At 30.3% G+C, this 109692-nt stretch overlaps 3 protein-coding genes across 4 annotated transcripts; 2 read left to right on the forward strand and 1 right to left on the reverse strand.

Annotated features, from left to right (window-relative positions):
• Nucleotides 1-23017: 23017 nt before the first annotated feature.
• Taf13 (TATA-box binding protein associated factor 13) lies at nt 23018-35171 on the forward strand. 2 transcript variants are annotated; one of them, XM_075367390.1, is made up of 4 exons: nt 23047-23218; nt 25001-25165; nt 28411-28576; nt 34889-35171. In XM_075367390.1, the coding sequence occupies exons 1-4, from the start codon at nt 23195-23197 to the stop codon at nt 34897-34899; spliced, it is 366 nt and encodes a 121-aa protein (XP_075223505.1). In that variant the 5' UTR covers nt 23047-23194; the 3' UTR covers nt 34900-35171. The 2 variants fall into 2 exon arrangements, with proteins under 2 accessions (XP_075223504.1, XP_075223505.1); XM_075367389.1 differs by lacking the exon at nt 34889-35171 and having other exon boundaries at nt 23018-23218; nt 28411-28605.
• A 972-nt stretch (nt 35172-36143) lies between these two features.
• Ppox (protoporphyrinogen oxidase) lies at nt 36144-42339 on the reverse strand. Its single transcript, XM_075367388.1, has 2 exons — nt 42210-42339; nt 36144-37691 (listed from the first exon to the last, which is right to left on the reverse strand). The coding sequence occupies exon 2, from the start codon at nt 37616-37618 to the stop codon at nt 36197-36199; it is 1422 nt and encodes a 473-aa protein (XP_075223503.1). The 5' UTR covers nt 37619-37691; nt 42210-42339; the 3' UTR covers nt 36144-36196.
• A 279-nt stretch (nt 42340-42618) lies between these two features.
• On the forward strand, nt 42619-107025 carry LOC142325522 (uncharacterized). The gene is made up of 9 exons (XM_075367391.1): nt 42619-42803; nt 59225-59323; nt 64345-64480; nt 71740-71836; nt 75079-75258; nt 80317-80448; nt 89426-89529; nt 93547-93682; nt 98922-107025. The coding sequence occupies exons 2-9, from the start codon at nt 59293-59295 to the stop codon at nt 99252-99254; spliced, it is 1149 nt and encodes a 382-aa protein (XP_075223506.1). The 5' UTR covers nt 42619-42803; nt 59225-59292; the 3' UTR covers nt 99255-107025.
• The last annotated feature ends 2667 nt before the right edge of the window (nt 107026-109692 follow it).

Genomic DNA, 109692 nt, shown 5'->3' on the forward strand with positions numbered 1-109692 from the left:
TTTCGTGTCCTTACTCTCTATATACTATATCTTAAATACCAATCTTTATTTTTAAATTAAACCTGACTCTTTAACTAAATTGTATACTTGAAATAAATATTTGTAAAAATCATTCGGTCTCCAGTTTATAATCTATATTTAAAAAAAAATGTGTATATATAAATAAAAATTCAAATAATTTATCAATATACTGACCTCTGCCCCAATTAAAAACAATAACTTAACCACCAAATACAATAAGATAAAAACCTAAAAAAAACGAATACCAACAGTCGACTTTCGCGGGATCCCGCACCATCAGCGGTACATAATTCTATAATTTCATCAACAAATAACAAAAATCAAAAAAGAAATAAAAACCTTAAAATTTATTAAAACATAAGCCATAACAACCATAAAATTTGTAACACAACTTCACTGCCGTACTGGAATGATGTAAATTTGAAACATCACAAAACTATGTTCGTAAACATTGTTGCCAACTGCTAAATCCCACTATGTCAAAATCAAAAATAGCCGCCATATTTTTCATAGTTATTTTAAAAAGTGGTTTCCAGTATTTTTAAATAAATGTTAAGCAATAAAAAATTAGAAAAAAATTAGCGATTGCTCCTACTTCGAAAAAAAACGAGATCGAGAAATTTTGTGTTAAGATTTATGATAATAGAGAATATTTAGATTATAAAATTAATAGCAAGTAATAACAAATAACATAGCAGAATAATGGAAGCGTATTTGGCAATGTTTGAAGAGCAACTGATCTATATAAGATTGACTGACTATTAGGCCTACATCCTGTAACATTATCTGGATTGCTAAGTCAGCCTATACTTTTTTTTTTCAGTTAAGTGCTGATGTATATATAATTTATATCCTTCTGATTGAACGCAGAATATTCCTTTTTCTAAAAGTAATAATTTTAACAAAAAATTCTTGTTATCATAGGCAACAAACAGCTTACCCAAACAAATTCAATTAAATTTAAAATATAATCGTAACAGGAAAGTTGAAGGATTATATATTTTTGATTTCACCGAATTATCATTTTTTGAAAGGTTGAATTTTTTTATTTATTCGTTTAGTATATAAAAATACAATTTATAAATACTCCTACTTCCTGTTAATACGGTTAAATTATATACGTAAAGTGGCTAGTCAATTTCTTTTACTTAGATAATAAAATGTATTATTCTAGGTCATGAAAATCAGTAAGTAAAAGCAGTAGTATATAAATCGATACATCTTTGAATAATTTCTCTTTTTTATTGATTTTGGCTGGCTACTAAAGTAAAAATATGATTAAGATTTCAACAAGAAAATTTTATTTTAATTTTATATTACAAGCATTATTCTACATTTTATAATGTATGTTATTAACTGTTTCTAACTAATTCAGGAATACCGGATTAGAAAAATAATTATAATAGTAAGCCTAATGATTAGCTTTTGAAAGTGAACTCATGTGTTTGTGTGTGATAAGATCACACACAAACTATTATAAAACAGGAAGAGGGTTTTTGTTTGTTCCGGATAAGCAAAAAATATGATGTGGACACCATACGACTTCCTTGTACGCCTATTAAATTACATATACACATTTTTTGCTGCCCTTCATTTAAACTTATTTCATTTGAAAGTGAGATACAATCCACCGATTCTTTAATAAACTTGACGGTTACACAATTGCTAAAATATTAATTTTTATTAACATCAACGATTTATAAAATTATTAATTCAACAATCTTACCTGAAATATTAGGATAGAATAAAAGTCCCTTTATTACTCTTTAAATAAATGCGTGTCTTATACATATCTAACGCTATGTTTTTAAATTATCATGATGTAAACATCAACAATATGAAAATAAAAACGAATAATCAAATGTTTCACCAAATCTAACGGGGACACCACACGGCTTACTTGTAAGTATATTAAATTACATATACACATATTTTTAAATTGATAAATACATAAAATTTTATTTTATAAATAACTTATGATATTTTTTCATATATATATATATATATATATATATATTTATTGCTATTAATGAATTATTATTTTCAGTAATTATTTTTTTACAAACAGAGGTTTAATTATTAGTAAATCAATATATTTAAATTAAAAAATGAGATGAAGTCTGATTCGAACTGATGCTTTCCCCTTATAAGATCCAAATATTTCATTAATTAAAATTTCATTTGGCTATAATTCTGAAACCAATGAAAATAATTTTCACTTAAGTTATATCGTGAAAAGCTGTCAATGAAGGCGTATTACTGCAATTAAGAAAAACTCCAAAATCCAAACATTTTTGAATTTTGGGCTTTTTTGGACACTTTTAGTCCAGTGCATTACAATCAAAATGGGAGATGCACAGCTAGATGTTATATCAATCCTAAATTCAAAATGTCAACATCCTACGGCTAATCGTTTTTGAGTTATGCGAGATATACACGTACGTACAGACGTCACGCCGAAAGGGTGTGAAAAGGATTAAAAAGTTGGATGATTTTACTAAAATTCTATCAGAAAAAAATTTCTTCGATTTAATTCAATAACGAGCTTCCTAATTTGAAGAAGATATATTAAATGCCGTGAATACCGAATTTGAACCCCGAATTTTTCTAAAAAAAAACCAATGAATTCTCGTTTCATGTTCAGGAAAAATAATTTATTGATTGAACGCGAAGATATTATTTCATGACGTAGGGAATATTTAACAGATATTAAGGATTTCATGAAGAGGGTAAGATAATTTATTTTCTAGATGAAATTTGAGTTAGGTTAACGCGGGACATGTAAAGGAGAGTGGATAAAGAAAGAGAAAATGCAAAAGACGCTTTTAAGAAAGGTTTATCAAATAGGGTAAAAACCGCGGCTGGAAAAGGTGAAATTGATAGTAACGCACGTAGGAACTGAAAACAGGTTTTTCAACGGTAAATTCAGATCTTTCCAAGAATATCATGAATAAATGAATGGTGACAATTTTATGCAGTAGTTTAAAAAAATTGTCGAAATTGTTGTTGAAGGATTCGTCGTAGTAATGGATAATGGACTTACGTAAATATAATAAATATCTTGCACAAAATATTGTAAATAATATTTAAAGATGCAGTTTATAAACACTATAATAATATATTAGCCAACCATCCTAATAAAAATAATAAGAATGAGAATTATGTTGCATCACCATACGTGCAGATCTGTCAGAAAAGTTTAAAAAATTGCTGCAAAAGGATTTCTCGATAGCCCATCAAAATTACAACTATCTGAATAATATGTTTTCTAAATTAAAATCACCGATAGGAAAAAAATCAACAAGCCAACGTAGTATACAGTATTCCATGTAAAGATTGTAACGTGTTGTATATTGGACAAATATCTCAATACCTTAAACAAAATTGAAGCCCATAAATATAGAAAAAAGGAAGTGACAGCGCTAACACAACATACAATAGAACATAAACACTCGTTTGATTTCAACAGTACCAAAATATTAGTCAACGATAAAATACACATAAAAGGACCACTCTAGAAATGATATACATCAAGAAAAAGACAAACGCTGTTAATATTAGATCGGACATTGCCGGATTAAGCTACATATATGTTAATTTAATTTTTTTTAATTTTATGTATTTATAATATAAATTTAGTTTTAAGGAAAATAATGTTTAATGTTTGTAATTTTTGAGAAAAATATGTGCAATGTAAAGGTTTCAATAGACAGGAAATAGCGATCAGGTTGTATAAAGAGGGACATATAATTATCTAAAGATAAGATGAGTAATGTTTGAGTAGGGGGATCTATTACAGTATTGGTGGGTACAAAATATTATTGCCTAGGATGGGTAGATCAGTTAATTTCTTAATATGCAAGAGAATTCTGTATGATGGATATTATCACCTAAGGAAGCTTAGAGAATTCCAAGTGAGATATTGTTAATTTAATTTATAAGTTTGTATACTTGATTGATTAACATAAAGATAATATTTTTAAGTAAAACATATCTTATATATATATATATATATATATATATATATATATATATATATATATAATCAAGCCAGTTTTTAAGTTGATTTCATTTTAAAATACGTAATAGTTTTTTAAAATTAACATTCAAAATACGCTTAGAAATTAAAAATAAAATATGTTGCTTGTATGAAAATATGCCGTTTACAAGATATGCAAAGATGAGAAACCTTAATAACGAAAGAAAAGAAATTTAGAAAAATAATGTAAAGAGATTGCTACTGATTGTGAACTAAGGCTCTATAGAATAAAAGAATATTATTTTTTAAGCCTAAATTTCTTGGAATATTTATATGAAAATACTACAAATATCACATGACGCTAGACTTCACTTATCACTTCTTTCTGATAATCCAGTACTAATCAAAAGTGATCTCAAAATATGTTAAGTATTTTCAAATCGTTTACTGTAAACGATGAAGCTTAATAATTTACTTCGTAGTAATGAAGTAATTTTAATTTATCCCTTGTCTTGCAATAACCTATAAAACTTTATTTCATTGCTGAAATTTTTCTTTAAAAAATTAAGGAAGACCCTTTTTCTTTAGTAATTTTTAATGTTATATAACTTACGTGTGAAACGAACAAAAAAGATTTTCTATTAATACCTTAAAATTAATATTTCTCATTATTGTCAGTCAACCGACAGTTTTCCCGTATTTCTACCATTTTCCACAAAAAAAATCAGTCAAGAGTGGTTGTTTTTAAAAAATAAAAGATGGTATATTCGAGTTTAGGGGAATAAGAAAAATGTATATAATACCTAAAAGTAACCATCATTATGATAATGTATTTGAAACAAAAAATATTTCATAAATTTCTATATTAATCTCTGCGGGGAATAAAAAAAATTCTAAGTCACGTCAAACACTGACTATAAGTTGATAATGTTGAATGATGTTAATAAGATAATTTGATTACAATGAAATACATCCGCCGCAGTAGCGTGAAATATTTAATATCATCTTTATTTACCAATAACAGGTGCAATCATCTCGGAATAATTATTAATATTATATATTATTTAATATGCGGTTGTTTTTAATTAGTGTACACATTTTTATTAATCTGCTTACCGAAATTAAATTTTATTTTGCATTTTTCTTAGGGTGTAAAATTGAATAAAATTATAGTCAAAAATAAAAGTAAATTTATTTTTTTGTTTTTTTTTAAAGAAATACGACAGTAATTAGATAGGTTAACAAAAAAAAAACATAATTGGGAAATAAAGATAACCCTCGATTATTTACCGTTTTTATTAAATCACATTCATTGTTGTTAAAATTATTGCGGGTCTACATTTTTTTACTCCAAATTCATTTCAAGGGCAAATGGAATATTACAAGACTTTAGTACGTACTTGACACATAATACTTACCCATAATCTTATGGAAAATATCGCTTATTTGTTAAATTTTTCTTAGAACACACAAGATTTCCTTTCAGTTTCCGATACCTACATTTCATTATAATAAGGAAATATTAATTTTAGTGAAATTTAAATAACCTGAGAAATAACAGGAATCTTATTTATAATCGGACCTTGGTAATTAAAAGTAATTTTAATAGTTAAAGAGTACGCGGGGTCTCACGCTCCCCTTTAACTATTAAAATATTACATTGAACGGACTCGCGCGGTTTTAACTTTCTACTATCAATTTATATAAAACATTAAGGAAAAAAATGATTCAATAGCAATTCATTTAAAATAAGTATATTAATAATGATAATTATTAATAATTCAATGTTCACATCTTATAATCTGAATTAGTAGAATTATTTTTAATTTATTAATTCTCAAAGATATATTACACACATTGATAGCAATAAATCATGATAGCAATATATATATATCATTATATATTCATTACAGAATTAGTTTCAATATATATTTTTTTAATACCTATTGAAAATAATGAGGATTTTTAATATTGTCTACAATAGACTGTCTTGGCATAAAATGTTTAATCGATCACCACCAAGTGTCAACGTTTTAACCCGCTGCACACCTAAGTAGATTGTAACGTTTTAAAAATTAAACAATTTTGCGCCATGTGAGATGAATATGGTACATTTACACGTAAGAGAGCCGTGTGAATAGCAAAGCAGTGTTGATTGAAGCTGAAGTACATAATATCTCGCAACTGCTCTTTCTTTGTCAAATTAAAAACTTAAAATCTAATAAAAGTACGTCTTCTTTTGGACGTAAAAGTCAAAAAGGAATATTTTTCTACTATTATTTCAAAAAATAGAATTTTACATTATTTATATATATATATATAATGTCAAAATAGTAATGAAAATAAACAGAAATTAGAGCAACAATAAAAATTCATACTCTCAAGCAACAGAAGATATAAGATACCCTATCAACTATAAAAAAATAAGAAATAAATACAAAAAAAAACAAAAGATGATAAAATAAATAAATAAACTCACTAAACAAATAAATCAATTATTTAAAAAACAAAAAAAGGATTAAAGAAAATTAAAACAAAATAAATTTTAACTTAAAGATAAACTATCTAAATAATCTCTATGATCTCTCTCTCTCTCTATATATATATATATATATATATATATATATATATATATCATAAAATTGATTTTAAAACAACTATTAGCACATATATAAATATATATTTTTTTTTTCTTATTAGGTTTCATTCGTAATAATATTTATTTCATTTAAATTCTAAGCACCACTGAATATTCCGAAATAAAGATATAATCAAAATATCATTAATTATTTATAAAACAAGAACACGATTTATTAAAATGATTAAAACGACACATTAATTATTGGGGGGAAAACCCGTTACAATTTTTCCTAATACTGGTTAAATTTATATTTCATATAACGTACAACAGATTTTTTTTTAAATAAAATTTTATTTAAAAAGTTAAATCCGTATTATTAGTATTACCTTAGGAACATGTTGATCTTTCGTAGATGAAAGTCGCGTAGTAACTAAAGGGCTGCAGCGTGCGTCCCAGTCACCAACCACCCGCTATCTGTAGATTTCCCTCATCTTCGGCGCACGCATACAGTGATACAAAAAGGATGAAAGTACTTGCGCCAAGCGCCCTTCCCTACAAAATTACATTTTAAAATACGCTTTGTAATTAATAAAATTAATGAAATATAGTTTTTAACTTCATTATATAACCGTAAAATGAAAAACACTATAACAAACGTAATACGTTTAAATGTCGGTTCAATATTATAGGAATATTTATTACAAAGCATGTAATATCTAATTAGAACAAAAAAATAATCGTTTTTTAAATCCTAAGATTAATTATTTACAATTTTGTAGAAAATACGGTATGAAGTAAATAAGTTCGATTTAACGTTTTATACGTGCAGTATAAAGAATACCTCAGAAAACATACCTCAGAAAATTAGTAATTGTTGATTACCTTAAGTGCATTAATTAAAAGTATATTTTGTGGCTGAAATATCATATTACACAATTCTTACTGTACGTACTATTAACCAGAATTTTTATTTCATTTATCATTTAAAAACTAATAATTAATAAACGTAAATTACACATTAAAAGATATACCAAAATTAATATAACATCGCATTACTATTTTTTCAAAACGTTAATTAAAGTTTTGAAGGATGAATTACATTAGTATTGGGTCTCGGAAGATTAAATATAAATTACATAAAGATAATTCAGTTAAATTATGAGAAATTTTTTAACCAAATGATTTTAGTATTAGAACAATTTAATCTTTCCTAGATCCAAAAAAAAAAACAGCTTCGATATTTTTAGGGAAAAAACCAACAATTTAAATTTTTACAAAATAAGAATCAGACACTTAAAGTTATAATCTTCTGCTAACGAGTTTACAGAAAATCATAGGCAGTTTTTTTTTTGTCTTCAGTCATTTGACTGGTTTGATGCAGCACTCCAAGATTCCCTATCTAGTGCTAGTCGTTTCATTTCAGTATACCCTCTACATCCTACATCCCTAACAATTTGTTTTACATATTCCAAACGTGGCCTGCCTACCCAATTTTTTCCTTCTACCTGTCCTTACAATATTAAAGCGACTATTCCAGGATGCCTTAGTATGTGGCCTATAAGTCTGTCTCTTCTTTTAACTATATTTTTCCAAATGCTTCTTTCTTCATCTATTTGCCGCAATACCTCTTCATTTGACACTTTATCCACCCACCTGATTTTTAACATTCTCCTATAGCACCGCATTTCAAAAGCTTCTAATCTTTTCTTCTCAGATACTCCTATTGTCCAAGTTTCACTTCCATATAAAGCGACACTCCAAACATACACTTTCAAAAATCTTTTCCTGACATTTAAATTCATTTTTGAAGTAAACAAATTATATTTCTTACTGAAGGCTCGTTTAGCTTGTGCTATTCGGCATTTTATATCGCTCCTGCTTCGTCCATCTTTAGTAATTCTACTTCCCAAATAACAAAATTCTTCTACCTCCATAATCTTTTCTCCTCCTATTTTCACATTCAGTGGTCCATCTTTGTTCTTTCTACTACATTTCATTACTTTTGTTTTGTTCTTGTTTATTTTCATGCGATAGTTCTTGCGTAGGACTTCATCTATGCCGTTCATTGTTTCTTCTAAATCCTTTTTACTCTCGGCTAGAATTACTACATCATCAGCAAATCGTAGCATCTTTATCTTTTCACCTTGTACTGTTACTCCGAATCTAAATTGTTCTTTAACATCATTAACTGCTAGTTCCATGTAAAGATTAAAAAGTAACGGAGATAGGGAACATCCTTGTCGCACTCCCTTTCTTATTACGGCTTCTTTCTTATGTTCTTCAATTGTTACTGTTGCTGTTTGGTTCCTGTACATGTTAGCAATTGTTCTTCTATCTCTGTATTTGAACCCTCATTTTTTAAAAATGCTGAACATTTTATTCCAGTCTACTATATCGAATGCCTTTTCTAGGTCTATAGCCAAGTATGTTGGTTTGTTTTTCTTTAATCTTCCTTCTACTATTAATCTGAGGCCTAAAATTGCTTCCCTTGTCCCTATACTTTTCCTGAAACCAAATTGGTCTTCTCCTAACACTTCCTCCACTCTCCTCTCAATTCTTCTGTATAGAATTCTAGTTAAGATTTTTGATGCATGACTAGTTAAACTAATTGTTCTGTATTCTTCACATTTATCTGCCCCTGTTTTCTTTGGTATCATTACTATAACCCTTTTTTTGAAGCCTGAAGGAAATTCCCCTTTTTCATAAATATTACACACCAGTTTTTATAATCTATCAATCGCTTCCTCACCTGCGCTGCGCAGTAATTCTACAGGTATTCCGTCTGTTCCAGGAGCCTTTCTGCCATTTAAATCTTTTAATGCTCTCTTAAATTCAGATCTCAGTATTGTTTCTCCCATTTCATCCTCCTCAACTTCCTCTTCTTCCTTTATAACACCATTTTCTAATTCATTTCCTCCGTATAACTCTTCAATATATTCCACCCATCTATCGACTTTACCTTTCGTATTATATATTGGTGTACCATCTTTGTTTAACACATTATTAGATTTTAATTTATATACCCCAAAATTTTCCTTAACTTTCCTGTATGCTTCGTCTATTTTACCAATGTTCATTTCTCTTTCCACTTCTGAACACTTTTCTTTAATCCACTCTTCTTTCGCCAGTTTGCACTTCCTGTTTATAGCATTTCTTAATTGCCGATAGTTCCTTTTACTTTCTTCATCACTAGCATTATTATATTTTCTACGTTCATCCATCAGCTGCAATATATCGTCTGAAACCCAAGGTTTTCTACCAGTTCTCTTTATTCCGCCTAAGTTTGCTTCTGCTGATTTAAGAATTTCCTTTTTAACATTCTCCCATTCTTCTTCTACATTTTCTACCTTATCTTTTTTACTCAGACCTCTTGCGATGTCCTCTTCAAAAATCTTCTTTACCTCCTCTTCCTCAAGCTTCTCTAAATTCCATCGATTGATCTGACACCTTTTCTTCAGGTTTTTAAACCCCAATCTACATTTCATTATCACCAAATTATGGTCGCTATCAATGTCTGCTCTAGGGTAAGTTTTGCAGTCAACGAGTTGATTTCTAAATCTTTGCTTAACCATGATATAATCTATCTGATACCTTGTAGTATCGCCTGGCTTTTTCCAAGTGTATATTCTTCTATTATGATTTTTAAATTGGGTGTTGGCAATTACTAAATTATACTTCGTGCAAAACTCTATAAGTCGGTCCCCTCTTTCATTCCTTTTGCCCAGCCCGTATTCACCCACTATATTTCCTTCCTTGCCTTTTCCAATGCTTGCATTCCAATCTCCAACTATTATTAAATTTTCATCTCCTTTTACGTGTTTAATTGCTTCATCAATCTCTTCGTATACACACTCTACCTCATCATCATCATGGACGCTTGTAGGCATATAGACGTTAACAATCGCTGTCGGTTTAGGTTTTGATTTTATCCTTATTACAATGACTCTATCGCTATGCGTCTTGAAATACTCCACTCTCTTCCCTATCTTCTTGTTCATCACGAAACCTATTCCTGCCTGCCCATTATTTGACGCTGAGTTAATTACTCTAAAGTCCCCTGTCCAAAAGTCGCCTTCCTCTTCTCACCAAACTCACTAATTCCTACTATATCCACCTTTACCCTATCCATTTCCCTTTTTAAATTTTCTACCCTACCAACCTTTTTTAAGCTTCTAACATTCCACGCTCCGACTCGTAGAATGTTATTTTTTACTTTTCTGGTGACCCCTTCCATAGGCAGTAATAAACTAAATTTATTAATATCGGATCAGAAGATTATAATTCAAAATATGATGTTAAAGAAAACACTGCTAACAAGACTATCGACGATCGAAATGGAGAAAATAGATATCTGAATTGTATTTATTATATAAACGTATTTTTATTACTAAGTTAAAAACTAAATTGAAACATAATTTAAAAAAACCGATCTCTGTTTCGGAGCGGTAGCGTCTCGGCTTTTATTCGGAGGTCCCGTTCCAATCCCCCGGTCAGGTATGGGAGTTTTCATACGCTACAAAATGTATATCTTCATAATCCCACAAGCTTCGTGGTTACTTTTATGGTGAATTAATTTATCAATCCAAAAGTTAAAAAGAAAATCTCAAAACAAAACATAAACTCCAATAAATTTCTAAAAAAAAAAATTAGGTCATAAAATTCTTCGACCTATTCGAAAAAATAAATCGACCTATTAAAAAAAATCTAGTTTTTTTAATAGCTGGATATAAATTAAACATTGTATTAATTTCGCTATTTACGATTAGTAATTTCTATTAAAAATATAATACGTTTTATTATTTTTCATTAAAAAGAAAATAGATTTTTTAATCTAATACAGAATTACTAACCCACTACGGCCTATACATAAACGAGGGTAAGTCAATTATTATCCGCAATGTAGTTATAAATTTTATTGCAGTACAAATAGGAAACTTACATGTATATCATTTTTCAACATAGTCCCCTTACATTTCAACGCACATAGTCCATCGTTGCACAAGCTTCCTAATGCCCTCATAAAAGAAGGTTTTCGGTTGAGCTGCGACCCAGGAATGCACCGTTTCTTTCACTGTTTCGTCCGAGGTAAATCGACGGCCCGTTAATGCCTCTTTGAGTGGACCAAACAAGTGGTAGTCAAAAGGGGCAAGATCAGGACTATACGGAGGATGAACCAGTACCTCAAAGTGTAATTTTATTGTCGTGCCCCTTTCCTCATAATATTCCAGTACTGGGCCTTGTGAGTCCCAAAAACCGTAAGCATCAGTTTTCCTGCGGATGGTTGGGTCTTGAACGTTTTTTTGCAGGGCGAATTTGGATGTTTCCATTCCATACTCTGCGGTTTACTCTCCGGCTCGTAATGATGGATCCTTGTTTTGTCACTGGTGATGATCACTGGACATCTAAGAAAATGTCCCGTTCGTTACCATAGCGATCCAAATATTTTTGGCAGATGTCCAAGCGCATTTGTGTATGGGACTGTGCGAGTTGTTTTAGGACCCATCTCGCACAGACTTTATGAAACCCGTCTGCTGTGCATGATTTCGTAGGGAGAACCGTGACTAATTTGCAGTCGATATGCCACTTCATCTACAGTTACTCGTTTGTCTAAGAAAACCATGTAACGTGCACGCTCAATGTTTTCCTCATTTGTGGCGGTAAACGGTCGTCCGGCTCCTTTGTCGTGCGTAACACTTGTGCGACCTTTTGAATTTTTCAATCAATTCGTAGACACTCCGTTGCGGCAACACACTGTATCGAAAGTCTTCGATGAATTTCGGCCCCTGATACACCTTCCGATCACAAAAAACGGATCACAGAACGTTGCTCTCCTTTGGTGCAAACCGAAAAGCGGAGCAGCCATGGTTAATGGCAGGGCAGCGATAATGGAACTAACCTAGCAATATCAAACCTGCACAGACATAACAACAATTAAACCACCCATGCGTTATCTACGCAACACGACAGTACTACCAGAATAAACAAAAATATAACTAAATTGCGAATAATAATTGACTTATTCTCGTCAAACTTCAAATTTACTCAAGATTGCATGTGAAAAAAAATTTCACATGTTTAGCATACAAGCCCCATCTTCTTAAAATTCTAGTGAAATTTTGGTCATCCCTTGCCGTAAGTGTTGGTTATATCAAAGACTGTTTCGGAAAAAAAATTAGGTAATGTTTAGAGGACTAACGACCACTTTAAACCGACTCGATACTGGGCCTATTAAGGGATGTATGATTTTTTTGTCTTTGAAACCCCATTTTTCCACCACCTGGAAAAGTGGTTGGTGATATCAGAAAACTTTACTTAGGATAAGTTTTAGGCCCTTATCTAAAGAATAGTATATGAATTCGATATTTTATTTAATAAGAAAGTTATAGCGATTTTTTTTTCTCGAAAAAGCCCCCCCCCCCCATTTCCTTCCCCATGGTCCTATTTTGTCCATTAACAAACTCGACCGGGATTTTGGGTCGTTATATTTTATGTATCAATTTGGAAGTGATTAACGTAAAATTACGGCAGTTATCGTATCCACAAGAAAGTAATATATATATATAAACTTTTGAACTGACGGTGGGTTTGGGGTCTGCCTGCGGGTTGTGAAATGTGAAAATATGTCGAAATTTTCCGGAAGTCGAATCATGGTAACCATTACAATAGGTAGCTTTATTATGAAATCTACCTAAAACGAGAAAACCGTTGTTTTAAAAACCGAGCGTGGATAAAAATAGATCATTCGTTACTAAAAGTGTCATTAGAGTTAAAAAGATATATTTTTGGAATTTCGCTAGAGCTTTATTTCGAGTGAGGTTAAAGTAAAAAAAAAAAACACAAAGACTTTTCTTTGTTTTTCTTTTAGTTTTTTGACAAATAATTTCAATAATTAAGTAATTTTCAGGGCTTAACAGAAATGTGATTGAGAAAATAAGATAAGATCTTTCCAGTAATTTTTAACGTTAGTTAGTCGAAGTTTGTTAAGCCTTTAATCAATTATTTGCAAAGACAACGTCATTAATAGATGTCTTTTAGACTCTTTTTGTGTCGGGGAAATTTAAAGTAGCATGCAGAATTGACATTATTATCAGTTTGTCGGAATTGACAAACTGGAAGAGTTTTTGAAGTAAGAAAATTTAATGTTTATTAAAAAAATTAACCTTACTATCTGGGATGCAGTGAAATCTGTAAATAAAACGCCGGCAGTGAATTGCATAATTTCACCGGTGTAACCGAGAAAGTTACGCAGTCATTTTTTTTTTTAAACTTTCGTCAATTCAGTCATTTTAAGCTGTGTTTGTTTCTTTATAAATAAAATAACTCCTTTTTATTGAAAAATAATAATTCTTTTTTTCACATTTTTTTGTGAATATATTTGTTTCTAATTTTCTGATACATAGTTTAATAATAAATACAACAAAAACTGGTTATTTTTATACTTATGGAGGACTTATTGAAAACTGAACGGTGGGACTATTGTTTTGTGTTACCTAGAAGTACAGCGAGTGAATACAGAATGACTTTTGTTCATGTCGATTAGTCGTACCGTATGCTTACACTTACTTACATTAACTCTTGCACCTTTCCATTTCAGTTCATCTAAATTTTCCAGTTTATCATTTCTTCAAAATTATTTATTTTCACTTCGTCCATATATAATTCAAGTTTTCCAACATTATGAGTTGTTACATTGATATTTATTTTAAATAACGGGTAAAAACTTTTTGTTTCAAGAATTACTAAAAGCTACCAAAATATTAAAATTTTAAATGCAATGAGTAACTTGCGAGGTGGATTTAAATTTAAAATAAATTTTAGAAAATTTTATTTTACCGCATACCATTTGTGTGGGATGGGCAAAAAAAAATATAGGTTTTGAAGGCCTATTGATGTAAATAATATAAATGAAAAAAAGACTGCTATTATCTCCTTTTCTGAAGCAATATGTATCTAAAAAAAGTAAAAAAGCATACACTAATCTTTGGAGAGGGGATGAGTATTAAATAAAAATTTCTAGTAATTTGTGATTTTTATAAAATAAAAAGCTGACAACACAGTTGTAGAACTTCCCATCACACGGTTAAGCCGCGTTCCGGGAAAGTCCGATAACTGTGGGTCGTTTCTGATGCACGGGTTACACACACACACACACACACAACTTAATTTAAAATATCTGTCATTTTATTTAAATATAATATTGTTTCATTTATTTAATTCATTGATTCTAACTAAAGCACGCGCGCATATCGTATTTCATTCGCGCGGATGTGGTGGTACTAACAGCGACGGTCGCACTAACTAATGTAATTTCGCAACTTACGCACGAAAAATTTCACTTGTACTATCGGCAAATAGGTGTAGCCACTAGGCTTAACGCACTAGGTACCTAGTCAACCGGGCGTTCGAGTTCGAGACCCAGCCAGACCGAGTTACTTTTTACACTTTAAATATCATTTAGTTAGGCGAAAAAAATATTATACAAATATTATTCTTAATTAGGGGACATCTCGAGATACTGAAGGTGATCTTGCTTTATAGCCTCACCCGCTTGACATTTTAAGTTGAAAATTTAATGGCATCAATGCCTCATATATTGAAGTATCTTGGCCAACTTTGGTCAAAATCGGTTCAGTAGTTCTGGAGATATAAGGTGTATTAGAGGCCAACACAGAACACACACACGTATATACGTACATCCGGTTTTTTTGGGTACCTTAGTTGTTAAAACGTCAAGATACGGTGAAAACCGCATATGCCCAAATTAAACCGATTACAATGCTTCACCTTCTAGAACTATAGCTTTGTTACAGCGCTATCTAGACGGCAAAGTAAAATTTCAACTTTTGTATGAAGTTGAAGTATGTTTTTTATGTCGTATATGAAAATTAATTTGTCAGAGAAAAGAATACTAGAAAACAGATTACTGTTCCGTTACGTGTTAAAAGAATTTATAAAGTATCTAATTGTAACCTATTTCAGTATTATATTTCTAATACTGAAATTATTAATTTTTCTAAGATCCGTCTAAAGATGGCTCTACACACGTAACTGTAAAGTTGACAAGCATCTATGATCTATCTTTTTTACAAGCATGGAAAATTTGGCTTCGACACCATATGATACAAGTATGCTTGAATAAGCGCCAGTTTGTACTTGGACTATGATAAGCTCGGACGACGATGTGCTCCCTTTAGCTGCTTTTTGCCTTGTCCATCACAGGAAAAACACGAAGAGATGTGATAAGCGGTGTAAAGAGTGTTTAATGAAAAAAAACCTATCCGCATATTAATTTACTGAGTGAATTGAAGATACCCGCGTGATTAGCAGTTTGATAGATGTTTGAATTTCATGAGACCTTTTATCACTCGTAACATCTTTAATTAAGAAGGTTACTACTATGAGAGAGCTATAACCCCCTACGAAAGATTAACAGCAACATTACGATTCTCACGACTGTAAGTATTTATGAAAACCTAAAATATTCAACTTTAATTTCATCACAGCAACATAGTTCCAAAAACCTGGCGTGCTATTTACGAGGTGCTAAAAAGGAATTGTGTTACGCAGTCTCTCTCTAGGGTATTGGCCTATTACTTAATAATGATGTTTATTACTTTATAAACATCATCAACAATACTAATACTCATTGCAAGTGCATATAGATATAACTCAAATGAAATAGTCAGATAACCTTTATTCGTATAAAATGGTCATTGAATTTATGACTGACTCATTTGATGGAGGGAGTGCAATAATAATCAATTAATACAAGTATAAACTATTCGTTTTTTACTGTATATTATAATAAATATTTATGTTTGCTAAATACTTCTACAGAAATTATTGTCCGAAATTAAACAAAATGATAGCAAATTTTAATTGTGTAGAATTTTTTTATTTATGAAAGTAGTTAAACATACTGTATTGCAGAATACTTGATTTCTGAATGAGCCTAATGTTACGAGAAAAGAGTAATCTCTTCACAGCAACTGTCTGCCTCGTGCAAACAAGCTTTTATTTTCATCGCATGCACTGTACCAATCTTTAAAAAAAAAGGTATTATTACGTAAAGTATAAATTAGTTGCTTTTTCAGTGATCGTTGAGAAGAAATATGGCTGCAGTGATTTTTCTTTAAACAATCTCATATAGTAATAATTTCAACTGGTATATGATACCTTCAAAATCAATTGCATTATGAATCTTTTTGTATTATAACACATGAAGTTCAAACCATTTCATTTTTCAGCATCCAACCTACTTGATTCTTTTCATATTCAATGATCTATTCTCTTTCCATATATTGTGTCTTTAAATTTACTTATTTCATTTGTGAATAATAATTTTTTGGAGAAGTAGACTGGAATTTTAACCTGTTTTAATATTCATTAATATGAAGTCGTGTATTCTTAATAGTTTAACAAACAACCTTAGAATATTAATACTTAAAATAAGGAATTTATTGTTAAACTTAAATCCATTTCAAATTTATAGCAGAAAAAATCATAAGAAAAATTAATTTAAAAAAATAATAATCTATTAAATAAAGTTTAAATGAACCACCACCAGCACTGGTAAAAATGGATACATTTACTGGTGTGAAACATGCTCACTTTATGTTTGGGTTTCACGATCTACAGTGAGCAACTGCAGTTCAATGTAATTTTTGTAGAGATTATGGTAGGGATACAATTTACTCTTGTCACCAAACCTTCATTGAGACAGGTTGTTCTTCTTCCAGACAGAACAGCCTGTTCTTCTTCCAGGAAGCAACTATAAATCATTTATCTGGACATGCTTCAAAATGTTCTAACTCCTCACTTAGATGATGATGACCAAGATGGATGCCATTACTATCAACAAGGAAGGACACCACCTCACTACCACCTAGAAGTCCAAGATTTTCTTAATACTCAATCCCCAGGCCAGTGGGTTGGTTTTGAAGGCCACTTTGCTCCCCAGATTTTACCCTGCTAGATTCTTTCTTCTCAGATTTCATTAAAGATCTGGTTTATCTTTGCCTGCTATTTTTGTTGAACTAAAACTTCAAATTAACACCGCAGCTGCAGAGGTATACCGACTTGCTGGCTACACTCTGGAATGAAATCAGCTTCAGGTGGGATGTATGTCACATTACAAGTGAAAGCCATTCCAAACTAAAATGAATATTAGTTGACAAACTTGGTAGTTTTTTCTATGAAATGAGACTTCAACCAAATCTGCAAGTTATCTCAGTAAATTTTTACATACTTTTAAAGTTGTGAACTCCTTTATGAATCGCCCATTATTTGTATAATCTAAGGAAGGGTTATCTACTTAGCAGCATCATTTCATGAAAGGTTGGTCAGTGATTATGAATTCATGTGCTTGTGATTTATAACAAATATTGTACCAGTGACACTACAATTTATTATTTTTTAAAGTATTTAGTACTTGGTAAGTTCATCATCTGGTGTTCTGTCTGGCAGAAGATCCTTATGCCACCATTGTCTCCATCTGTATCTATACCAAGCCTTCTCCTTAGTTCCCATGCAATTTCCGATCTTCAACGCATCAACTGACTTCATTATTATTCCTTGCTTCCTTTCTCCTTCTACTGATCTTTCCAATGCAATTGTCAAGATTCAACTTCTTCTAACCTCATGTCCTAACAAGTTCCTTTTCTTTATGTACTCTTCCTGCATAAGTGCTTTCTCTTTTTTTAACCTGTTCTTTACTTTCTCATTATTTGCTTTATCTAATCATCTTACTTTCTCTATCCTTTTCCATATTTACTATTCAAAAGCTTCAATCCAATTCTTCTTTCTCTTCCACATCGTTCATTTGGTAAAGTTCATCATCATTTGGCAAGTTAGTTCAATTTAACTATGCAAAAGTTGAAATCTTTCATCATGTGCATAAGATTTTTATTTTTTTATTTTTACAAGACAGAAAAATTTTATGTACAAGACAATTTAGTGCATTCAGCATATACATAGCCGGTATTTTGGTAGAAGATTGAAATCAGACTAAAGTGCAGATATTATAAAGAATATCAACTTAAAATGAATAACTGCTCATTTAACTTTTGCTGAATAAGCAATATTCATCTACTCTTAAAGAAAATAAGAATACCCACTATTATCAAATGAGACAAAAAAATTGTTTCTTATGTAACTGAATCAAGGCTTAGATGAAAGGCTTGCTTCCTTTTCCATTTTACCAATCCATCTAAACTAGCTGCCCAAAAATTTATTTAATATTAAAGGAACTGATTTTATTTTTACAGAAACAATATTATTCTGTTAATAAATTTGTATAATGACAATTGAAGAAAATGTATAAAAAAAACTTGGATTTTTCCTTAACTTGTTTAAATATTGCTTGCATAATTTTCATTAATGCTTTCTGTTATTTATTTTATAGTTATTTCATTTAGTTAGTATCATCACATATTTAATTTATTATTATTTCATAAATTTATATTTCAAATTGTGTATTTTATGACAGTACCCTGCTCAAGGTTTAATATGATTTCCCATAATCCATCCAGGAGCAGTCCCTTTTCTTTATCTGTGGAATAGCATATGTATTCATCCTCGTGTGATTTACATGTTATATTATTATTACTAATCAAAACTAAGTATTTATTTTAAATATCAATCCTTTAAATTCTAGTGAAGTACTGTTTTGGATAGAAATCTCCACAAAGGCTTTTAAAGTGACTCTAATTGTTAATTATCTAATTTTGTTATATTATTATTGTTGTATTTAATTTATGAGGTGGTGTTAAAAGGTTTAGAGACTAGTTTTGTAATATGTATACAGATCGTAGCACAGGGCCGCATGCACAGTCACAGGGAGCACCATCCTTCATAAGTCAGTGTGCCAAGAGACATTGTTCATTGTGCATCAGTAGCTGTACAGCTCATTCTATTGTGACCATGTGCATTACCACTTTTGCAATTCCAACATGAAAAGCAAGCTTGAACAAAGAGCGAATTTTATGTGAAACTCCGTAGATTTTCCAAGCGACATTGCATATGATGCAGCAAGCTTACTGATGCTTAGACAAAGCAACAGACTTCTCAGTGGAAGAGTCTATCATCTCCATGAAAAAAAAGGGTGAGGCAGTTCCACATTTCAAACAAGTACATACTCATGTTTTTCAAAATTTACAGCAAGGTGCATTGAGAATTCATCTTCAGTGGGCAGACCATCAATACCGAGTTCTACTGCCAGGGTTTTCATACAGCTGAAGGAGGATATTCAGTGAAAGTAACCAGAGCAGTGTCGTACGAAAAACTGGATGCTCCATGATGACAATTCATCCTATTACTGTTATCTCCTCATATGTCATTTTCTTGCAAGACACAACATGACCTCACATCTACATACACCGTACATCATAATCTCCAGTTTGGCCCCTGCAGACTCTTCCCACATTTAAAAATTCAGCTTAAAGAGTGCCATTTTGACACCATTGCAAAGATCCAGCACCAATTACAGAAGATACTTGCCATGCTTCAAAATGTGGACTTCCAGGACACATTCCAGAATTGGTGGAAAGAATGCTGAGAACACTGTATTGCTGTGCAAGGATACTACTTTGAAGGTAACAGTTCGCACACATACATAAATAAAGTAATCTCTTGTCAACAGAGCTGTCTTAAAACGTTTTGGTACCCCCTCATATTACTGCTGAGAATAAAACCAAATACATACAACAAAAAAAAAAACTAATAAAACCAATTAAAGCTTATCAACAAAATATTTGTAACTTAAAATGATTTTTTTTTAATGTTAAAATCATAACTGTACCAGAGGACAGTAATTTTTGTTTTAAATTATTATGTCTGTTGTTAATGTTAATGTATGAGGGTAAGTCAATTGTTATCCGCAATGTAGTAATAAATTTTATTGTAATACAAATAGGAAATTTACATGTACATCATTTTTCAACATAGTCCCCTTGCATTTCAATGCACTTTATCCATCGTTGCACAAGCTTCCTGATGCCCTCATAAAAGAAGGTTTTCAGTTGAGCTGCGAGCCAGGAATGCACTGTTTCTTTCACTGTTTTGTCTGAGGTAAATCGACGGCCCCTTAATGCCTCTTTGAGTGGATCAAACAAGTGGTAGTCAAAAGGGGCAAGATCAGGACTACATGGAGGATGAACCAGTACCTCAAAGTTGAATTTCTGGAGTGTTTCAGCAGTGTGGGCAGCAGTATGTGGACGGGCATTGTCGTGCAACAATAAAACACCTCTGGACAGTAGTCCTCGGCGTTTGCTTCGAATTGCAGGCTTCAGCCTGGAAGTAAGCATCTCACTGTAACGCGCACTGTTTATTGTCGTACCCCTTTCCTCATAATATTCCAGTACTGGGACTTGTGAGTCCCAGAAACCGTAAGCATCGTTTTCCTGCGGATGGTTGGGTCTTGAACTTTTTTTTGCAGGGCGAATTTGGATGTTTCATTCCATACTCTGCGGTTTACTCTCCGGCTTGTAATGATGTTTGTAATGCTGTTTTGTCACTGGTGATGATTCTATCTAAGAAAATGTCCTGTTCGTTACCATAGTGATCCAAATATTTTTGGCAGATGTCCAAGCGCATTTGTGTATGGGACTGTGCGATTCGTTTTGGGACCCATCTCGCACAGACTTTATGAAACCCGTCTGCTGTGCATGATTTCGTAGGGAGAACCGTGACTAATTTGCAGTCGATATGCCACTTCATCGATAGTTACTCATCTGTCTAAGAAAACCATGTCACGTGCATGCTCAATGTTGTCCTCACTTTCGGCGGTAAATGGTCGTCCGGATCCTTCATCATACGTAACACTTGTGCGACCATTTTTGAAATTTTCAATCCATTCGTAGACACTCTGTTGCGGCAACACACTATTCCCATATTGTACCAAACATCTTCGATGAATTTCGGCCCCTGATACACCTTCCAACCACAAAAAACGGATCACTGAACATTGCTCTCCTTTGGTGCAAACAGAAAGCAGAGCAGCCATGGTTAACGGCGGGGCAGCGATAATGGAACTAACCTAGCAGCATCAAACCTGAACAGACATATAACAATTACCACCTATGCAACACGACAGTACTAGCAACATAAACAAAAATATAATTAAATTGCAGATAATAATTGACTTACCCTCGTACAACCTTGTAGAAAATGATAATTACCTTAGATCTTAAAAAATTATGAAAACCATATGAGGCTGAAAGTGTACTTTAATAGTCTGTCAGAAAGTTATTTTTTAACCTACTCTTTTGTTTATGGATTTTTATCATATCTGTGTATACCTGTTGACTACATACCTTTTCATCCTTCCTTGTGATAGCAAATTTCAGATACGTATTCAGAATTGAGTCAGACATATATTTACACCAGCTATCATGGTTTAACCTCTTGACGTAAAAATATTTTCCAGGAAGAAAACTTACTATTATTATAACTGTTAGGGTAGATATAATATGGGTGATTGGGATATTTGATGGAGTTTTGTAATGGTATATGAATGCAGCTGCTAGAGCGTATACTTAATGTCCCTCTGTATGGGGCATACAGAGATATGCCCCATAGATTATAGATATATATTATCACTATTAAGAAATGAACCAGTTAAATAACTGTGGTCAATGCCTTTGTACAGGTTTTGTTTTGATGAGATAATTTTAAAAAGTGGATTCTGTTATGCATAATGTCTGTGTTCATACCTTGAATGTGTATCCAGTACGTATTGTTGGAATAATGTGCAATATATTATTTAATGCAATAACTGCAGTTTACAATTTGTGTACTTCTATGTTGTGTTCATCAGCGTGTTTTATAATAGGATCCTGTGTGTTTTGTTTGTGGTTTTGAAAGCAACATAACTTTTCCCAAAAACTTTGTTAATCAAAAACAAAGTGGTTAAAAATACATAATAATAATATAATCAACCAACAACTGCACAAATTTGCCAAGATCTTCAGGAAAGGTGTTTGTTCTAAAACATAATTTTCTCCGTTTTAACATCGAACACCATTAATAATAATTCTACTGGAAATTCTGCTGAGGAGATAATTACTCATATTATCTCCAATAATTCCTCCTTAAATAGAGGAAGAATTCCATTTATTTATTTTTTTTTTAAATACATATTAAAATCTTTTCCTAATTACTTTAAGATGTCTGCTACAGTAACATATGTATCATTAACCACCAAAAATGAACTTAACCTATGAAAAAATATTTAATGATTAAATTATATTATTAAATACTACTTATAGTTTTTTAATTTGATTGTTAAGCCTCTAAATTTTGCTTTAAAAACAAAACTAGGTTGGAAAATTACAAGAAAAAACATAGTATACGTTTTTTTTTAAATTATTTGCTTTATTTCTCGTATATTCTATATCACAGGAACCACATGTTTGTTATGAAGTATAACTTTTTATAAGTAAAGCCACAAAAAATAGTTAAATAGTTGTAACAAATAGTTCGCGAGGAATAAGAGAAACAAACAGATTGCTCAAACACATTTTCAGGATCGTTTAGCTACCGATATCTGAATGAAGTCGATATTGTTTGTTTTTAATCGAAGGTACATTTTATAACCTGTAAATGTGTGCCGTGTCATGGCTGACGATACATTTGATCAGGTAAGTTCAGATGTACAATATTATTTATATTCATTTAATTTTTTTGGAATTAACGTAATTTAAGATGTATATTCTGCTTCAGTGTAAATCATTGTTTAGAGTTAAAGTTACTTTGCTGTGAAGCAAGGATACTTAATATGAGGTTAGGGTAGCCTGTGTGATAAATAACCCACCGGGTTGGTCTGTTTGTGAACGCCTCTTGCAAATCAGCTGCTTTGGAAGTCGAGAGTTCCAGCGTTCAAGTCCTAGTAAAGTCAATTGTTTTTACACGTATTTGAATACTAGATCGTGGATACCGCTGTTCTTTGGTGGTTGGGTTTCAATTAACCACTCATCTTAGTAATGGTCGAACTCAGACTGTTTTACCCTCATACATCATCCTCTGAAGTATTATCTGAACGGTAATTACCGGAGGCTAAACAGGAAAAAGAAGGCCTGTATGAAAAAGGCTATGTTGTAGTTTGTTTATAATTATGGGATATGAATTTCTAACCTAAAAAATTATTTACCTGTACGTAATAATATTTCCTTAAATAGACTTCTCTGTTTTAAAATAATATAAAAATCATTTTAAGATAATGAAAAAATATGTAAATTAATAATCAGAATTATTCAAATTTTATTACATTAAGATATTCATGATTAATTACTGTGCTTCCCCTACCAAGATATTTTATGTTTATTCTATATTACATGTCGCATCACAGTTGATTGTACATTTTTTTTCCTTTGGTCCAGATTTTTAAATTTACAGTACATATAAAAGTAAGATATTGTCCTTTGATTGAACCTGCAATTTGTTGGAATTACTAACATGTAATATTGTGTTAAATATTTTCTTTGGTAATTTCAATACAATTGTGGGTTAAGTGTATGCTATGTCATCAACGGTACCTCTTACATTAAGTTTATGACAACAGAATTATTTTAGGTTAGTATCAGACATTTAAAAGTACAATTTCTAATGAAATCAGTTAAACATTTGCATGAAAGTTCTAGCACCTGTAGAACAAGATTTAGAAAGAAATACATAAAAATAAAGTAGTCTTAAAATTATGTTTTTCTACCCAGAAAACCAATAAAAAAATTAAGTCATCGGATTTTCAAAAATGATAGACATGTTTTTAATTTGTTCTAGTCTTTAGGGGTTAGGTTTAGGCAAACAATTGACAAGAGTAAAATTTCCTTAAATTGGGATATTTTCTAATCAACCCACCGGGTTGGTCTAGTGGTTAACCTGTCTTCCCAAATCAGCTGATTTGGAAGTCGAGAGTTGCAGCGTTCAAGTCCTAGTAAAGCCAGATGTTTTTACATGGATTTGAATACTAGATCGTGGATATCAGTGTTCTTTGGTGGTTGGATTTCAATTAACCACACATCTCAGGAATGGTCGAACTGAGAATGTACAAGACTACACTTCATTTACACTCATACATATTATCCTCATTCATCCTCTGAAGAATTATCTGAACGGTATAGTTACCGGAGGCTAAACAGGAAAAGAAAGGGATATTTTCTAATCAAAAATATAATAAAAAGTAGAGTTCCCTTTAAAAAAAAAGATGTTTGCTTCCCTATTGAAAGAATGAATGAAACATCAGAAATGTGGAATATTTTTTAAACCCCCAAAAAAATAGTAAGATTCCCCATTAAAGGATTTTTGTAACTTGTAAGATACCATTGTGGCCTCCATTAAATGGACATTATATATTTATTTTAACATTGGCTGAAGAAAGATCTACTTTGGTTATTATTTTTATAATTTAATTGTTATTATTTCAGTTTGAAGATGACGAGCCTGATGGAGGAACACTTCAAGGAGGACGTAAACGTTTATTCTCTAAAGAGCTTCGTTGTATGATGTATGGTTTTGGTGATGATCAAAATCCTTACACTGAAAGTGTTGATTTATTAGAAGATTTAGTTATCGAGTTTATTACTGATATGGTTTGTTATCTCTTTATTTTTGTTATTATACAAATTATGAGGGTGAACCGGAAAGTTCTCGGGCTGACAAAGAAACACAAGATTTTTCAGAAATTTTATTTTATTTTTCAACTTATTCACCTTCCAATTCAATACACTTACACAAACTACTTTGCAACTTTTTAATCCCTCAGTATAATGCAATTTACCCAACTCTGCAAAATAAGCGGTTGTCCCAGCTTTGACCTCATAATTTAAAGGTATTTTTCATCTAATGAGCTATTTCATCAGGTTTGGGAAGAGAAAGTAATCACTGGAAGCCAAATTTGGTTAATATGGCCATTGCAAATCCATGGGTCATGAAATTACAACTGAAGATGTATGAGAAAGCACATTCTTTTGGTGAAAGAACACTTTCTGTTTGGTCAGATGTTTAAATTGAACAGCACCCTTCAGTTGGTCCAGTAGTGAAGTGTCATTCTCCCTAGTAATAATCCTGTTTTATTCCAGGTAGACTATGAACATCACATCACAAGAATCCCAAAAACCATCACCATGACTTTTCCTGCAGATGAAATCATGTTTGCTTTCTTTGGTACACCTTCACCTGCTCCCACCAACTGTTCAGTTTCTGACATGTAATACGTGAATCCATGTTTCATCTACTATTATAAAATATAGAAGAAACTCAGCAGAATATCATTTAAATAAGTCTAAATACTTATCCAATCAATTCATTTTTGTAAACAGTAAACAAATATGCCACCCACCGAGTGGAACGCTTTTTCATACACAAAAGCTTTTTTTTGTATACAGTGGACAAGATCTATCAAGATGTTTGCAATGTCAGCAAGCTAGCTTATCTTAAGTTGGCAACAATTTAATGTGACATTGTGGAATTTTGTGATTATTTCTTCAGTTATATTAGTTTGGGCTTCCCAATCTTTCATCATCTTGAATGGATGTAGGACCACATTTAAATTAAGCAGCACACTTTTCTATTGTCAAAAACCAAGGGGATCCTCGAAAAATTCTTTAAACTGGTATCTAACTCTTTTATATGTTTACTGGGGTTAAGGCTGTTAAAATAAAGTACTTCATAAGAGTTCAAATTACAGTTTTATCCATTTTTCAGAAAATTTCAAAACTTGTTTACTTTATTCAGTCGCTACAAACAAGCAACTAAACTCAAAATCTGAAACTTTGCTGCATATACCATCTCTTTAGGTATCAATAGTCATAGACAAATATAGTCATTTGGTCATACTCGCCCCATCTTACATAATATTAAAAAATATTTAAATGTAACTGAGTTTCCATTTACTGTCGTTTCCATACAGAGTTTTTTAAGGTTCTGGAAGAATACACTGGTTTTTTAAAGGAACATAATTTTCTCTCTTAAGTGTCAATATGAGTTCAGATGAGACAGAGCTATTTCAAGTCATTATTTCATCTAAAAGTGCACAGGGTAACTGTAGAGGTGTTTATTGGTATCTGGTTAGCACAAGGTAACCATCTGCACTATCTCACAGATCCCAGAAATTGAAAAGTCTGAATTATGGGTAAACTTACAAGCAGTGAAAGCCATTAACTGGTTCCTATAGTTTTTAAACAGTGGTTGGATACAGTTTTACCATACTATTTTGTCATTTACTAGTGTCTAATAATTGTAATTAAAGCTGCTTAAAATTTGTATATTTTTTCTTGCTATATATTCTTTGTGCACTTTTTTAACTCATCAATGTGTAAGTCATTTGTCATGTGTATAATCCTGTGAAATGATGGATAAAGAAAATAATTACTTGTAATTTTTGCCTTGTAAACCTTTTACCAGTTAACATAAAAAAAAAAAAAACATATTACATTATTCTTATTAACCTTTATTGATAATCCATATTCATCTACAATACATTTTGAAACAATTTACAAAATGGCATTAATTTTTTGTTAGTTATAAATAAAGAAGTGTATTATTGTTTTAAGTTCTTATTTTAATAAAAATTAAAATTTTAAACTAAAACTAATTTTAAATTCTAAAGTCACAGTGTTTAGAAATAAAAAAACTATCATACATTTGCAGCATTCTTGTTTAGGTGGATAAAACCACTTTCTTACGAAACACAAGTGACCGATTCAAGTTGCAGGATAGCTGATTGATATTGCATTATTTGTATTGAGACTATATAAGTCATTCTATTTGTATTTAAAATACATTCATTTTTTAGATAACCTAGAATCTGAGGAAGTAATTTCACACCAAGGTTATTTTTTTAATAATCCCCCTTCAGTATTCTATCTACACGTGTTTGAAATATATTCCCTGATCCTTTTCCTTATTGATTTCTTAGACTTATACAACTGTTTATAGTTATTTCTTAAGTAATTGTACATTTTCTTAAAAAGATTTCTAAATCTTGTTACATCCCTATCACACCTAATTGTTTTAGATTTTTTTTTTTTTTTAATTATCGTAGATTTTTCTAAGTTGATACGGTATCAGATCACTATACCATGAATTTGTTTTATATCTTTGTAATGCTTGCAAAGATATGCATAAACAGAAGTGTTGATGCAATACTACGTGGTATACACTTTTATAAAATATTTATAATTGCTATATGCAGTTAACTATTGACAACGGTAGAGAATTATTTCTCTACCTTGCTTATCAGTTTTATATTTTCTTTTTTACCAGCTTACATAACTCAGCTTATCAGTGCATAGAATGGTTATTGTAATAAACACTATGATTATAGTCTAAAAGCATTAAGTTAAATAAAAATCAAGAGCTGAATTTGCATTTTGACCTTTAAATGACCATCAACAGTAACCTGGATGTATAAAATAGAAATTTTAAACAAAAAGTATAGTACAAAAAAATTACAGTACTTTTTTTAACTTTTTATTTGAAGTTTGATGTCTATGATGTATTGTGTTTTTAAAATTGAACATGGAGAATCTTTATAAACAGGAAAGTTTGCTTTGCTAAAGGTGAAGTTTTTTAAAACTTTTCTGTGTAAAAAAAGTGTTATGCACTTGTTCTTTAAAAATTGTTTCAAATTAGGTTTAGTAAATGAGATAAATCTTAATTCATGGCAAATTATGCAATTATATTTTGTTTTTTATACATACATTTTACAAATTCTACTAAAACTACTATAGTGATTTTTAAATCAAATTTGCTTTTGATTTTTACATTCAAACTATTCTTAAATGTACTTGAGTGAATTAAGAGTAATTTTTAATTTTTTTGGACATCTTTTCAGACACATAAAGCTATGGAAATTGGCAGAACAGGTAGAGTTCAAGTGGAAGATATTGTATTTCTTGTTCGTAAAGATCAAAGAAAATATGCCCGGGTTAAAGATTTATTAACAATGAATGAAGAACTAAAGAAAGCAAGAAAAGCTTTTGATGAAGTAAAGTATGCTGGTAAGAAAGAATAAGATTGTATGAGAGATTAATTTTCTGTTTAAATAAATTTTTTCTCCTGTATATATATATATATATTTCAATTCAGTATTTATTATTTGATAAAATTAGAACTGACATATGTGACAACCTGAGAAAATTTAATAAAAACAAATATATTGACAATATTCAGACTATAATTGAGTGGTATTAATAAAGTTGAGGAGTACAGACCTGTCGAGAGTTCTAATGTTCAAATCCTAGTAAAGGCAATTGTTACTTTTATACAGATTTGAATACTAGATTGTGTGGATATTGGTTCTTTGGTGGTTGGATTTCAATTAATCCCACATCTCAGGAATGGTTGACCTGAGACTGTACAAGACTACACTTTATTTATATTCACACATATCATTCTCATTCATCCTCTAAAGTTACAATGAGACTAAACAGAAAAGATAGAAAATGGTAAATACCATGTTGAGAATATCGTGAAGATATGGGCAGTGTGTGTTCATACAAGTGTGAATGAAGTTGTTGGCAGGAAACAGAATTACTTCTCTACTATAACTTCTTGTAGATCATCATAATATTGTTTTGACTACAGAATTTCTATCACCATTATAAGTTCTGCCCTCCTACAATTTTATGTCAAAAGAAAGTAACCTACTTGTTGGATGATTATAACCAATAATCATCCAAATAACTGGATGTTCCTTGCAGTTGCCTTTATGAGCAAGTAAATACCTTTGATCATCACAAATCAGCTGATTTTGAAGTCGAGAGTTCTAAGGTTCAAACCCTAATAAAGGCACTTATTTTTGTATGGATTTGAATACTAAATGTGGATACTGGTGTTCTGTGGTGATTAGGTTCAGTTAACCACACATCTCAGGATTGGTCGACCTGAGACTGTACAAGACTACACTTCATTCATACATATCATCCTCATTCATCCTCTGAAGTAATACATTACGGTGGTTCCGGAGGCTAAACAGAAAAAGAAAAAAATACCTTTGATCAACTATTCACAACATGTTCAAAAAAATAAAAACAATCTTTGTTTCCAACATGATATTAAGATAATATAAAACTATTTTATTTACTTTATTGCATATAAAATAAGCAGTAATATTCCCAGGGTTATAAACAGTAAATTTGTATCTTATTATATGCACCACATTGTCAAGACTATTCATTTATCCGTGAAAATGTACATCTTTAATTGGTATAGCAAGGTGATGTATGCAGACACTTTGTAATGCTTACAATGTAAGTGTTTTTTTAGTGGCACCCCAATTAAAATCACCTTTACAAACAGATATTTTACTGAAATTTGAATATTTTAAATTACTGACATCTTTCCTTATTAGACAGAGTGACCTAGGTTTGATATAAGATAAATGGAAACATTGACTATAACTGCCATAGACTACAATTTTATTTCAGTTGGTAGAGGTCAATAACTACAAGAGGTATTCCATAACTTATTTACCATCGGCTACTGAAAGTAAACCAGAACTTGTTATTTCAGCCAGCTGTGAAATCAAGTTGTGCAATTATTTTGTAAGCAGAAGGGGTATGTGATGGCTGATATCAATTAATTACCATTATGTTTATGATAATTTTAGAAGTAAAGCTCTTTGAATGATTATTGAAAGAAATATCTTAAGACTATTCTTTCCGAATTTGCATAAAAAGTTCAAACTAGCATTACTGAATTTCAAAATTATGGCTTCATAGTTCTGGTATCACAGGGGAATTTTGATAACAAAATTATGGAAACTGGGACCAATAAATTCATTGTGAAATTTCTGAAGAAGCTTCTCAATCAAATCCAAAATAAATTATACAGGTGTTCAGAAAAAGTACTCTTTTGTATAAAAATCCATAGTTTCAACCCCTGTAAGTTTACAAAGGCTTTACTCAAGCAGTTTATTTAACAGAATTTCAATCATTATTTCTTCAGTGTGGATCTGGCTTCAACCGACTACCATATCTTCCTAACTTGTGGCTGGTTGCCCAGTGCCAGTGCTTAAAAAACCAGCTCATGAATAGGATAATTATAAATGGATGTCATAGCAGCAGAATTCTTTGATAAGGATCTGAAAAAGCTGGTTTAGTATACTTTAAATTGCTTGAAAATTTGTAAAAATAGAATAAGAATAGTACACTTCTTCCATATATAGGTATCACAGTCAGGGTTTCTACTACATTATCTCATTGTATTATGTATAATTAAATCATTTTATTATACTAAATCATCTCATGCCTTTAAATAATGTGTTTCACAGTTCAAAAAGAAATTTCCTGCACCTGTGAAGCTAAGTACAAATTAAAATTTCATAATATATACTTTCATAATATTTTATGTTAAAATAAAACTGTTCATTGGTTCTCGTAAAAATTATAAACTACACCCTTTCTAATCTGAAGGTTCCACCATACCTGGAACATTTATCATGGTAGAATATTTAGAAAAAAACTGAAGAGTTGAAATAAAATATAAAATTACAATAGTTGAAGCTACATTATAAATCTGTTCCGGTAGACCATTATAGTTTCCCTTGATTATGTGCATTTGTTTATAGGCTACTAGCTGTAATAATAGTTAATGCTTCTAAAAGGTTTCACTATAACCTAATTTCTCAGGCATAAGATACCTAATGGAAAAATATTAGGAGCATTAATTAAAAAAAAGTAATTCATTTTGTGATAAATTTCATTAAGGTAAATTGTTTTATTAAAAATTTAAAGCAATTTTCCTAGGAGGAAAAGAACCTGTTGAATATTTTTTATTTAGTTATAAATTAACTTAATACTTTTACTAACATCAGAAGTGTTTGCTTCTTGAATCTACCAAAAACATATATATTACTAGAGGTTATCCAGAAAGTAAGTTCCTGAGGATTATTAAAAAAAGATCAAGAACACTGCTCTTTAAAGTACATATCTTACTCTATTTTACTATATAGTTTCTGCCATTGTTGAGGCACCTATTATACTGGTTCACTAGAAGTTGTGTCTTTATCATAGAATGATACTGCTTACAGCACAAGCTGTGTTATTAACAACTTGCTTGACATCATTGTCATGTAACTGTCAGCTAACAAGGAAAGTTTTTTAAGACTTAAGAACAGGTGATAATTATTTTCTGCAAGATCTGGGTTATACAGGAAATGATTAAGCTGTTTCCAACTGAAGGTCATGAGGAAACTTTGCATTGTGGTGGCAAGTGTTGTCATGAATCAATACAATGCTGCAGGTAAGAAAGCCACATTGCTTGTTTTGAATCATGATGCACGTTTTTCAGAATTCCACAATAGACATCATTATTGTGCACCCTCAAAGCAAGAAATCAACAAGCAAAACTCCTTTTTTGCCTCAAAACACAATGTATCTTCCGAGTGGAAAACATTGTCTGTCTGGGTGATATAGTCTGTTGCCATTACATAAATAAATGTATCATTTCATGCAATATGTGCAACCCAAGTCTCTCATACCCAGTGATTATATAGGTCAAGAAATCACTAGCTTGTTCACTATATCAAAAATTCAAACATGCTGCCCAACCGTTTCATTCTGTGATTTACCATAAGCATCACACAATTACCAATAATTCAATTTCTCAGATACGATTTCTCTTTCATCTGTTCTCTTTAATTTTTTCAGTTGAACACTATTTTATTACCAGTAATCAAACATGGTCACCAGCTCTGTTCATCATCGTGCTTGTTTTGCATTCTTCATTAAATAATCATACCCATCTCTGTATTATCGAATCACATACTGCATCTTCTTCATAAATATTATAAACACATACTAAGAAGCATACAGATTTAGACAACTGAATGAGAATGATATCAATCCACTTACTACACATCAGGCAACTCAGCACACATGCATAAAATTGCAATTGTAGCGCTGCAACAGCAATATTTAGAAACATTACTTATTTTCTGAAAATACCTCATTCTTTTACTTTTATATGAGTTTTAAAACTCACAGAAGCTGTGATGAATGTGTGCGAGTAATGAAATTAAATGATAAAAATTGTAGATTCATATATAAGGAATTAAAATCATTACCTCAAATCTAGAGATTATATGCTAACTGCTGTACAAGCTGACCATTTAATCCATATACACACATTTGGTGGAATAAAATAATCGAATTATAAGTGTAATATTTATGAAAAATTAATGGTACTGCGGTGTGTGTTCTTAATACACTACTACTCAGTGTATAACTGTAACACTTACTGTGCAATTTATTGGAATTTTAAATGAATTACACATTTCATATTTACCATACTTAATTATTGTATTCAATTTCCTAAAATAATCTTTTATCAAAAACCTTTTACATTTTTGCAATGTGATATTACTTTGAATTATAGTTGAGGTTTACCTCTTGCATTTACACATTTCGAAATTTTATTCTTTATTTCATTGTTAAAATATCGAAATAATACTACAAACACAGTCTTTTAAAAGTTAATTGTACATGAATTTTAATTCAGCCACCTAAAACCGATCAAACTTAATGTAAATTTTCAGCTTTTATCCTGTATTTGATAAATATATAGGTAAACATCATAAACTGCTTTAAAGAAAATTTTTTTTCTTATTGTTTGCTACAGTTAGGCCTACATTTAGATATTTGTCTCTACTGCAGATAAAATTGGAAAATAGTTTAGTTAAATATTGCAAAACTGTTCAATGTCACAAATTATTGTATAACTAGTTTACACTGCGCTTTTGCTGACCAATTCCCTCTTCTCCATTATATCCAAAGAAATAACTGATGGAAAAAACAAAAGCTTATAAATTAAAGAAAATCCTTTCCTTACATTTAATTTATACAAGGTATGGCAAAAAAAAACAGATTAATGCTATAACCTTAAATGCTAAACCTTTATTTTTAATTCTTCACAATTTTAACATTCAATATACTCCCACCATCGCTTCATGTGAATTTTCCATTGGTCAAAGTAGTGTTGGAAGTCATTTTCAGAAAGCATGTTCATGGTCTCCATTGCTTTGTCTTTCACAGCTTTAACCGTTTTAAATCTTCCTTTCATTGCTGATTTTACTGTGCGGAACAGAAAAAGTGAGGCAGGTCTGGTGAATAGAGTGGATGTTCCATCACACAGATCCCATGCTTGGCCAAAAACGTCTTGTTATACAATGCAGCATGAGCCAGGGCATTGTCCTGATGAAGAATCCATGACTTGTTTTTTCTATCATTCAGGTCGCTTTCTTCTCACTTGTTCATGAAGAGTAGTTAGGACTTCAAGGTAGTATTGCTGATTCATAGCTTGACCTTCAGATACCCAATTTACATACACAACTCCATGAATGTCGCAAAACATGGTCGTCCTGAATGTGGGTCATTTTTAATCTCTGCTCGTCCTCCTTTGAACCATTTAAACCATCCAAAAACCTGAGCGCGTGATAAACATTCATCACCGTACACTTCTTTTAACAAAGAATGAGTTTCTGTGGCGGATTTTGCAAGTTTCACAAGAAATTTCACATTAATGCAGTGCTATTTTAAAACACTTAACATTTTCCTACAAGCTACAGATGCAAGGTCCAATATGAACAAAGATCACAACCTAACTCAGGGGGTCCGCAATCGACTCAGCGGTAAAAACAGAAAGAGGGGATGTCGTGTACCGTCTGTTGACCTTCATGCCCGTGCTGTTTGTCTGTAGACCAATCAGTCATTTTTTGTTTTTTTAGCCACACCTTGTAAAACAAAATGTAAGATTATTTTCCACCTTTATGACACATGCATATATATGTTTTATGCATATATAAATTTATGCATGCATATATAAGTTAGGTAGAGGAATTAAATGATGATATATAGCCAAAAAAAAAAAAGTTGCTCTATATTAACTTCAATGTGGTAATTCATTATTAGAAAATTTATTTTGGTGTGCTTATTGGTGATTTTTGTTAATTATTAATTACATTATATAACATATTTAACAAGATTCACTTCACTTAGTTTATAAAAATTTGCTCAGAAAATTTGAACATTAAAATAAAAGATTGTTAAATTAGAAAATAAAATATAATGAGCAGTTAATGTAGATAGCTTGAATAGGTTGTCTCATAGCTGGTATTGAAGCTATGCATATTATTTTGGTAATTCTATTGTTCACAGTTAATGATTATGTATTATATAAAAGGTTCCTCCATATCTCTCTTAAGTGCAGTTTATAAGTCTGAATAAATTAATAACTGTTTTATTTATTATTATTTTATGATTAATTTAATTCATCTAATTTATTTTATTTATTGTTTTTTGTTTTTTATGAAGTTGATCATTGAAGATACCACACAGGAAGAAATTATTGTCAAGAAGAAGACATACAAATTATTTTTAATATATAGTAAAAAATGAAAAGAACATGGAAGTAACTTACTATTAATTCATAGATAAATTATCAAAAGAAACAAAAAATCATTTTTCTAAGTTTCACTTTGGCATTTGTTGGCTGAATTTTTAGTTATAATAAACTAGTGTACAATTTTTTTTCTAAAAACTGTTATTTCTTTTATGTGTATTAACTATTTAAAAATTAAATGTTTTTGTTTTTTAATTTTCTTTTTTTATTATATTTCTAATTTTTGCAATATTCATCAAATGAAAATAAAATACAGACAAAATTGGTGAACTTTCTTACATGCAGGCTACAAACATTTGTTAGATATTAACATTGTTAAGTTTTGACAGTGGACTAAAAGTTTTGAAATTACACAAGTTTTAAAACATACTTATTAAAAATTATATTGCAGTAAAATCACACAATTTTGTTTTTTTTTTTTTGTTTAATTGGAAATTATTATTAAAAGCAAAATAGTAAAATATGTAGTAAATACTGAAAATGATTAACGTTACTAGCAGAACTAAATCATTTTATAATGTATGATTTTTACTCGCATCACAGCATTTTTAATTGTTCTTTCAATGTTCCTGGGCGACACCAGCTCTACTCTTTTGCATTATATTTCTTCCTGAAATTATTAAGAATGGTTCTTATTTTAATTTGAAGACACATACTTTGGATGTAATTGAAAAGGATATTAAATTTAAGTTTTCTTTTACTATGTATGTATTAGTGCTTTTTTTTGTTTGGATTTATCATAACATTCAAATGCGATAAGAGATGATCCTTGATTGCACTTGTAAAATATTCTAGTTCGCTATTTATATTTGTGAATTGACTGAATTTTGTAGATTTTGACTATGTTTATTTTTTTTTAATATGTAATTGTATTTTTATTTGAAATGTTTAACTTTTATTCATAAAAAAAAAACTGCCTTGTTTAGCATAGTAGTAATAAAATTTTTTCATCATTTCTAGAAGTGCTATGAACATTTTGTGAAGGTATAACTACTTGTATTATAATCATCTGCTTTTTGTGTAGTGCCTAAAAATCTTCTTACCTGTTACAGGCAAATTATATAATTATTTAAAATTACCACATGATTTAAAAGTACCACAATCATAAGCAATTAAGTGAACACTTTTTTTATTGATAATAACGTACAAAACAAAATAGCAATAAAATTGCCTTTTCTAAAAGTTTATTCAAAAATAATTTATACATATATGAACATTATTTATGATGATGTAATCTTTAAAAAATTATTAACTGCTTTTCGAGATGATAATATTACATCATTTAAACCAACTCCATGGTATGATGAACCAGATAAAGATAAAGGTAACCTGTTATCTTTGATGTAATTAAATATCCTATCGATTCTCTTATAATGCCCAATAACATACTGTGGTATGCAGTCTCTTAAAATTACAACATTATGCGCTTCAGGTTTTTGATTAATATCTAAAATACCTTTTACTTGTGATATTGCTGTAGTTAATAAAAATTCTTCTTTTGGATTACTACCAAAATATTTATTAAACCATTTTCCACCCATCATTACAGTCAGTGTAGTTTTATCATTGTTTAAAGAATAGCAACAGCTATCAAAAATAACACCTAATATAGGTAGTTCTTGTGATGGTGGTACCAAAAATCCAAAGCCATCCAGTTTTAAAACATTACCATTAAAAACTAAATTAACAACACCAACAGTAACAAAGTTAATCGATGCTAGTTCATCAGCTAGTATTCTATGTTGTTCTCGCAGTAATGGGGCCAATGTATTTGCAGGAAGAGAACTGATGACATGATCAGTATGCAATTCTTTATTACCGACTTTACATGATACCTCATTATTTCCAAATTTTAAATGTGTGCATGGTGAATTTAACATAACTTCAGCTCCTTTCTCTTTTACATGCGATGTTAATGCATCTGGTAATGTTTGTAGACCTCCATCAAGCATCCAAACACTCCACCTTTCTTGTTTAGCTTTATTACTTAAATTTGTACTTTCTATTTTTTGTTCTGTAGATTTATTACGGAAAAATCCAGTTTTATACATACCTTTAAGAACTGATCCATATTTCTGTTCAGCTTCAAAAAACGTAGAAAATAAAAATTTAACACTTATTTCTTTTGAATCACCAGCACATATTCCACAAATCATAGCACTGACTATATAATCTGCTAATTCTTTACCAAATCTTCTTTCAACAAAATTATATATACTATCATCTTCACATATTTTTGCAGGAGTAAAAATCTCTTTGATGAAATTAAATATTAAAGCCTTAGAAAATGGAGGAGTTTTTCTCAAGATACCTTTTATACTAGTCGGTAAAGCATACAGTTTTTTATCAATATAAATAAATCTATTTTTTGCAGCAGGGTGACTGGATTTAATTGCTTTTACTTTATCATTTAAATTCAGATCTTCAATTAATGCTAAGGTATTAATACCTTGAATTCCACTCGGTCTAATAGTCCTGGGACCTACTTCAAATAATACACCTGTTTTTTCATTTTTTATGGATTTAACCCATCCACCTAAATAATTTGATGCTTCTGATAAAACAACATTTTGTTTACCATTTTTAATCAAGTAATATGCAGCAGAAAGCCCTCCAACACCTCCTCCAAGAACTACAACCATATTACACTTTTATTTTTTAACAGTTAAACTGATTTGGATCAATTAAAAATCTATTTCTTTGTTTCTTATAAATCTGAAAAAGAAAAACAATAATACACTTTTTATAAGCATTTTTCAGTTCCTAAACTGCAGTTAGCAATATTAAATTGTAATAAATATAATAGAACTCACTGTCTGCAATTCAGCAGTAGGTCTAACTGAATGGTTTACAATTCAGCATAATACTCAAATACCAAATGCCACATATTCCAGTGAAGGGTGACAGTTTTCTTTAAGGAAGTATGAATTTAATCTTGGTGTCTTAGAGGAAAAACATTTGTTTACTAGACTTGATGCAAAATTGTTAGTCAGTAATATGCTGCTCCCATCCAGGGTAAAAATATCTCAAATCTCCCTAGCAATTGTGGGCAAGATGATCCTCAATACCTAGAGAATATCTTCAAGCAACTTCCTTTGAGTAGAGATGATTGTCTTGTTTCTATCTGACTACAGTACTCCTTTATTACTACCCATCATTTTAGATTTTTAGAAATTTTAAGAGGCCCAGTTTTACTCAATAAGATCTCGGCTAGGAAGATACCAAGTTTGAAATATAACAGGCTTTCTCTCCACAGTGTAAGTCAGTAAGTGTTCCTACATTTGTCTTCATTTTATTCAGACTAACGAGCATCAGTCAAGAGAATTACATAGTAAAGTTTTTATGTTTATGTATAAATAAATGGAAGCACAATTAATTCTAAAGAATCCTATAACAAACAACAAAAGTAGACTGCAAACAGTTGTCTGAATTTTTTTCCAACTGACAATCAGTAAAACTACAGAATAGTGTTTCTTATGTTATTTTTTTGAGTAAAACACTAATTATAGAAATTAATATTTTTAAAATCTACAGAAACAAACAACTTTTTGAAATCTGGTAATAGGCTACTTGAAACTGATCCAGTCTCTAACCCATTAATACTTCAGACAGCTTTAATAATTCAAATTTTAATGAACTTAATAATTCATTTTTAATGCGATAGAAAACCTATTTAGAATATTAAGTCAAATAGACTATACTATCTGTTGTGTTTGTTCCATAGATTATGCTATTTTTGTCAAGGTTAGTGTGTATATAAATGTTTTTCTTAATTAAGCGTGTTGAATTTTTGGTTTTCATGTGCTCTGAGTAGAATATGTAATAATATCTTTGTACATTTGTGGTGTTTGTTTCTATCAAATGGTTTGCCAAGGTTGATACTAATGTGTTTTTAGAAATTCTATGTGTTGTTTGTATCTACGTTGTCTGTATATGGGCCATTAGTTTATCCCAAAAGAGTATTTTAGTTAATAGTCACTACAAATATCAATTGTAAACTCCTGGGTTACATCGTTTATTTTTAAATGAGTTGTATGATCTTATTCATTTTGTTTATGATTTTGGAAGCACCTTTGCTTTCAAAAATGACTACAGTAGACAAAAAGATTATATTAAAGCATTATGTTAAGCATTAATCAAAACAATTTCATAACAGGAGGTTACTCATTGTTATACATGAATAAATGGGAGCATAATTAATTCTGAAGATTCCCACGGCAAAACCACTGATCTCTATATAACTGAATGGGAGATCTTTATGGCATAAAATATAATTAAGTGTTCAATATTGAAGCATACTCCAGCGCTGCAGAATGAGAGCTAGGAACTAAATAAAACCATTGTACGCTTGCACAACTGTAATCATGATGATAGGGATGTTTATTTTACTCAAATCAGATAACAAAAAGAACAGTCATTTTCGCAATACAAGCAGAAATTTATGAACAGTTATAGAAGATTTATATAGAGATAAGATATATAGCTGTACAGAGATCAGTGTTCAAAATACAAAATCAGAACGAATCAGGTTTAAAATGTGGTTTTATCCCATTCTTACAGTTACCTCTGCATATGCGCCATTTCATTTTATTTAGTTCTACCAGAATCAATACATTTGAAGTGACCCAATGGTGGTTGCTTGAAAAATTAAAAAAAAACTGAAACTTACCCACTTGTTTCCTACATCTCAGTACCTTAAAACTAATTTATTATTTTTTTTTTTTTTAATTTAAGCAGTTTACTTATTTTTGTTACGATGTGCACACCTATTTTTGTGATTGTCAGAGTATTCAATACATGGGATCCCCTATCCAGTTATACAAAGATCAGTGGGCAAAACCATCAATAACTAGATTGTAAACCATTTCTGAGCACTACTGTGTTCATATTAAGCTAAGATAGATATTATGTAAGGTTTGAGATGATCTTCCAAAAGTGTACTTAGAAAGGTTTAAGAAAGAAAATCATGAATTTTATTTTACAAAAATACATTCATAATTTTTGGTTATCAAGCTTATCTAAGAATTAAAAATCCCTTAAATACAAATATTTGAGGTTTGTTACCTCAATGAGAATTCTGTTGAGTTTTAATTAAGTTAAAAAATTGTTTTAACCAAAAAACCTTATGTATTATTTTTATATTAACTTAATGTATTATTTTTATATTAATTTATTGGAAATCATTTAAATGAAGTTGAAGGTACTCTCCAGAAGTTTGCTTTCTTAATCTGAATTTCTTTCAAATCCAGCTGAAGATAAACAAATCATATCTAGGCTATATTAAAAGCTATATTAGAACTAAATTCCATAAGCAATACACAGCTTTAGATTTAGAATATAAGGACTCATAAATTGCTACAACATGAAAATCTGAAAGCATGTGGCCCCAAATAATGTAATTTATTTTTGTACTAGATAGAGTGTAGGTTGTCCAGGGCATGTTTTCTGAGGACTATGAATTGGAGAGTGAAAGAGTAGGTGTCAATATGTGGAGAGCAAAGAAAACTGTAGGACCCTGCATAAAAACATTTCTACCAAACATAATATACTTTTATACTAATAAATTCAGTAATTATTGATAATACTAGCAAAGTTATTTCAGAAATACCATCTGAAAACCAGGGAAGCAAAAACGATTGAATGTTACATGGAACGATCACCAGCTGGAACACTCAGAAGCGCCAAAGTACCTTGGAGTTATATTAGACAGATCACTTGCATATAGGGCTCACTGTCAAAGCACAATGTTGAAAGTAAAAACGAGGAACAATCTCCTGAGGAAAAATCCGAAGCAGTAAATAGAGTGCTAAGCCAACCGTCCTGTCAACGACGGCTAGAGCTTCGTGCTATTCAACAGGCGAATATGCATGGCCTGTGTGGAACAGATCAACACACACCAAAAAGGTTGATATAGCGCTGAACGAGACCTGTCGTTTAATAACAGGATGTATGAAACCCACTCCTATTAAAAAGTTGCACCGAGCGGCGGGCATGAAGGAACCTGGAATACGTCGAGCTGAAGCCGAGTACATTGAACAGCTCAGACAATTTTTCGATACACGACATACAATGTACCAGATGGAGCGACCTCCCTCTCCGAGACTGAAATCGAGAAAGGGATGATTTTTGAACTCTACATCTATCGAGCCCCCTCCATGGTTCCCAAAAAGGGCTCCAACACCTCCTGGACTGGCAAATGTGGGTGACTTTAAACCGGCTTCAAACTGGGGTTGCACCAACCAGAGATAACCGCGCTTGATGGCGTCAAATAGAGCCTAACGACCTGAAATGCGAGGGCGGTGAGATTCAGGACTCTGAACATCTCCTAAAATGCACCCTCTGCCCAACCAAATGCACACTAGAAGATCTGTGGCAAGGAAATGCTTCTGGTGTTTCAGTAGCACAATACTGGTCGCAAAGGTTTTAATGTCTCATCGCTCGGACACGAAAAAATAAAGTAAGTATTTCAGAAATGCGATTTTTTTTTCATTAATTAAGCCTTTATCTTCGGAAGCAACTATAAAATTAATGGTGTTGTATATGAATTTTGCATTTATTGTTTTAATTATGCTAAAGTACATATTCATTCTTTATTAGGACTAAGGTCGCTAAAAAAAAAGTTTTCTTTGTAATAAAAATAGATATATACACATAGAACACTTCAGTTAACCTAGAAATTTAACAACATCCTTGCATGCCAGTTTATTTCATATTTAGCAAAAACTGAATTGCACTTTTCTGAGTCGTAAAAACTATTTTCACGTAAAATTATTAGACAGGCAAAACCATTCTTTAATCCAATATGAGATGATATAGTACATATTACAATTATTAATATTAAAACTGTATAACTAAAAACTGTTTGAAATTTCATTAACAAATCAAAATGCTATTATTTCAGGCAGCAATGGTAATTTTTATTAACCGATATTAGTCAATTATATATATATATATATATATATATATATATATATATATATATATATATGTATGTGTGTGTGTGTGTGTGTGTGTGTGTGTGTGTGTGTGTGCAAACAACTAGAATCAAACAATTATTATTAATATAATCTAGAAAAGGGGTCAAGTTAAGATGTTTCAGTTTTTAAAAACGATTTTATTTTTATTACATAAAACTACTAAAAAGGGAATTATAAATAGGTTATTAAGTAATTTTGCAATGTAATATTTAATTAAGTGTAAGTGACAATTTAAATTAATACATTATCATCCTACCTTCCTTGTATCACGACAATTGAGGTTAAGTTAAACTGGACGATAATCTAAGGAACTATTTTGTCGCACCACTACATCCACAACATCATCGAAAAAATCATTAGAGAAAAATTTTTAAATAAAATAATTAAAGTTATCAATGTTCTTAACTAATTTTTTTACATTAGTCTGTAATTTATTTACTTAAATGGTATATTTATGAATATTCACTAATTATCGAAAGTAGCTGTGCAAGCTAGCGATACTATTACTTTTTTAAAGAAAAAAATTGTTTAACTAAATACTGTAGATACAACTCGAAGCAGTCATTTTTCGCATATATGAGTAAATATTAAATAAGTTGCGTAAATAAAATGTTTAAAAGGTGGCAATATGAAGGGAAGAAAGATAGCGTAATAATGGTATATTTGCATCACTGTTTTAAGTGTTTTGTTTTGGTATCTTTTGTTATGATTTAAATAGAAATTCAATAATAATATTTTATCGAAGAAAATGTGCTAAGCTTTATAATTAACTTATGATTAAGAAATTGTGAACTTCTACGTATAAAAAATTGGTCAAACCGAAAAAAAATAATATGACTACGGAAAATCTGTAAGTTGAATTTGATAGTATTTTCTGATTTGTTTTTTATATGTTGCCCAAATTATAATTGTGTAATTCCTATTGTTTTATTTTGTGCGGTTTTATTCTTAGTTTAAGAATATTAAAGAAAAAGTGAGATTCTTATGGTATGGTGAAGTTTTCTGTTGTGTTTAGGTTATAGGCCATATTAAAATAATTGAGCTGTGAACCGCCGTGGTATACTATTTTTAAAACTATCTAAAATTTCTACTTAAGAAAGAATGTGTTTTATTAAAAATATTTTTAATATACATTCTTAGTTGCCTATTGTAATGGAAGTATCGATTATTTACAGATTTTTATGACTATTTTTAGGGGATATAAAATAACTATGAATATTTTGTTGACTTGGTTGTCATTTTCGTGGTTTCACCCTAATTTTTACCTACAAATAATGAGACACAACGTTCTTGTGGAATTAGAAATATTTTACACTGTATTTTTAAGTTCTAAAATGAAAAATAATTGTTAGTTGCATACAGTACACCTTAATGAAGTACAGAATTTTACAAGTACATTCACCGCATTTTAATCAAAATACAAAGTAATTTTTTATAGTATTAACCAAATATATATTTTTTTTTAAAAGAAGATTTATTACTAATAACTTTTTCTCTGATACAGAGCTTACCTATTGTGTTATGTGTAATTATTTTGGTAACATTGAAGTTTCCATTATTTAAAAACTGTCAAAAAATTAGTGAACTGCAAGTATTGAACTAAAAACTAATTATTTACTCTTGCTATAGGCAAATATACTTTAATAATATAATGCCTTCTGTGATGATTAATTTTTACCATAACTGGGTGATAAGTGCTGCGTCTATTCTAAGGCTAGAGATACATATAAAATTCTTAATACAAATACTAAATACATCATGGGATAGAAATAAGTAGGAAATTAACTAGAAAATAATTTTTACACGAGTTATTGAAATATATAACTGCGACACCCTTGCCTGCCCTGTGCTTATAAATAATTAAGACTTAAAACTTAATATACAACTAATATAAACTTAAAAATATATTCTAATCATGATTTTTTAAGGGTTAGTTTTGGGTTCATCCTTGATCAAATTTAAAATGTATAGCACTGTAATTTTTCCCTTTACCTGCTTCTGTTTTGAATTGTATAAGAAAAATATGTTTTCTACCAAGGTTCTAATAAAAAATTTTCCTATGACCTAATTTATTTTCTTGCAGATTGGATCTTTTCAAGTTGTTAAATATTATTAGTAACAGAGAAATATTTGGAAAAATTGTATAAAAAAATTGGTTGAATTTGGCCATTAGTCAAGCAAGCCAGCTGCTCAACCAATACCCTTTGTGTTCTATCTCTTTGCCACTAGACATGCTTATTCATTCATTGTTATTGATAAACATAAATTTATCTGAAACACAAAATCATTTTATTGATCTGAGTTATTATTTTATTATGTTATTGAATGAGAGTGCTAAGTGATTTTTAACAATAAAAGCCTGTATATAGCTATTACAATGATTATGAATAGTTTTCATAATTATTTATCCTGTTCATATTACATTATTAAAAGTTTTTATTAGATTTAATAAGCAGTTGAAATAAAATTTTCTTAAGTAAAGCTAGAAGTGATTTCTAAAATTTACTTTAAAAAATTCTTAATATTTGCTCTAGTATCAAAATTGATAGTTTTGTACTACTGTAGGCATTTCACTTGGCTTATAAAGTGCATACAAGCCAGTTCAGTAGTTAGTAGATCTTTTCTACCATCATTGAGGTGGTTGTCATGTTAATAATAATCATAATTTTTTAAACTGTAAAGCCTATAGTTAATATTTTATCTTATTTTATTATAGACCTATTTATTTTATTTTATTGGAAAATAGCTTCCATCAGACAAATATCATAACTCCTTTACTTCATTCACTGTTTCAGCACTAGTATCTGGATCATCATAGAGACTACTGTCATCCATATCACTTTCATTATTTTCATCTAAAGATATTATAAAAGATTCTGCTGTATTTTCTAATATACCTGGTTGGGCTTTTTATTTAACTTCATATTATAAGCAATTAGGAATTTTTGGTTTATGTTGTTCAGGGCCAATAGAACTAAATTTACCCTTACAAAGATTAACGTCTTTGTGTATGAAATTTACATTGTGCTTTTCAACCCAGTTTTCATATCTGCCCACATTAGTTCAATGGGATTTAGTTCAGGATGGTAGGGAGTCAGTCTTAAAACATCATGGTGTATTTCTTTTACAATCTCGTCAATGAAATATTTTTCTTGCAGCACTTTTTGTTCTCCTTGATAATATTATACAACTCCACTTTCAAGACATTTTGAGGTGTTGGAATTTTATTAAACAAAAGTCAGTTTACCATAATTTCCTTCCTCGCATTTGAATTTAGAGCTTTATTAACTTTTACATTGTGATAAGGTGTGTTGTCTATCACAATTACAGAGTTTTCAGGTAGTTTAGGAACTAATTTATTCTGAACCCATTTAGAGAAGTTAGTGCAGTTACATCATGATTGTAATCCCCTGTTGTATTACTTGATTTCAGACTTGTTTGTCTGATTAGTCAGACAATTCCATATAAATCTCATCATTCCTCCTGCATACAAGATTATTGTCCTGTCTCCTTTACTAATATATTTCTTCAAACATCCTGCCATATTAAATTTTACAACCAACATTTTGTTTTTTTTTTTTTGCAAATGATTGCTATGGATGTATATCTCATCTACAAAAACTAATGGCTGATTTGCTTTTCTGAATTCAGAAATTTTTTCTAAATACATAAAATTTTGGTACCAAATTTTAAACCTTTCAATGAATATGAACTTATTAGATGTAATTCCAGTCCATTTAACCCCTATTTCTTTAAGGACCCGATGTAATGAATGACTTGAACCATGAAACATATTATCCTTCAGTTTTTGAATGTTTTATTAACAGAATGTTAATAAAACATTGTAAAAGTAGTTGATTGTATTATGGATAACGTGAATATTAAAATAATCAAGCCCTGTGGCAGGTTTCAGCCATTGAGAAGTTTTCCTTGGTGTTGAAGAAGATGCAGATGAACCTGCTGCAATTTTTTTTTATTCATTTTTTATGCAAATAATATTATTCAAGTACCAGTGGTTGCACTAACATGTTCTATAATTTTCTTAAGAGTAATTATAAAGTCACCTTTCTCTGCTTCATCTGTTATGAACTTTACATCAGCCAAAATTTCACAGGATTGACTATGGAGTAGTTTAGTTCACCAATTTTTTACATTTTAAATTTCACTTTCCAACTAAACTATTCAGATATAATATCAAGACAATTTTAATTCACAAAAAATACATAGTTAAGAATGGGACTCAGAAAATTAACTGTTATAATCTTACTCAAATAGTGTACAGTGAAAAGGTTAACAAATGCTTGCAAATCAGTATAACTGAAAGTTGTGTAGAACAAACTGGACTGATTCGTAATATTTGCAATATGTGTACATTTGAAGAAATAGCCTGTAGGGAATGTTTCAACAGTGACTAATTGTTATTTCTAAGTTTTAGTTATTAAGCAAATTTTAGTTTCCGTATTTATCTTTAATTTATTTATGACAGTTAAAGTAAGAAACATGACAAACATGACATAATTAGCCATTTTACATAATCGAGTAAACAACCTATTATAGTTATGCGATATAGTTGTGATGATTAGTTATTTGAAACGATCTCATCATTTTACTGGGTACTCATTCTGAGTACTGAAATGTATGACTCACCAATTTAATTATTTTAGTAAATGTGTGGAACAGGATTTTTTCGTAAATTTGTCATTAAACCTCTTGATTTCAGTATCATTCATTCTTTGCTTTTCTTGTTTTACAGGCACAAAGAATTTTTCTTTATAAAAGTTTTTTTTCCATTAATTTCATTGTAATTATAATGTATATTTGATACTGTGATTAATAGCTCAAAACCTATGCTGCAAGAAGGAAAGTATGGTAATCAGTCAAATGGGGTTATGGGTTTTTTGAATTTCTCTACATTTCATGACTCGGGGACTCCACAAACCAAAAAAATGTGAGGTAGTATATGTATGTATTACTTGTGTTTGAAGCTTAACTTTTGACTGGACAAACCAATTTTGATGAAATTTTATACAGACTCGTGTATATGGGGCAATTTGTTGGTAAAGCTTTCGATCATTATCTCCAGTGGGTGGTGAGGATAGCTTTTTGAGTCAGTTTTTGAAATTATAACATTAAGCCATTATATTAAGCTCAGTACATGTTTGCATGCTTATCTTACTATTTAATTTTAAAAATTTCCCTCCTTCAACAAAAATCAAAAATCTATCTTATCTTTTTATTTATTGCAATATTTTAACCGAATCGTTTTTTATGTCTTCCTAGGCATATTAGTAGTCCGTGACCCAAACAAAAAAAAAAAATACTTGGGGCAATATTGACAGTGGTGGAGTTGTTAAAAGTTTAAAAATACTGAATTTTGGAATTATTTAAAATCTTTTTTGGTTTACTTTCATGTATCATTATTTTTCCACTATTATAAGAATAAATAATCAATGCCAGGAAAATATTACTCTGTAGTCAGCTTTTTTTAATTTTATGAATAACAAAATTTTTTTCTTATATTTTCTTACCTTGATGTTTAAACTGTTGTATTTTCATTTGTGTCACATTTTATTCTTAATTTATTTTTATTTAAGCCGAATCTCCTTTGATCAATGTGTAAATACCAAATTTTGTTTCCTCTATCTTACTTTCATTTTTGCTAAAAGAAAAATAGTCCATCGTAACAATTTTTTTCTCTAGATTGTTTGCATTTTCAACATTTTTCTTAACTTAAAGTCGTTTTTTTTTCATTTAAAATTTTAAGAGTAAAAATAAAAACATGAAGTTTATTAATTTATAATTAATGAGATTGAATTATGAATTTTATAACTTTAAAAATTTTTATTTTATTCATACACTTAATAAAGCAGTAATGCACAAACTGATGCCATTTTGAACTTAATTAAGATAATAACATTATAAAATTAAACATATCTTTTTTACTCCCTTGTATGAAGTAAAGGAAGTATTGTGATCACGAAAAATTTCAGTTTTCAAATTTCAACAGAAATATTCATTTTGACCATTCCTAAATCCATTTTGAGTAATTTGAACATGATTGTGTACATATGTATCTAGTACAACTGAAAAATGATTAGCTGTAGGATTTTGAAATTTTGGGTTTAGAACTGTTGTAACATCAAGTTGTGCACCTTCCCTTTCGATTACAATTGACATGACCAAAAATTTCCAAAAAAAGCCCAAAATCCAAAACATTTGGATTTTGGACTTTTTATTAACTGTAGTAATAAGCCCTCATTGAGAGATTTTCAATGATATCTCATAAGTGATACTTATTTTCACTGGTTCCAAAGTTATAGCCAAATAAAGTTTTAATTAATGAAATCGTTTGATCTTATGGAATGTGCATCGATTCAAATTCAACTTAATTTCCATTTTCTTAATTTTTTTTAAATTTAAACATATTTATTTATTAATAATTATTAACCTGTGATTGTAAAAAAATTTGTACAATAAATAATAATTCTATAATAACAATAAAAAAAAATATGGAAAAAATCAGAAGTTATTAGTAAAATAAAATTTTATATACTTTTAAAGACGTGTATATGTAATTTAATAATCTCTAGCATTTCCCCCCTTATAACACATTTGTTAACTGATTTGATCACTTAATTACATTTCACAGACACCTACTGTGATTGTCTATAGAGGCTCACAATAGTAGCAGGATTAACAAAATTTTCAGATCGCTTTTCATTGTAATGCTGATACTTGAGCATACTGTGCTGACACATGGAGTGTAAATGTATGTTTTTATAAGATTTCCAATTGGGCCATGATGATGGTAATGTCTGAAAGTATGCTGGTAGTTGTTGCCAGTAATTCAGTTTGGTATATCACATAAAGAAAACACTTTTTTTGTTTCTCTTCACGTTTTACCAAATGCCCATGCATAGGATAAAGCTTGCTGCATTATATTGTCATCTGGTGAAATATAGTTTGTATCTTTTTATCATGTGATCCAATTCACTACCATAGCTGGATGAATTGGTAGCAAATTTGTTACTTGCTATAACTTTATCAGTCTTTGACAGCATCTGTTCTGATATTCAGTTCAACCTGACAGAATATGGTTGTGATTTTTTCTTTATACCAGCAATAAATGAATACACAAATCGTGTTGTAGAATTCCACAAATCATTAGTTAAAAATCTTTCATGATGGAATATTTTATAGTATTGTCACAAAATAAATTTTTTGTTTTACAGAACGCAAGGGATATTACAAAATTAATTGTACTTGGCAATAACAGACTAAAGTATTTCATTAATAGAAACTTCTAATGTATAACATAATCAGATTAAATAATTTGTATTTAACTTATTTCTAGGCAGTAGAATAATATATTATTACAGAGATTGCTTAAAAAATATATATTCTTTCATTTATAAATACTAAGTTTCAGTGATGAATACATTTCGGTAATAAAGATAATAGCCTATATAAAGCAAAATAAAGACTTTTTTGAAAAATAATTCTTTAATTAAATTTAAAGAAAACAGTATCTAGCACTAATATATAAAGGAACTTCCCAAATATTTAAATTAAATTTAAAAATGCATCATTTATTTTTCCTATTATCTGTTAGTAACTTGCCCCCCTTATACTTCAAGAATGTAATGTTATCTACAGAATAAAAACAATTACCAATTAATTAATTTAAAGTTTTTTTTTTTTTTTTGTCTTCAGTCACTTGACTGGTTTGATGCAGCTCTCCAAGATTCCCTATCTAGTGCTAGTCGTTTCATTTCAGTATACCCTCTACATCCTACATCCCTAACAATTTGTTTTACATATTCCAAACGTGGCCTGCCTACACAATTTTTCCCTTCTACCTGTCCTTCCAAAATTAAAGCGACTATTCCAGGATGCCTTAGTATATGGCCTATAAGTCTGTCTCTTCTTTTAACTATATTTTTCCAGATGGTTCTTTCTTCATCTATTTGCCGCAATACCTCCTCATTTGTCACTTTATCCACCCATCTGATTTTTAACATTCTCCTATAGCACCACATTTCAAAAGCTTCTAACCTTTTCTTCTCAGATACTCCGATTGTCCAAGTTTCACTTCCATATAAAGCGACACTCCAAACATACACTTTCAAAAATCTTTTCCTGACATTTAAATTAATTTTTGATGTAAACAGCTTATATTTCTTACTGAAGGCTCGTTTAGCTTGTGCTATTCGGCATTTTATATCGCTCCTGCTTCGTCCATCTTTAGTAATTCTACTTCCCAAATAACAAAATTCTTCTACCTCCATAATCTTTTCTCCTCCTATTTTCACATTCAGTGGTCCATCTTTGTTATTTCTACTACATTTCATTACTTTTGTTTTGTTCTTGTTTATTTTCATGCAATAGTTCTTGCGTAGGACTTCATCTATGCCGTTCATTGTTTCTTCTAAATCCTTTTTATTCTCGGCTAGAATTACTATATCATCAGCAAATCGTAGCATCTTTATCTTTTCACCTTGTACTGTTACTCCGAATCTAAATTGTTCTTTAACATCATTAACTGCTAGTTCCATGTAAAGATTAAAAAGTAACGGAGATAGAGAACATCCTTGTCGGACTCCCTTTCTTATTATGGCTTCTTTCTTATGTTCTTCAATTGCTACTGTTGCTGTTTGGTTCCTGTACATGTTAGCAATTGTTCTTCTATCTCTGTATTTGAACCCTAATTTTTTTAAAATGCTGAACATTTTATTCCAGTCTACGTTATCGAATGCCTTTTCTAGGTCTATAAACGCCAAGTATGTTGGTTTGTTTTTCTTTAATCTTCCTTCTACTATTAATCTGAGGCCTAAAACTGCTTCCCGTGTCCCTATACTTTTCCTGAAACCAAATTGGTCTTCTCCTAACACTTCCTCCACTCTCCTCTCAATTCTTCTGTATAGAATTCTAGTTAAGATTTTTGATGCATGACTAGTTAAACTAATTGTTCTGTATTCTTCACATTTATCTGCCCCTGATTTCTTTGGTATCATTACTATAACACTTTTTTTGAAGTCTGACGGAAATTCCCCTTTTTCATAAATATTACACACCAGTTTGTATAATCTATCAATCGCCTCCTCCCCTGCACTGCGCAGTAATTCTACAGGTATTCCGTCTATTCCAGGAGCCTTTCTGCCATTTAAATCTTTTAATGCTCTCTTAAATTCAGATCTCAGTATTGTTTCTCCCATTTCATCCTCCTCAACTTCCTCTTCTTCCTCTATAAAACCATTTTCTAATTCATTTCCTCCGTATAACTCTTCAATATATTCCACCCATCTATCGACTTTACCTTTCGTATTATATATAGGTGTACCATCTTTGTTTAACACATTATTAGATTTTAATTTATGTACCCCAAAATTTTCCTTAACTTTCCTGTATGCTCCGTCTATTTTACCAATGTTCATTTCTCTTTCCACTTCTGAACACTTTTCTTTAATCCACTCTTCTTTCGCCAGTTTGCACTTCCTGTTTATAGCATTTCTTAATTGCCGATAGTTCCTTTTACTTTCTTCATCACTAGCATTCTTATATTTTCTACGTTCATCCATCAGCTGCAATATATCGTCTGAAACCCAAGGTTTTCTACCAGTTCTCTTTATTCCGCCTAAGTTCGCTTCTGCTGATTTAAGAATTTCCTTTTTAACATTCTCCCATTCTTCTTCTACATTTTCTATCTTATCTTTTTTACTCAGACCTCTAGCGATGTCCTCCTCAAAAATCTTCTTTACCTCCTCTTCCGCAAGCTTCTCTAAATTCCACCGATTCATCTGACACCTTTTCTTCAGGTTTTTAAGCCCCAATCTACATTTCATTATCACCAAATTATGGTCGCTATCAATGTCTGCTCCAGGGTAAGTTTTGCAGTCAACGAGTTGATTTCTAAATCTTTGCTTAACCATGATATAATCTATCTGATACCTTCCAGTATCGCCTGGCTTTTTCCAAGTGTATATTCTTCTATTATGATTTTTAAATTGGGTGTTGGCAATTACTAAATTATACTTCGTGCAAAACTCTATAAGTCGGTCCCCTCTTTCATTCCTTTTGCCCAGCCCGTATTCACCCACTATATTTCCTTCCTTGCCTTTTCCAATGCTTGCATTCCAATCTCCAACTATTATTAAATTTTCATCTCCTTTTACGTGTTTAATTGCTTCATCAATCTCTTCGTATACACATTCTACCTCATCATCATCATGGTCATCATCATCAATTTAAAGTTAAATATTTGAATGTTCTTATAACAGATGGTCCAAAAGTTTTTCAACCCAAAATTAGAAAATATATTTCTCTACAGAAGGGTTATATTGAGAAATTATTGTTATGCCACCAGTAATGCTGATTTTTTGTTTTCACATTGCACGTTCCTTTAATTAAAGTAAGCCATATTTGTTATATATAGAATGAGATTTTACTTTTTTATATTCAAACAAATTCTTATATGTATATGTAATAAGAACTTAAGAATTATTTTAGAATATGTGTTATATAAATTAGTATAAAACTTATGTTTAGTAAATTTTTTTTTTAAGCTTTTGGATAGGAAATAACCTGTGCTTTGGTCATCCTTTAGTACAAATGTTTGAAAATGTTAACAGTAAAAACTGATTGCTGTATTCTCCTGAAAGTTCATTATATATAGCCTCTTCTCATATCAGACATTCTAAAATAACATTATTAAGCACTTAAAATTGCAATCTTATAAAATCAATGTTTAAGAAATAAAAAAAACCCTGATAAATCTGCAAGCTTTGTCATTTATTAAGGGTACATACAATATTAGATAATGTTATTTTATCAATGTAACATAAGTGGCTGTGTTTTCATGCACAGAATAACCAGATTTGGTGCACTGTAAAAATTCACATACATTTCAAGAATCTCTTTTACAGTGTGAAAAAAATTGGTAGATGAATTGTCTTTTCACAAATGAGAATTATTCGGACAGTTATATTCAGGCAATTAAATGTGTGTTATTAATACATAATAACTAAATTTATTGCTCTTTAGAGCCATTAAATAGGTATTGTTAGCTGCAACAAGACAGTATCACAGCAAATCCAGCATATAGTCGTAAAAAAATACATTTTTTGATCAACCGATTTCAAAAAATTAGGTTATTGGCTCTTCCCCCTCTTCAAGCTTTCCTAATATATTATAACCAAATGTCTTCTGTGGGGGTTTTTGAAAACTGCATTATATCAATCCTTGTACAGTTGAAGAATTGAAGACTAACATGAAAAATTAAATTTTAAAAATGACAGGAGCTACATTATAAATTGTTAAAATTGATTAAAAGAGTAATATTTTGTCCTGAGGTAAATTATGGACATTTTGAACAATTATAAAAATTAAGAAAGATTTGTTTTGAGATATATCTGTTAAGTTAAAAATATAATTATTTATTGATTTGTTTAGTATTTTTTAGTTCAATGACATTTGAATCCCTGTGTATTGCATTTTCAAATAATCATAAAAAACTTTTTTTCATAATTTAGTATCTAATTTAGTAATAATCTTTACAATTTTAGTTTCAAAATGATGTAAATTATTTAATTTTAGCACAGTATGATAGGGTGCATATGATTAATATACCTGCCTATTGATTTATGGTTTCCATTCATCTTCAATACACTTACTTGGTAGTACACCTGTTGTATTGTGTAAACCACCCTTTGTCATATAACCTGTAATTTATCATTTTCATTATTACTATTATTATTGGACTTCTTATATCAGTGTTGTAGATATTATTTACTCATGTTGCTAGTTTACTGGTTGTATATTTCTCTTATATATGAACAAATAGTTTTTTTTAGTTATTTTGTTTTATTTACTTAAATATTAAAGAGAAATTGTGTTTTTTTTTATTTTAAACTTTGTGTTATTGAATAGAAAGCAGTATCTACCAGTAATTAGACATTGCATAAAGTAGTTATTCAAATCTATAATAACTGGTAAGAAATTTTACAGCAACTGTTATTAATGATATTTATGTAGATTATATTCAATCAAAGTAAATGTGCTTCTGACTATTTATGAGCTTAGTTTGAATTTATTCAATTCGAGGTTTACATGATTTGAAGTATCTCTCCCTTATTTTTAATGTAGAAGTATACCTTAGTTTAGGGGGCTGAACATATGTAAACAAGTTGATAGATTTTTAATTATTATATCAAAACCACCAGATACAGACATTTAAAAGAACACGTACCCAACTTGCGCGCTTTCAAAGTAATCACTTTATCATCAGCAGTTAAAAAATATAAATTACACATAAAATATCAGCATACATGATCATGCTCTTTCATTTAAAATAAAATCTTTTTATAAACATAGCATAATAGTGTATTTGGTGGTTTTGATATTATAATGATTAAATTATGTTATTTGATTCAGTGGTTGGTAAAATGTTTGAAAAAGAAAACATATTTATACACACATAAAAAATTAATATATTTTGTGTTTATGTAAGTCACATAATTTTTTCTGAAAATTTTCTTAATTATTTAATAAACTACCAAAAGCAAAAAATTTAAGAAATATCTTACTCATGTTTTTGGCGGTAATCTCCAACTTTAGTATTATGTGGTACTTATTATTAAGAAGTCTTTGCTCAAATAAGTCTTTGTCCTTTACAAAGTTAATATACCTTCTTTAAGTAATATGGAAAAATTTATAATTTTTTTTCTTTGTTCCAATCTTAAACACAGAAACGTTTTCTTTATAATTTTCCCTTATACTCATTTCTTTGTCAACAAATTAACCACCTGCATCACCATCCTTCTCATGGATGACCTAATACATAACCCAGAAACCTAGTTCAACTCTTAATAAGTAGCTGCAATAATCCATCACACTCTGTATTTACATATGTGTATATATATATATATATATATATATATATACATATTACAAAATAGAATTATAAATGAGTGTTCCAGTCTAAAGTAATAAAAAATATTATTACATTTGCTATTTAAAAATTAAATAGGTAAAGCATTTCATTTAATAGAACATATATTAAAAATGCCTATCTTATAAAAACATAATTTATAAAAAAAATACAAATAATACAGGTGTAATGACATGCTTATAATAAATTATAATATAAAACAAGTTTAAATTTAATATTATAATACAATATGAATAGGATAGGGCAGCCTACACTTTAATATCAACGCATCACTTTATATTTAAATGAGTTGAAAATAATGATGTGATATTTAATAATTAAAGGTCCGATGTTTACTCTAATATAAATAAGGTCATGTTTTTAAATGAACTTTTATTCAAAATCAATAAAAGATCTGTAATAAATAAAAATAAATTATTGTTTTTTTATTTTTATGTAAAATATTTATTTTTCAAACAGAATGAATTATACAATTTTTTTATGAATGATTGTAAGTGGCTAAAACCCCCCAAATTAAAAAATAGTTTAATTATATTTTTGGACAATCTAATGTTTTAGGTAGATTTCATAAGAAAGCTACCTATTGTAATGGGTAACATGATTCAACTTTTGGAAAATTTTGACATATCTTAGTGTTCACAACCCCAGATCCCAAAACTACCATCCATTCAAAAGTTTATATAAACATTTATATATATTTCACTTTTTTGTGGAAAATAAATATAAAATATAACGACCCAAAATTGTAGTCAAGTTCGTTAATGGGCAAAATGGGACCATGGGGTGAAATGGGGAGGCTTTTTTGAAAAAACAAAATATTATAACTTTCTTATTAAGTAAAATATCGAATTCGTTTAAAGTTCCTGCTATTTGAATAAGAGCCTAAAACTTATGTAAGTAAAGTTTTTGATATCACCAACCATTGGCCCAGGGGGTGAAAAAATGGGTTTTTGAAGACAAAAACATCATGCCTCCCATAATAGGCACAGTATCGAATCGGTTTAAAGTGGTTGTTAGTCCTCTGAATATTACCTAAAACTTTAGTTGGAAACAATTTTTGATATGATCAAGCCTTATGGTAAGGGATGACCAAAATGTTGCTGGAATTGTAAGATGGGCTTGTCGTATGCTAAACATGGAAAACTTTTTTTCACATGCAACCACTATCGTATTGAGTAAATTTCAGGTTTTCTTAACTTTAAGATGGACATTTTTTCCTCCTCCTTTGCTCTGGTGAAATCATTTTTTCAACTTTTTTTTTTAAATTTAATTATATTGATTTATTAATAATTGTTAACCTCTGATTGTAAAAAAAATTTACAGTAAATAATAATTCAATAATAACAATAAAAAAAATATGAAAAAATCAGAAGTTATTAATGAAATAAAATTTTATGTACTTTTCATTTTAAAAAAAGGAAATGAAGTCGGATTCGAACCGATGTATCTTCTTGTAAGAGCCAAATATTTCATTAATTAAAACTTTACTTGACTATAACTCTGGAATCAATGAAAATAAATACCACTTATGATATATCTTTGAAAGCTCTTAATGAGGGCTTATTACTGCAGTTAAGAAAAACTCCAAAATACGAAATTTCATTCTACTAATCATTTTTGATTTATGTGAGATACATACGTACATACAGAGTCACGCCAAAAATAGTCAAGATGGATTCAAGGTTGGTCAAATGAAAATTGCCGTTGAAATATGAAAGCCAAAATTTTTTGCGATCACAATACTTTCTTGACTTTGTACGGGGATGTAAAAATCAAGATTTATAAATAACAGTTAATTATTTTAATTGGTCCCAAATTATTTTTATGGGTAACTGGTCCCTCATTATTGAATTCACTGCTGTAACAATTTGAGTTCGCAGATCTTGAAGAGTAGCAGGCTTAATTGTTAATCCCACCGGGTTGGTCTAGTGGTAACTTGTCATCGTAAATCAGCTGATTTCGAAGTCAAAAGTTCTAAGATTCAAATCCTAGCAAAGGCAAGAATAACTTTTTTACGGATTTGGATACTAGTTAGTGGATACCACTGTTCTTTGGTGGTTGGAATTCAATTAATCATACATCTCAGGAATTCTTGATCTGAAACTGTACAAGACTACACTTCATTCATCTTCTGAAGTAATACCTTATGGTATTTCCGGAGGCTAAACAGAAAAAAGTTAATAACCCTGAAGTAAAAGGTTTTATATATATATATATATATATATATATATATATATATATATATATATGCATACCTGAACTTCACTACCTTCAATGTGAATTGAGACGGTGACTGAAGCAGTGTTTCAAAGATTTTTCTGGAAAGAAAATAAAAACATAAAAGTGAATTGTTTATATTAGTTAATTTTTTTTTAAATATTGATGGTTTACAGTTTTATATTCTAAAGACCTTTTTAACTTTAATAATTCCGTTTAATTTATAGCAGTGGTTCCCAATTTTTGTTGGCTGTTAGCGCCCTTGCTGAATTAAGATTTTCTCAGGCCACCCATCACAAATTCTAACTATTACAGTTTGCAAAGTAGCCAATTATTTTTTTGCAAGGGTTAGGTAAAAATAAATAAAACATTTTAGATCACAAAAAAAATGTATTTGAACAAATTCAGCTAGTTATAAATATTAGTGGGATGGTTGAACCTGTTGATTGTTGTATATTTTCTCAAATCATGGAATTAAACTGAACATAGCCACCCACACTCATTTCCTTTTCCACATTGATTTTTATGTGATGTTTGGATTTTTATCATAACTTCCAAGAAAAGCCCAGCTTCAAATAAATAAGTTGCAAATGGAATTAAAATTCCCTGAGCTTTACTACTTGGATTAAATATTCATCTTCTTTTAACATCCAAAATTCAGTTGAATTCATGCTACTAAATCTTGTTTTCAGTGTATCTTCATTAGGCACTACAATCAAGAGCAGCGACTCATCTACAGCAGTAAATTTAAGTGGAACAGTGTCATTGTATGGATATTGTACTCATGCATATTTATCAATATTATTTTGAAAATATTTCTCAAAGCAAATGATAAGTTGTTTTAAGTGTTCATCAAAAATGTATTTCATAGCTCAAGAGAAATCAACTTCATTGGTGGACAAAACCTGTTACAAAAATGGGAAACATTCCTTGCCATTACTTTGAAGTAGTCTTAGTCCACTCCAAACTGTTTTGAGATATAGAAGTATCAGCGTTATTGAACAAGTCTTAAATCTTAGTGCTAGCAGTGTTACTTTCACAGAAAAGAAGGTCTTCTATAATGTTATTAACATTTATAAACTGTTTACAGCAAATCAAATAAGCATCACTATTATATGAGCCTCATCCAGCTGCAAGCCAAATTCCTTCCCTTCTAATTTTTAAATTAATTGATCATTAACTATTGTCTAACTATCATTAATAATTAAGTGATCATCTACTATGTGCTGTACCCTGTGGCTAATGGTATTATTGGAAAAAAGTACTTTTGAAAGTAGCTTCCCAGCAGATTCATCAACCATAATGTTCACCATATCTACAGTAGCTGATAGAATCAGTTCTTCAATTGTACGAGACTGCTTATATTTTGCAGTTCTAAGTGCTAACAAAGCATTGCTTGGTAACTGAACCTTCTTATAAAAACTATCCTTTTGTTGATTCAACTCTTTTTAGCTTTCTGCTACACTTAATGCTAGGATGAGTGGTTTCTAAATGGCATTTCACCATACTCATTAGCTTGCATTCTGATGCCAAAACTTTCATACCCAGAACTTATTGTGGCCCCTCTTTGCCATTTAAATTTGTCAATATAGAATTAAAGTTTAAATAGCTTGTCATATTTTCAATTTTTACATCTGCCAATAGTTGACAATTTACACTTTATTTTCACTCCCATAATGCTGTTTAGTAAAAGCCAAACCATTTTTAAAAAGACTACAAAAAAACATTTTTCAAAAATTTCACTCTACTTGTCTTGATCTCAAAAATATTCAATTAAACACAATCTACAAAAAACTCATTCAACACTAAAATCATGCAAAACTAACATTTATTTATATATGAACACAATGTTTAATAAAATTTTATAAACTAGTAAAATAATCGTTCTACAATCAGTAACTAAGTGATTTTTTATAGTTTTTTAACTTCAGTCCTTTTTAAGGATTAGTTTAATTTACAAAACTATTATTGTTGGAATTCCTAATAAATTTACAATAATTGGTGTAATTGATTTTTTATTTATTTTAAATTTAGTTAATTTTGTTATTGTTAGGATAATTGTATTTAAGTAGATGATTGAATGTTTTAAATTTCTTTCTTTTTTATAGGTTGAATAGCTGAAAGTAACAAAAATCAAATCAGATTATTTAGTATTGTTCATTTAAATTGTCCAAATATGAAGCGAAACGGTGTGATTGGTTATGATGGTAAGTTTTTCAATATATACATATTTTACAAAAATTTCAAAAAGTAAATCTGTTTTTAATTTACAACATTCATTTGAAATAAAATACCGAAGTGCTAATCAATATGGAAATAATATCTAGATTATTTGTCCGCTTTTGTACTCGGTCATTAAATTGAATCAGCAGTTTACCCAGAAATTGATATGCCACTAGAAGTTACCATTCAATTCTCAAAAGAGTGTTCTGACAGTTTTTTTCATTTCTTCATCAGCAAAATGCTTTTCTCTCTTGTGTACATTTTTTGAATAAGTGGGTGTGAATATCAGGGCTCTATGATGGATGAGTCATGATTTCCCATCAATATAGTTTCAAAAGAGTGACATTTGTTTTTGTGAATGCAGTCGCACATTAACATGCTGAAGAATGAGTTTTGTAAAAAGTTACACACAATTTAGTTAACACTAACAATATAAATTTGAAGCCATGTAGCAACATGACAGCTTTAAATTTGACAATCATGATGATTAAGATTATTTTTGGTAGTTGATATGATCAGTTTTCTGATGTTTGGCTCATCAGATATGGGTGGTCAATCATTACTGACAGTGTAATACATTCCCGATGTCATGACATATCTGTTCCATGTATTTGCATGGCATGAATTTTGTATTATTTTTTTTTGTCCTGACTTAACCTCTCCTTAGATATAAAATGTCAAAGTACATTCATTCTAGTCATTTTGAACTGGAAACTTTTATTGAAGCTAATGTATATTACTTGACAAGAGAAATCATATATCCCTTCCCAGCATAAGGCCAAGAAGGCTCAAACTATATTCATGGTAAAGGTTTGAAATGGTCTTTACTTTTTTAATATTCATGATATAATTTTGTACACATCATCTGCTAACATTATTAGCGCAAAATGTCAAAAATTACCTAACCAAATTAAGCCTGCATGTGATGGGATCATTGGATCATAACTTAAGTAATGTGCGGGAACTCATGGATTTAAATAATCCATCGACCATTGGAATTTTATTTTTAATTCAAATCCTTCTTTTTATTTTAAGATAAGATTTTCTAGCTAGTGCAGAGCCTTATATTTTTCATGTGAGTTTTAAGTTGTCATTGAAAAACATTATAAATATGGAACGTGCTCAAAGTAAGACCCATTTTTTATTGAATTTATTATTGCAGTTCTTAAAATTGTTCATTCTGTTTTATATCAGGGACAAGTCTAGGAAATAATTTTTCATTGTTATTTAGGTAAGATACTTTTATCCTCTCTGCACAAATCAAATTATTAAAATAATTTAAGCACAGTTATTAATCTATCATCTTCATAAAAATGATTCTTTCAAATAATCACATTAACCTACAAAAAAAAATTGTTTCGTGTATCTGGAATTGTACATGGTGATTTTAACTAATTTTGGAATGCTGAACTCAAAACTGTTATCAGATTTTGTGTAATATGTTATGTTTTTTAGATGCATAGAATTTAGACATAGAATGTATTACCAATAGATTCATAAACACAGTGAAATCAATATTTAAAAAAAATTATTCATGTGTACGCACTTAAAATTTGTTTAACTAAATTTTTTTTTATTCAAATACAGATAAATTTAAATACATTAATACAGTTTTGAAATTACAGTTTCTAAAATTCTAAAAAATTGGAAAATAAAAATTTTTAAAAGTTTCAAACACTGGCATCACTTACATTTAATTTTTAAAATATGTTGACAGATTTTTTTTGCTTGCATGATGTTTATTCAATTTCTCTAAAAAAAAACCAACAATAAACACCCATCATTCCAGGATTCCCATCTTCCTTAGTACCGATGCTCCATGGTCAGAATATTATGATGGAAACACTCTCATTGCTCATTGCTGACAGAGCCCAAATTTTTGCGAAAAAAGTCTAGTTGAAAGTGTACAAAATTAATTTTTAATGACACTACATCCTAAACGTGTGTAGTTTTCTAACAGCTTATTAACCAAAAAAACATAGTTTCATCTTTTCTGTGCCTAAAAAACTACTAACATCTTTCAAACACTTCCATGCTGCTAATTCACATTTGCTAAGTTTATCGTCAAAAGTTGAGTTCTTAAGCAGTTTCTTGATATGCGAATCGATAAATATAACCTCCTTGAGCTTATCATTACTTAGAAAAACTTATTTGTAAATGATTAAATCCTGGTCCAACTTTGCCTAGTGCCTTCACAAAATTTTTCATGAGTCCAAGATTTATGTTAAGTGACGGCAGTATGATTTTACCACTCTTAATTAATGATAAATGCTTTATATTTTTTCACCAGCCACAAAGCTCTGCTGCAATGGCCAGTTCTTTATTTGGTAATGTTTTTTGTATCACGACTATCCCAAAGACAAAGAAAATAACAACATTTTGTAAACTCAACTTGTAAATCAAGAATTAACGCAACAACTTTCAGTTCACAGCAAACTTGCCACATATGCTCTGTATTTATTGCTTCTAATATTGGTGCCATAGTTTCATACATTTCTTTCATGTCGATTGCATAAGCTAATGGAAAGGATGGCTGTTTGTTACCATTATGCAATAAAACTGCTTTCATGCTAACTTTAGAAGAGTCTGTAAAAAGATGTCATTCTTTAGGAATATGCTGAATTCCAAGCTCTTTCATCAGTACAAATGCACAATGAATTTTTCTTAGTAAAATAAGTTGAAAGAGTTTTATTTCATGTTTTAAGCATAGTAACTTTTGTTCTTTCTGTTAAAAGATTCCACTTTGCAGTCTAGACCCCAGAAGTTTAGCTTGCTGCTTTGATAACTTTAAATTGTGCACTAAATGATTAAGTTCATGTTGAATTAAATGAGAAGATTTCTCATCAGATATAGGAGGAAATTCATCAACTTCCTCTTTATCATCTGCTTCATTTCTAGCAATGTCGAATTAGAAGGTCGTTCAGGTGCAGGTAACTCTTCTCCGTGTGGTTTTGAATGAATGAAAATCCAAGTATATTTGTCTTATAAAAGTAGCAGTCAGTGAAGTGGTCCTTGGTTCATGCCAAACCATCAGTACAACAAATGGCATGGCTCGTTACTTCCGCTTCAACCATTCGGTTAGAGTTACTGAGCACAATATGCAAATAACATGAGGCATCCAGATTTTATCTTTTATCCCTGAGTGCACAATCAAAATAAAATTTATAAGCTGTTTTTATCGATTCAGAAATAGTCTTTCTTTGACATTTAGGTGTAAATTTACCACAGATATAACAAAAATTATCTGGATGATTTGAACATCCACAAACATTTGCAGAAGCCATGTTGTAGCAAATAATAATGAGAAAAATTACGTTTGTATTTTAAAGAATTGAGAAAATATAGCAGAACACTATAATATATCCATGAAACACAACACACAATATAGACAAGTGAAGGTAAACTGAATGAGATTTTAAGCTCTGTAATAGGCAACAATAGATGTCTGTATGATGTCATCATACAGACATGCTTGTATGTGCATACTTCTCATGATACATTGTATATATTTATTTATTAAGCGTATACACATATTTTTTAAAAGTAAAAAAAAAAAAAACAGAACCTATTCTATAATTGTAACCAGTAGTTGATCAAAATGAGTTTATTATAAAAAGTTTTTAAAAATTTATGATTTACAAAAAACCTTTACATGTAACACAATTGCAATAGCATATTTGAAATCAGCATCCAATTACAGTGAGAAAAGTTGGGTAACATGTTTAGATACAAATTTTGTGTTTAAATTATTAATAATTTTTCTTTCTTTAGCTGTTTTAAAAAGTACCCCATAGAGTAATTTCTACTAGAAGAATTAATCTTTATTAACCTCCTCTTTGGTTATTAGTAAAACAACATACATCTATTTACATGTTAAGTAATTAATTTTCTAATGTAATCTAACATTATTAATATATCAATCACTAAAATTATTCTTTTTTTTTTGTTACAATTCAGTTTTATATTAACAGTTATAAAAATTGATAATCATCACAAAAAGGTTGTAATTCTAAAGTACTGAAAAGATATTCACTGTAATTGCTTATTAATATTTAAAGCCAGAGTTCAGAGAAGTGTAATGTTTCAGATGTGCTGAGTTATCAGAAAATGGTACAAATGCAGTTATTTTTTTTTAAATGTCTGTTTTTGTCTTGAAATAGAAAGTGAATTTTAAATTTTAGGCTAAGATTGATGTAATTTTACTTTAAGTAATACATGTTGGTTACATTTAGTTTATATGCCTTCCAACAATTGAGTTAAATACTTGTATTTTATTATAAATTAAGAAACTTATATTATTAAACTAATTGCTCTTAAAGAAAATTACTAAGAAAAGATTAGAACTAAAAAATAAGGATTCTCAGAATGACAAAGTATAACTTGCCTGAGTATAAATTTTAGTTAACTTATTTGTCATATGATAACACTGTACCCAATTTCAGCTGTACGTAGCAGTTAAACTTGCCAGCCCCTTCCTGGCTTGACAGTATTATCTTATAGTAAACATTTTTACTTGTCCTAGAATTCAAAACTGCATTATTCTGCAGATGTTTTGCAAAGAATAACTATATTTTAGCATTACGCACTAACTTCAACTTGTTTTGCAAATTTGCCTACTTTGCATTTGTGTCTCATTTTCTTAAAATGTTAACAATATGTATTGCTTACATAGGAAGAAATACCTCTGCAAAAAATGGACCCGCTAGATGGCGCTGGTGGTTGAGATATTTCAAAAAATTGTATTTATGGTCTGATTTGGATCATATTTGTCCACAATGACAAAATATTGGTCTACACACAAAATCATATGTAACCATATAGCACAGGCAAAACCGCGATGGGGATGCTAATATAATATATAATATTAATTGAATAGAGTATTTGAAAATTTTCATAAAATATATTTACTTGTTGCATACTGTTTTTTGTTAATTAAAATTACTAATTTAATTATGTACATTTTTGAATTTTTTTTTAACTACTGCTGTATATATATCTTTTACAGCATATCCTAAGACAATCTTAGCTCAAAATGCATTGTATAATAACATGTCACATCATTACAGACGATTGTATGGTGCAAAACCTCGTGTTGATACTGGTTTACCTAAATCATACAAACTACTGAAACAAAGAAATATGTGAGTATTGTAGTTAAATTATTTAAATAATAACTAGAATTCCTATTAATAATGGCTGGGTGGAAAATTTTAAATGATTAACATAAATTCCAGGCTGTTTTGGTACTAAGGTTTATTTGTGTTATGGGGAGTTGATCCTTTAAATCACTTTCTAAATAATTGTACAAAGGTGGATCAGTAAGTACCTGTGTTTGAAGACAGTAGGCGTTACTGAAGAAAGTTGGCAGTATACTACTATCTATCAAACGACACCATACAAAATTTTTAGACTGATTCATAGGTTAGTTTTTATTTTACAGCCATTTGGTGTTTTTCTATAGATTGGAAAAAGAACAAAATCAATCCATAATTCACTTTTTATTTTTGGATGGAAAAATATGCGAAGAAATAAAAGTGAAGTTGGATTCTGTTTATAGGGACTCTTCACCATCCATGTAAACTGTGAGATATTGGTTTAATGAATTTAAACATGACCCATGTTGCCCAAACAGATGTGGTTACTGAGTAAATTGTTGAAAAGACTCATAACATGATTCTTGCTGATAGCCGAACAAAAGTGTGTGAAGTAGCAGAGACCATAGGTGTGTCGTACAGAACAGCAATAAACATTTTACTTGATAAGTTAAGAATGAGAAAGTTATTGTTTCAATGGGTGCTGCGATTGCCCTTTTCGAACAAGTGGATTCGGCTGTCAACTTCAAAGCAGTGTTTTGACCTCTTTAAGCGAAATCCGCAAGAGTTTTCACGTTGAGTCATCACCGTTGATGAAGCTGAATCCATTACTATATGCCAGAGACCAAACTACAATCAAAACAGTGGGTTTTTCCAAGCCAATCTCCTTCAAAGAAGGCCAAGATGGTCCCATCAGTCAGAAAGGTAATTGCTATGATTTTTTGGGATGTGAAGGGAATAATCCTCATTGACTTTCTGGAAAAAAATCACAACCACGGGACAGTACTACAGTGTAGTATTGGACCAATTCAACAAGAAATGGAAACTGACATGGCCCCACTTGGCTCCACTTGGAAAAGGAAAAAAGTGTTACTTCGTCATGACAATGCACTAGCTCCCTCATCTGGTATCGTCACAGCCAAATTGCATGAATTGTGCTATGAATTGCTGCTACATCCACCAGGACCCAAGTCAGGCAAGTCATACTCAACCTACAATTTCTTTCTGTTCCCCAACATGAAAATGTGGCTCAAAGGAAAAAATTTAGCTCAAACGAAGAAGTCATCATCAAGATTTTAGAGGGTCTAAAAAAATGGCAGGGACTTTGGGAAAAATGTATCCTTCTAAAAGTAGATTATGTTGAAAAATAAAAAAAAATGTTTTCTGAAAAATTTGCATTTTCATTCCTAGCACGAATTCTTATTGAACCACCCTTGTAGATATTTTTTGTGATATCAGTTTATTAAGCCATGTATGAATATTTTTTCAATATCTTTTCTGAAGCGAATTATAGTGTTATCAGGTATAAAAGTGAAACTTTGGAGTTTAAAAGTTACATTTAGATATTTTTCTGATCCTTAAACACTTGTAAACAAAATTATTTATATCATTAATTTATAGTGCATATTTCTATAGATTTGTGACAAGGGTTTTTGATTTTAGAGGGTTTCCCAGTTTTTAATTAAAATGTGAAAAAAGTATAAAAGATTTTCTGATGTGTTGTTTTGTTTTGAAATATTAGTTTGCAATTAAAATTAAATTAGCATTTGCGTTGTGTTTTCAGTGTAATATTTAATGATTTAATTATGTACAACATAAATATTAGACCAAACCAATTCCAATTATTAAAATAACACCATTTGTTTCATTAAGGATTAATATATGTAATAAACATGTCATATCCCTGGTGTATTAATTTAGTGCGATGAAATGAAATAGAGTTAAAAGGAAAGAAATACACTTTCATTAGTTGGTAATCCTGCTGAATGATAACTTAATAGATTAGTAACTATGTATCAATTCTGCCGTGTGCATATTGTACAACAATTTGCACTTTTGACTGAAAATGTACTCATACCAAAGGTATTGTGTTTTATGAGACAAAATATTGATGTTGCAACATTAAAATTATTATCTGTAAAAAATGTCATCTGTTCGTGAGATATTGCCTCTTTTATTTGGCACTGTGTATTGAAATATGAATAAAAAATATTTTTTCAATAATTGTGTCATTTTAAAACATTTTTGGCCTAATAGGGCCTGACTCTTTATGCGTACATTATAAAATTATGGCTGAGATGAAAACATTTTGTTAAAAATTCATAAGGGACATGAGAAAATTGTATTCTGCTTTTCTTTTTTAATGTTAATATGGTTGAGAATTGTATACAACGATCATAAACTGGATTTTACTGCATGGACTGAAGAAGAGCAGTGAATGTAGTGGAGTGCTGCAGGTAGTTTGTTGGATATGTGTGGATGGGAGCAGCTGGAGCCAGCTATGCATGTAGGTCACGTTCCCATGCGAGTAGTAGCAGAATATCTGAGCAGGAGGTACCATCATCAGCTGTACAAAAAATTATAATTTGATTTCTTGCCAATAAAGGTGTCAAATCCTCTGAAATTTTGACTCGACTCCAGGCACAATTCAATTCAAAAACGCTACCCTGTCAAAAATTCAAGTGTTTGATTGAGCCAAAAAAGTTTGAAGTGGCCATGATGTAGTGGAGAATGAAAATAACGAACATCCACAGCATCAGTGATGACAACTTTCAGGCCATTTGTGACCTTGTGGAAGATTACCATTGCATAACCCATTGCTAAAATTGCATCAGAGGTGGATGTAAGTGTCTTGAATACAGCAAAGTGTTGGCAAGGTGAGTTCCACATCTTCTCAGTAAGGCACAGAGAACTCTTCAGAAAGACATCTATCAGTGGGTTCTAATCATTTTGAGGAGAAGGAGAGGCATTTTTGAACCACTTTGTGATATTGTGACCTGTGACAAAATGTGGATCCACCACTACACCCCAGAAAGCAAGAGAACAAGTATGGAAAGGAGGAATAGTGGGTAGGTGGTGCTGATCAAGGCCAAGAAATGCTTGTCAGCTGGAAAAGTTCTGGCAACTGTGTTTTGGGTTTCAAAAGGTGTGTTATTGATTGATTTTCTGCATGAACGAAGGATAAATGTGGTATACTACTGCCAGTTGTTGGATGATGTCAGGGCTGCTTATCACTACAAACAATGCCACCAGCTGATTTGCAACAAACATCCTCCTCCATGAAAATGCACAGCTGCATACAGCAGCTCAACTGACAATAAACTTGCTAGAATTCACTAGACATTTGTTGAACACCCACTGTTTAGTCCAGACTTTCACCATGTGATATTCACATGTTCAGTTTCCTGAAAGAAGCTTTAGGAGGATAAAAATTCAAAGACGATACTGCAGTCGAGGATTATATGCACAATTGGTTGTTTTGGCAGCCATCTTTTTCTTTTTATCAGGGGATTAAGAAGCTACCTGTTGAATAGAAAAAATATATTTTTGTTGAAGGAAACTGTAGAAAAATAAGGTAATTTATTTGTAATTTTATCTAATATCAACAAAGCAATGTAAAATCATCTAAACTATGGAAAATCAATGACCCTTGCAAAGCATCCTTGAGTGGTCCAAACAGAAGAAAGTCAAGGCAGCAAGATCTGGGCTTTAGGGAGGGTGTTCCATTATTTCAAAATTTAAATTGTTGATGTGGCAAGCCTTGTGCGAGCGGATGTTGTCAGCAAAAACACTTTCTTTGACCATAGACTGCACAGACTTTATGAAAACAGAGCTCGTTGTGGATTTGATGGACAGAATTACTACTGATGTTCAAAGAAGATGCTATATCATTGTTGGTAACTCACCTATTTGCCAGTCCCATCTCTCAAGCTTCCAAAATCTTGTCATCCATGGTGGAGGCTGATAGGCATCCTGCTCCCACTTTATATATCACACTCATCTAACCACCTTTAATGTTTTGAGTCACAAAAAAAAATGTGATAAAACACTGTCCCCTTCTTGCGATAAAAGTCTAAGATGAATTTTATCTCCTTTCACTCCCTCCAACCAGAGAAATAGGATCATTGCTCATTGTTTCTCCTTTGTTAAAACTGTTAGCAGAGCAATCATGTTTACACTGTTATAATCAAAAGGCAAATGATGCGATCAGGATCAAATATTTTCCACATGACTGCAATCATAACAACTTTAAGCACACGTCCACAATATGTAACAATAGGTATGACAACCTTAAAAGTGTGTTAGGATGAAAATGTAGATAATTTTTTACTTACTCTCATAAGAAAGTTCATACAAACTTATTTCCAGAAATGCTTTATTTTTGAGTTATAGCTAGTGAAAAATTTCACCTGGATTTTAGTTACCCCGGTAAAATTTTTATGGTATTATATAATGGGTAAACTTGATGGTTAATAATAAAACATGTCCCAGAATTGTAACTCCTGTACTTTTCATGGTATCCAATGTAAAAAAAAATTAGTGACAAAAAAACGTTTTTTTAGGTTTTAAGCACAATAATTTTGTTAAATGATTAAATTTTATTATCAAAACTTATAAAGAATCCTGAAAAAATTGATGTACTAAAGTGTATAAAAAACAAAAAAAAAACTTTTACTGTTAAAAACAAAACTTTACAGAAAAATGTTTTGAATTTGTAAAAATTAAAACAGCTGTCTTTAGTACAATAAATTTAGACCTTGGAAAAATAAGGTTGGTATCAATAACTGTATGCTTCAAAATTAATATGAATATTACTCATTGTCATAAAATTGTGGTTATATGTTAATAAACTTGTTTAATTTGTTATATTAACAATAAATTGTTTCGAGAATCAAATTATGTAGTATTTCTGTGTCTGTCATATTCTAAACTGTACCTACATTTTTCCAATTGTATCTGAATTTAAAAAAGTGAAATTCCGTTTGAATTCTTTGTTTTGAAAAATGCTGCATCTCTTCATTCATGCAGGATAAGATGATATTATTTTTGTTTAGGGGTTTTGCAATAGAAGTGCTCTAGTTGCGATGAAAGTATACTGACAAAGGTATCCTGGATGAGTAATACCAAACAATAAAATATTTTGTAGAATTTTTAATAATTTTCACACAAATGATACATTTCCCCTAGCTCAAGTTTCAGCTGAACGTCAATTGTTACATGATGAAAAAGAAAATAATCTTCAGTGGTACAGCTTAGTCCTTGAAAGTGCATGCTTAGAATTTCTACATGATACAGCATTGCTCAAACTACAATATGAGGACATTACAGGTTCATGGATTGTGTCCTTATCGTATTCATAAAGTTCAACACCTCCAGCTTGGTGACCATTGCAAGACTTATGCAGTTTTGTCAATTAGTTAACAAAAAAATTACCACTTAATTCCATTCATGTATTTTCAGATGAAGCTACTTTTATTCATAATGGCATAAACAATTCATGTAATTCACATTGGTAGGCTGAAGGAAACTCGTATGCTGTATTTGAATAAAATTTCCAGCAATGATTTTCAGTGAATATCTGGGTGGCATGATTGGCAACCAATTAATAAGCCCTTTCATACTAGAACAACTTGTCAAGGAGAAATTATCTGGAATTTTTAAACACTGAATTTCTTAAATAGTGCTTGAAAATTTTTCATTGGTGAAACGAATCGAAATGTGAATCAAATTGATGGAGCACCAACACAATTCATGATTGAAGTAAGCCAATTCTTAGATGAAAGGTTTACTGGTAAGTGGATTAGACATAAAGGGCCAGTGTAAATTGGCCACATTTATCACCGGAAAGATTACTTTAATCACCTTAAGATCACTGTTTACCTATTATATATTTTATATATATATATATATATATATTATATACCTATTATATATTAAGATCATTGTTACTTAAGAACATTAAGAATCACCTTAAGATTACTGTTTATGGGGATGGATGAAAATCAAGTTATACATGCAAAAAGTAGACACATGTGATGAACTGATCGCTTAAATCCGCATTGCTGCTACTCTCATCAAGGAACATGAAGATGTTAGGTTGGGAACAGAAAATATAAGGAAACAAGTTGAAAAATGCATCGGTCATTGGTGGAATTTTTAACATTTATGAAAAATTAATACAGTATAAACCAGAGTGAAAATATTATTTTTAAAAATAAATTATAAGTATTTTAATTTTAAAATAGTTAAATTTATTGTACTAAAAATAGCTGTTTTTAACTTTTATAAATGCTAACATTTTTTGTCAAGTTTTGTTTTTAATAATAAAAAGTTGACGTGTTTTTCATAGACTTTATTACATAAATAATTTTCTCAGAATTAAACTCTCCTCTAGTTTTAAAAATAAAATTTACGCATTTATTAGTCATTTAACAGAGTTATTACAATTAGAACCTAAAAAAAAGTATTTTTAGTCACTAAAGTTTTTTGTTTTACGTTGGATATCATGAAAACTATGGGAGGTACCGTTCTGGGACCTGTTTTATTAAATTTTTCAAGTCAAAAATCATGAAAGTTACCCCTTATATAACGCCTTAAAAAATTTCATTATGACTTCATTTCATTCACCAGTGGAACTGAAATCTGAGTGAAATTTTTCAGTAGCCGTAACTCTCCCATAACTCGATAGCATTTTCGTACACATGTTTGTATGAACCTATTTCAAACTCTAAAATCAGTTCCAAAATTACTTCCCTTTACTCCTGAATAATTCTGTATAAAACTGAAAATATATAATAGCTATTTATAAGAAGTGTAAGTGGGATTCTGGAGAAGGTGAATTTATCATTTGTTTTAGTGGTTACTATGGCAGCTCCTAAATCAGTTAGTCTTTGGTTCATTTTAGAAATAGATCTTACATATTTTAACCTACAAACTCATCCATCTCATCTTCTTTATTAAAGTATGTCTAAAACCTTGTGCAAGGTTATAGTAATAAAAAAAATATATATAGTACGGTTATTTTTAATGAATGAGCCTCAGTAGACACCACAAGAATGTGCAGGAATGAAAAGAGGAAAGCTTATTAATAACCTGAGTTTTTAAATGGAGGCCCCTATGAAAATTCATAAAAAAAGAAAGAGCAATGGTATGCAGAATTCAGGAAATACTCACTAGTGCTCTTTCACTCACCTATAAAATAACATTCATTTAATTACTGCATATCTGTTGCACTTTAGTTACTGTTTTTTTATCATTTATTGTTTGTTATTCTTTCTTTAATGTTATTCCTGAAATTTTTATTCCAGTAATAGACAAAGTGTAAATGGTTTTGAACAGAAGATTCCAAGAAGACCTTTTACAAAAAATGAAACTTTTACTGTTGATCAGACATCCCACAAACATGTAAGATATTCTTCAATCTATATTTATATAATATAAATATTTTTATAATATATATTTACATAATTAGCTCGACATAAAGAAAGTCTGTGTCAAGAAGTGATTAATTATAATTATTATTTTTATTTTAACTGTGGAGATTAAAATAGATTACTGAAAAAGTTGTATAACTGAGAAAAGTAAAATTTATGATGTTCTTGATGTTCAGTTACAATAGCATGTAGAGTAGGTTAAAAAATTTGAAGGAGGTTTGATAAGATTAGGCACATAGGTAAACTTTTGAATTTTCTTTAATTACATACTACCTAATTTATGTATTACACATCACTAATAAACATACTAGATTGTAACCATATGATAATGAATAATTTCAATAACTTAGTTTCAGTTCAAAGTTTTGACATATACTAAAATTAATAATTTAATCAAATTTCTACACATAGTCCTTTATTATTTTTCATCCTGTAGTTTCTAAATTTATTTTTGACATAGTCTACTGATTCTGTATCTCATCTCATGTACCTGAGACAAACATATGTACCTTAGATATTTCAGCAAAAACTTACAGCATGGTTATAAACTTCTGAGGCTATATAATGCAGTAATAACTATTTATAACTGATGCATAACTGGGTTTTCAATAATTTAAATTGTAGTTTATTGGACCAGTTATTTATTAAGGTAGAGAAAAAATATATCCTAGTGTACTTACAAAATAGTTAAATTTTAATGGTGAAACAGTCAGAATCTTAAATTTTAAAACTTGTTAAATGGATACCGCCATGTTCTATGCACTCGGCAATCCATTCACATACATTGTCTGTGACATTCCATGGCATGTTCACATCAGTGGCAAAGATTTCTAGTTTAATGCTGTCCTCTTAATTCCAGTAATGTTTAAGGCTTCTTGATGTATACTCTAAACATCAAAAACTCCCACAAATAAATAAAAATCAGGTGCTGTTACAGGGAGGCTTGATGGCTGCTGTAGTGCAACATTAAGTAGCCAGGAAACATATTTCTCAAAATGTGTATTGAAATTTGCACTGTACAAATAATACAAATTGTTGGAACCACAGTCAGCACAGCATTCAGATGATGGTTACTTTTGTATTGTTTGCTTCAAAAATGTACAGGCCAAAAATGGCAAATGCTGAAATTCCACACCATATGGTTACTTTTTCTCTATGCAGAGAAATCTCATGAATAATTTTGTTTAGAATTGTTCTGTAACCTGGTATTAATAATTCTGTTTATTGACGTAGCATAAGTTAAAGTCTAGCTTCATATAATATAAGTAAATTACTTAAAACTTAGGATTTTCTTATAACTCTTGAAAAACATTACAAAATCCTTGCTGTGAAGGTAAATCATTTAAATTTTGTACAGTTAAAACCCTGAATCTTTATAAAAAATTCTACAGATTCAGGATTTTTCGTGTCATGACCTTAAGTTCAGTGATCTTGAATGATGCCTGGCTGAGCATTGTGGAATTATCACGTGTCTCACCCTTTCAATATTTCTAGAATCAATACTACATTGTTTTCCTTCATGCATGTGAAAGACACTGTTGAGTGACTGAAACTTATTGTATCAGTCTAAGATTAGATTACATAAAGTAACTTTATCTAATAGTGGAAATTCACAATGAAACTTTCATTGTACGGACACTAGTTTCAATGTAAGTTATAAGGCATAAACTCATTGGTTTACTGACCACGGTTTTACTGCAACTGAAATTCAAAACGACTCATATAGCAACAGCTCATACCCATCTCCCTTCTCCAAACTCTGATGGCACTGTTCTTTTATTCATCAAAATCCACTGGCGTATCTGTTATAATGTTCTTTATCGTAATATATGACTTTAATTTTAAAAATCTGTTCACAAATGTAATGCGCAGGTAAATTTTTTTCTGTGTTACAGTAAGATGAATACATGTGCACAGCATGGATGACAAATTATTTTTGTTGATAAAATCTCTTGAAAAAAATTTGAAATATCTATTGTAAAATGTTGTATTACTGTTTTTTTCCTTTTGTAGTTATTGTAGAACTCATTCATAGTTTTTACCTTTTTTTTTTTTTTTTTTTTAATTTTTTATATCAGTATGGATTTATATTGTAAATTCACAATTATTAATTCCAGTGCTTTTTATTTTGTGTATTCAAATCAATAATTCATTTAAGGAGTAAAATACAAGGAATTACATTCATTGTGATCATTTGTGATTTTGTTTATTTATTTTTTGTGTACTGAACAGACATGGTGTTAATTCCAAAGTCATGTCGCATAAACATAAGGATTTAAATTTATGTGAAAAATTTGAAGTTTAAAAAATATGATAAACTTCCTAAATGTAGTCAGTGAGAACCTGCAATAACATTGGGACTTTCTCAGACCTCACTTTCTTGTATCATCAAAATACATCATTCTTTTATTATTGATTGATTGTTTGTTTTTCAAGGAATAATGAACTTTACAATTCTTCCATCATCATTTCTTTTAAAAATAACACTGAATATATTTTTTAAATCTTACATAGATTTCATGTTATAAAAAAATAGATTGTATATTTAACTAAACCATATATTATTTTGTCAAATTCTTATATGTTATTGACTTCAGTATCTGTTATGAATAATTTTAAGTTGTTTGTAAGCTGTATTAGCCTTTTCCAGTTTAAACAAAATATCTCTCTTTTGGTTTTTCTGTTAATTTATTAACATGATTTTATTTTCAAATGTATAAATGTAATAGACTTCTAATTCAGTTATTTTGTTGTTTACTTATAAAATGTCTATTAATTATAGTACGTTTGTTATTTATATTACGCTTAATTTTGTTTTATGTTCAATATTTTTATTCCTTATAACCCTTACATGCTTTAAAAATCTTCTTTTAAAATGGCCTGTTTGTTTTTATACATAAATGTTACTCGTATTTTATTTTGTGACAACCAAAATTATTATATGAACATAATATAATACTGTAGTTGTTGATTTATACTGTAATTCTTTTTCTATCTATTCTGATATATAATCAAACCTAGGACTACTGTGTAGCAGTTAGTAAAAATAATTACACCAGAGTGCTGGCAAATTTTATTTTATATAAGTCAGTATTCAATGCTTATAAATAATGGTGTATTTATTTGTACGTTTTGGCTGGGTAGTTTATTACTAGGCAAATTCGGTTATAAAAAAAATTCTGTTATGATATTAATGTAATGTTTAATTTACAGGAAAAAAAGCCAAAAGATGTTTTGGATGGATTTAAGTCTGTCCCATTCCATCCAAGAATACTGAAAACTAATGTTGAATCAAAGGTTCGTTCGTTACGAGAATATCATCCTCCTAGGAAAAAAGTAGGGAAATGTAGCTCTGCAGTAAAGGAAAAAGTTGTTCATCCTGCTTTAGTTGTTGTGAGTATTAATTTTATTTTAACTTGTTTAATTCTAAAAAATGTATTGAATTTCTATTAATAGGAAGGATTCCTTTCAAGCTATTGATAACTTCACAATATATTTTGTTACTTAGTTTTTTTATATTTATACACTGTTTCCAGTAGAAGTAAACTGACAATAGATTAGCTTTAACTACCTCATTTCTTTCTGTGTAGGTGTTTTAAACTTTGAAAAAACTGCTTTCTAAGTACATTTGCTTGTGGTGTAAATTTCCTCTCTAATTCTAATCAACTTTACTGTTACTATGAATGCTTGAGTAACAGCTGTTGAATGATCCTCATTGCTCTTGAAATAACAGGCTATCAATGCTATCTCTTTCTGAGAAGAACCCACATACAGAAGCAACTTATTGAATGCATCAGTTATACTGGAGATACTTGAGTTTGTGCTTAACCAGTAATAAAGATTTTCATTCTTGTTTGTATGCTCACATGCATGAAAATTTATCATATCTGACAACACAGACTTTTCAATTCAATTAATTGTAACAAGCGTTTATTCTACAATTTTAATTTTAAAACGATTAAAAAAACAAGGTGTAAATTAAGAATACAATGTTGACTGTTAAGGTGTTATTGAAGACCATTGAAAATTAAGTACAGTGGATGCTGCTTATTAGAATCACTGGATAATTGAATCAACCAGATTATTAATCACTTTTCTAAAATGCAAATCAATACAGGAAATTTGTATAAATTTTTTCATGTAATAGAATCAAAAATTGTTTTATTGAATCAACATTTTAATACTTAAAATGTTTTAAGACCTTTATTTGTTATAGTACAAGATGTATTATTTATGTTTATTGCACTGAATTATGCTGATGCTTTCATTCTGCTGAAGTACCCGTATTTAGTGTTTAAGTTGATTACTCCAAGGAATTAGGTCATATTTCCATGGTCTTATTTTTAATATTAGGTATTTTTACCATGGTCTTGCTGCTAGCTGGCTAAAGATATACAGCGCAGTGCCAGATTTCTGTTTGTAAATGATTTAATATGCGTATGTGCCAGTGCAGTATACTTCAAGCCATTCATTTTTCAGTGCATTTCATCTTTCCGCACTGTGTATACTGTACAGATGGTTCGATTTGTTTGTTTTTCAAAGCTTTTAGTTTTCTTTTTGCATGTGCTTCAACAGTTGTTAATGTTAAGTGCTACGTTATTATTGTTTCATTGTGATCATTTTTGATTTTGTCTGTTTGTGTATTTTTTGTCTACTGTACAGAAATTTTTCTTAATTTCGAAGTCATGTCACATAAATATAAGGATTTAAATTTATTTGAAAAATTTGAAGTTTTAAAAAAATATGATAAACTTCCTAAATGTAGTCAGCGAGAAGCTGCAACAACACTAGGATTTTCTCAGGCTTCACTTTCTTGTATCATTAAAAGCTGAAAAGAATTTAAGGCTACTGTTGCCCTAAATGAGAGCATGAACAGAAAGAGGAGATGTGGTGGTAAGAATGAAAATATTGAACACGCTTTATTAAAGTGGTTCACTGAGTTGAGAACATTAAACATCATTGTAGAATCTTGATGGTAAAACCCAAACAATTTACAGAAAAATTTGGAACCATGTTTTGAAACAGACAGTTGATTGGACATTGGAAAGAGAGAAACAATATTGTTTACAAGAAATCATTTGGTGAAATATTGGTTGTTGATCAACCTTTTCAGACCATGTGAGTAGGAACTGCATTCCCAAGGTTTTAAAAAATTTCAAACCTGATATCTGCAGTTGCGATGAAACTAGGGTTGTATTTTGGAACAATTACTGATTTTTCATTACATTTTAATAAAATTGACAACTCAGGTGGTAAAAAGCAGAAAGACTGCGTAATAGTTTTCCTTACTTGCAGCATGAGTGGAAGTGATAAAAAGAACTCCTAGTTAGAGGCAAATCAAAAAATTGCTAGATGTTTCCATGGAGTTTCCTTGCCTGTAAACTAAAATTCAAACAAAGATGCATGGATGATGTCTGATTTGTTTTCTCAGTTTTTGATTAAATAGGATGAAAAATTAATCGGTCAGAAAAGAAAAATAGCCTTAATTTTAGACAATTGTACAGTTCATACATCAAAGAGTTATAATTTAAGAAGCATAGAATTATCTTTTTTGTCATCAAATACAATGGCATTAATTCAGCCCTTAGATCAGGAAATTGTAAAAACGTGAAAGTTACATATAGAAAAAATATGAGAAGGATGATAACTCAAGTGATAGTTGAAACTGGACATGAGAAGACAGCAAATGATATGGCGAAAAATATTACCCTTCTAGATGCTATTCATATGTTATGTAGAGCTTGGAACGAATTAAAACTTGAAACCAATCAAAACTGTTTCAAAAAAGCTGATTTTATTGATTCTGATGATGTTGTGCAGATAAGTTCAATTGACAAGATTAAACAGTGGATCTCTATTGACACGGACATTCCTGTTTGTGTTCCTGATACTGATGATGAAAATGTCTCAGAAATTATGAATGAAGAGCTGGAAGAGAGCAAGATTGAAAAACAGAGAAGTTCTGCAAGCACCGATTATGTAAAACCAACTGTTCTCTTATAATTTCATTTACCAAACATAATAATTATAATTGATAAAAGGAAGAGTTTTTTTTTGGTCGTTTAGTTGTGGCTTGTTGGTTATAGACAGAATGACAACAATTGGTGCAATTTTATAAAAGATACATGATCACTTCATTTATATGATCCTTCGCCAACAAAGAATAATATTTTCCACGATTAATAGTGAATCTTAAATTTAGGTTATGGAGTCCCACAAGAGAATACATTTTAATCATGTACTTAATTATTTTATTTCTATATATTGATGTATCAAAAACTGTCCTTTCCATTAATATAACACTGCCTGATCAGTAGCAAGTGTTGCAGTGGAGAAAATCTGGAACATTTTTTTGTGAAAGTGATCTATCAATGGCCTCACTTTATATGATACCTCTATTTTTTACAAAATTTCAATTCCTCATAATTAAAAGGAATCAGTCGTGATTCTTATACTGACATGAAAGCATTGGCAGTTAAATAAGTGATGCACCTACCAATAGTATTTAAGGCAATTCATCTTTACTGCTCCAGTATTTAACAATAAACCAATAAATGTTTTAAGTCCATCTACTGTCAATCCTTTAAACCATGTTGTACGTGCTTTGGGTTTTTGGGAACAATATGTGAACCATACCTTATCCTTCTGCAGCAAATGGAAAAAGAATTTTATTTTCCCCAATAAATGTGATATTTTTCAGGGCTAGTGCCTAATTACATTACATCATACAGGTACAATTACATTACACCATACTTGGTTATAAGCAGCAATTCATCATCCTCATTGTGATATATATCACTATCACTACCACTGTCTGTTCTGACATCTTCTGTCAAAAGAAACAAAAGAGAACAAATTCTGTCAAAAAAAAAATCATCTTCGTCAAGTTCATTAATGCTTTGGTAAGCAAAAGTTTCATTTAAACCAGCCATTGTAAATACAAATACCCTCTCACAAATATTAAAAATAAAACCTAACTAACCAAACAAAAATAAACACTAAATTAATGATTACTATAAAGAAAATAAATGAAAAAAATATGGTATAATAAATAAAATATTCATCAAAGATCACAGTTTCTATCAAAAAAATTTTCAAAAGAATTTATGCTTCGCAACACGTTATATACTAATTACTTATCGACATGAAAATTGCCGTACACTAAAGCTGAGCTTACACTGACAGCATTAAACTACAAACTAACCAAAGACCTGAATCCGAGTCATTTGTTTCACAAGTCTCCCTTGTCATGAGCTGGAAACAAGTCATCAGCTCGTAAGGTACTATTCTTCAAAATTCAGATTGGATCACTAGCAATGAATGTGACAGTAGAATTTTATCAAATAACTGTAAGACATAGTACACAAAAGGCATTATTTAAGTTTATAAACAAATAACATTCAGATGTCATTGTCCAGTGTAATGATGGACTCAATTGGAGGTTATTAACATTTTATTATTTATTAAATATTATTATTTGGAGGTTATAAAGGGATACCTGTTAACTGCTCAGTGTTTTGAAATCAATCAGGAACTCATTGATAAGTGGAAGTCTATCTGGATGCCCTGATTGCAAGAGCTTCTTTCTACAAAAGTCATTTAAAAGCTGGTCATAGTATGTTAAATACTTAAATGTAGGTGCCAACTAACGTGCATTTTTTCCTTTTTTTTTTTTTTGAAGGCAAAAAACACTTTTGCATTGTCACTGTCAATGACAAATAATAATCTCCTCTTGACAACTATGTACATAGATTTATACCTGCATATCCTTATAAAATCTTTTTCCCTATTTTTCTTTTAACAGTCCTTCAGTTATTACTTTTGGATTTGGTCTTGTACTACTGTAGCCGAGTAATGTGTAGTATATTATTGGCATGATCACATATTAGTTCCATTTCTTAACTTTCTTATGATTCGTTTTGTAACCTCTAAAATTATCTTTAAGAGAAAAAAACATGCAATCATTGAAGTGTAACTGAAGTTACGTCTTCTTGTTGAATAGCAATCACTAATGGAAAATTTTTTTAAAATCTGATGCCAAGTATGTAATATATAGTGGTAATTTTATTTCTTTTGTTTCATACATTATAAATATAACTTTAAAAAACTTGAAATTCTTTTTATCTAAAAGAAATACCAGGTTAGTTAGACCATCAGTACACATGTATTCTACATTACTTATATGTACACAGAGTAACTTATCAACATTGTTGAAGTTCCATTATGTTCTTATTTATGTGAAATAGTGTAAGCTTAAGATTATTTCTTGTTATGGCAGCATAACTACTGGATTCATTGTTGGTCTGGTTCATATACTTGGTCTAGTTTGTTGTCGTCCTGAAGCGACTAAGATATCGTAATTATTAATGTACTTACAATTTTTGAGTTTATTTTCTATTTTTTAACTATATAGTTTTTTATTTATTGTTTTTTTTTTAATTATGTTTGTAGAAATCCAGTAGCTCAGTGTCTGATAATGGTCAAGAACATTACTCTGATTATGATTATGAAGATGATCGTGATTGGTTACAACCATCTCAACCACAGCATGACACTAGATCAACATCAAAACCTAGCAGTTCTGTAAGTAATAGAATGTATTATTATATATTTTGCATTTAATATTTCTGTGTTAGACAATAAAGTTATTGTAACATTAATTCTACATCTGAATTGAGAATATAATATATTTGCAATATTATTTTATTTATATCACTTCATAACTTGTCTTAAAAATTAAAAGAAAAATTACATTCATAAAAGAATAAATAGTTAAAATAAAGATTTACTATTTCAGTTTGTAAAGTACAGAACTGTTGTTTGTACTTGTTTATTTTTATTATTAGGCTTTTTATTTAATTTTTTTACATTTAATTGTATTTCCTACACTATATCCTGTCTTTCATGCTACTTTTTGTATTCTGTATTATAATATGTTTTATGTGTTCTTAAAGGGAAAGAGGGAAAAAGATTAATAGTAATATATTAATCATAAAGTGGTTTTATTTGTACCAGAGGACTAAAGAAAACAGGAATAAATATATGTATATACATATATATAATTTATGTATACTTTGTGAACTTTGCAGTTAGTCATTGTGAAGCAGTGATTGGGTAGCTGTTTATGCTATTAAAGTATTTATAAAAATACTGACGATTATGAAACTGTTGTGCAGGTATTTTCTACACATTTTAAATTAAACATCATGAATCCATGCCTTCAAAAAATGAGCCAGAGACTTTGAAGCAACAATATTTCCATTGAAATAGAAGCCACAAGGTGAAAGAAGAACAGTTTGTATGCCAGCAAATATTAATGGTCTTAGTGTAGCAATCAGCAGAACTTCAGGTGTTCTACAGAGCATTTAGACAGTCAGTATGCAGTATGCACAGTGAGAGTTATATGGTGCATTCTGTTCTTTTGGTGTTTGGTTGGTTGCCCTGTGGGTTCGTTGGGCATTTCTCAGCAATAAACCAAGATGTCAGTTGTTGAAAGAACACATCTTTTGTGAAGGTTATAAGTATATTGATTTAATGAAACACAAGTTTTCTGAAAAGTTTCCGTTATGTTTTTTACAGATAAAGCATGGTTTTTCTAGGAAGGTACATTAATTCACAAAATACACGACTAGTTGACAAGTAACCCCATAAATTACACAAAATAAAAATTGGAGTGTGGGTTGGTGCAAGTAAAATGCACATTGTAGGTCTAATCTTTTTTGAAATTACAGTAATAGTGATAGTTATTGTGCTATTTTAACAAACTTCATTAGTCAGTTAACAGAAGTAGAAATCAATCGTGATTGGTTCCAATAAGATGGCACCATAGTGCACACAGCTTTTACAAAATGTCACAACTTTTTTACAAAATGTCTTTGGTGAATGAATCATTCAAGGAGTTTGTATCCTGCTCACGCAAGTTACAAACTCCTTGAAACTTCTTCTTCAGCAGAAGAAGAAGTGTATCGCAAAAAATCATGCTTGATTGACAAAGGCAGTGGTTTTTAGTTTGTCAATTTTCTTAATCCTAAGAAAAGTTAGTTTGTCTTAGTTTTTAATCCTTTTCTATAAATAATGAAATAAAAATACCAAGCAATAAGAAAATTTTGTCATTACACTTCCATAATTCCAGTTCACAGCAACTTTCCAAACACTCTGTATTAAATACCATTCATTAGCACTAAACTATTTCTGCTACTAGCACATTGAAGGATCTTCCATTTACATCTATACCACTATAAAATTGAAAACTAACACCTCATGACATACAAAACCAGATAAAGTTTGTCTAGAGTTTTTGTCATATTTAGATGAAGAGTTTATTAATACTTGTTGATACTGGATGAGGCACTAATTCAATTAAATGGTTTCATATATAAATAAAATTAACTGCATTGGTCCATGAAAATCTAAATGGTTTCATGAATGACCACTTGATAGAAAAGACTATGGTGTACTGTAACACATGCAATGTGATTAGTATGTCTATGATTCAAACATTTCTTGCTGATCAAATAATATTTTACTCTCAGGTAATCTGGTTTCAATAAGACAGTTACTACATATTCGTACAGAGATTCAATGACCGTTTTAAGGTAACTTTTCCATCATTAATAATGGTGGTATAACATGGTATGGCCAGCAAGATCTCCCTCTCTGGTGCGTCTGACTTCTTTCTATGGAGAATTTTAATAAGTAGTGTTTATTCAAGATATTGGATGCTTAAAAAAATAAATAGATATCTTAAATATAGCATGAAATATGCTGTGCAGTCCTGTGCATGTTTGCATTGTCGATGTGAAGAGTGTTTAAAAAAAAAATGGAAAACATTTGATTGATAATGTTTATAATCTTTAAAATGCAAAATGCTCAGTAGGTAGAACATATTACTTTATTTGTTTTAGAAAATAGATATATTTTATTTATAATGTTTTAATTTAATACCACACCTTCCTTGGTTAACCGGTATGTATTTAAGTTTGTATGTGGTAGGGTTGAATACGACGTCTACATTTAATTGTGTGTGGTTAGATATGGTTTGAATGAAAATTCCAATTACATTTTACAAAATTAGATAATGCAAAATTAATTAATTAATCATTCAATAATAGATTATTTAATAGCGTTATTTATTGTGTTTTTTAGTGCAAAAACACAAAGAAAACATTATTCGATTTCTGAATGATTCTGTAAATTTTAATTTTGTAATTGACATGTACCCATTTGATCACAAATTGATTTTTACAAATAAAAACTACTGCTGCTGCCAGCTAGAAGCGGTGATGGTGACCTGCAGCAGCTGGCATAGGCAGCTACAGCCACTGCCACTGTGCTGCCCTGGCAGCTACTAAGCCACTGCCAGCTGCTGCTGCCTTTTAATTGCATCTTTTTAATGACTTCTCCAACAATATATATTTCTTCTTAGTTATGTTCATCATCAGCCTTGATTATTTACTAATAATATAGGTCTACAATGGTAAAGTCATCTGGAATCTTGTCTATTGATGTCAATAGATTTTTTGGCGCTGAAAATGGGAAAAATATTTCAAAAATTCCATCGTGAAAGATTTTCACAATTTGTCATTTTTTGTTGTATCTGTAGTTGTTAGCCTATTATGTAGAATCATTTTATAAAACTGTTGTTTAAATAAACGATCATAATTTTTTACTTATGTATGAAAATCTAAGAAGTTGTATTCTGAATAAAAATATATAGGGTTCCCTACTAGGATTTACCTACTAAATACATGTAATATTTATAGGCTAAATTTGTAATTCTGTTCATAGGTAGAAGCACAGAATTTTTAAATAATTTGGCCAAATATGCTTTAATTTATAGAATATAAAACAAATCCAATACAGTAAATATGATTATATATAGTACAGTATTACAGAAACAATATAAAAAAATTATTATTTTAAAATAAATCTGTTAGGTGGTCTAAATATAGTTTAAGGAATATTAGAAAAACTTGTGATTTAGTTCAACTTTGGTTTCTTAAAATAACTGTCCAGTTTACTCTGCTTTACTGATAGTTGCAACTGATCTAACACCATTTTGTAGCATTTCATATCACCTAACAGTCCATTTACAACTTTTGTACTTGATCAGGATCAGGATCATTTTCACTTATATAATCACAAAATTTTTCAATTTACCCTAATGCCTCCTGTAATCCTTTTACTGTCAATTTTGGCTAAGAAATGGGGGATGAGGCTGAAGATTCACCACTCAATTTCTGTTGATCCTGACTTAAATGTGTCACTACTACTCAAATTGTCATCTAGCTGTTCATTTGGCGACTTGGCTAGTGCTAACAAGTTTTCATTTTCTAGAAGTTGTTTATCTCCTCCTACAAGTTCATTTATATTTCAGCATCAACTTCGAGCCCTACACTGTTGGGGCAAGTTGCACAACTTCATTTTTAATAGTATTTGTAATTCCTTGTCCATTATCATTGAATGCAGTTTGATCTTATACAGCTTGTGCCATACAATCAAAGAGAGTTCAATGCTCTCTTTAATTTCTTTCCAAGCTTCGCCAACATTGCGTACAGCATGAAGGATGTTATATATTTTCCAGAACGTTCGCAAATCACAGATCTCATTGCTTGAACTGTTTGTTGCAGAAACCACGTGAGAAAATTTTTGTTAAGATATTAAGTCTTGAATGTGACTATCAATCCTTGATCACTTGGCTGTATCAGTGATGTCATATATGCAGGCATATAAATGACTTTTACATGTGAATTAATTGCTTCCAATTCCTCAGAGCTTGGATGTTTAGGAGCATTATCAAGCAGTAAAACGGGTTTGTGTGCAATATTGTTTCTTGTGAAAAATCTTTGAGTTGCAAGCTAAAACAATTCTTAAACCAGTCAGCAAAAATGTACCTTGTTACCCATGCTTTTTGGTTGGATGTCCAATGCACTGGAAGAAATTGTTTGTTAATTCCTTTAAAAGCGTGGAAATTTTTTGAGTAATATACAAGCAACGAATTTAGTTTACAGTTCCCCTTCATATTTCCTCCACATGAAACTGTGAATCGACCTTAAGATACTTTAAAACCAGACATATGGTGTTCTTCTTTTGTGATAAAAGTAATTTAGGCATCTTTTTCCAAAAAAATCGCCATTTCAACATTAAGTAGTTGCTGTGATGTGCATCCTCCTTCTTTCATGATAATTTGTAGATAGATCTCTTTTGAATTTTTTGGCTTCTTCATTTGCACTGGCTGCTTTACCTTTAATCAAAATGTTATGCCAGTTTGAATGTTTTTAAAATGTCCAAATCATCCTTTGCTTGCATTGAATGACTTGATATCTTCAGCATGGTAATAATAATAATAAGTGTTCTGCCCAAAGGTAGGTTTTCACATGGCTGCCCTCCATTCTGCTCGATTTTGTGCCATCAGTTTAATTGTATAGTAAGTTTCTTCCCGTTTCATATCGTCTACCATTTTCATTCGTCTCGACCTCTTGCTTTCCTCCCTGTTACAAATCCTTCCAATGCTATCACCTACAGGCAGTCATGTCTCAGCCAATGTCCCAACCAACTGCATTTTCTTCTTTTTATGGTATCTTTCAGCATGGTATTTAGGTCTTAATACTTCATGCAAACTTAACGCTCTTTCATGAATAATAGTAGTCGCCACAGGAATACGCCATTGAGTTCAATCTTCCATAGAAGATTAAATTATTGAACATTTCATAAAAATGTTCAATAGTTTTCAAGTTCAACCATTAAACGAAATCTTAAATAAGTCATTCGTGAAGCCTGAAGAGGAACAGTATTTTTTCCAGCAATCATAACTGTATCCTTATTTTTAATTATTGAATGAACTTTTGATTCAACAAGGCCAAGATGATTTGCGATAACAGTGTTAGACAAACTATCATCATGTTTTTTATCATCTCCAACTTTGTCTCTAGAGTGATAGTTTTCCTTTTCTTTCCCATACATTTAAGGTCAGACATAGTTAAAAACACAAAAAATGTAAAATAAAAAGTTAATACGTAAATAATTCACAATATAATCCTAAAATATCTTGCACAATAAATTACAAATATTGTACATACTGTACCTTTGTATCACACCTTCAACACAAACCAATTAGAAACACATGCACATTAATATAACGTAAGACAGAATAACAACACAACATATTCAACAGCTAATGGCTGACTGACTGTGGTCATTAAAATGTTTATAAACCAAACACTGCTGTATTACCATCCCAACACACTTCATTATGCTATTATTAAAAGGAAAAACCTGTTTCGTTGCTTATTGCATTATATGTGTATGTAAGTCTATGTGTATTGTTTACTGAAAAACGTTTTTAAGGATTCTTTCATGAATATTATTTTATACCTTATATACAGTAATTCTGACCATATTAATTCAAAACCAAACCCATGTTAAGTCAAGGGACAGAGTTATAAAATCAACCGTGCAAATTCAGAATCGCGTAAAGCAAATCGCATTAAACCAAGGGATTACGAAGTGGATTTATGATAAAAAAGCAGTATCTATATCATAATCGTACATAAGCCACTTTCGTAGTACTACATTTCTGATCATTTTCCTACTACTGCCTGTCTGTCTCCCTACTACCACCACTAACCATCACCATCTTCTTTCTTTTCCTGTTTAGCCTCCGGTAACTACCGTTTAGATAATTCTTCAGAGGATGAATGAGGATGATATGTATGAGTAGTTTGAATGAAGTGTAGTCTTGTAAATTCTCATTTCGACCATTCCTGAGATGTGTGGTTAATTGAAACCCAACCACCAAAGAACACCGGTATCCACGATCTAGTATTCAAATCCATGTAAAAATATCTGGCTTTACTAGGACTTGAACGCTGTAACTCTCGACTTCCAAATCAGCTGATTTGGGAAGACCCGTTAACCACTAGACCAACCCGGTGGGTCTAGTGACCCACCGTGATGGGTCATCACCATTTGCTATTCTAGAGAAAAACTTAAGTTCAGTACTTTTTTTTAAACCTTTGGTGTGCATTTATGTTGTTATTTTGTGACAACCTCATTCATTTAACTTATAATTATTTAATATGTTTATTTATATATATTTTTATGTACTTATATTTTCCAAGTAATTTTACACAACCTATATTTTACAACGTTTTATTAAATTAAATTCCAGTGGCATCAAGAGGCTGTGTCAATGTGCATGTCCCTGATGCTTTTTGCTATATTTGTGGAAACTTTACTGTCAAAAAAACAACAAAGAAACATACAGAATTCATAAAAATAGAATATTTTGTTGTGAAATTAGGAGACCAAGACAAATCTTGGATTCCTCATACGATTTATGTGATTAAGAGCTTTGTCAGTGGTCACAAAGAAAAAACAGGCTTTCCATTTTGGAGTGCCTATGGTTTGGAAATAACCCACCATTTATAGCGATGATTGTTACTTTTGCTCATGTATAATACAGAGATTCAATTTAAAAAACAGAAAGTAAATTTTTTATCCAACCTTTGATCAGTGATACTGTTCCTCTTTGACTAAAAATATCTTTTCCTTTACCACCAGAAAAATTAGATGATATGTTTGATAAAGAAATGGTTTCACAGGCTTTTTCTAATGAACTGGATGATGAAAATAATGATTGTGATCCTGGAAATGATGAACCAAAACTGTTCAGTTTTGAATTAAGTGATTTGGTGAGGAGCTTCCTTAGGACTCTGCATTTTTTTAAGGCTCAAGGTTGAAGGAGGAAGATTTTTCAGCTCCTAGCACTTTTTAACTGGTTTAGGAACAGAGATAAAGACTGTGTTCAATATTTTTCTCAAGAAGATGCATTAGTTTACCGTAATGATATCTTAGATGCATGAAACAATTCTACATTGACTACAAGGTTTCTTAATGGAGACTGTTCATTGATTTATCGAAAAGGAGTCTTAAGGCAGTTGTACACAATGGAAGTAAGTAAGCTTCTTTATCAGTGAACATTCTGTTCATTTGAAAGAGTGTTATGAAAATCTTGAGTTACTTTGAATTAAACTTCAGTGAAAGGATCATCAAAATTGGACAATTTATAGCAATTTAAAGGTGCTTTCTTTGTCAGCAGAATGGTTGTACCAAATATCCATGTTTTTTGTGCAAGTGGAATAGTCATGATAGAAAGCAGAACTATAATAAAAAGAATGGCTAGCAAGACAAACCCTACAAGTTTGTATGAAAATCATTGAAAGAGAAAGTTTAGTAGAGCCAGGCAAAGATTTGCTTCTTCCATTACATATTAAAGGATTAATGTAGCAATTTTTAAGACATTAAAAAAATATGGACAGTGTTTCAAGTATCTTTGCAGTCAGTTTCCAGCTTTATCAGAAACAAAGCCAAAGGAAGGTATTTTTGTTGGGCCGGATGTAAGGAAGCTATTGAAGAAATATTTGAATCTAAAATGGAAGAAGCAGAAAAACAAGCTTGGAAACCTTTAAGGATACAGTTACAAAGTTTCTTGCCAACAAAAGAGATTAAGATTATAAAAATATCGTACATATGTTAGAAAAATTAGACTGTAAAATTGCAGTCTAATTTTGCAGACTGTAAAATTAAACTATTAAAATTGCACACTGTAAAATTAGACTCTAAAGTTGCATTTTTCTCTACTGCTTTCCAAAAAACTTGATGCAGTAAGTGAGTAGTAGTGGGAAACCACCAGTACATTAAAGAAATGGAGAGGAGATACTGAGGGAGATGAAACATGAGCATGATAGCTGACTACTGTTGATGTTAAATTAGCAGGACAACCCACTGTGAGATCAGAGAACAAAAATCACCAAAAGAAGCATCAAAATAAAAAGGAAAAGATTCTATAAGGACTTTTAAAGACTTAAATAGTATTTTACTTTGTGTTTTCATTAGTTTTAATGCTATTTTAAAGTAATTGTGTTTTTCAAATCACTGGTAAATAAATTCTAAATTTAATTAAAAATAGGTTTTTATATATTTTTTTTCCAAGCCTTTTTGTGAAAAATTCTTATGGAAGAAATTTTTAGGTTATATTTGGATTCAGCATAGAAAAAATACGAAAGAATCGGCCATCAAATTGAAAACTTTTTAGATCATTAAAAAACATAGACCTCTGTAATTGGTCATCAGTAAACTATAGATTTCTCTTCCATTTTTTCTGATCCTAGAATAGTGTTTCAGTCATTCCTTCTGTACCTTCTGCATGTATATATTAACAATGTAAGGTAAATATTTCATCAATGTTGTAAGCCCCTTTGTTTATAGAAATGTCATTAGTTACAAAGTAAGACATGTAAGAATTAAGGTAAATTGCCTTACTCAGTTTCTGTGATACATTTAATTTTTATTTAAGACCATGTTGTATTGAACTACAATTTTTTTTTTTTGTAATACACTTACAGGACTCAAATTTAATAAATGTGCATAGCAGAATATAGGTGCTTTTTTCTATGATTTAAGTTGTTTTTATCTGATTATATAAAATTTAATTTTTAGCTGGGCTTTAGTGATTTTCTTTTTCAAACATTTTATGTGGTTTTTTTTACTTTTTTGAAAGGATTCTGCATATACTGAAGAAGGAGAAGGAATGTGGTCTGGAGGAGAAAGTAGAGATGATTCTCCACAACAGATATATCCTTCCACTTGGACAGCTCAAAAGAGGTAATTATTTTAACCTACTGTGCTACTGTATGTACAGTTACAATTATATTTTTTGTGTTGGCTGAGTGATTTATGCATATTTAATGATTTTACTTAAGATTTATTTAATTAACTTCTGAATAAGAAATTGGAAAGTTGTACTTGTTTCTTTCTAAGTAAACTAAAGTCTACAAAGCTATTTAGTAAAAAACTGGTTGTAAAATGTTAGCCAATACAGTGAAATTTTTAGTTAGACTTTTCGTTACAAAAGTTAATTATATACTAACCATAGAAAAGAAAGAATGTTAAATTTTTCAGAGTAGGATTTTTTCTGGTATAAGGAATTCTATTTTAGTGAAAGCTGATTAGAATAATCGCAGCTGGTTCTGAAATTTATTTTCACAACCAACATTTCATTTTCGTATTAACATTTCATTTATAACAGAATTATATAGATCAAAGAAGAATGAAAAAAGAATTGCAAATCTGGCTAACTATAATTTATTTTACTTGAAAATTTGGAGGAAATGGATAAAAGATTTTATTTCTCATTCTGTTTTCTGTAAATTGTTAAGAGAAAATCTACAGCAGCCATATTAGAATTCTTTTATCTTATGAATCCTCTAAATACAAATAAATACCTTGAGCTATGTAGAGTATCAAGCATACTACAGTTCAGAGCACCATTTAATTTTGTATTAAATGCATTTTCCTGAAGAATTGTTTAATAGTTCATTCTTTACTTTTCAGTGAGTTTCAGTGTAAGCTAATGGATTTTATTTTAATATTAATAATGAACACAAAAATAATTCATAATTTCTAAATATTCATCTGTCAAGTGTTTAGCAAGTTGGCTGTTTTTCTATGAATTTAATATTATTATCATCATGATCGTCCTCTCTGAAGTTACTTTTCAGGGAAGATGAAAAGTAGTGTCTGTGCCTTTCATCTGCAGATTCCTAGTTTGAACCCTGGACAGACATGGCATTTTTGATACCTACAGAAATTCATTTTCTTTTAGTAGTAATTGTTATTGGGTGTCAGACTGTTGCTTGAATAAATAAATTATTACTGTTGAAATTTAGTAAGTAATTGGTGTAGCAGATTCACGATAGATTTTTTTGAATGTATAGATGTACATTAGTAGGTTTTGGGTCTTAATTAAAGTATCAAGGTTAGTTAATTAATATTATAAGGAAATATATATGGGAGTAAAAAGGTATAAACTATAAAAGAAGTAAACTATAAATATTGAAATGTATAAAATTTGTTTATTGAGGTGTTAACCAAACTGGTGAACCATTTTGCATATGCACTAACTATGTCTATTGGCTTGCTACAGAATATTTTATTATTTTAACCAAATATTTATCATTTTTTCCCGCAATTATGTGATTTTAGCACATATGGTGTTAAAAAGTATTATGTGATGCTTGTTACAGTCACCGGTATGTCTTTGTGTACAGTTTCTTATGCGTGTTTAAAATGTCTATGATTATAGACAGTTACCATATGAAAAATTTGCTGTAATTCGTTTCTTAAATTCAAGAGGTACAAAAGCAGCCAAAATGCATCAGAAGATTAGTGAAGAATATATGGAAAACACTGTGTCCGATGGAATGGTGAGAAAATGGATTAGGTCATTTAAAGAGGGCCATTCAAACATAGACAATGTAGCATACAGTGAGCGATTGTCTGCCATTACTGATGACCTGGTGCAAAGAGCTAATGGAAAGTTTCATGAGAATAGGCAGTTTATGCTTTCATTACTATGTAATGAATTTCATTAAGTCTTTTCTATGTAGTTGTGTCGGTATGCTTAAATTATCAGAAGTTGTGCTCGCACCAGGTACGAAAAACTAGGTGTGCTGACAGTTTCACAAAAACAAACATTTAGCCAGTATTTTGAATTAGATTGGATGTCTCGCATTGTACCTGAATCAAAACAACAACCCATGGAATGAACCCAATCAACATATCCCAAACAAATTAAATGCCATGACGATGATGTCAATGTCAAAATAGCTGTTCAACAATGAGTATCGTCCCAGGCAGCAGATTTCTATGAAGCTGGAATGTAAAAGCTGATCATACAATACAACAAATGCTTTAATGTAGCCAGAAATTATGTAAAATTGTGGATTAAGATCCAGACTTTTAGGTGAATACAAATTTAAAAAAAAAAAACTTTGCTTGTTATGTTTTTATATCAAAAACAGACATACTTAACAAAACTTGCCTCATTTATTGATAGCACATGTATTGATAGCAGTTTAACAGAATGGCATAGAAATTAAACATATATCTTTGTAAACAGTTGAGCCATAGTAAACATAAAACTTTACAGTACCTGGAAATCTGGATATATTTTACCTCTTTTTTTTATAAAATAAAATCATAACATGTACTGCTTCAAAATATAATTTGCATTAAAAGAAAAAGTTATATAACTTGTTTCAATTAACAACCACTTGATTGTTTTTCTTTACAACAAAATTAATCTTGAAAATCTTACTAAAATAAATAAAGAAAAAGTGCTGTAATTATTTTTAAATCTTTTAATTAATTTTTACATTCCATCTTACATTATTTAGAATTTTGTATTAAAAATCATTATTCAACAGAAAAAAAAATAACTACTCTTCTCATAAACAGTTATATACCATAAAAAAAAATGTTTTATGACATATATAAGATAATAGAATTAGTTGTATTTTTTACATTCACTGTAGAATCTGCAGAGAAATAAAAAAATACACATAACATTAAAATAATACGATAGCAGGTTCCAGAAGAAGAAAGAGAGAAAGAATCAAGAACGAATAATCCAGAAGAAACAAAGAAATTCTTTCTAGAAAGGATTAATCTAGAAAAGGGTAGAAGATGTGAGCAATAGAAATTATTACGCTTGAACAAATAAAAGGATAGGTTAGGTTCAAGTATTGCAGTTGCAATAAATATGAGTATGGTGGCAATAAATGTGTTCAGTGTGCAAAAGCATTCAGAGTGAATATGTGGTAACAAATGAGCAAAGAGTACAACACAGGTATTCAAGTTTTGGACAATGGTTAAGTACAAGAAGCTGTTCAGTGAGTTCTTTGTGAACTCACAAAGTTCAAATCACAAAATAGATTGTTGATTTTGTGATTGTTATCTTACTGTTATAATCTCTTGTTAATTCTGTATTAGTTATTGCAAACTTCATATAAAGATATCTGAATTGTATTTTGCTATTTATAATTGACCAGTTTTATACATTATAACTAATTAAAGGTAAATAAATTATGTTTATAAGAGTTTTTATGTGTATTTCTCAATATATTTGTCAAAGCCTGAACACACAACAATACTTTAATTCAGCAATAAATAGTTAGCAAAGAAATATAGTTATAGTTACAAATGTCTTCATTTAACTGTAATAATAGTTCATGTATCTGTTACACATAGCCTGCTGTTGTATAATGTGGAATTCATTTTAACTCATCATGTACTATTTTCATATTATGCATATTGTTCATTTTAAATACAAAAAAAAAGTTATATAGGCTATCATAAAACATAAGCAAAATTGTATTATGTAGCCTAAACAAATTACTCTCAACAAAGCAGCCCAAGTAACGTAAAACTTACACCTCAAAATAAAATTAAAAATATTATTTGATATGATTTTCATTACTAAAATATTTTTCAGATTTCAGTTTAAACCAAATTATTGAAATCTCATGTTTTTGAAGTCAAACACTGAAATGTAAGCCTCTGCTGTATTTTTTTGTAGAATTTAGTTAGAAAACTCAGGATATGGTGAGGTGACACAGTGTCAAATTTTAAACATACTCAGGCTTAAATTTATCCTGCAAACTTCAGGATTATCATGGTACCAACCCACTTTTTAATTGAGAATATTTGTAAGTTAATGTTTTTGTAAATATTTAAAAGTGTAATTATCTTAATATCTAAAAAATTTTTCTTTGGAAAAACCTTTGTTCAACATAAGAAAAATAATAATATCTAATCTATAACGCTCTAATTTTTTTTCAGATATGATGATGATCAGTATATAACATTTTTAAGATCAATAACTGATGAAGTGTTAAGAAAAGGTATATATACAAATAAAGCTTTAAAAAAAGTGTTCCAAGAACACATTCAAAAGAACATCCATAAACTTGATGTTGTAAGTGTTTCTTTTTTATTTTTAATTTTAATTTGAATGTACTGTCACGGTTGATGTTAGGGCAGTTGCCATGTAAAATATTTATTGACAGATTGCTGTGAACAAGATGCTCATATGGATGCCTACCTTATGAGAATTAAAAAATGATTGAAATAGCTTTTTCTAAGCTTTTCCTACTTTATTGAAATTTGTATTGTTAACAATTAATTAAATTAATTTTATTAATGGTTCAGCTACCTTATGAGACAAAAAGGTGAAGAACTGCTCTGAAAATAAGTAAAAATTGTTTATTTTTACACAGTTGGTTTCACTATTGAAAAATAAGAAAAAGTAATGTTTTTTTTTAAAATGTTCACAGTTAATAAAAGTATACTAATTTTGTAACAGTTGAAAATTTCATTAAAACAAAAATCAAATATCAGTTTTATCCTACTGCAGTTTATCCAACCAAATATTTACTGTGAACTTGTCTAACATGATGGCTATCATCTGCAAGTGGATGAAAACTTGGATACAGTAACAGTAACAATCATGCCGTCTGCTATATTGCCTTTTTCCAAACCAGCAATAGTGGTCAGCAAATGTCGTCAATACATCCTCCAAAACTGTAAGATGATTTCTAATGGCTTAATGAACTAAATGTTTATTTTTTCTAATTCTTAGGTGTCATGTCGATCTCTTTATAATTCAGCGGCATTGGCTCGACCACCCATTGATTCTTTCCAAATTACAACTGTTGCCTGGCTAATGAGAATTGGGGTTGCAGTACATGATGACAGGCAACAGCATACCCAATGTTGAAGAGGGTGTAAACAAGTTTTTATTTGTATTACTCAAAGATATTAAGAAGGATAAGAATAAGAAAATTACTTCTGTAAAATATAAACATACCACAGCAATACCAATTAATTGTTATAAGTTAGAAAATGTAGCCAGTTTATGTTCACATCAAACAGAGGTAGCCTTCATGTCATTAAAAGCCAACAACACACTGCTGTCCAAAAAATGTACAGTGTGGGTGAACACAACTGATTGTGACACAGTATATGACAACTATGTGTGACAATATAGGATCTCTGCTGGTCTTCAAACCGAATCTAACAATGCCAAACATAGCACACACATCTGAAAAAGTGAAAAAATGCTATGGAACTCAGTCTATCTGCTAGTAACTTAGTATTCAAAATACAAATTAAAGACAAGAAAGACCGGTTTATTAAATCTGCACAGTTAATCGTTGAGTTCGACAGGAATTGAGGAGACTGCAGTTAGGAATAAAGTTTAGTTATTTTTATTTTTTCAGGCGTAAAGTATATGAAATGTTGATATTCGATCACCGCAAAACTGTGTGAATAAATTTGAAAGAAGATGCTGCTGACTTCTGACTGAGGAATGGAATAGCAGCATTATATTCCCTTGGCCTTGGTTATAAAATCAAATTGGGTGAGGGGTGTAAGTGATATAAAGGAATATGATATGTCATAACCATCTGATGGCAACTTTAAATAGTCAACATTCTTGACCAGTTTCGACTAGGCAAACGACAAAGAGATCCAAATACTGAACAATCAAATGGATGTGTACATGTTGACAGAGGAGAGCTTTCTTCACATGGAAGGATCACTAGTAGATACAGCAGGCTTCCAAAAATGAAAAGCCTGCAAAAGCCCATTTGGTGAACAAAATAATGATATATAGTATGACAATATCTGGTATAAATTGATTGAAAAAGAGGTTACTCAAGTGAAAAGCATAGGCATAACAAACATGGTAAAGAACCATGCTGCTCTCATTACAATCCAGTGAAAAGAATGCAGTTGGCAATGCAGGATGAGTCTTTACTACAGATATGATTCCCGCAGGATTAAAATAGATGGTTCTATATTGAGTGCTACTGGGAATCCTAATGGGATGGGTCATTTGACATATGAAACAAGAATTTGTAATGATCAGAACAAATAGCAATGCTAATGCAATAGTGGCAACTGAAGCCACCCACAGGTTCAAACTGAGCATAACCAAAAACACTTGGGATGTACCGTAACTGCAGCCAGCGCTCAGAGAAGCAGTGGAATTGAACAATATACTTAAATCAAATAAGTTATCTATAGGTTTTTGAAGTTAAGACACATTGGAATGGTTGGGCATAATGCAAGCGGATAACAACACATGAACCACACAGACATCACAAAAAAGAAGCCGCATTGGTGGTACTAGCATTCCATGTGGCCAGGATAAACCAATACCACTAAGGATATGGTCAAGTTCAATTACTGCAGATTGAAAAATCTACACTTCATTTACACTCATACATATCATCCTCATTCATCCTCTGAAGAATTATCTAAACGGTAGTTACCGGAGGCTAAACAGGAAAAGAAAGAAAGAAAGATTGAAAAATCTTAAAGTATTCCTCAACGCTGATTATACCTTTACAATGAACTGAGTGGTGATCCTATACATCTTGATGTGTAGGATGTTTAAGGACTTTCAAAAATTATATTATGGCATGCGGCACCCACAGCCAGCTTACACTTTCTTTGAATTCTTGACAGAAGTAAGTTTCACTGTCTCCGGTCAATTGCTCACAACAGGAAGATTCTCTGTCAAATCTGGTCCAATGAACTTGAAAGTGCTCTTTGAGACAGACAGCAACATTCCCACAAACATTACTCTGTACTGCAGGATCATATACAAGATATTAGTAAAGTAATTGCCGCTGACTAGATATGTGAAAACTATGAATTAAAAAAATATATACTTGTAAATATATACGTGTAAACCCTGCAGCACACATTTTAATAGCTTTTTCTTCTGACAATATATCTGGATAAGAGATGATAAAATATTTTGATAGTTCATTAGTACAGTTCTGTTCTTTCAGCATTAGGTTGCTTGCCCTGTGAATTCGTTGGGTGTTCCTCTGTAATAAACCAAGACATCAGTTTTTGAGTTGTGATTGAACATGCTTCATTTCATTTAATGTTGTTTTGTTTATTGGAATCAGTAGTTGGGCAAAACATAATGGTTCCTTCATTTGAGGAATGCATTTTTCTTGTTGAACATATCTTTTGTGAAGGTGACAAATATATTGATTTAGTGAAACACAAGTTTTCTTAAAAATTTCCAAATACTCTTGTTCCTCACCCAATGCAGTTCAAATTCTGTATTGAAAAAATTCAGGTAACAGTCTCTGTTGAAGACGCTGATCAACACCTAAAGATGAAATGTTTAAAGATTGTTTAGATGTGGAAGAACATCTAAACTAATTGAACAGAAGCTGCCTGATATTTTGGATATTATGGCCAAACGTCCATCCAAGTCAATGCTTAAGTTAGCACAGCATCAAGATATCAGACTTGCTGAGGCACAAAGCTCTAAGAAAAGAACTGAAACTTTTCCCCTACAAAGTAATGTATATTCAAGAACTGAAAACTTCAGATCATACCAAAGACTATATTGTTGTCAGTGGTTTAAACATTTTATTGACCAAATTCCGTAGGTATCCTTGACATTGTTTTTTTACAGATGAAGTGTGGTTTGATCTGAGAGGGTATATTAACTCACAAAATACATGACTGTGATTGACAACTAACGCCCATGAATTACACAAGTAATCTTTACACGAAGCGAGAAGTAGAACGTATATTTTGGGTCTAATGTTTTTTTTTGAAAATACTGTTAATAGTGAACATTATTGTGCTGTTTTAACAAACTTCATTAGTTGGTTAACAGAAGTGGAAATCAATCGCGGTTGGTTCTAACAAGATGGCGACACAGCTTTACTGGTCAATGAATTTTTTATGAATTGTCTTTGGGTAATGAATTATTTCCAATTGTTTATGGCCTGCACAATTGCCCGATTTGACTGTCCCAGATTACTTTCTATGGTGGGGGGGGGCGGGCAGCAAAACAAGCAGTGTATCACAACATACCATGCATGATTGATGAACTGAAAACCACAACTGTATACATATGAGACATTCCAGTATATCAGCTGGTTAAAATGTTTGTAAATAAATTGAAACGTGTGCAGTGTTGTATTGATGTTGGAAGAGGTCATTTTCAACACGTTTTATAATATAAACTATTCCAGTTATTGTTGTAATATTAGTTTACATAAAATAATGAATAAAATACAGATTAACAATTAATAAAGTTTCATCATTACACTTACATAATTCCAGTGCACAGCAATTTTCCGAATGCATTCCAAAATCATTTTATCCAAACATTTAAAAGTTTATTCTTTCTCTTATTTTTTTAGCGACCTTATTCTAAGTGTAATATTCATTGCCTTTAAAAAGTACAATGAGCCATGTATAGGACTATATTGAGAAGTTGTTTGTATTGTCTCAAGAATACCAGGGAATAGGTTAAATACAAAACCATTCTTAATCATAAAGCTACACCAGTCAATTTCCATCTAATAGTGATCATCATAGGAAACAAATGTTTGTCCCAAGTAGGTGCCGAAAACCACTTGGATTCGTTCGATGATGAAAGACTATAAACCCTAAGGAATGAATGCAATCAGTCAGTTGGAGTGTTTTAATATCAAATGTATGACATTGTTGTTAAATAATGCTGTATGTATTACCCTTTGTTCGTTGATAAATGCTCTTGCTATTGAACTCTTGAGGTAGAAATCTCAACTATGCACTCAACAGGACCATCTTATAGCCTGCATTACTTTTACTTAATTTAAAGATCAAAGAGGACTTATCATGTATACAGCGATTGATTACCACAAATTTAACTTTACTTTCAAATCACATTAGGTGGTGGTGGTGGTGGTTTACACTCAGCAATACTGAGAGCAGATGTGGGTGTTGTTGTCAAGTTATGAGTATTGGGAATACCATAAACAGTCTGTATTGCTAATATATTATCGTTTTGCAACTGTAACAGTTATAATAAGCGAACATAATTGCATTTGTACGTTTAAATTTTCATACACGCTACAAATCATTCATCTCATCCTCTGAAGCAATACTTGATGGTGATCCCGGAGGTTAAAAAAAAGTAATAGATTACTATTGGTTACTGCATGTCTTGTCATTATGTTATGGCAACTACTTTATTTTCAGCCGCCATTTGGAACTCAGTGTCGTATGTTGTATACATTTCTAAGTATTTCTCTAACCAATATTAATATTTTTAATTAGTATTACTGAAAAAAACATCAACAGAAATTGTCATTCAAAATGTAAATTTTAGATGTGTTTTTTGATTATAGAAAAGAATGCAGCAAGAAGTGGAAAAATTACAAGAAGATCTTGGTATTCCAAAAGATGATGAACTTAATGATTTGGATTATGGTTTGGGTTGTGGAACTGAATCATCCGATTCAGTTGAAGTTAATGAATTTATCGATATTATCGATTCAGTTGAACAGCTTAACATTAATTCTTCATGGAGTAAACATGACTCATCTGTTAACATCAAATTACCTTTAAAATTACCTTGTACAGATAATGATAATGATAGTAGTATAGGTTGTGAAATATTAACGAGTTCTTCAGGGTGTCAAAGTGTTAATTCAGCTAAAAGTAATTTAGGTGACAGATAATATAAATGCTCAATGATTGATCTTTTATATAATTATAATACTAATCATTAGTGCCTTTTTAAATCTTACTCTTTCTCTTGTGATTTCTGCAGTTCAATTAATGTCATCTTGGATAAGTTATTAAATTTTTTTTTAATGTTTTACAAACAGATTACTGTGATCTTATTAGATGTTAATCTTAAATATGTTTCATTTATGTCATTTAATATAGAGTTATGAATTTTTTTTGCGTACTCGACTGTTAATTGTACGTTTTATTTTCTTAAATTGTATTATTGAGTACACATTTCTTAATTTTTTTTTTAATAAGGGTGATATCAAAAAGTTCCTGGACTTTACCTGAGATTGGTAGATCCTGTTTACAAATTAATTTGGGGGGTCATCATTGATGGTTTCATAAAACATTTGACCCATCAAAATGTTGCTACATCTGTTTAGATGACAAATCATTCATTAGAATTTGTAAGTGATCCAAACTGTTTTCTCAGATTTCATACACAAAAAATAAGTAATTTTCACCAAAAAATGTTGAGATATGTTTTTTTATCATAATTATTTAGTTGTACTGGAGTGCAGATATCCGAAAAACTTACCTTAATATTTTAAGTGCGAGTTATCTTTCAATACTTAAATGCAAAAATACTGTGTGAAGATCAATCTACACACAGTATCTCTCTCTTCAAATCATCAATTTCTAAGGTTAAGCAAATCATAATCCATATACATATATATATATTTGCTCATTTTTAGCTAATGTAGAATCACAAAAGAACCCTTAATCATGAGCACTGAGAGGTCACACTGTTATACACATAGAACAATACCTATTCAACAGTGGCTTACAAAATTTATAGGCAGTTAATCTTTGCAAAGCATTAATTTTTTTTAGAAGCCAATGAAGGAGGAGTCTATTCAGTCCAGGAGCTTTTCAGTAGTTAATTCCATGAAAATTATATATGTATATTTAAGTATATAATTTTTTTTTTACTTTTATGAAAAAATAAATAAAAATGCAGTGAGATAAAGAAAATTTAAATAAATTGCAGGGATAATGAATGTAAATAAAATTATATTTACAGTTTATTTAAATATTGTTATTAATGGTTGTATTTTAAAATTTAGTAGTTTAATGTAAAAGTTATTTCTAATGATTAATGAAGTTTAACATAAAATGCTATAATATTATAAAAATGTAAGAATTTATTTTCTTAGTTATTAAATATTACATATTTATGTATAAAAAATTAACTCTTTAACTAGTGATGAATTACAATATAAAAGCAGTATCTTAGGTAATGTTCTGACGTAATCTTATAACTACTTCAAAAAAACAAAAAATTATATATATGATTTTATGTTTACAATAATCTTATCAACTGCTATATTTCAATAAGAAAATAATATTTCTGTATGGAATGCTTCACATCACATGAAATTAAAAAAAAAAAAATAATGGACAGATTTTCTCATTTACCAAATTTATACATCTTGTATCTGATTGAATCATTAAGCAATAATTTTACTTTCCCGTCTAGTGCTATAGCAGATCTATAGCTGTAGAAGGGAAAGTATTGTAATCGATCCAATTTGGGCTGGTGCAGTTTTCGCCAGATCTTGACGTTTTGATGCCTAAGGAACGCAAAAAAAGGGATGGAAATTTTCTGGATGTTCGTATGTATGTGTTTGGTGTTACACGATAAATCACCTTATATCCCCAGAACTACTGGACCGATTTTGACCAAACTTTGTCAGATTACTTCTACATATTGTGCTATTAAATTTTCAACTTACAAAGTCAAGGGAGTAAGACTGTAGAACAACATGATCCTCAGCATCTTGAGATTTTGCCTAATTAAGGTTTTATTTTTCTGAGGCAGATTTGTTAATTAAAAAATAAAATTTGCAAAATCACATTCCACCCCAAAAAATGTTCTAAACTAGTGGCTAAGTGGGTATTCTGCACCACAAAGAGCACTAGTGTAGCACTGATGTGCTAAATTAAGTTCTGTGTGGATGCTTGTTTAAGCCATGAGGGAAAGTCAGTCCGACAACTGTTGTCAGCTTTTTTTTTATTAAAATTTTTCAGAGAAAAACAAAATTACCGCTACAAATTTTCAGTAACTATTCTTTTTTGAAAAGTAATCTTTTGCCAGTAAAACAAAAATTACTTTTCTTTCAAAATCTAAATTTCATTTTTATGTAATTGTAAGATATATATTTAAATTGATTAATTCATATAGGATGATAACTAATGTCAGTAGAAATGAAGAAAAGTTAAAACAGTAAAAATGTTTAATTAAAACCTACAAGCATTAATTAAACTTTCAACTGATTGATGCAACTGAAAATAAAAGGTATGTGCATTTTAAAAAAATGGACTATGTATTCTATCCTAGTCATTTCTGTAACATTACTGAAATTTTATCTGACAATCCTTTATAAAAGTCAGTCTTGTCTTGAATTTAGAGTGTAGATTGTATAAAAAGAAAAACTTAGTTGGGAACCAAATTTACTTAAAATAAACATAGTAATTAATAAGAAAAAAATCTTTATATTTTAAGTAGATAAATGGGTTCCTGTCAGTTAGAATCTGACCTAATTTTTTTTTTTTTTTTATTTTTTGTCTTCAGTCATTTGACTGGTTTGATGCAGCTCTCCAAGATTCCCTATCTATGCTAGTCATTTCATTTCAGTATATGCTCTACATCCTACATCCCTAACAACTTGTTTTACATATTCCAAACGTGGCCTGCCTACACAATTTTTTCCTTCTACCTGTCCTTCCAATATTAAAGCGACTATTCCAGGATGCCTTAGTATGTAACCTTTAAGTCTGTCTCTTCTTTTAACTATATTTTTCCAAATGCTTCTTTCTTCATCTATTTGCCGCAATACCTCTTCATTTGTCACTTCATCCACCCATCTGATTTTTAACATTCTCCTATAGCACCACATTTCAAAAGCTCCTAATCTTTTCTTCTCAGATACTCCGATCATCCAAGTTTCACTTCCATATAAAGCGACACTCCAAACATATACTTTCAAAAATATTTTCCTGACATTTAAATTAATTTTTGATGTAAACAAATTATATTTCTTACTGAAGGCTCGTTTAGCTTGTGCTATTCGGCATTTTATATTGCTCCTGCTTCGTCCATCTTTAGTAATTTTACTTCCCAAATAACAAAATTCTTCTACCTCCATAATCTTTTCTCCTCCTATTTTCACATTCAGTGGTCCATTTTTGTTATTTCTACTACATTTCATTACTTTCGTTTTGTTCTGTTTATTTTCATGCGATAGTTCTTGGGTAGGACTTCATCTATGCCGTTCATTGTTTCTTCTAAATCCTTTTTACTCTCGGCTAGAATTACTATATCATCAGCAAATCGTAGCATCTTTATCTTTTCACCTTGTACTGTTACTCCGAATCTAAATTGTTCTTTAACATCATTAACTGCTAGTTCCATGTAAAGATTAAAAAGTAACGGAGATAGGGAACATCCTTGTCGGACTCCCTTTCTTATTACGGCTTCTTTCTTATGTTCTTCAATTGTTACTGTTGCTGTTTGGTTCCTGTACATGTTAGCAATTGTTCTTCTATCTCTGTATTTGAACCCTAATTTTTTTAAAATGCTGAACATTTTATTCCAGTCTACGTTATCGAATGCCTTTTCTAGGTCTATAAACGCCAAGTATGTTGGTTTGTTTTCTTTAATCTTCCTTCTACTATTAATCTGAGGCCTAAAATTGCTTCCCTTGTCCCTATACTTTTCCTGAAACCAAATTGGTCTTCTCCTAACACTTCTTCCACTCTCCTCTCAATTCTTCTGTATAGAATTCTAGTTAAGATTTTTGATGCATGACTAGTTAAACTAATTGTTCTGTATTCTTCACATTTATCTGCCCCTGCTTTCTTTGGTATCATGACTATAACATTTTTTTTGAAATCTGATGGAAATTCCCCTTTTTCATAAATATTACACACCTGTTTGTATAATCTATCAATCGCTTCCTCACCTGCACTGCGCAGTAATTCTACAGGTATTCCGTCTATTCCAGGAGCCTTTCTGCCATTTAAATCTTTTAATGCTCTCTTAAATTCAGATTTCAGTTTTGTTTCTTCCATTTCATCCTCCTCAACTTCCTCTATAACACCATTTTCTAATTCATTTCCTACGTATAACTCTTCAATATATTCCACCCATCTATCGACTTTACCTTTCGTATTATATATTGGTGTACCATCTTTGTTTAACACATTATTAGATTTTAATTTATGTACCCCAAAATTTTCCTTAACTTTTCTGTATGCTCCGTCTATTTTACCAATGTTCATTTCTCTTTCCACTTCTGAACACTTTTCTTTAATCCACTCTTCTTTCGCCAGTTTGCACTTCCTGTTTATAGCATTTCTTAATTGCTGATAGTTCCTTTTACTTTCTTCATCACTAGCATTCTTATATTTTCTGATCTAATCTATTTTTTATTAAATCATATAAAATTCAGTTTATTGGTAATTGAATTGTAAATTCTTTTACATCTTTTAAAATTTCTTATAATGGATCGATGCCATTCAACGCTTACTTCACATAATCTCTGCAGGATAAAATAATAATAAGATAATTGTATTATCTTCACATAATACGATTGCATGAAATTTCTTCTTGTTCCTCTCTTTCTTGATATCCCATTTTGCCGATTTCCAAAAACACTTTATTTTTTGAAGTGTTGAAGGGTTTGTGGATCCACAAAATTACAGTGATGATTAACTGTATAATGTTAATATCCAGTTTTACATAAATTCTGATAAAGTTTCCAAGAGCCTGATTCTATTATTGAGCCCTCCAGTGTTTTCTTTTATTATAGATATTAACATATATTTTTTGCTATCCAATATTTATACTGGAAAGAAACTTGAGACAAACTATATTCGTTTGTTTTGCAACATATGTCGCTAAAAACCCACTGCTGTGGTAAAATTTGGCTACATGATTTTTTATCATGCAAAATAAACTTTTTTATCATGCATACTTCTCTTAAATAACTAAAATCGACAGAACTTTCTTGCAGCATACCCAATTCAAAATTACAAAATCTTACTGAAGTCAACTATCTTGTCCAATAATAAATGAGTTGTTGGAGCAACTTCTTCAATGCTCATACTTGATCCTTCTAGCCAATTACCATATTAATTTTTATATAAGTACCATATTATAATTCTTATATAATGTTCCTTGCATTAACTCTTCTCATAACATCTACACTTTGTGGACTGAATTTTAAGGACATTTGATGATTTAGAACACATTTTTACATTAGGAATTATTCCATTATTTTGCAAAAATGTAATAGCCTTCTCCTCTATGTCGGTTATTCTAAAAATATTTTTTAAATCATTTTCAAAATGAGCCATTTCAAATAACTGTTCAACTAATTAATCATATATGAAATAAAATAAATTCACAGTTTCTTCTCTAAATTTGATATTCAGCTCTAGTTATAGTGAAGTGTGGATAATATGTTTTTTTGTTTTTTTTTAAGATATCCCCATAAAAAAATTAGTGCATGACAAATATAAGTAATTTTGCAAGCTATGGTTTATTATCAAATCAATAGATTAGGCAACCTCAAAGATGCAGAGGTGTGCAATCATGTTGTGTTTTGTCACGTAAACTGTAGCACCATTTTTTTTAATCTAGAGATATTAACAAGATCATGGTGTTCAAAGTAGGAGTGAAAGAAGGTATGGATCAAAATACCATCCTTTTTCATTCACTTGCTCATCATGAATTATTTGCAGGAACACATTGGATGAATTTTAAATTCATCCAATGAATTTTAAATTATAAAGAAAATTGTACTTATCTACAGGTCACACAACCTTGTTTATTTCATAACGGCTGTATTGAGTCTCAGATTTTTCAAAACTTTTAATCATTTTGTATAAATGTGCTGACAAACAAATTACCTTCATCCAATCTGTTAGTTCAGTCAGTATTTTGAGTGGGCATTAATAATTATTTAAATACTTATAGACAATCTATTTTTAAAAATGCATTTATTAAAAATTAAGTGTTATTTAAATATTCTTTTCTTATACAATTTTTAAAATCTAGAAGAATTAAAGCAAGCAATATGGATAAAATTAAAAGACGTAAAGCTAATCATCCATCTTTTCATCCACTTTACAAAAGTGCAGAGTCATCTGCAAACTTGGTCAGGATTGCCCCAGCAGGAAGCACAACTGACAGTACTTCATTATACTGCGATATTCCTCAGTGTAGGTCTCAACACTGAGTTCTATGGAACACCATAAATCACCACCTCTCTTTTGGCAGAACTATCCATTACCGACATTTCAGAGAGGTAACACTGATTATCCTCTTTAGGTATGGATCTGACGTCACAACTCTTCAGTGCCCAAAATATTGTGTCCATGATATACTGTTGAATGCATTTTTCACATCAGACTGGATCACAACCTTAAGCCTGATCTGGCCTCCCAGATGGTAGTCATGGCTCTAGGTATGGGATCTACAGTTGACCTGTCCTTACAGATGCCAAACTGGAGGTCATTTAGACCCCTCCTATTGCCTATAGGTCTTTGTTGAACTTGTTAACCAGCACCCTCTTGAAAAGCTTACTGAAGTAACTGTGCAAGTAAATCAATCTAAAGGATTCTGGTTCACTCCTTGCCTCCCCTGTTTCCTGAGGAGCACAAGCCGAGTAGATTACCAGGACTCTAGAATAGATTCAACTATTTATTGATGACAGTTGAATACAACAACCATGTTCCACAGAGCAGGTTTAACAACAAGCTTGACCACCTCTCTTGAGCATGCCGTCCAAGCCACAGGGCTCTTACCACATTTGATATTACAACTGGACACCATGAATTTGATGATAATAGGGATGCCAACAGTAGTTCTTTCCTCGTGGTTTGTCTCACTACATTGTGAAAAGATTGTAACTTATATACGGTTTAGCTAATTGGATCCTAGCGTAGAAGCTAAATTATTTAAAACAAATTTTTCCACTTACTGCTTTATTTTACTCTTTTACACTTAGTACTTTCACAGAGAACATTTTAATTTTATAAGCACATAATATATTATAAAACAAATACTAAACCAATTTAGGTACACTGTAAAAGTAACTAAGAATACTTAATAAAATATAGAACTTATGTGTAATATTTTCATCAGCATAGATTCATTAATAAAAAATACAAATTAATAGCAAGGGTAATGTAGATTTTTTTTATTTATTTGTATATTATATAATAATTTTCAGTTTGATGGTGACTAAATTTTTTGAAACTGCATTTTAGTAAGTGTTCACATGTTACCGTATGTATTGGCTTGGTATTGGTTTTAAAACATATTATTACTGTAATACAGTGGTATATACAATGTGTGTGTATATATATATATATATATATATGGACTTAAAGAACATAAATAGCACCCATACTAAAACTAATATTTCAAAATTATTTAAACACTAAATTCGAATAATAGTCTGAGCAATATTAATTGTGTTCATAAACATACATATGCTGTATAGTTATCAAACTGTGTATCGTAAAACAAATTTAATCTAGTCAAAGAGTTAATCTCTAATCATATTTAATTGAAGAGTTTTATTAGTGTTAATTAAGTTTATGTGTTTTATGTGAAGGAGAATGCAGGTAAACGTTTTAAATGAGAGTCACTGTTGCTCTGTATTATTTTGATGTAACATTTATTAAAATTGGTTTTTAAACCACTTTACGTATTATTAATTTATTATTCCTTATTTCCATATTAAAAGCTAGTTGTACTATTACAGGTTAGAAGTCTGGTGTTGTATACTGCTAATAATTAGTAGGTATTTTTAAAATAAAATATAACTGTAATGGAATAACCAGAATTTAAAATGTAAATTAGCTTCATCCGAGTTAATTTCAGGAACATGTCGTATAAGAGCATATTCTATATCCTATTTCTTTACTGGTCTTTTTGATTTATCAATCTCAGAAATTTCTTCCAGATCATTTTTCTCATTAATAATTTATTGTCTTTTAGCTCATATAATTCATCAGATTAGGCACTTAGAACTTTCAATGCCATTATGGGTTTATTCCCGACACAGAATCTTACTCTTTAAAACTGAGGGTTGGCGTCCCCACAGCCGTAGCCTATGCAGCTTTTCTTCCCACTACACACTGAGCTTCTGAAGCTTTTACAATATACCCCATAACACAAACACTATAAATTACAACATATACACTTACATAGCAGTAACTTACACTGTTTCTTCTACCACATGCACGTAGTGGTGATATGATACCCAACAAAATACAACCGTAACCCTAGGTGGAAACTAACATGTCAAATGATGGATGGCTCTGTGTAGCGAGTCTCAAATGGTGTCGTCTGGGGGCGAACCCTGTTATATTTAGCTCCAGCCTCTGTACACACAGGCTCTGCAGAGATGGTCCTGTACTTCCCCAGTTCTCATGGGACCAAAATTTCAAGTTCTCAAATAAATTTTATGATGGTTGGTGGTCCATCTAAAAATAATCTTTTGAGAAGCTCATGTTCAGTGTGTCTGACAAGGATATAACAGTTCTGAAAAAGTAATAATTTAAACGGTCACAAATCCACTCTACAGTATAAGAACATCAGTTTCGTAGTTCTTCAAAAAAATCAGGATGGTGGCTCCCTTTATTATTTCCTGTCAATAAAATTGTAACGGGTTAATGTGGTTCCCAAAGAACATTAGGAAATTAAGAGACCCCAGTAGAAGTGTGATAAGAGATGTTTAGTGACAAGCAGAGTCAATTGCTATTATGTCTCACCAATGTGGGCAATATGCTTCAAAATCTGAAATACCTGACAGCGCGTACATTTTGCTAGGACATTCTGGAGATGGATGTTACTGAAATAGCTTTGTTTGAAAGAGCTTTGTTCCCAAGAAGTTGTAGAGATGAGGCAAATAATGAAATTAGGTTATATGTAAAATTAAAATTCTTCTGTTCACTTAAGTTATAAATAATTTTTAGAATCAAAATTATAAACTGACTATGCTTTCAAATATTAATACCTTTTTCTTTGACTCATTTAACTATATTAATTTTCTGAACAGCTTTATCTTACCCAGAAATTTTTTTGACGTAGTATTTAGGCTTATCAGTATTAATAAAAGAAAATGTCAATATGTAATCTAAAACTTATTTATTTATGAAATTTTAAAACTTTTATTTTTCAATTCTAGTTTTAACATCTTAAGAATTTTGCTCAAGTGTCTACCAGTTTGGTTCTCTGTTATTTAAAAATAACTAAAAAATTATACACTAAAATATTTGCTCTGTTAACCGTAATTATCAAAGATAATGAAACACTTATTGTGTTTCAAAAATGTGCTTGATTTTACGCTCTCTTTTCGGTAAAAATGTTCAATCTTTTTCTAAATTACTTTTCGTTTCATAAAAATGATCGTGCTATAAAAATTTTAAATAGAATACAATTTCAATAAGTTTTGTTTATAGCATTTTTTTTTTTAATATCAAGAAGTTTTGTCCCCGTTCCAGCAAAAAAGTGATTTTGTTTCACTTTCTGGATTATTTTGATTTATATCACAAACTTTAAGGAAATAAATATTAAGGTTGTTGTATTTTTCAATACTTTCCATCATATTAGTTTTTTAGTTTAATCTTGATTGGGGGGAAGTGCCCTCTCTCTTTTAAAATAATGTTTTTAAGGTTGTTCGAAACAACTACCAGTCAACAATAATCAAGTACCATAACACCTGATGTATGATTTCGTCTTCCATGGAGAAGTAGTAGAGTCTTCATCTTTCATTCTGAAGTTCTGCGTTGGCATCCCGGTCAGGCTTAGTAATTTTTCTTACTTTTGAAATTAATTTCTCACATCTTTATCATAAAGAGAAGAAGTAACTAAAATTTGGGCAGCTACATATAGTTTTTAAGAGAAGTTAGAGTAGTAATAGGCGACTATTTAAAAAAAAAAATGCCGGCCAGTTGCAACAGTTAAAAATGCTGGTCTCTTACAGCGAAAGGTTCTGGATTCGATTTAGTGTAAAGGTTAAGTATTTTTATTGTTTCGGTTCTGTAATTTTATTCCAATTGCACAAGTAAAAGCTCATGACGTGTTATGGAGATGTTATCCAAAAAATGATTTATATATATAAAAACAACAAAAACTTTATAACTATTAATCATTATGTATGTATGTTGTTTTAAACTTTACGTCTGTTATATAGAGTATGTCCCACGAAGAGGTGTACGTACGCCTTTGATTTATATCACTCGCCCATTTCCCCACCGATTCTATTGAAATTTTACAGATCTTTTAACTAAGATTCTAAAAATATTCTGCGAAAATTACAATTTTCTAGCATATATGGAAATAAAATAGCTGCTTTCAAACAA

This window comes from Lycorma delicatula, chromosome 5 (genome assembly GCF_047948215.1).
Source record: "Lycorma delicatula isolate Av1 chromosome 5, ASM4794821v1, whole genome shotgun sequence".
Classification (NCBI taxonomy): domain Eukaryota; kingdom Metazoa; phylum Arthropoda; class Insecta; order Hemiptera; family Fulgoridae; genus Lycorma; species Lycorma delicatula.

What these genes read in the sequence shown, in the direction of transcription:
- LOC142325522 (XM_075367391.1), top strand. Translation starts at nt 59,293, where the DNA reads ATGAAGCGAAACGGTGTGATTGGTTATGATG. An exon ending in CTACTGAAACAAAGAAATAT is followed by an intron (nt 64,481 to 71,739) that starts GTGAGTATTGTA and finishes TTTTTATTCCAG; the next exon opens with TAATAGACAAAGTGTAAATG. An exon ending in CATCAAAACCTAGCAGTTCT is followed by an intron (nt 80,449 to 89,425) that starts GTAAGTAATAGA and finishes CTTTTTTGAAAG; the next exon opens with GATTCTGCATATACTGAAGA.
- Taf13 (XM_075367389.1), top strand. Translation starts at nt 23,195, where the DNA reads ATGGCTGACGATACATTTGATCAG. An exon ending in CTGACGATACATTTGATCAG is followed by an intron (nt 23,219 to 25,000) that starts GTAAGTTCAGAT and finishes TTATTATTTCAG; the next exon opens with TTTGAAGATGACGAGCCTGA. An exon ending in TCGAGTTTATTACTGATATG is followed by an intron (nt 25,166 to 28,410) that starts GTTTGTTATCTC and finishes ACATCTTTTCAG; the next exon opens with ACACATAAAGCTATGGAAAT.
- Ppox (XM_075367388.1), bottom strand. Translation starts at nt 37,618, where the DNA reads ATGGTTGTAGTTCTTGGAGGAGGTGTTGGAGGGCTTTCTGCTGCATAT.